Raw genomic sequence first — 144,179 nt, 5'->3', positions numbered from 1 at the left:
TCTCAGATTTCAAAGATTTAAGGGCCTAAATCAAGGCTTTACTAGCCTCCCGTGACGTTCTCAAGCAAATTTTATTGAATTTCAATTAATGTATGACAATAATGACAAAGAACATTAAAGTAGTGAATGTGTCATTCAGATATCAAATGTGAATGAAGCTCGTTGAACACATGTTCATGTAATTCAACGGAACTAGTTGCTTAAAACCAAAATATATTAAAAGACCCTTAAATTTCTTTCATAAAATTCATATAATAATAAGACACCTATATGACTTTGATATAGTGATGAGAGCGCAATGCATGATATGTGAGTTATGCAGACGCCATGGTATTGAACTATCACATATATAAAATATGATGTTACGTAAAAATAGTAAAAGGGTAAGCCCATTATTCATCCAGTTTTATACCTTGCGACAAGAATTTTTTTAGTTAAAAAAAGTGACAAAAAAGAATTTGCTTTCTTGTGTATGGATCAATTAAGTATGACAAAAATTAATAGCTAATTTAGTAATCCGAGTTGATAGTATAAAGTAAATTCGTGAGAAACATAAAAGAAGACTATACATATAGAAGAAAAATAAAATTGATGAGGACGTAAATGTATTTTTAATTTAATAATAGAAAAATTTATCATTATGTCACTCAATCATACCTTTACCAACATTATTAAAATTTGAATTCCTTTATATATATATATATATATGGTAGGATTTACTGAGTTGATTGGGTGAGTGTCAAGATGTTTTTTAGCCTATTTGGCCAAGGTTCTAAAATCACCTTATTTCGAGGCGTGCTTCTCAAAAGTGTTTTTCAAAAATGTACTTTTAGTGAAAAATAATTTGTGTTTGACTACTTAGTTTGAAAATTACTTTTGAGTAGCAATTAATATTTGACCAAACTTTTAAAAAGTGCTTCTAAGTGTATTTTTTCCAAAAAATACTTTTAAAAAAGTATTTTTGGAGATAAACTATCATTTTTTGCTTCCGCTCCTGAAAAATACTTTTTTCCTTCCAAAAACTTGATCAAACACCTTAATTTTAAAAAAATTATTTTGACAAAAAAAATATTTTTGCCTCAAAAAACTTGGTCAAACGGGCTAAAAGAAAAAGTATAGAGATTAAGAAAAAACGAAAATTAGAAAACTAAACAAATATCAAAATCCCAAACAAAAAAAAAAAAAAAAAAAAGGAACCTAACACTAATTTGAAACGTAAAGTTTAGGTTAGGGTAGTTTTAATAGCATTTGACAGCCATAAAATCAGCAGTCCAATTATAATTTAATTAATCCAAAATTTGCATTAATCCCAAAAAATATTCTCTTACAGTTTGCAATTTGAGTATGCAAATGTATTTATTTTTATTTCTCAGTAAAAGAAATTATTTGTTTTTTGAAAGCGACGAAGGAAACGGCCAGTTAAAAGCTTTTGGCCTGCCAAACTGAGTAGGTAGATGTAGCTTCAGCCAGATAAACATATGCATCACGGGTCTTGTACTAAGAGCTAACGTAGTTGTACCTTGTACACTGAAAGTGACTATTGTGACTAGAAATTCCCAGTGTACTTGGTGCATTTTCTAATTTTGTCCGTTTCTCTTTGTTTTTTTCTCTCCATTGCTGCCCAATGTAACTTTTGAGCAATTTCCTCTCTTTTTGTTGTTTCCTCTGTTTTCATTCATCCACTCAATGGCCTTTGAGTTTTCCTTTCACAAGCATCTCAGTTTTTCTGGGAAGATTTTATTACCCTTTTGTTTGTTTTACTCAATCCAAAGTTCCAATCAAAGGAAATTCACTAATATTTGGTGGGTTTTATGTGTTTTTATTGTTTGGTTTATGGGGTCTCCTGATGGAACATAATACAAGCTGAAAGGTACTTCCTTTTGCTCATATTTGTGTTTCTTGATTGTTTCCTATTTTTTGCTTGGAGGGTATTTTGCATAGTTTATAATATGAGCTTAAATGAAGAAACATGGTCAGTAAGGATTCATATAGTCAGAGGCATAGTTGTTGTTGTTGTTGTAGGGTATGTTGCATAGTTAAGATACACTCTGGAATGTTTGATTTGGTTAGAAAGATGGAATTGACATTTTTATAGTTTTCCTAATCCACATTTCCAAATAAGAAAATTAAAAGGAAATCACTAGTTCTTGGTGGGTTTTATGTGTTTTTCTTGTTTGGTTTATGGGATCTTTTGATGGAAGATAATACAAGCTAAAAGGTACTTCCTTTTTCACACTTGTACTTTTAAGGCTTGCTCATATTTATGTTTCTTGATTATGCCCTTTTTGTTCTTGGAGGGTCTGTTGCAAAGTTGGAATATTGGGTTTTGGTTAGAAGAGATATGGAATTGAGATTTTAATACTTTTCCGAAGTCTTGTCTTTAGAATTGAGTTTTGATTAGAAGAAGAATAAAGTTGATATTTTTAAAGTTCTAATGTTAACGGGTTTATTTATTTATTTATTTAGTTTTCTCTTGTTTTGATCTCTTTTGGTTGAGCAGATATTAAGGTGTTCAATGCTAGTTTTGTGAAACTTAAGTTCTTCTTCAAATCTAAGGTTCTTTTCTGTTTTTTTTTCCCCCTTCCGATGAAATGCTTGATTGGAGAGTGGAGCTAATTGGCGGTTTAAGTATCTAGAGATTTTCTTTTGGTGTGAACTGTGAAGTATATGACCTGTGCAATTCAGAGTTTTGATGTTTTCTCTATTTGTTTTATTTGTGTGATTGCAGACATCTGATGAGGAAATGATTATATTTAAAATAACACAGTAAGGTATTTGAAACTTGAGTTTTTATTTTACGGATTTCCTGTGGTAGAATCATCACATTAAATCATTAATTGGAATTGAACTATCTCTTTTGTTTGCTCTCATTTAGGTGGTTTGATATTCTAATCTGAGTGAAGATGGCCATGTCACTCGAGGACCTCCTTGCAAAGGAAAGATTTAATAGGAGGATGTCAAAAACAGTGCCTAAAGCTTCATTCGGAACAAAGAGGCAAGAAGTGGACCTATTTACCCACTTCAAGAACCTCATAAACCTGTGTCTTCATCAGGCACAAGAAAAACCGAGAAGACAAAATCTGCTATCCTGTGGCATGACTTGAAAGATAAGACCCCAAGAGTCAATTTTGCAGACAGGAGGCAAAAGAAGGAAAGTAAGCACAGAATGGGCTCGTGCGATCTATCATCGGATGTTAAGAGAATTAGTATTACTCCATCCGTTTCAATTTAGGTGAACCTATACCAAAAAGAATGACCTATTTCCTTATTTAGAAATAATTTACCTTTATTCAATGATTTATAGCCACACAAATATATGTGCCTTATTTTACACTACAAGTTCAAAAGCCTTCTCTCTTTTTTTAAACTCTGTGCCCAATCAAATCGATTCACATAAATTGAAACGGAGGGAGTAGTTCTTTTGATGAATTGAGGTTGGAGAGCGAAATGGTTCGAGATACAATCATATATACTCGAATCAAACTTACAGAAATGGGAGTGGTGAAGGCAGGTTTTCTAGAAGAAGTGAGGAAGCAGAAGGACAACGACAGTCCTTCGGAAAAGATACAAAAGCAACAACAAAATGTCTCAATAATTCTAGTAAACTTCTTTCAGGATATCCAAGCTTTAGAGATGATTATCAGAAACATATTGAACAACCTGAGACCTCCTACAGCACATCAACTAGAAGTTTGTTAACCAACAAAAGTTATGGTACAGCTGGAAGCGTAAGGAAAGCCAAGATTGAGCACACTGCAGCTATTCCTGCTCTTGATGAAGTTGTTGTTCAGGCTGTAATCTCTATCTTGACTGGATATATAATACGTTTTCTCATAGATGTAGATTTTAGGACATCACTTCGTCACAATATTTTTGCGTCCCTAAATTTTGTTGGATTAGAAGAAGGCCTAAATACTGAAAGCAAGGTCCTAGCTACTCTTGAACAGTGTTTTAAAAGGCGTTGGCCTAAGACGAGGCGTTTTACATACCGAGTCACGGGGCGTAAGTTCCATAGGTATTTAATTTTTAATATTTTATAAAATAATATAATTATAGTAAATATTTATAAACAGGTAAAATTGCATAAAAAATGAAGAAAACTATAAATATGTGATATATATATATATATAGTCAAAACAATCTATTATACGCTACTTAGAAGCTCAAGTAACTTGAGTTGAAAAGAATAAAATTTTCTACATGGAGGAACAAAAAGAATGACTAACCTTCAATTTGAACTTTAAACTTGCTGCTATGAAAGAGAATGTAGTTCTCTTTGTATTTGTAAAAATAAATTGAATATTTATTGCTTTTGGAAGATATTAACAGACTAGCGGACAAGATAAAGAATTGGAAAAGACTATGAATTGGGATTTCAATCAATAAAAAAGGTATTGACCTTTAAATTTAAGGCAGAATAGCCTAATAAATACTTGTAGTTGTCCCCGTTTGTCATGTCGGTCTCCTTACTCTATGGAGTTTCAAGTGTACACCTTAATTTGTTCAAACATGATATTGTAAATACCTCCATAGCTGTTGTTGCTCACTTGCTTGACCTGGATGACACACCAGTGTCCACGTCAAATTTTTTGTGAAAAAATAATAATTTATTTTTATCACATTATTTAAAATATTTCTAATTTCTTTTCATGTTTTTCTCCTTCGTCACTTCATTTTTCCTCCATGAAAAACACCCAGCTTCGGTCATATATTCCAAAGAAGAAATTTGGAATCTTTATATACTTAGCATGATTCTTACATCTTTAAGAAAATTGTGACGTACTTTGAGATTGAGAATAAAGGGAATACGGAGAAGAAAGTCAGAGTCACATATGCATGTAAATTAGACTCCAACATTTTTGTAATGTTTTTTTTTCCAGAAACACGAGTCAATCGATCGAATTCAAAGTCTGAGGAACACCCAAATTTTAATACAACATAGGAATAACTGAAAAGACACCAAATATGGAATACCCACCGAAAACATCAGTGAAAAAGCAAAGCACTTGCTGCAAGTTTTCTGCGATTCACCTTTTCAGGCAAGGACTAATTTGTTGCCGAATTTGTGGGATCAAATATTTCTTCCTCATCTTTCACATTTGAATGCCTAGTATGATTCGGAAGCTAATTTTCTTGGTTATCTATATCATAAGTCAATGAAGCTGAAGTTTCTTGAAAAAATGTACAATGAAAATCTGGACAAAGGCACTTTTCAGTTTGCACTTTACTACAAGGAATGGCTAACTGAAGGGGCTGAGATTCCGTTATTTCCTTCTATTGAAATTCCTTCTGTGTCTGTTCAGTGTGAAGGTTCCTTTAGCAACTCTTACCACTTAAATAGTACCTTTGGCGGTTTCTCACCTCAGCCAGTTGTCAGCAAAAAGTTATATGATGAAGTATTCCGTCATTCAAATAAACTAGAAAATGACTCAGAGGAGCACCGGAAAGAAAGCTATGAAATTAGTGTGAGGAGGCCTTCTAGTTTTGCTGCTGAAAACCTGGTAGTGCCATACTCTGCGGAAGTGATTAAGTGTATAGATCAAGATGTCAAGCCTTGTGCTACAGTTGATTCAGCAAGTGTTGAATACATAACTTTAGTGAACGTAGATTGTGATTAGCCAAAAATGTGCAAGTATGTGTATATTCTGTTGGTTAAATCACGGGTAAGTTCCTGCCCACATTTTGGCCGGAGATTGAAGCAAAGAAAACTCTCCACTGTCCATTTAAGACAACAAATACTTTTAGGTTATGGTTGTAATTTTGGGGATGTTTGTTTCTGAAATAACGATGTAGGTATCTTAGCTCCTATAATACAACTTACCCTTTGATTTTTTCAGAATCTAATTTGTAAACCTACTTGAACTTTTGTCGACACTTTTCAAGCAGTTTCATACTTTCAGTCACCTGTATATCCTTGTTCCTTCCGTCTTTGATGTAATTCTTATTGCTTCATTTAGGTATGGGTGTAGCTCATTACTTTATCTTATTCCAATTCTCAGTGACAGTTCTATAAACTTGGAATGGATGATAAGGTTTATAAATTTAAGCATACATGCCTTTTCTTTGTTGCTGGTCTTACCAAATTAAGATATGCAGTTTAATTTATTCTTGTTATATAATGTTTATGATGAGGAAAGTAAATATTTTATATTACACAAGTTACATTATGTGGTGTAGCCCAAACCCGTCCAACCCGCCCAGAGATTAATGTGTTGGGCTGCAAACATTTTAGCTCATGGGTTTATTTGGGCTGAGCCCAAGTTAGCCCATCATTTTTATAGTTCATTCTGCCCCATGAAGTAGTTCAAATACAACCCATGAAGCTCACCCAAAACAAAGGGAACTCAACCCAATTAAATATTTTTCTAGAAATTTACTTAGTTGACCGGAAGGCTCTTTTCTAAATGAATTGTTTATGGAACATTGTCTTTTTTTTTTCAACCGCTATTTTCTTTGCTTTTTCTTCTTCTTTCTTTTAATCTGTTAAATAGTTATTTAGTTTTAGAAAGTTATAAAAGCTCATGAATAGTTGAGTATAAGATTAATCCATATGTGTTTCTCAGCTAAAAATTTAAAATTAGATATATAGGAATTCATCGTTGTGCATGGAATGAATAAATTCTGAGGAAGCTAAGATAGTAAGGAATATACATAGGTGTATAAAAGGTAAAGGGCTTTGTTTATGCAAGAAGAGCATAGTTCTACAACATAGGTCAAGTTGGACGGGTTGGACTCTAACCCATTGTTTAGCTCATCTTGACTCAGCCCATCTTAGCCCAAGTATACTTTGGGTTGAGTTGGGCAATGTCCCATTTAATGACTCAACCCATTTTGACCCGCTCAAATTTAGCTCAAACCACCAATTTGCCACCCAAGGCGTTCTTCTGTGTAGTATGGTGCATCAACAGCGAGTTCTCTAGAAGAAAAAAATTTCATTGAAATATTTGGAAACTCTGATCTAGAGAATACAACTCCATTAAAGTCCAACATACTGGATTCATTTGCGCATGCAAATCTGACGGAGTTCATATTCAACAGGATAGCAAAAGCAACTTCTGAGCAGAAGGTGTAACGATCCGGTCGGTCGTTACGAGTATTTTAACCTTCGATCCCCTAAATTATATTTCATCTATGCTATATTGTGGTATTGTGACTTGTCGGGTTGTTTGGTTTTTGGATTCGGAGTGAAATAGGACACATAGTCCCTAAGTTAAAGGTTTAAGTTGCAAGAGTTGACCGTAGTTTCACTTTTGCGTAGACGACCCCGGAATGTAAATTTTATGATTCCAATAGCTCTGTGTGATGAGTTTAGACTTAGGTGCGCGGCCGGATGTTTATTTGGAGGTCCGTAGGTCATTTCGGCATAAATTGGCGAAAGTTAGAAAATGGGTGATTTTAAAAAGTTTGACCGGGAGTTGACTTTATTGATATCAGGGTCGAAATTCGATTCCGAAAATTGAAACAGCTCCAGTATGTCATTTTTGATCTGTATACCAAATTTGAAGTCATTCCAGATTCATTTAATACGTTTCGGCACGAGTTAGTAAATTGAAAGGTTTGAAAACTCATAAGTGCGATTCGAGGTGCAATTCATAATTTCGATATTGTTTGATGTAATTTGAAACCCCAAGTACGTCCGTATTATGTTACGTGACTTGTTGGTATATTCGGACGGAGTCCCGAGTATCCCGAGAGTGATTCGGAACGAAATCAGATCCATTTTTGGACTTAGGCAAATTCCAAAATTTGCAGCTTCTGGTATCACCGCACCTGTGTAGGGACTGATCACAGGTGCTGACTCGCACAAGCGAGCTATGGCTCGCAGAAGCGGAAAAAAGGGCTGCCCAGTTGGAGTCGCAGAAGCGGAACGAGCTCCGCAGAAGCGAAGGCGCTTCTGTGATGGAATGAACCGCTGAAACGAAGGCAGCGCAGAAACGGGAGACGGGGTCGCATTTGCAGTTGCGCAGAAACGGACCATTGTCCGCAGGTGCGAAGGAAGCTTTCTAGTGCTTCTTCGCAGAAGCGGAAATGCGGTCGCAAATGCGAATCCGCAAAAGCGATAACGTTGTCCGCAAATACGAAAATACCTGGACAGAATATATAATTCGGGGGTTGGCTATTTTTACCCATTTTTAGATTTTAACAGCTCGGGTGAGACGATTTTTGGGAGATATTTCACGAAAAATATTGGGGTAGAGAGTTCCTAATTCAATTTTGGTTAAAGTACCCGAATCTATAGTTGTTTTTAACATTTAATTGGTAATTTAAGTTGAAAATTTTTGAAAACCCTCTTGGTAAAATTTGAAGATTTGAGGGTCGAATTGTTATCGGAATTTAGTAATTTTGGTATGGTTGAACTCGGTTGAATGGGGGTTCGGATTTCGTAACTTTTGTAAATTCGTGACGTGGGCCTACGTTGACTTTCCGAATTGACTTTTTAATTTCTTTGTAAATATCATAAATTTTATCGTTCGAATTAGTTTCCTATAATTATATTTATAGTATGAAATTAGATAATCGAGGAAAAAGCCTACTAGTGGATTGAATTAACGCAAGTCGAGGTAAGTGACTTATCTAACCTTGTGTAGGGAAAATTTTCCTTAGGATTGGTGTTGATATGATAATTGTGATGTATTGAAAGCCGTGTACGCGAGGTAACGAGTGTTTACACGGGCTAAATGTAAAAATTTCTAGCTTTAAATTGTGTAGATCTTTGTCATATATTAATTAAATTATATTATCATGTTATACTCATCATCATTGGTCTACTTTTAATTTTAAATTTGCCTTACCATTTTCTGCTATTTATTTTACCTGTTTAGTTGAAACTTTGTTCCTTTTATTCTGTGCTCATTATTTGAAAGTTGAATTTCTTAGTTAAATTATTAAAAATATGAAGTATCTAATATTGAAATTTGGTATTGAGGCAAAGTGTTAAATTGTGAAATATTATTTTTGTTGAGTTATTCACTCCCGAATATTTTGTTGATATTTTGTACACATTGTGATTGAGCCGTGAGCTCTTTATTGTGGAAAATAATATTGTTGTTGATTTATTTGGCAAGTTGAAATATTTGGAAACTTGAGGTGGGAATTATGATATATTGTGATATTGATACGCATACGGTGGTATAAGGTTTGGGTGTTGAAACGCATGCGGTGAGATAAGGTGGGCTTGATACACGTGGCTAGTAGGGAAAATGCTAGAAGCCATGCGGTTTGATAGGGTGGCTAAAACGCGAGATGCTATTTCGGAAAAAATAATTTCTTTTAAACTAAATGTGAAGGCTCTCGCGGTGATATAAGGAAAGGAAGAAAATATTGTGAATTTATTTATGATTTGGGACTACGAGGCGGTACCTCGGGAGTGCCGTTGTTGATATTTTTTCTATTGGTGTACTTGTCTTGATCGTTTTGCTTTTCCCTAAATATGTAAATTTCTGTTTTTCTTCTATTATATATTATTTGCCCTTATTCTGTGTAGTTAAATTGTGGCATACTCCTTACTTGATTCACTTCCATTGTCATTATTATTATTATTATTATTATACTGTTAAACTTTTCGCCCTGTCTCTTATTATTTTCAGTAGGGCCCTGACCTGACATGGTCACTATTCTATCGAGGTTAAGCTTGGCACTTATTGGGTACCGTTGTGGTATACTCATACTACGCTTCTGCACATCTTTTTGTGCAGATCCAGATACTTCATACCAGACCAGGTATCGGTTGAACTAGTCCGTACGCAAAGACTTCAAGGTATATCTGCCGGCATCCGCAGACCTCGGAGTCCCTCTCTATCTTTATTATGTTATTTTTCTTATCTTCATTAGACTCTAATGTATAGAGATATTCAGAATAAATTCTTAGAGCTTGTGACTTGTATTTCGCCGAGTTTTGGGAATTTCTATACGTGCTGAGTTGTTGAGTTTTAAGAGTAATTATTGTCATTTTAATTATTCCGCCTGTTAATAGGCTTATCTAGTATTAGAGATTAGGTGCCGTCACAATATCTTATGGAGGAAAAATTTGAATCGTGACAGAAGGAGACCTAAGAGTCTATCCTCTGTGCTGCATGCCTGCATCTCCTCTACTTCGTTACTCGGAAAATGCTTTGGCTCTTGATTGCACAGTAACATTCTAAACTTTTGTTCTCCAATTTAACACAAAGAGAAAATGAATGAAAAAGAAACGGATACTTTTTATTTTTTCATTATAATCTCACCATTTCACTTTGAAAATGCAGCCAACAAAGGTAGTGCTTCCCGCTCAAGGTAGGTGAAAATCATCTTTGAGAGTGTTCTCTTTACGTTGAGTAATTAATTAATTGCTTTTGATGATGCTTTGAAAATATTTAGGAGTCAATTATGAAGATTATGTTGGAAGATCTTCCGCAAACATACCACAGGAATTCATTTTCCCTTTGACTAGACTTCTTTTTGAAGATCCAGTTACCCTTGAGACTGGCCAAAAACCTTTGAGAGAGTATTTATTACAAGTTGGTTATTTATATAAATGGACCTTGGGCCTAACTCAACACCCCCTCTTACGTTCAGGCATGCAAAGTGGAGCGTGAACATCATAAATGGGGTCCAACATCGGTAAAAATAATTTGGATGAACCTGACTCTAATACCATGATAAATGAACTTTGGGCATAACTCAATACCAAAAAGGGTATTATCACTTGGTTTTTTTCTTTCCCATATATTATATGAAACCTTATTACCAAAATTATCCCAATTTTGGAAATTACTCACCCTAAATAAGGTTTCCTTATAATTTATATACAATCTCTTATTAGTGTCTTAAATTAGGGGATTAAAATACATCCTTTTTCTTTTTTTCTCTCATCTTGTCTTTCCCTATTTTTCATCACCTCTCTCCATTTAATATCCATTATTAGTGTCTTAAATTAAGGGATTTAGTTATATCCTTTTCCTATTTTCTCTCCTCTCCTCTTTCTATAAATGTAAAAGGCTAACAAAAAATATGTTACCATATATACAAATACAAGAGAGATTGAAAACCTCTAGGTTTTGAATGGCAGATTCATTCTTGGCCAATTCACTTTATTCGCCCAACAAATCACTTTAATTCCTGCAGCATAGAGATGGCAACGATGGCCAAGAGAAAGAAATCTTAATCTCTTCAAATTAATTCTTTTTATCACTATTAATTAGGGTGACGGTAACTGATTATTTTTAAGTATTACGACTTTTAACTAGTACTATTAAGTAGGAGTATTAGCAAGGTGCTCGTAAATTTAATTTTTTCGGTGATAAAGAATTAAATTTCGTATAAATTTAATATATCTACAAATTAAAAAATAAATTTCGTACAAATTTGATATATCTACAACAATATATAAACTAAAAATAAATTTTATACAACTAATTATATAGTATACAATATATTTACAACTTATCTATAACTTACATTATTTTTACCTAGTTAAATACATCTACAACATCATACAAATTAAATATAATTTTCATACAAATTTTATACAATATGTCTTTTGTATGTATTTTGTATATGATTTATATATATTTTGTATGTGGTGTGTTCTTCTTCCTCTCTAAAATTCCAATCAAAACTTTCTCTCTTAATACAATTTTGATACATATCAACAACTTTAATTTATATAAAAATATAGTACTTATAACTTAAATACAAATTTTTTACAACGATTCATATATTATACAACTATTTTTCAACTTTCATACAATATTCAAATAAAAAAAAGCCAAATACATAAGTGGCCTCTTAAAGTTGCCGCAATTTTTTGTTTTGGCACTTTAACTTGGACTTGTTCCTATTAGGCACCTAAAGTAGTTAAAACTGGATCTATTGAATACCTTCTTGACAACCAGTCATGTAACGACCTGACCGGTTGTTTTGAGTGTATTATCCCTGATCCCCTATTTACTATTTTTTCCGTGTCTGTTTCTGCTTATGTGACTTGCCGGAAGGTCTTGTTTTTGGTTTCAGAGTAATTGGGGACACTTGGTCCCTAAAACAGAAGTTTAAGTCTTAGAATTTTGACCGTAGTCGGAATTGTGTGAAGACGACTTCGGAATGGAGTTTCGTCAGTTCCGTTAGCTCCGTTGGATGATTTTAGACTTAGGAGCATGTCCAGACTATGAATTTGAGGTCTGTAGCTAATTTAGGCTTGAAATGGCGAAAGTCGAATTTTTGGGAAGTTTGGCCGGGGAGTTGACTTTTTTATAACGGGGTCGGATTCCTATTTTGGAAGTTGGAGTAGGTCCACAATGTTGAATATGACTTGTGTACAAAATTTGAGGTCAATCGGACGTGGTTCGGTTTGATTCGGCATTATTTGTAGAATTTGAAAATTTCGAAGTTCATTAAGTTTGGATTGGAGAGTGATTCGTATTTTGATGTTTTTGAGGTAGTTTGAGGATTCGACTAAGTTCGTATAGTATTTTGGGACTTGATGGTATGTTTGGTTGAGGTCCCGGGGGAATTGAGTGAGTTTTGAGTGGTTAACAGATCATTTTTGGACTTTGGTTGATGGCTGATATTTACTGGTGTATATTTTTCTTGTTTTCTCTTACGCGTTCGCGAGAGGAGCCTTGCGTTCGCGAAGGGTTAATGTGAGCTGGGAAGATTTTATTCTTCACGTTCGCGAAGAAAAGGACGCAAACGTGAACGTGTGGTCTGCGTGTGCATCGCGAACGTCCGGTGTCGTGTTCGGGAAGAGAAGTGAGGCAGCTGGGGACCCTAGGTCTTTGGTCTATGCGTTCGCGAGGTATGGGCCGCGTTCGCGATGAGTTGAGCTTGTAAAGCTTCGCATTCGCGAAGCGTTGATCGCGTTCATGAAGAGTAAACTGGGAGGCAGTCTGAGTTGGCCTATGCAAATGCGAGAGGATGGTCGCGTTCGCGAAGAAGGAAATCTGGGCAGACAATATTAATTTCAAAAATGAGGGTTTGAACCCATTTTTCATATTTTGAGCTAGAGAACAAGGAATTGGGCGATTCTTGAAGGAATTTTTGTGGAGTTGATTGGAGTAAGTAATTCCTACTTGATTTTGGTTAAATCCCATGATTTCATCTTCAATTTTATCATCTAATTTGTGATTTGGGGTGAGAAATTGGGGAAAAAGAGGAAGAACTCTTGAGTTAGAATTTTGAGGTTTTGGATGAGAATTTGTTATCAGATTTGAGTAATTTTGGTATGGTTAGGCTCGTGAGTTAATAGACTTTCGGGTTTTGTGACTTTTGTCGGATTTCGAGACGTGGGCCCGGGGGCCGGGTTCGGGCCGATTTCGGATTTTTAGCTTATAATTTCATGTTTTTCTTGTGGAATTGATTCTTTTAGCTTATATTAACTGCATCGTACTGCTTGTGGCTAGATTCTGGGCATTTGGAGATTGATTCGAGAGGCAAAGGCATTGCAGAGTAGGATTTTGCGCGGTTTGAGGTAAGTAACAGTTTTAAATCTGGTCCTGAGGGTATGAAACCCCAGATTTTGGTATAATGTGACTATTTTAGAGGTGACGCACATGCTAGGTGACGGACGCGTAGGCATGCACCATGGGGGATTGTGACTTGGTCCATCCCGTGAGACTGTAAAGTCGAATAGCCTATTGTTAATTACATGTTCTCTCTGTGTTATAGAAATTTGACTGCAATCAAGTTAGAAATCATGTTTATACTATGTGACAGTATGGTTGGGACCCGCAGAGGTTGTGTACCTGTGAATTATTTGCTAATTTCTGTCTTGTACTCAGTCATAATTTTACTTGTACATCATATCACTGTCTCTTCTTGATTCCTGTTGATACACTATGTTATTTTATTTGGGCTGATCTTTATGATTTTTGAGGGCCGTAAGACTAGAGAGGTACATGAGTGAGTGAGGCAGAGGGCCTGGTTGTGAGGTATAGATACCGTAGCACGTGAGTTGTCCGTGCAAATCATGATGTTTATACTTAGCACGTGAGTTGTTTGTGCGGATTCTGATATGATACTGTAGCACGTGAGTAGTCCGTGCGGATCTTGATATGATACGATGCCACAGCGATACTTATATGGATCGGGTTGCGCGCCGCAGCAATATAGCGCTTGGGCTGTAGGAGCCCCTCCGGAGTCTGCACACCCCTAGTCAGCACAGTTACCTATTGAGTGTGAGTACTGAGGGCTGAGAGCTGAGTGATTGAGCTGTTGTGATGAGTTAAGTGTCTGTTGCCCTGAGAGGCTGTACTTGTTTTTTATTTGTTGATACACTTAGTTGTTATCTGTCATTGTTGTGGAATTTCTGAAAGATTCTATATCTGGATTACCTGCACTGTAACTGTATAAACCGATTTGACTTGAATTGCCGGATTTGAAAGCATGTCTATTCTTTGCTGGAGTTACTGAAAATGAACTGTATTTGTATAGTTTGTCACTACCTTCTCAGTTCCTTATTTATTTCCGTTCCTTGTTGAATTGGTTGTACTCATGCTACACCCTGTACTTCATGTACAGATCCAGGTGTGTTTGATCACGGAGGTCGTTGAGTTCGTGTGCGATCGAGTACCGGAGACTACGAGGTAGCTGTCGGCATCCGCAGACCTTGTCTCTCATTCTATGTTTTTTTCTTTCTTTCTGTATTTATAATTAGACACTGTTTGTATTAGACTGAATATCTAGATGCTCATGACTCAGTGATACCCCGATGTCGGGCTATTTTTTCCGCACTTATGCTTTGGGTTTTACCCCATTTTTATGAAAGACTCCAGTTATTTTTAAATATATATTAATTTATTTCTGTTAAATGTTAAAATGGTTTTGGAGATGTCGGTTTACCTAGTATCACGATAGGTGCCATCACGACGGGTTAGGTTTTGGGTCGTAACAAGTTGGTATCAGAGCCTAGGTTACATAGGTCTCACGAGTTATGAGCAGGTTTAGTAGAGTCTTGCGTATCGGTATGAAGACGTCTGTACTTATCTTCGAGAGGCTGCCGAACCCTTAGGTAAAACTTCACATTCTTGAATTCTTGTCGTGCGAATCTTTTGATTCTGCTAACTAAATTTCTGTTGTTTCATTCTTTCACAGATGGTGAGGACTCGTACTATGGGGCAGGACGGACAACCACCAGAGGTGCAGCTCGCGATAGAAGCAGAGGTGCAGCTCGCACCGTAGCTAGGGCAGCACCTGCAGATCCACCAGTTGCCCCAGTTCAGGAGCAGGCTCCAGTTGTGGATGAGCCGGTGGGACCAGCTCAGGCACCACCTGTGTCCATGGTGATTCCATGCCTTCAGGAGGCCTTAGTTCAGATTCTGACCGCGTGTTCCAGTCTTGCTCAAGTGGTCTCTATTCCGGCCATAGCAACCACTTCTCCGGCCAGGGGAGGTGCTCAGACTCCCGCCGCCCGCACACCAGAGAAGGTGGTACAGGGATTCGAGACACCGGGGGAACCACCAGCCCAGTCGGCTGTAGCTGCTCGGGACTATGTGGTGCATGTCATGCCTGATGATGAGCAGCGTCGATTGGAGAGATTTGGGAAACTCCAGCCTCCATCTTTCAATGGTACCGAGGGAGAGGATGCACAGGGCTTCTTGGACAGGTGTCAGAGGATACTCCATACAATAGGTATTCTAGAGACCAGTGGGGTCTCATTCACTACTTTTCAGTTCTCTAGGCTTGCCTTCAGTTGGTGGGAGGCTTACGAGAGGCATAGGCCGGTCGGCGCAGCACCCCTTACCTGGCAGCAGTTCTCCGATCTATTCCTGAAGAAGTTCGTGCCTCAGTCCCGTAGAGAAGAGCTGCGCAGGCAGTTCGAGCAGCTTCGTCAGGGTGATATGTCTATGATGCAATATGAGATGAGATTTTTAGAGTTGGCCCGTCATGCTATCTGCTTGGTTCTCTCAGACAGGGAGAGGATCAGGAGGTTCATAGATGGCCTCACTTTTCAGCTGCGATTGCTTATGACTAGAGAGAGAGTATCTAGTGCTACTTTCGACAAGGTTGTCAACATTGCTCATCAGATTGAGATGGTTCGCAGCCAGGAGCGAGTTGAGAGGGAGGCCAAGAGGCCTCGTGGGCAGGGTGGATTTAGCGGTGTTCCTTCTGGGGGCAATTCCACCACGGTAGGGGTCGTCCTTTCAGACATGCTCAGACGACTCGCCCAGTCCACCATGGCGTATCATCTGGCCACGGGTCACACAGTTATCAGCAGGGACAGTTGTCATTCAGTGCACTACCAGTGCAGAGTTCTCACCATGCCTCATCAGCTCAGGTTTCCACAGGTAGTTCCTCTGGGCATCAGGAGCAGCAGTTCCATCAGAGGAGGGGTTGTTTCGAGTGTGGAGATTTTGGTCACATTAAGAGATATTGCCCTAGGTTTTTGAGTGGGGATCTGCAGTAGAGTACTCGGCCGATGGCACCAGCACCAGTAGCTTCACCACCCATCCAACCAGCTCGAGGTGGGGCTCAGTCAGCTAGGGGTCGCCCGAGAGGGGGAGGCCGATCAGGGGGTGGCCAGGCCCATTTTTATGCTCTCCCTTCCAGACCAGATGTTATTGCTTCAGATGTTGTGATTACAGGTATTGTCTCAGTTTGCCATAGAGATGCCTCTGTATTATTTGGCCCTGGTTCTACTTATTCATATGTGTCCTCGTATTTCGCTCATTATCTGGTTATGCCCCATGAGTCTCTAGTTGCATATTCGTGTATGCACTCCATTGGGTGATACTATCATTGTGGACCGTGTATATCAGTCATGTGTGGTGACTATTGGGAGTCTGGAGACTAGAGTGGATCTCTTGTTGCTTAGTATGGTCGCTTTTGACATGATTTTAGGTATGTATTGATTGTCTTCATGTCATGTTGTTTTAAATTATCATGCTAAGACCATGACGTTGGTGATGCCAGGGTTGCCGAAGGTTGAGTGGAGCGGCTCTATAGACTATGTTCCCAGTAGAGTGATTTTATACTTGAAAGCTTAGTGGATGGTTGTCTATCTTATCTAGCCTTTGTGAGGGATGTTGGTGTAGAGGCCCCAACTATTAATTCTGTTCTGGTGGTGCGAGATTTTCCGGATATGTTTCCTGCAGACCTGTCAAGCATGCCGCCCGATAGGGATATTGATTTGGTGCCGGGCACTCATCCCATTTCTATTCCACCGTACCGTATGGCACCGGCTGAGTTGAAGAAGTTAAAGGATCATATGGCACCAGCTGAGTTGAAAAAGTTGAAGGAGCAGCTTCAGGAACTCTATTCAGCCTAGCGTGTCACCTTGGGGTGCACCAGTTCTATTTGTGAAGAAAAAGGATAGTACTATGAGAATGTGCATTAATTACAGATAGTTGAACAAGGTCACAATCAAGAACAAGTATCCTTTGTCACGTATTGATGATTTGTTTGACCAGCTTCAGGGAGCGATGGTGTTCTCCAAGATTGATTTGAGGTCAGGGTATCACCAGCTGAAGATTCGGGACTCAGAGATTCTTAAGACAGCTTTCAGGACCCGATATGGCCATTATGAGTTCTTTGTGATGTCTTTTGGGCTGACCAACGCCCCAGCAACGTTCATGCATTTGATGTACAGTGTGTTTCAGCCTTATCTCGACTCGTTCGTTATTGTATTCATTGATGAAATCCTGGTGTACTCTCGTAGCCAGGAGGAGCATGCTCAACATTTGAGGATTATGTTACAGTAATTGAGGGAGGAGAATCTTTATGCAAAGTTCTCCAAGTATGAGTTTTGGCTCAGTTCAGTGGCGTTCTTGGGGCACGTGGTGTCCAATGAGGGTATTCAGGTGGATCCGAAGAAGATAGAGGCGATGTAGAGTTGGCCCACAACATCCTCAGCCACGGAGATTCGGAGATTTCTTGGGTTGGCGGACGGGCTATTACCATCATTTTGTGGAGGGTTTCTCATCTATTGCATCGCCCTTGACCAAATTGACCCAAAAGGGTGCTCATTTCAAGTGGTCGGAGGAGTGCGATGAGAGCTTTCAGAAGCTCAAGACTGCTTTGACCACGGCTCCGGTTCTAGTACTACCATCAGCTTCTGGTTCTTACATAGTGTATTGTGATGCCTCGCGGATCAGTATTTTATGTGTTCTGATGCAGAAGGTTAGAGTGATTGCTTATGCTTCACGCCAGTTGAAGCCCTATGAGAAGAACTATCTTGTCCATGACCTTAAGTTAGCAGTTATTGTTCACGCCTTGAAGATTTGGCGGCACTATTTGTACGGTGTTCATTATGAGATTTACACTGATCATCGAAGTTTGCAGCATCTGTTCAAACAGAAGGATCTTAACTTGCGTTAGTATAGGTGTTTGGAGCTTCTTAAGGACTATGATATCACCATTATGTACCATCCTGGGAAGGCCAATGTGGTGGCCGATGCCTTGAGTCGTCGGACGGAGAGTTTGGGGAGCTTAGCATATCTTCCAGCAGCAGAGAGGCCATTGGCATTGGATAATCAGGCCTTAGCTAGCCAGTGTTTTAGATTGGATGTTTTCGAGCCGAGCTGAGTATTGGCTTGTGTAGTCTCTTAGTCATCTCTTTATGATCGTATCAGGGAGCGTCAGTATGATGACCCACATCTGCTTGTCCTTAAGGACACGGTCCAGCACGGTGATGCTAGGGAGATTGCTATTGGGGATGATGGTGCATTGAGGATGCATGGCAAGCTATGTGTGCCTAATGTAGATAGTTTGCGTGAGTTGATTCTCTAGAAGGCTCACAGTTTGCAATATTTTATTCATCTGGGCGCCGCGAAGATGTATCAGGACTTGAGACAGCATTACTAATGGAGGAATAAAGAAGGACATAGTAGAGTATGTAGCTTGGTGCCTAAATTACCAGCAGGTGAAGTATGAGCATCAGCGACCGGGTGGGTTGCTTCAGAAGTTAGAGATTCCAGAGTGGAAATGGGAGCGGATCACTATGGATTTCGTTGTTGGGCTTCCACGGACTCAGCAGAAATTTGATGCAGTTTGGGTGATTGTGTATCGGCTGACCAAGTCAGCTCATTTCATTCCTGTGATGACTACCTATTCTTTGGAGCAGCTGGCTCGAGTGTATATCCGCGAGATCGTCAGGCTTCATGGCGTACCGGTATCTATCATTTCTAACCGGGGCATGCAGTTTACATCACGGTTTTGGAGGGCCGTACAGTATGAGTTGGGTACTCGAGTGGAGTTGAGCAGAACATTTCACCCTCAGACGGACGGATAGTCCGAGCTCACTATTCAGATATTAGAAGATATGCTCCGTGCATGTGTGATGGAGTTTGGGGCTCGTGGGATCAGTTCTTGCCTCTAGCGAAGTTTTCTTACAACAACAGTTACCAGTCGAGCATCCAGATGGCATCGTATGAGGCTCTGTATGGTACGCGATGTAGGTATCCAGTAGGTTGGTTCGAGCCGGGCGAGGCTAGATTATTGGGTACAGACTTGGTTCAGGATGCTCTGGAAAAGGTTTGGGTGATTCAGGATAGACTACGCACAGGCTAGTCCAGACAAAAGAGTTATACAGATTGAAAGGTTTGCGATGTTGCATTCATGGTTGGAGAGCGGGTTTTGCTCCGGGTGTCACCCATGAAGGGTGTTATGAGGTTCATGAAGAAGGGCAAGCTGAGCCCGAGGTTTATCGGTCCATTTGAGGTATTGCGACGTGTTGGGAGGTTGATTATGAGCTTGCCTTTCCTCCCAGTCTAGTAGGAGTTCATCCAGTATTTCATGTTTCTATGCTCCGGAAGTATCACGGCGATCCGTCTCACGTATTGGATTTCAGCTCAGTCCAGTTGGTCAAGGATTTATCTTATGTTGAGGAGCTGGTGTCAATCTTAGATAGGCAGGTTCGAAAGCTGAGGTCGAAGAATATTGCTTCTGTGTAGGTTCATTTATCGGTCCAGCCGTTATCCTCATCTTTTCACCACTGCAGGTATGTCTCTATGCTCGTTCGAGGATGAACGATTAGTTTAAGAGGGGGAGGATGTAACGACCCGGCCTTTCGTTTTGAGTGTATTATCCCTGATTCCCTATTTACTATTTTCCCCATATCTGTTTCTGCTTATGTGACTTGTCGGGAGGTCTTGTGTTTGGTTTTGGAGTGATTTGGGACACTTAGTCCCTAAAACAAAAGCTTAAGTCTTAGGATTTTAACCGTAGTCATAATTGTATGAAGACGACTCCGGAATGGAGTTACCGTCAGTTTCGTTAGCTCCGTTGGGTGATTTTGGACTTAGGGGCATGTCCGAACTGTGAATTTGAGGTCTGTAGCTAATTTAGGCTTGAAATGGCGAAAGTAGAATTTTTGGGGAGTTTGGCCGGGGGTTGACTTTTTGATATCAGGATCGGATTCTAATTTCGAAAGTTGGAGTAGGTCTGTAATGTTGAATATGACTTGTGTGCAAAATTTGAGGTCAATCGAACGTGGTTCGGTATGATTCGGCATCGTTTGTAGAATTTAAAAATTTTGAAGTTCATTAAGTTTGGATTGGAGAGTGATTCGTGCTTTTTATGTTATTTGAGGTAGTTTGAGGATTCGACTAAGTTCGTATAGTGTTTTGGGACTTGATGGTATGTTTGGTTGAGGTCCCGGGGGCCTCGGGTGAGTTTCGGGTGGTTAACGGATTATTTTTGGACTTTGGTTGATGGCTGATATTTGCTGGTGTATATATTTCTAGTTTCCTCTTACGCGTTCGCGGGAGGAGCCTCGCATTCGCGAAGGGTTAATGTGAGCTGGGAAGATTTTATTCTTCGCGACGCGAACGCGAAGGTGTGGTCTGCGTGTGCATCGCGAACGCGTGAGTGGTGTCGCATTCGCGAAGAAAGTGAGGCAGTTGGGGATCCTAGGACATTGGTCAACACGTTCGCGAGGTATGGGCCGCGTTTGCGATGAGTTGAGCTTGTAAAGCTTCACGTTCGCGAAGCGTTGATCGTCTTCGTGAAGAGTAAACGGGGAGACAATCTGAGTTGGGCTACGCGAACGCGAGAGCACGGTCGCGTTCGCGAAGAAGGAAATCTAGGCAGACAATATTAATTTCAAAAATGAGGGTTTGAACCCATTTTTTATATTTTGAGCTAGAGAACACAGAATTGGGCGATTCTTGAAGGGATTTTTGTGGAGTTGATTGGGGTAAGTGATTCCTACTAGGTTTTGGTTAAATCCCATGATTTCATCTTTAATTTTGTCAGCTAATTTGTGATTTAGGGTGAGAAATTAGGAAAAAAGAGGAAGAACTCATGAGTTAGAATTTTGAGGTTTTGGATGAGATTTTGTTATCGGAATTGAGTAATTTTGGTATGGTTAGGCTCGTGAGTTAATGGGATTTCGGATTTTGTGACTTTTGTCGGATTTCGAGACGTGGGCCCGGGGGCCGATTTCGGCTTTTTGGCGTATAATTTCGTGTTTTTCTTGTGGAATTGATTTTTTTAGCTTATATTAATTACATCGTACTGCTTGTGGCTAGATTCGGGCATTTGGAGATTGATTCAATGGGCAAAGGCATTGCGAAATATGATTTTGCGTGATTTGAGATAAGTAACAGTTTTAAATCTGGTCTTGAGGGTATGAAACCTCGGGTTTTGGTATGATGTGACTATTTTGGAGGTGACGCACATGCTAGGTAATGGACGCGTGGACGTTCACCATGGGGGATTGTGACTTGGTCCGTCCCGCGAGACTGTAAAGTCGAATATCCTATGGTTAATTACATGTTATCTATGTGATATAGAAATTTGACTGCAATCATGTTAGAAATCATACTTAGGCTATGTGATAGTACGGTTAGGACCCGCAGAGGTCGCGTACCTGTGAATTATTTGCTAATTGTTGTCTTGACTCAGTCATAGTTTTACTTGTACATCATATCTCAGTCTCTTCTTGATTCCTGTTGATACACTATGTTATTTTATTTGGGCTGATCTTTATGATTTCTTAAGGCCGTGAGACTAGAGAGGTGCATGACTGAGTGAGGCCGAGGGCCTGGTTGTGCGGTATAGATACCGTAGCACTTGAGTTGTCCGTGCGAATCATGATGTTTATACTTAGCACGTGAGTTGTCCGTGCGGATTCTGATATGATACTGTAGCACGTGAGTTATCCGTGCGGATCTTGATATGATACGATAGCACGTGAGTTATCCGTGCAGCACGTGAGTTGTCCGTACAACACGTGAGTTGTCCGTGCGGATTATAGCGCTTGGGCTGTAGGAGCCCCTCCGGAGTCTGCACACCCCCAGTGAGCGTATGTACCTATTGAGTGTGACTACTTAGGGCTGAGAGCCGAGTGATTGAGCTGTTGTGACGAGTTGAGTGTCTGTTGCCCTAAGAGGCTGTACTTGTTTTTCATTTGTTGATACACTTAGTTGCTATCTGTCATTGTTATGGAATTTCTGAAAGATTCTATATACGGATTACCTGCACTGTAACTTTATAAACTGATTTGACTTGAACTGCCGGATTTGAAAGCATGTCTATTCTTTGTTGGAATTACTGAAAATGAACGGTATTTGTATAGCTCATCACTACCTTCTCAGTTCCTTATTTATTTCCGTTACTTGCTGAGTTAGTTGTACTCATACTACACCCTGCACTTCATGTGCAAATCCAGGTGTGTTTGATCATGCAGGTCGTTGAGTTCATACGCGATCGAGTACCAGAGACTATGAGGTAGCTGCCGGCGTACGTAGACCTTGCCTCTCCTTCTATGTTTTTTTTTCTTTCAATCTGTATTGATACTTAGACACTATTTGTATTAGACTGGATATCGAGATGCTCATGACTCAGTGGCACCCCGATATCGGGCTATTTTTTCCGCAGTCAAAAATATAAAGTGGCAAAGTTACGAATGAAATGCTGACACGTGGCATTTCAACTCTAAAATTTATAAAAATGGATTTTTTGCCACAAAAAAAGAAAGAAAGAGAAAACACAACCAACTCAACCAACTACTGATTCCCTCGTCTCCGGCCAACCCAACCAACTCATACCATCATCTCCGGCCGCTCCACCTCTCCCTCAACGCTTGTTGGGACCAAACACACTCACGCAAGTATACGTGGTCGTCAAGTAATAGAGTAGTGAATAGAGTATCATTCCCACGAGGACTTATGATTAACTTTTGACTAATTCAAACTCAAATAGCTTATCAATTCAATCGGTTCCTTATAAAATAGATAATTGTCTAATTTACTACCTAAAGACTATCAAGTAATGAAATACCAGAAATCAACACAACACTTAAATAGTTTTAAATAACAATCAATGGGAGATTATATTCCAGGGTCACGAGTTATTTAACAATCATGTTGCATTCTTAGCTTAAAATAACTAATTGATTTATCTGGATTGTTGGTTCACAGGGTTGATATTACTCATAAGAGTCTGTCGAGTCCTTACTAGCCTATTCAAGCTAACTTAATACCTATATGTCTATGGAATTAAACTTAACAAGAACGCATTTACAATTCCTGTATTGCAACCGAGCAAGGCAATTAGGTATATGTCTATCCCAATTGCGAATCCTTTTCCCTATGCCCGGGTTTAAGAACTTGCTCTATTTAATTCTATATGCAATCTAGAGTTCCCACTTTCGAGTTCAACTCTAGATTCGTAGATAGTATTTCACTGTTAGCTACATAGCAAAATAATTGAAAACAGAATTAAATAAACAACCCAATATGATAAAATCAACTTCGTCAATTTACACTTCAAACATCAACATTCATGTATACCCATGATCCTAGAACAATAGGGTTCTTAGCCACTCATATTCAGGCAATCATCAAAAATTCACAAGAGTGCATAAGAATCAATAAAAGAAAGAGAGAATAGGAACTCAAGACGAATTTTGTGGTTTTACAACTTTGTTGTGCCTTTTTACTCTTCTCCAATATGTTAGATAGCCTAAAAGAGGCGTTTTTAGCTTATATATTGCGTACAAAAGCCGTGGGCCAAAGCTCTCCTATTCCTAGTCCAAATCGGCTTCAGGGATTGATGCTAAGGTGGATGCGACGCATCCACCTCGTCCTCCATTTCAGTTTTGCCTGTGATGGTGGATGCGACGCATCCACCTTGTCCTCTATTTCTCAGTTTTGCATGCGAGGGTGGATGCGACGCATCCACTCCTAGTTCCTCCATCTCAGCTTTGCCCAGGTGCGGATGCTATGGCCGGATGCTATGGGCTGACTTCACTGCAAAGGATGCGCGAAATCTGATCTTTTTCTAGATTGGATGCGACGCATCCAATCTCTCTTCCTCTACCTAGAGCACCTTTTCTTCATATTTTTGCACTCCAAACACCCTAATTCACCACACACAACTCAATTAGTCATAAAACCAATAATTAGACCATGTTGGGCATTTTTAAAGATCAAATAACATCAAGAAGCGGTTAAAACATGGGTAGTCGCATCCAATCTAGTATAGTGAAATACAACTCTTGCTAAATAACTTCACTGCCAATGACCATAATTGGCAAGGAGATGGGGATGCAAGAAGAGCAATTAAACAGAAGTCAGCCGGGTTGATTGAGCTTGATGACTTCTCAGCCATGAGAGCAGATATTGCAAAGCTGGCAAATCAGATGAACCGAATGACAACACAACAAATGCAACATGTACAACGGATGTCTATTTGTTGCGAAATATATGTGGTGACAGTCATATGAGTGACATGTGCCCCACGAATCCTAAATCTATATACCATGTGGGGCAACAAAACAGAGGCCCTATGAATCAACATGCACAATATGGGAACACTTACAATCCAAATTGGAGGAATCATCCTAACTTCTCGTGGGGCGGAAATCAACAGAATCAAAATCAGTATAAGCCTCAAGGAAATTTTAATCAGCCTCAGAAGCCACCCCAACAAATAGAAGAGAGTACGAATGACTTGCTGAAAAAGTTGTTGCTAGACAATCAACAGCTCAGGACCGATTTTAGAAATCTTGAGAGGCAAATGGGGCAGTTAACAGCAAATCAAAATACTAGACCTACAGGTTCTCTTCCCAGTGATACAGAGAAGAACCCTCAAGTTAATGCAGTTACACTTAGAAATGGGAGGGAACTAGAGGAAGTGCCAAAGAAGAGAAAGGAAAAACCTATACCTGAGGGGGAGCTGACACCTAAGGCAATACACGAGTCAAAGGAAAATGATACAAGTTCAGAGCGAATGGAGGCTACAAGGCCACCACCACCTTTCCCCCAGAGATTGCAGAAAAAGAATGATGATCGCATTTTCAACAAATTTCTCTCTATGTTAAGTCAAGTACAATTAAATATTCCATTAGTGGATGTACTTCGTGAAATTCCAAAGTATGCTAAGTACATAAAAGATATAGTAGCTCACAAGAGGAAATTGACTGAGTTCGAGACGGTTGCACTTACTGAGGAGTGCACATCAAGGGTCCAAAACAAGCTTCCCCAAAAGCTTAAGGATCCTGGCAGCTTCACCATTCCAGTGCGAATCGGTAATATTGATGTGGGTCGTGCTCTTTGTGATTTGGGTGCAAGCATAAATCTGATGCCTTTGTCCTTGTTTAAGAAATTGGGTCTGGGAGCTCCGAGACCAACCACTGTGATGTTGCAATTAGCTGATAGGTCCATAGCCTACCCCGAAGGAGTGATTGAAGATGTGCTGTTGCAAATTGGGAAATTTATCTTCCCAGCTGACTTCATTATTCTAGATTTCGAGGCTGATGAACAAGTTCCAATCATATTGGGACGACCTCTCTTGGCTACTAGTGAGGCAATAATTAAAGTGAGGGAAGGGAAAATGATTATGAGGGTGGACAATGAGGAAGCAGTCTTCAATGTCTACAAAGTAATCCAACTTCCCCGCCACTATGAGGAGCTCTCTATGATATCTGTTGTGGAGGTGGATGCGCAACTTCTCGACACGAGTGTATATCTAGAGGACTCTCTAGAAAAAGCAATCATGTTGTTTGATAGCTTGATGATTGATGATGAGGTTAAAAAAATGATGCATATCCTAGATGCATCATGTGCTTACATGCAAGGAATGCACCCGTTTGAGCCCCTGAATAGGCTAAGTGGCCCCAATCCAAAGCTGTCAATTGAAGAAGCTCCAAAATTGGAGCTTAAACCCCTACCCCCTCACCTTCAATATGCTTATTTGGGTAGTTCTGACACTTTACCTGTTATTGTTTCTTCTCACTTGTCTAAATTGCAAGAAGAAAAGCTATTAAGGGTGCTACGTGAGCACAAGCAAGCAATTGGGTGGACAATGTCTGACATTAAAGGCATTAGTCCAGCTTTCTGTATGCACAAAATCCTCATGGAGGACGGACACAAACCAAGTGTAGAGCATCAACGCCGACTAAATCCAATCATGAAAGAAGTGGTAAGAAAAGAAGTGATTAAGTGGCTTGATGCAGGTATTGTATTTCCAATCTCTGATAGTAAATGGGTAAGCCCCGTTCAATGTGTGCCAAAGAAAGGGGGGATGACTGTAGTAGTTAATGAAAATAATGACTTAATTCCTACAAGAACTGTCACTGGATGGAGAATTTGCATAGATTATAGAAAATTGAACAATGCCACCCGGAAAGACCACTTTCCCCTTCCCTTTATTGACCAAATGCTTGATAGGTTAGCTGGCCAGGAATACTACTGTTTCCTGGACGGTTATTCGGGGTATAATCAGATAGCTATAGCCCCAGAGGACCAAGAGAAAACTACATTTACATGTCCTTATGGCACATATGCGTTCAAGAGAATGCCCTTCGGTCTTTGTAATGCACCTGCGACTTTTCAAAGGTGTATGATGGCTATTTTTACTGACATAGTTGAAAGATTTGTAGAAGTATTCATGGACGATTTTTCTGTGTTTGGATGTTCTTTTGATAATTGTTTGATGAACCTTGATAAAGTGCTTGCTTGGTGTAAAGAGACGAACTTGGTGCTAAACTGGGAAAAGTGTCATTTCATGGTACGTGAAGGTATAGCTTTGGGGCACAAGGTGTCAAAAGATGGTCTACAGGTGGATAAAGCAAAGGTGGAGACGATTGAGAAATTACCCACACCGACATCCGTCAAAGGCATTCGCAGTTTCTTGGGTCATGCAGGTTTTTATCGTCGTTTCATTAAAGATTTTTCGAAAATTTCTTCTCCTTTGTGCAGGCTTCTAGAGAAAGATGTCACTTTCAAGTTTGATAATGCATGTCTGAAAGCATTTGAGGAGCTAAAGGGATGATTGGTGACTGCACCAATTATCATTGGCCCTGATTGGGCACAACCATTTGAGTTGATGTGCGATGCAAGTGACATAGCAATCGGAGCGGTTTTGGGGCAAAGGAGGGATAAAATTTTTCACTCCATTTATTATGCGAGCAAAACTATGAATCCAGCTCAGATGAATTATACAGTTACTGAAAAGGAGTTGCTTGCAGTGGTGTAGGTGTTTGACAAGTTCAGATCCTATCTAGTGGGAACCAAAGTCATCGTCTACACAGATCATTCAGCTATCAAATACTTGTTTGAAAAGAAAGATGCCAAGCCGAGGCTAATTCGTTGGGTCCTCCTCTTGCAAGAATTTGACTTAGAGATCCGAGATCGTAAAGGGACAGAAAATCAAATGGCTGATCATTTGTCCAAATTAGAAAGTCGGAACCATGTAGCCGAAGGAGGGTCAATCAAAGAAACATTTCCTGATGAGCAATTATTAGCAGTCACCTCTGGTGAAGCCCCATGGTATGCAGATTATGTGAATTTTATTGCAAGTGGGGTGTCGCCACTAGAATTGACACCTGACAATAGAAGAAGATTCTTACATGATGTAAGGCTCTACATGTGGGATGAGCCATTCTTATATAGGCAGTACGCAGATCAGTTGGTGAGAAGGTGTGTTCCTGAGGAAGAGATGAATGCTATACTGCATGACTGCCATGCTTCGCCATATGGAGGTCATCACGGCGGGGATAGAACCGCCCAAAAAGTGCTACAATCAGGTTTCTATTGGCCAAAATTGTTTAAGGATGCACATGCCTTTGTTAAAAATTGTGATAGATGCCAAAGAACCGGAACTATCATGAGGAAGCACGAGATGCCCTTGCAAAATATTCTGGCAGTAGAGCTTTTTGATGTTTGGAGGATTGATTTCATGGGACCATTACCATGTTCTAATAGGCACAGGTACATCTTGGTGGCAGTCGACTATGTTTCTAAGTGGGTGGAGGCCATTGCTCTTCCTACTAATGACGCAAAGGTAATGGTAAGCTTTGTAAAGAAGCACATCTTCACATGTTTTGGGACTCCAAGAGTGTTGATAAGCGACGGGGGAACTCACTTTTGTAACAAATTGCTGAATAATATTCTTGCAAAATATGGAGTTAAGCACAAGGTTTCCACTGCCTATCATCCCCAAACGAGTGGTCAAGTAGAAGTTTCCAACAGAGAAGTAAAGTAGATTTTGGAAAAAACGGTAAGTAGGAATAGAAAGGACTAGGCCGGGAAGCTGGATAACGCATTATGGGCGTATCGCACTGCATACAAGACCCCCATAGGTACTTCTCCGTATAGGTTGGTTTATGGGAAGGCATGCCATTTGCCCATCGAGCTTGAACACAAAGCATATTGGGCGATTAAAAAGCTAAATATGGAGATGGACTTGGCCGGTGAGAAGAGATTGCTACAACTCAACGAGCTTGATGAGTTTCAATTGCATGCGTATGAAAATGCCAAATTGTATAAAGAAAAGACCAAAAGGTGGCATGATAAGCACATCCAACATCGTGAGTTTGAGCCAGGTTAAGAAGTTCTCTTGTTTAATTCAAGGCTCATCGTGGTTAGTGTGAAACCTCATGGTGTGGTAGAATTGCGTGATACGGGTTCCAATGCGACATTCTTGGTAAATGGACAAAGAGTAAAACACTATTGGGGTAGTGACATTGCACGTCACAAGACCTCGATGGATTTAGTAGAGGCATGAAGAACGTGTTGCGTCGTGCCGCGACGTTTAAATCAGGCGCTTTTTGGGAGGCCACCCAAGTTAGTTAGTTCATTATTTTGTAGGAATTAGATCTTGTATGTATACAAAAAAAAAAACTTGGTCTAGATATGGAAAGCAGAGGGGATGCATCGCATCCCCCTCAGCATGAAAACATTGATGGACTAATTGCTCAAGGCAGTGAAGTCTGTCTATCGCGTCCGTATCGCATCCAACCAATTTTTGGGGAAAGCAGAGGGGATGCGTCGCGTCCAAGCTCGCACGCACAGGTAAGTGCTATATTTGAACACATCTTAGGCCAAAAACAAAATTCAAACATAAGAGCAAACACGACACCCTAACATAAAAAGCCCGTCTTCCTCGTTCTTTCTTTAATCCCAATTGCGACGCATCCAAACGCGACAGGTACGCATCATCTTCTTCATTCTTTCTTTTTCTTCTCTCCTAATTCTCCTCTCTTCCCTCTCTCAATGGTAGCAACAAGTTAGGTTTTGCCAATTTCAAATATCACACATGTGATTAAGAGAGGAACTGAAAAAGCCTGAGGTTTAGGGCTGTCGTTCTTGTTAGTTGTAATGGTTGCGAGATGATAAACTATAATTCCCTTCATCTCGTTAATTTTGGGAGGGTAGTCGCATTACCCAACTGATAGAATGAACTAGGCACAACTGTTGCATATCACATGTTCGACGAATTGACCGTGAGGTAAATTTAAGCGCCGGTGAAGTCTGAGTAACCGAGCAACATTGGTATATGCTTGTGTATAAGTGTGAGGTTGTTTGTGTTGATTGTGTACAGCAATGTTTTGAGCCTATGATATATTGTCTAAATGAATTGAACATCCGGCACATGCTAGACATCTTGAATTATAAAGTGTTACTCGATTTACATTGTGTGAGCGCTATGCGTAATGATATGTCGTGAGAATAAGTGTGGGGTCGAGTGAGGTGCTATGTGCAATTGAACATGGTTAGTGAGCGTCGCTCGGATAAACCTCATATTGGGCATAATGATATCTATATAGCGCAATGCTTAGTTTCATGAAGTATTGAATGGCATGACTCTGCAAATAATTGGAAGTGCAAGCTGTTGCAACTGTTTTAGAGCTGAACTTCACTGTTTTATACGCTAATTGTTGATTTCTTTGCATTGCAGGTAATTAGGTTCGTAAAATGGTAGCAACGAGTAAACCATTCAAGCAACAAGACAAAGATAATAACAAGTAACCACCCAAAAAGCCTGCCGGAAAGGCAGCAGGTGCCCCAAATCCACAGAAAAAAAAAAGGAAGCGGATGGAGAAGGAAAAGGAACTGCAGCCTAGGCAGTTAAGTGATGATTCAGAGCAAGAAGAAGAGGAACCATTAGTCAGGAGGACAGTGAAAAAGGGTATTACAAAAACATCATTAAATCCACCAAGCAAAGGGATAGAGATAAGAGAGCCTGTGACATACCAGAGAAAAGCCTCCAAAAAGAGTGATCCGACTGATAAGGGAAAGGAGAAGATTACTGCAGAATCTGAGTCCGAATCCGATTCGGATAATGACCTTCTACATGTCGACATGAGTGATGAAGATGAGGGTGAACCCATAGACCGAGTTGCTTGGGAGAAGAACTTTGTTAATGAGAAGGCATTCCGAGCCTATAATAAGATACTGGGTTCAAAGAAGTACATTCCAGAAAAGCCGATCAACATTAGAACACTTAAGAAAAAGTACCCAAAGTTTCTAAAATCAATTCGCGAGGTGCAACAATGGGGACCCATCTTGAAGGGTCACGGCAAAGCCAACCTCACTATTGTTAGAGAGCTTTACGCCAATTGGCGTCACGCCAGGGGCAACATTGTGAGAGTACGAGGGGTAGATATTAATGTGTCAGCTGAAGCTCTGAATAATTACTTAGGGGTGCCACACACACTAACAGATGGGTTTGACTCCATATGCAAAACACCAGATTATGCACACATTAAGTCTGTCCTATGCCCCACCAGGAAGGATGCAGATTGGAAGCATGGGAGTATGGAGTACCATTCTATAGCCAAGGAATTCATGAGTGCGTTAGCACGTGTGGCTCTAAATTTCATATGCAACCGCCTGATGCCATGCCAACACAAAACTGATGTCCCTCGTCACCGCGCACTAGTATTGTATGCTCTATTGGAGGGGATACCGCTCAACTTAGGAGCCATCATGCATGATCAAATGCAGCGCACCAGGATGAATTACAAGTGGAGGTTGTTCTTTGCAAATACCCTATCGGCTTTCTTGACAGAGATGGGAGTACTATGGGACAAGGAGAATGACGACATTGAGGCTAAAGCTCCAGGACCATACGATGTCACTCATGTTCTAGAGCCGAACAAGGGAAGGTCTTCTAAGCTCACCATTCAACAGTTATTTGAGCAGATGCAAGCAGATATACAAGAGAACAGGGCTGAGTTGATAGCGACTCGTGTCAAGTTGAGTGCCACCAGGGATGAGTTGAGTCAGACTCGTGCAGATCTAAGCCGAGTCCAGACTGAGCAGGCCAGGATGATGAGGGAGATATCATTACTCCTCAGAGCTCTGGTTCAACATGCAGATATAGACATCTCACAGCTGATTGCATCGTCCACTGCCGGACCATCCACTCATGTTCCTCGTATAGTCCCTGAGGCTCCACACACCAGGCCTACTGAGGTCGCTGGACCACCTGCTACAGTATCAGCTCCAGTTGGTGATGATAGGATAATGACAGCTCTCCCTATGCGTGAGGATGATGTTGTACGGCCGGAGGGGGTCCTAATGAATGCCATGGATGCAGATGCTCTTCCACAGACTGTGGATGAGCCTTCTACCTTGACTTGAGGGAGTTTCTTCTCACCCTACTTTACCTTATTTGTGTGCATTGGGGACAACGCACAGTTCTAAGTGTGGGGTGGGGGTTATTCATATTTTTTGTATGGATGAATGTACTAAACTATTACAATTTGACTGTTGGGGGCTGTAACATTCACTGGATTAATGGCATGTAATAGCAGTAAATTCATCTATATGGAGTAACTCTCAGTTGATTTTTGAAAGTATTAAGTTGATTTTAAAAAATAAAAAATAAAATTTTTTTTTAGAGTAGTAGCCGTAATTAGTAATTTTTTTTTTGTGTAGGTAGTAATAATCCCTTGTGGTTTTTCTTTGTGCATCGGTTCTTTTCCATGGGATGTATTTTGAACCGGGTAGTAAATTATTTTTTTCTTTTAGAATAGATTAGAGTTAGAAAATAAATGGAGGATGAAATATGAGATTCATAGGGGCTCTTGACTTGTTTGATAGTAGCATATTCAGGCTTTGGCATGTGTAGTGCCTTTCCTATGTTTTGAAATTGATCATGAAGCCTTCATATATTGGACAGCATGTTTGTGACACCTATGGCTCATTTACATGACTTATGTTCACTTTGCGCTTAATGCTCAATATCTCGTGGCTCCGTGAATACTTGCATTGTTTGAGAGTCGGAATGTGACCGTCCTTAGCAAGTCATGTGCCATGTGTGGTGAGGTTTTTGTGTAGTCCATGTATTGTACTTGTGTCTAGAACTTGCTCGGTATGTGAGTTGAAGCGAAATTTGAGGTGATGCTCGGTTTGAAAAATGATTTTAGGTTTTCTTTGATCTTTTTGAGCTTATTGCTTATCACAAATAAAATTTATCCCTAGTTAACTATTTTGATCCTAATGACTTTTATTTGGTACCCACATTACAAGCCTATACACTTTTTATTCTTAATTGACATTGTTTTTATCCTTTTACCTCTTAAAGCACTTTAATTGTTAGATGAGCGCTAAAAGAAGTAAAAAAAGGGACTAAGTTGGGGTGACTTTTGAGTGAAACCAATGAAAGGAAGAAAGATGCACTTGTTTTGTAAAATATTACACCCCTAGCGGAAATTGAAAAAGAAAAAAAAAAGAAGAGAAAAATCTGGAAAAAAAAAAAGAAAGAAAGAAAAATATAGATGAATAAATTGTTGTCTTGTTCTTGCTAGTGGGTATGAATTAAAGTAGTGCTTAAAGAAAGAGGAAATATTGTTGGGGGTGATATTATTTGTGAAATTGAAGTGGTGTTGAAGAATTTGCGCTTAAAGTAATTTTGGGATGTATTAAAGTGCTTAGGAGGGTGAGTCACTATTCCTTAAATATATCCCACCTGTCCCTTAGCCCACAGTACAACCATGAAAAAGTCCTAATTGATTTTAGATCGAGTGAGCTTACATTAGTAGAGATTTACATTAAGGGCAAGCCTATGGTACCAATTTCATGCATGTGACTTCTTTGTGAGAGTGAGCGATTTTCTTTGATATATGTGAGTCATTAAAATATATTTGATCAAGAGATTCGAATGTGTAGATTGAACTCGCTCTCTTGTTCTTGTTGTGAGGGCACATGGTTTCACGAGGGATAGGTAACGTTATTAGATTTTTCTATGATGTTGGGTGTTTAAGCCATGAGTGCATAGTGACTTGAGTCGGTTTTTGAGGTTAGGGTTATTGTGAGCATGTTGTCTTTGTTCGAATATGTTTAAAGAAGGGCATAAGTAAAGGGAAGTGTATGTGATGCATAGTCTATATCCTAATTGTTGCAAATAACCATGGTCATAGGTGCAGTGTACTTTGAATGATAAGAGATTAATTTTGTTTCGTCTACTATAGGATGGTTTGTTCGAGGACGAACAAAGGTTTAAGTGTGAGGTAGTGATGTTTGGCATATTTCGATATGTTATTTGATCTTTAAAAATGCCCAACATGGTCTAATTATTGGTTTTATGACTAATTGAGTTGTGTGTAGTGAATTAGGGTATTTGGAGTGCAAAAATATGAAGAAAAGGTGCTCTAGGTAGAGGAAGAGAGATTGGATGCGTCGCATCCAATCTAGAAAAAGATCAGATTTTGCGCACCCTTAGCAGTGAAGTCAGCCCATAGCATCCGCACCTGGGCAAAGCTGAGATGGAGGAACTAGGGGTGGATGCGTCACATCCACCCTCGCATGCAAAACTGAAAAATAGAGGACAAGGTGGATGCGTCGCATCCACCCTCGCAGGCAAAATTGAAATGGAGGACGAGGTGGATGCGTCGCATCCACCTTAGCATCAATCCCTGAAGCCGATTTGGACTAGGAATAGGAGAGCTTTGGCCCACGACTTTTGTACGCAATATATAAGCTAAAAACGCCTCCTTTAGGTTATCTAACATATTGGAGAAGAGGAAAAAGGCACAACAAAGTTCTAAAACCACAGAATTCGTCTTGAGTTCCTATTCTCTCTTTCTTTTATTGATTCTTATGCACTCTTGTAAATTTTTGATGATTGCCTGAATATGAGTGGCTAAGAACCCTATTGTTCTAGGGTCATGGGTATACATGAATGATGGTCTAATGCCTTTAATGTCAGACATTGTCCACCCAATTGCTCGCTTGTGCTCACGTAGCACCCTTAATAGCTTTTCTTCCTGCAATTTAGACAAGTGAGAAGAAACAATAACAGGTAAAGTGTCACAACTACCCAAATAGGCATATTGAAGGTGAGGGGGTAGGGGTTTAAGCTCCAATTTTGGAGCTTCTTCAATTGACGGCTTTGGAGGGGGGCCACTTGGCCTATTCAGGGGCTCAAACGGGTGCATTCCTTGCATGTAAGCATATGATGCATCTAGGATATGCATCATTTTTTTAACCTCATCATCAATCATCAAGCTATCAAACAACATGATTGCTTTTTCTAGAGAGTCCTCTAGATATACACTCGTGTCGAGACGTTGCGCATCCACCTCCACAACAGATATCATAGAGAGCTCCTCATAGTGGCGGGGAAGTTGGATTGCTTTGTAGACATTGAAGACTGATTCCTCGTTGTCCACCCTCATAATCATTTTCCCTTCTCTCACTTTAATTATTGCATCACCAGTAGCCAAGAGAGGTCGTCCCAATATGATTGGAACTTGTTCATCAGCCTCGAAATCTAGAATAATGAAGTCAGCTGGGAAGATAAATTTCCCAATTTACAGCAGCACATCTTCAATCACTCCTTCGGGGTAGGCTATGGACCTATCAGCTAATTGCAACATCACAGTGGTTGGTCTCGGAGCTCCCAGACCCAATTTCTTAAACAAGGACAAAGGCATCAGATTTATGCTTGCACCCAAATCACAAAGAGCACGACCCACATCAATATTACCGATTCGCACTGGAATGGTGAAGCTGCCAGGATCCTTAAGCTTTTGGGGAAGCTTGTTTTGGACCCTTGATGTGCACTCCTCAGTAAGTGCAACCGTCTCGAACTCAGTCAATTTCCTCTTGTGAGCTACTATATCTTTTATGTACTTAGCATACTTTGGAATTTCACGAAGTACATCCACTAATGGAATATTTAATTGAACCTGACTCAACATAGAGAGAAATTTGTTGAACATGCGATCATCATTCTTTTTCTGCAATCTCTAGGGGAAAGGTGGTGGTGGCCTTGTAGCCTCCATTCGCTCTGAACTTGCATCATTTTCCTTTGACTCGTGTATTGCCTTAGGTGTCAGCTCCCCCTCAGGTACAGGTTTTTCCTTTCTCTTCTTTGGCACTTCCTCTAGTTCCCTTCCGTTTCTAAGTGTAACTGCATTAACTTGAGGGTTTTTCTCTGTATCACTGGGAAGAGAACCTGTAGGTCTAGTATTTTGATTTGCTGCTAACTGCCCCATTTGCCTCTCAAGATTTCTGAAATCGGTCCTGAGCTATTGATTGTCTAGCAACAACTTTTTCAGCAAGTCATTCGTACTCTCTTCTATTTGTTGGGGTGGCTTCTAAGGCTGATTAAAATTTCCTTGAGGCCTATATTGATTCTGATTCTGTTGATTTCTGCCCCACGAGATGTTAGGATGATTCCTCCAATTTGGATTGTAAGTGTTCCCATATTGTGCATGTTGATTCATAGGGCCTCTGTTTTGTTGCCCCACATAGTATATAGATTCAGGATTCGTGGGGCACATGTCACTCATATGACTGTCACCACATATTTCGCAACAAATAGACATCTGTTGTACATGTTGCATTTGTTGTGTTGTCATTCGGTTCATCTGATTTGCCAGCTTTGCAATATCTGCTCTCATGGCTGAGAAGTCATCAAGCTCAATCAACCCGGCTGACTTCTGTTTAATTGCTCTTCTTGCATCCCCATCTCCTTGCCAATTATGGTCATTGGCAGTGAAGTTATTTAGTAAGAGTTGTATTTCACTATACGGCCTCGCCATGCAACTACCCCCACAAGCTGAGTCAAGATTCATCTTTGATGCTTCATCTAACTCATCAACAAAAGTGTGACCCAATACCTCATAAGTCTGACAATGATGCGGGCAGTCTCTGAGTAGCTTCTTGTATCTTTCCCAAGCTTGACGAAGTGTCTCGCCATCCCGTTGTTGGAACCCAAGAATTTGGCTTTTCAGCGATTTTGTCTTCTTAGTAGGGAAAAACTTAATTACAAATTTCCTTGCTAAATCATCCCAAGTGTGGATTGAGTTTGCGGGCTCCTTTTGCAACCATTCCTTAGCTTCCCCCAACAGTGAAAAGGGAAATAGTGTCAGCCTGACATAGTCCTTGGAAACGTTCGGATAATTGTAAGTGTCCGTAATTTCCAAGAAGTTCTGAATGTGCCTCTACGGGTCCTCATAAGATAGACCCACATATTGTCCTGTGGACTGAATCAGCTGTACCATGTACTGTTTGAGTTCAAAATGCCCAGTGATATTAGGCTTCACAATAGCCTGAGTCATATTCGCATGATTGGGCCTTGCGGCTTCAATCACCGGACGCTCTTCATTACCTGCCATCTCTATTGGCTGTGGTTGAACTACGATGTCCAACTCTTTTTCTATTCTCGTTCTAGCTTCGACTTCTTTTCTCACTCTATGAAGTGTTCGTTCAATTTCTGGATCAAAAGGAAGTAGGTTGTTTGCACTGCTACTCCTCCGCATTCAAGAGAAGAGCCTGTGAATACAAATAAGGCAAACTGAAAACTAAAACTTGAACAAATAAGTAATAACAGTTTAACTCAGTTAAGTAGCTAAATTTTAGGTCCCCGGCAACGACGCCAAAAACTTGTTGGGACCAAACACACTCACGCAAGTATACGTGGTCGTCAAGTAATAGAGTAGTGAATAGAGTATCGTTTCCACGAGGACTTATGATTAACTTTTGACTAATTCAAACTCAAATAGCTTATCAATTCAATTGATTCCTTATAAAATAGATAATTGTCTAATTTACTACCTAAAGACTATCAAGTAATGGAATACCAGAAATCAACACAACACTTAAATAGTTTTAAATAACAATCAATGGGAGATTATATTCTAGGGTCACGGGTTATTTAACAATCATGTTGCATTCTTAGCTTAAAATAACTAATTGATTTATCTGGATTGTTGGTTCACAGGGTTGATATTACTCATAAGAGTCTGTCGAGCCCTTACTAGCCTATTCAAGCTAACTTAATACCTATATGTCTATGGAATTAAACTTAACAAGAACGCATGTACAATTCCTGTATTGCAACCAAGCAAGGCAATTAGGTATATGTCTATCCCAATTGCGAATCCTTTCCCCTATGCCCGGGTTTAAGAACTTGCTCTATTTAATTCTATATGCAATCTAGAGTTTCCACTTTCGAGTTCAACTCTAGATTCGTAGATAGTATTTCACTATTAGCTACTCAGCAAAATAATTGAAAACAGAATTAAATAAATAACCCAATATGATAAAATCAACTTCGTCAATTTACACTTCAAACATCAACATTCATGTATACCCATGACCCTAGAACAATAGGGTTCTTAGCCACTCATATTCAGGAAATCATCAAAAATTCACAAGAGTACATAAGAATCAATAAAAGAAAGAGAGAATAGGAACTCAAGACGAATTCTGTGGTTTTAGAACTTTGTTGTGCCTTTTTCCTCTTCTCCAATATGTTAGATAACCTAAAGGAGGCGTTTTTAGCTTATATATTGCGTACAAAAGTCGTGGGCCAAAGCTCTCATATTCCTAGTCCAAATCGGCTTCAGGGATTGATGCTAAGGTGGATGCGATGCATCCACCTCGTCCTCCATTTCAGTTTTGCCTGCGAGGGTGGATGCGACGCATCCACCTTGTCCTCTATTTCTCAGTTTTGCATACGAGGGTGGATGCGACGCATCCACCCCTAGTTCCTCCATCTCAGCTTTGCCCAGGTACGGATGCTATGGCGGATGCTATGGGCTGACTTCACTGCAAAGGATGCGCGAAATCTGATCTTTTTCTAGATTGGATGTGACGCATCCAATCTCTCTTCCTCTACCTAGAGCACCTTTTCTTCATATTTTTGCACTCCAAACACCCTAATTCACCACACACAACTCAATTAGTCATAAAACCAATAATTAGACCATGTTGGACATTTTTAAAGATCAAATAACATCAAGAAGCGGTTAAAACATGGGTAAAGTAACATCAACATATATCGAAATATGACAAACATCAACGCTTCTGGACCTGGGTATGGATTCTCAAGAAGTAACATGTATCCAACTGCTAAAACAATGTCATTGCAGAGCTTTGCAATTCTTCTACAAAAGAAATGATTTGTCGATTAATTATTTCTCCCACTCAAAAATCAATCACCATGAAACTGTAAATAACAGGCAGCTTACGAATTAATATATGCCATTTTGAGATTTCAAAGTAAGGTCCTACAGAAATTATTGTAATGTTGTCAGTTACATTATCAATGGTAGCAGCCATAGATTTTTCGATGTGAACAAGATACTGAGACAGGATCGGGAAATTGGGTTAAATTTGTATGAATCTGTTCTTATAAGAATCTGCTAGATTTTGTATGAATTAGTTGGATTTTATTTAAGAGGGAATGTGAGATTTCAGAAAGGAAAGATGCCAGTGGAGCTTATTTTCCATAGATATGAGAGGTAAGAGATGGTGAAAAGATGTAGGGAAGAAGAAAGAACCTTGTCAGCCTAATGTAAAGGCTAATGTTATTTCACGCTCTCAAATGCGGTAGGAAACACGCGTTATGCCATGTCATTCATGGGTGTTCAATAGATCCAGTTTTAACTTTCTTTGGGTGCCTAACAGGAACAACTGCGAGTTAAAGTGCCAAAACAAAAAATCGTGACAACTTTAAGGAGCCACTTATGTATTTGGCCAATAAAAAATATATAACTACAACATAATACAACTTAAATATAATTTACATACAACTATAATACATCTTTATTACAATTTCGTAAGTATATTATACGTCATGTCTTCTTCTTCTTCTTCTTCTTCTTCTTCTTCTTCTTCTTCTTCTTCTTCTTCTTCTTCTTCTTCTTTCAATCTGAAATTCGGCCAAAATCAAGTCTAATCTTCACCAAATACCTTCAAAATTGAGATGTAACACTACTAGAAATTCGGCCAAAACCGACCGTGACCAACCGATCAACTTCGGTCGGTCAAAATTCCGACCGAAAAACCAACCGAAGTCGGTCGATTTTTTAAAATATTTTATTTTTTAATTTTGTTTTTACGAAACCGACTGACTTCGGTCGGTTTTTTTTTTTTAGCCCAAAAATATGAAAAACTATTTTAGCATTCCGCAAAATTTATTTTTTAAGAAACCGACCGAAATCGGTCAATTTTTCTTATAAAATAAATTAAAATTAATATTCAAAAAACCGACCGAAATCGGTCGGTTATTTCTGTAAGACATTTTAAAAAATGACCGATTTCAGTCGGTAATTTTATATTCTTAATAAAATCAACCAAAATCGGTCGGTTATTTTCGCACGAAAATACAATTAAAGAGTACAAATAAATTAAAAGAAAGCCATAAATCAAAATGTAACAATAGTCTAGTGGTAGAGTTATATCATGTGATAGTACAGACCCTGGTTCGAGTCCCAAAGAGTGCATTTTTTAATTGCATAATTAAAAATACTGACCGAATTCGGTCAAAAAAATACCGACCTTCGGCAGATTTTTCTTTTAGGATCGTTTGTGAAAATTAATTTACCAACCGAAATCGGTCGAAAATTGTGACCGACTTCGGTCGCTGTTTTTTACCGACCAACTAAATTACTAAAGTCAGAGTTGGCCTACGCGAACGCGAGAGGACAGTCGCGTTCGCGAAGAAGTAAATCTGGGCAGACAGTATTAATTTCAAAAACGAAGGTTTGAACCCATTTTTCATATTTTGAGCTAGAGAATACAGAATTGGGCGATTCTTGAAGGAATTTTTGTGGAGTTGATTGTGGTAAGTGATTCCTACTTGATTTTGGTTAAATCCCATGATTTCATCTTTAATTTTGTCATCTACTTTGTGATTTGGGGTGAGAAATTGGGAAAAAAGAGGAAGAACTCTTGAGTTAGAATTTTGAGGTTATGGATGAGATTTTGTTATCAGAATTGAGTAATTTTGGTATGGTTAGGCTCGTGAGTAACGGGATTTCGGGTTTTGTGACTTTTATCGGATTTCGAGGCGTGGGCCGGGGCCCGGTTCAGCCGATTTTGGCTTTTTGGCTTATAATTTTGTATTTTTCTTGTGGAATTAATTTTTTTAGCTTATATTAATTAAATCGTACTGCTTGTGTCTAGATTCGGGGCATTTGGAGATTGATTCGAGGGGCAAAGGCATTGAAAAATAAGATTTTGCGCGATTTGAGGTAAGTAACAGTTTTAAATCTGGTCCTAAAGGTATGAAACCTCAAATTTTGGTATGATGTGACTATTTTGAAGGTGACGCATATGTTAAGTGATGGACGTGTGGGTGTGCACCATGGGGGATTGTGACTTGGTCCGTCCCGCGAGACTGTAAAGTCGAATAGCCTATGGTTAATTACATGTTATCTCTGTGTTATAGAAATTTGACTGCAATCATATTAGAAATCATACTTAGGCTATATGATAGTATGGTTGGGACTCGTAGAGGTCGCATACCTATGAATTATTTGCTAATTATTATCTTGTACTCAGTCATAGTTTTACTTGTACATCATATCTCAGTCTCTTCTTGATTCCTGTTGATACACTATGTTATTTTGTTTGGGCTGATCTTTATGATTTCTGAGGGCCATGAGACCAGAGAGGTACATGACTGAGTGAGGCCGAGGGCCTAGTTGTGAGGTATATATATCGTAGCACGTGAGTTGTCCGTGCGAATCATGATATTTATACTTAGCACGTGAGTTATCCGTGCGGATTCTAATATGATATTGTAGCACGTGAGTTATCCGTGCGGTTCTTGATATGATACGATAGCACGTGAGTTGTCCATGCAGCACGTGAGTTGTCCGTGTAACACGTGAGTTGTACGTATGGATTATAGCGCTTGGGCTGTAGGAGCCCCTCCGGAGTCTGCACACCCTCAGTGAGCGTATGTACCTATTGAGTGTGACTACTTAGGGCTGAGAGCCGAGTGATTGAGCTGTTGTGACGAGTTGAGTGTTTGTTGCCCTAAGAGGCTGTACTTATTTTTCATTTGTTGATACACTTAGTTGCTATCTGTCATTGTTGTGGAATTTCTGAAAGATTCTATATCCGGATTACCTGCACTATAACTTTATAAACTGATTTGACTTGAACTGTCGGATTTGAAAGCATGTCTATTCTTTGCTGGAATTACTGAAAATTAAAGGTATTTGTATAGCTCATCACTACCTTCTCAGTTCCTTATTTATTTCCGTTAATTGCTGAGTTAGTTGTACTCATACTACACCCTACACTTCATGTGCAAATCCAGGTGTGTTTGATCACTTAGGTCGTTGAGTTCGTGCGCGATCGAGTACCAGAGACTATGAGGTAGCTGCCGGCGTCCGCAGATCTTGCCTCTCCTTCTATGTTTTTTTTTCTTTCAATCTGTATTGATACTTAGAAACTGTTTGTATTAGACTGGATATCGAGATGCTCATGACTCAGTGGCACCCCAATATCGGGCTATTTTTTTCGCAGTCAAAAATATAAAGTGGCAAAGTTACGAATGAAATGCTGACACGTGGCATTTCAATTCCAAAAGTTATAAAAATGGAATTTTAGCCACAAAAAAAAAGAAAGAGAAAATCTATCTTAACACCTCCCCATATCCGCCCCAACCTACTGATTCCCTCGTCTCCGGCCAACCCAACCAACTCATACCATCGTCTCCGGCCGCTCTACCTCTCCCTCAACGCTTCTGGCCCTGGGTATAGATTCTCAAGAAGTAACATGTATCCAACTGCTAATTGCAGAGCTTTGCAATTCTTCTACAAAAGAAATGATTTGTCGATTAATTATTTCTCCCACTCAAAAATCAATCACCATGAAACTGTAAATAACAGGCAGCTTACGTATTAATATATGCCATTTTGAGATTTCAAAGTAAGGTCCTACAGAAATTATTGTAATGTTGTCAGTTACATTATCAATGGTAGCAGCCATAGATTTTTCGACGTGAACAAGATACTGAGACAGGATCGAGAAATTGGGTTAAATTTGTATGAATCTGTTTTTATAAGAATCTGCTAGATTTTGTATGAATTAGTTGGATTTTATTTAAGAGGGAATGTGAGATTTTAGAAAGGAAAGATGCCAGTGGAGCTTATTTTCCATAGATATGAGAGGTAAGAGACGGTGAAAAGATGTAGGGAAGAAGAAAGAGCCTTGTCAGCCTAATGTAAAGGCTAGTGTTATTTCACGCTCTCAAATGCGGTAGGAAACACGCGTTGTGCCATGTCATTCATGGGTGTTCAATAGATCCAGTTTTAACTTATTTTAGGTGCTTAACAGGAACAACTGTGAGTTAAAGTGCCAAAATAAAAAAATTGTGACAACTTTAAGGGGCCACTTATGTATTTGGCCAATAAACAAATATATAACTACAATATAATATAACTTAAATACAATTTAGATACAACTTTATTATAATTTCGTAAGTATATAATACGTCATGTCGTCTTCTTCTTCTTCTTCTTCTTCTTCTTCTTCTTCTTCTTCTTCTTCTTTCAATCTAAAATTCGGCCAAAATTAATTCTAATCTTTCACCAAACACCCTCAAAATTGAGATGTAACACTACTAAAAATTCAGCCAAAATCGACCACGACTAACCGATCGACTTCGGTCGGTCAAAAATCTGACCAAAAAACCAACCGAAGTCTGTCGATTTTTTAAAATATTTTATTTTTTAATTTTTTTTTTTACGAAACCGACCAACTTCGATCAAATTTTTTTTTGATGCAAAAATACGGAAAACTATTTTAGCATCCCGCAAAATTTATTTTTTAAGAAACCGACCCAAATCGGTCGGTTTTTCATATAAAATAAATTAATATTAATATTCAAAAAACCGACCGAAATCGGTCGGTTATTTCAGTAAGTCATTTTAAAAAATCGACCGACTTCGGTCGGTAATTTTATATTTTTAATAAAATCGACCAAAATTGGTCGGTTATTTTCGTGCAAAAATGCAATTAAAGAGTACAAATAAATTAAAAGAAAGTCATAAACCAAAATATAACAATAGTCTAGTGGTAGAGTAGTATCTTTCGATAGTACAGACCCTGGTCCGAGTCCCAAATAGTGTATTTTTTAATTGCATAATTAAAAATACCGACCGAATTCGGTCGGAAAAATACCGACCGTCAGCAGATTTTTCTTTTAGGATCGTTTGTGAAAATTAATTTACCGACAGAAATCGATCAAAAATTGTGACCGACTTCGGTCGCTGTTTTTTTACCGACCAACTAAATTACTAAAGTCGGTCGGAAATCGGTCGTTTTTTCCAGTTTTTCGATCGATTTCGGTCGGTATTTCTGGACGGTTTTAGGCAATTTTGTAGTAGTGTAAACTCCAAAGAATATTCTCAATTGTTACAACAATACCCAATCGAAACAAATAATAGTTTTGGAAAGCTCAAATTCGAATTCAAAGCTTCGAAACTTATTAGAGAGGGTAATAAAGTTTCATATGTAGTATAAGAAGGTAAAAATCCCTTATTACTTTTAGTCTGCGCCAGAAACTATTTACATCTGGTAGCGAAAAAATATATAAAAAGTGTAGAATTTTTATATATAACATACATAATGTATATATATATATATATACAAAAAATATATAAATTTTATATATTTTTTGGGCTATTATTTTATAGCGGTTATGCAATGTCATTTTTTCACCCCAAATATTAGCTTAAGAGGTGAGGATTGCTCAAAATTATATAAAAAGATCAAGGACCTCAAATTCCATCGATGTGGGACGAGTCAACATTATCTGAAGGAAAAAAATAGAACATGTCACGCGAAGATTGTTAGAATGTCAAAATGTTCCCCGTACTAACTTCATTTTGAAGCGTGTCATCACCAATTGAAAGTCCGAACACTGGAGGCATCTTCTGACCTATTTCTCTAAAAAAAAATAAAAGCAGGCAATTCAGGGAAACAAATTTGGTTAAAGAATGAAATAGTTGCTTCCATATTGGAACAACTTCTTATTGTTTTAAATCAGGATGAAAGATGAGAAATTCTAGAGCAGCTTATATTATATCCCGTGGGTTTGAAGAAGATACTAAACTTTAAATATTTCTTAAACTTCGACTATGATTTTAATAGCCATCCTGCAAGCGGCTATTTGTATATTGCACGATCGTCATTGATAAAGATAGTTAACAAAAATTCAGTTCAATTAACAAGAATCTAGACTTCGACAAAATAAATACAAAAGTACTTAAGTGCGGAATTTTAATCTTTGATAATCTTCATTGATAAATGGTGTGCTTGGTATGATATTTTCTAGAAAACTAAGTACTTCTTCCCTCCTAATTTATGTGGCGGAATTCGAATTTCGAGAATCAAATGAGTTTTTCTTTCAACGTGATCTTTTCATATGTCTTTTAAATTTTGAATTATTAATTTTTATGATTTATAATGCTTTTTATATAATTTTTAAACATATAAATTTTATCTTAAAAAAGCTTAAAGATTTTGTCTGAATTCAACCAGGGGCGGCCCAAGGGTCAAGCCACTAAAGCAAAGGTTTTAGGCCCCCTAATTTTTCTTTTGTTTTTCTACTCGTATTTGTATTGAGAACCCGACTAATCTAGATTTGTACCACGTAAGACATAGTAAAAGAGAGAACACATTTTAACAGAAATTTTTTTAACCAAAGGACTCGAACCCAATATATTTAATTAAGGTAAGTTGGATCAAATACATCTCACAACAATCTTTAAAGGCAGAGTCTAAATATATTGGGTATGTTAAAATAAAAAATAAAATATTTTATAAAAATTCAAGATAACTTTTAATTTAGTAGTGATGTAACCGTTTGAGCAAAAAATGCAGAAAGAGAATCACTCCCCCTAAACCCTTGTCGCGGATATAAAACTTTTCATTTTTTAAATTTTACGAGTGATATCATTAGTGAGGTATCTATATGAATTTGGTTCTATTATCTAAGATCAACAATATCTTAGGAGAGACTAAATTATTTATAAAAGAAACTATTAACAACTGATGTTAGGCCAAAATTTTATACTTTTAGCACATTACTCGCCCTATATTTTATTGATTTAAGTAAGTTATTGTGCGACAATTGCGCTAAATTATGTTGTTCTATATGTAGGAATATCGGAATGAATCATCGATGTTATGATAATTTTTTTTTCCTTCTGAAAGGCCCCAAATTAAAATTTGACTTTAGGCCACCAATCTTCTTGGGCCGCCCCTGAATTCAACATCAAAATTTAAAAGTTTAACTCTTGAGATCCGAGTTCTTCTACATAAATTGGGACATAGAATGATTTTCTTGCTTATTTTTTTTATGTTTGATTAGTAAACAGAAAACATTATCCTAAAAATATTTATATATATAATCTAGCAAATACTATGTGGGACGGGATAGGTCGGGATATCAGGGATAAGTCGAGGGGCTAGGGGTGGAAGGGTGAATTGGAGGTGGGGTGTGAGTGAGAGTGGGAGAGTTGAAAGAGAGTTTCACAAATTATTTTTCTTACTCCTCATAGGGAAGTCATTTTTCTTAAAATGAATTCTTAAGGAAAATATTTTTCCTACTCTTGTTTAGGAAGTCATTTTCCTGAACATGAATTATAAGCTCCCATTTGGACATAGATTTTGGCTTTATTTTTTAAAAAAAAAAATATTGAAAACATTGTTCGTTTATGAAATATGATCATGTTTTGAAGAAAAAAATTTCAAAAAATTTGAAGTTCCTAAAAACTGATTTAGGGCAACTTTTGGATGAAATTTTTCTTCCACTCATAAAACTTCAACTTTTCTTCAAATAAAATGTGCGAGCACCTAATTTTTTACTATATTTGATTTTTCCATCACTTTTTAGTATGTAAATACTTGCTAAGTTTAATCTTAATATTTTAGCCTTTATTTTAATTTTTATTAGGTTTAATTGATAAAATTGAAACCACAAAAATATTTTATATTTTAGAGTAGTAGTTTTTAATTTTGCAAAAGAAAGAAAATTTTAAAATAAATATGTATATTCTTATACTAGAAGTAGTTAGTTAATATTTTATCTTACTATTTCAATTTAGTAGGAATAATAATCTTTTTCACTTAACTAAAAAAAAAAAGAGGGAAGATTCCATATGGTTTCCATTTCACAAATTTTGCCCTTAGGGCATCTCCAACCTTTATCCCCATTTTGATCCCCAAAATGGGAAAAAACTATTCCCCCATTCCCCCCCCCCCCAAAAAAAAATATTCTTTTTTATATTCTTCTCTTTCTTCTATATTATATTATTATCTTTCATTTCAATTTTTATTTTTTAAATTCCATTGAACAAATTTCATCTTTTATTTTCATTAATTTGTAATTTCCATTAAAACAATTCCATAAAATTTTAAATAATATAATTTGTAAGCAATTATTATAGATTAATTAATAATTCAAATAAAAGTGAAATCATTGTGATATAATTTGAGATGATTATATATTTTTTGTACAATTATAACTTATAATAAAATTAACTTACAATTTTACATAAAAATAATAAATGCACAAAAATTAATTTATCAAAATTATACGCCAAAGTTAAGATATAAAATTAATATTATAAAAATATTACATAAACATAATTAAGTATATATAAAAAGATGTAACGATCCGACTTGTCGTTTTAAGAATTTATTCCTCGTTCAGTGACTTAAGGTCTCGAGCAGTTTCGCAATATGTATTATGACCCGCGGGTGTGGTCGAGTTTGATTTTCAGAAGATTCGGAATTTAATTAAAGGAACAACTCTTATTTAGAAGCTTAAATGGAAAGAGTTGACCGGAGAGTTGACTTTTGAGCAAACGACCTTTGGAATTGAATTTTGATGATGTCAACAGTTTCGTATGATGATTTCGGACTTAGGCGTATGTTCGGATTCGGATTTGAAAGTCCGTAGGACAATTCGACGTATTTTGGCGAAAGTTAGAAAATAGAAGATTTTGGAAAGTCCGACCGAAGGGTGAAATTTTGATAACGAGGTCGGATTTCGATTCCGAAAATGAGGATAGCTCCACGTCATCAATTATGACTTGAGTGCAAAATTTGAAGTCAATCCGGATTGATTTGATATGTTTCGGCGCAAAATATAGAAGTTGGAGGATTTGAAAACTTATAATTCGATTTGATGCGCGATTCGTAATTTTGACATTGTTTAATATGGTTTGAAGCCTCGGCTAAGTTCGTATTGTACTTTGGACATGTTGTTATAATTGGTTGAGGTCCCGGGGGCCTCGGGTGAATTTCGGAAGGGTAATGGAGCAATTCGAACTTGGAAGAAGCTGCTGCAAAATGGCAAAGCTGTTGGATTCGCACCTGCGGAATTTTGGGCGCAGGTGCGACCACGCAGCGGCGAGGGAGCCATCGCAGAAGCGAAGATGGAAGGGCATGGCAGTGGTCGCAGGTGCAAAGAAAATCCCGCACCTGCGGAACCGCAGAAGCGGGACCTATTTGCGCAGATGCGCATGTTGCATCGCACCTGCGAATGCGCAGGAGCGGAAAGGATTCCGCAGGTGCGATGTGTTTGTTGGCAGTGGACGTCGCAAAAGCGACATCGCAGGTGCGATAAAATGGTCCGCAAGTGCGCAAACTGGGCAGAATGTTAAGGACCAAAAAATGGTCATTTCGCCATTTTGTTTTGGGATTTTTGGAGCTCGGATTTGGGCGATTCTGGAGGGATTTTTCACAAGCTTGGTTGGGATAAGTATTCTATATCCTAAAGTGATTATATTTCATGAATCTGCGATTATATGTATCGTTTAATTTGGATTTAAATGGAAGAAATTAAGATTTTTACAAAATCTTCCAAAAACGGAAATCTAAGATTTGGAGGTCGAGTTATTATTGGAATTCGATAAAATTGGTATGGTTGAACTCATATCGGAATGGATATTTGGATTTCGTGAATATTATGTCGAGTTCCGAGAAGCGAGTCCCGTATTGACTTTGTTGACTTTTTGGAATAAAGTTTTAAGTTAACGTATTGTTATTTGGAATTGTTTCCAATGAATTTTAACGAAATTATACAATTATTTTGGATAGATTTGAGCTGTCCGGAAGTCAACTCAAGCAAGAAGGCGATTTTGGAAATATTGGCATAACTTCAAAAAGGTAAGTATCTTGCCTAACCTTGAGTGGGGAAAATTACCCCTTAGGCATTGAATCTTATGTGTAAATTATGTAATTGAAAGCCATGCACGCGAGGTGATGAGTACGTACTTGGTTTATATGTGCAAATTGCAATGATTACAATTCTTAGGTGCCCTTATGTATTAAGTCGAAAATTATTGGCACCTATTAAATCCTCTATTTGTCATGCCTAGAACCTTGTTTGTTGAAATTATTTTTATATGATGATTTGGTGTGATTGCCACCTTGAATTTATGTAAAATATATTTTGTTAAGATTTTGTGCACATTATGGTCGAGCCATGGGCTCCTTATTGTGAAAAAATGATGTATTATTGATTTCTGTGGCAAGTTGAAATATTTTAGAACTTGATGAGCCATTTGTGATATGTGAGCACTTGATGTATAGTTGTTGAAATCATATTTACTTTGGGACTACGGAACGATATTTCGGGAGTTTTTCCTGCCCTGCATATTTACTTTGGGACTATGGAACGGTATTCCAGGAGATCCCCCTGCCCTGCATATTTACTTTGGGACTACGAAACGGCATATTTACTTTGGGACTACGGAACGGTATTCTGGGAGATCCTCCTGCCCTGCATATTTACTTTGGGACTACGAAACGGTATTCTGGGAGATCCTCTTGCCCTACATATTTACTTTGGGACTACGGAACGGTATTTCGGAAGATCCTCTATGTCTTGCATATTTACTTCTGGGACTACGAGGCGATACTTCGGGAGTGTTCTTTTGTTGATATTTTTTTATGGATGCACTTGCCTTTGATTATTTTATTTTTCCGTGATATGTAAATTTTTATGTTCTTCCGTGATGTATTATTTGATTTTATTATTTATTTTGTATTCCTTGATGTATCGTGTTGGTTTTGGCTCTTTGTACAAGAATCTACAGATTTGTGTTTATGATTTTTACTGATTTTAGAGAATTGAGTTGTTTCGAATAAAATAAATTGCTATTATATTTTTAATTTAATAAATTTTGCATCCAAATTAGTAATCATCAGATGCTTCATTTTAATTGAAATGTCATTTTCTCTACCCAAATAATTTCTAAAATAAATTCATCCCTTTGTTGATTTCTTACTTGATTTAAAGATTTTAACCTTATTTTAGTGAAAATAAATTGATCATGCGGATCTTATATACATTGATATTTTGACACGTGAGTTTTCCGTGTGATGGTGATAGAAATATGGGCACGAGGTGCCGTAGAAAAATATGAAAGTGGACTGAGACCCGTAATTTTTATGATTGTGAAATGAGGTGTCACATGGTGACTTTTACTTGAAAATATATTTATTAGAAAGTATTATATTCTGAAGATTTTTATTTGAAAAACATATAGGCGAAAGAGTTTATATTTGGAGGACTTAATTAATTGGTTATACTTGTGTTCCTTATTCGTCTGAGCAATAATTATGATGTTCTTGTTGCATTGTTGTTATACCACTGGTTGATTTTATTGTTATCATTGCTAGCTATTTTCCAGTATTATTTTATATACTATATTGCACAGGCTATTAGACTAGTGAGTGTCTTGATTGTACCTCGTCTCTACTCCACTGAGGTTAGTCTTGATACTTACTAGGTACTGACCGTGGTGTACTCATACTACACTTCTACATATTTTTGTGCAGAGCCAAGTATTGGAGGTATCGGACCCGGACAGAGTTAGAGTGTAATCGCAAGGATTCAAGGTAGAGCTGTTTGGTCGTCGCAGTCCCTTGGAGTCTGTTCATTTCATTGTACTGTTAATTTTAATCAAACAGTATTGTATATTTGGTCCTCGTGATCATTCCATGTATTTAGTTAGAGTTCGTGACTCAGTACTACCCAGTCTGGGAGGGGGGGAGTTGTATGTTCTTATTCGTTCCGCTGATAGTTTTGGTTGCTTATTTCAAAAAAAATATTATTGAAATCGGCTTACCTAGTATTAGAGACTAGGTGCCATCACGACGTGTATGGCGGGATTTTGGGTCGTGACAAGAGATAAATTAAAAGAGTTAAATAATAAAATATGCATAAATAGTAATGGGGGAGATGAATAATATACCCCATATTTGGAGGAACACTATTCATCCCCCATTTGGGGGCAAAAATGGAGGAGGGTTGGGGCTTCATTATGGCAAAAAATTGCCCTTATTATGGGGAAAAGGGGAGGGTCGGAGATGGCCTAAGGGCATCTCCAACCTTTACCCCCATTTTGGTCCCCAAAATGGAGATTTTCTCATTTTGGGGACAACTTACTCCAACCATTCCCCCATTTTTCTCCCAAAAGAGAATATTCTTTTTTATATACTTCTCTCTCTTCTATATTATATTATTATCTTTCATTTTAATTTTATTTTTTAATTTCCATTAAAAAAATTCCATCTTTTATTTTCATTAATTTGTAATTTCCATTAAAACAATTCCATAAAATTTTAAATAATATAATTTTTAAGCAATTATTATAGATTAACTAATAATTCAAATAAAAGTAAAATCATTGCGATACAAGATTAATTTAATACATATTACATAACGATAAAATTCATTCGAAATACTACATAAATATTCAACTTCAACATCTAGTATTCTCCCATGAATGATCTATTAATGCATTACGGAGTGCAAAATGAGCATCTTTGTCCTTAATTCTTCTATGTCGAGCTAAACATTCTTTAAATCGTTGATTTTCATCTACTGCCATTTCTACTATTGGAGGTGGACCTTCCAAATCATCTTGAATTGGTGCATTAAGATCACGCTCATTCTCGATTATCATATTGTGCAGTATAATACATGTAGTCATTATATCATGTAGCAACATCAAATATTTTATATTTGCAACTTTCATTTTTTGTGATGGTTATATCTTTTTCATACAATTATAACTCATAATAAAATTAACTATCAATTTTACATAAAAAAAAATAGATGCACGATAATTAATTTTTCAAAATTATACGTCAAAGTTAAGATGAAAAATTAATTAGGTAAATATATTATATAAACATAATTAAGTATATATAAAAAGATAAATTAAAATATTAAATAATAAAAATAATAATATTTTAATAGGGAATAGTAAATGGGGAGATGAATAGTGTGTCCCCAAATTTGGGGAGACACTATTCACTCCCCATTTTGGGGATAAAAATGGGGGAGGGTTGGAGTGAAATTTCCCCATTTTTGTCCCCAAAAATGGGGAAATCCTCATTTTGGGGACAAGGTTGGAGTTGCTCTTACTATTGGATTTCACGTGATCACAGTGCACACACCTGCACTTTGATTGACTTTATTATTTATTTTATCACTAACTCATTTAGGTATAATATACACATATTACTCTTTTGTCCTTTAGCCATCTCAGCTACAGATGCACACACTCACACCGCAAATTAATTCTTCAATGACAGCTAGCAAAAGTGGCCTTCCAAGAAACTTCCCTAATTCTTATCCCAATTCCAAATACAACAGCACACACACATGCCTATATATCTACACAGAGAAAAACAACAGAGGGACCCCCCAAGATTTAGCTCCTTCATTCCCTAAATCTCTCTCTCTCATTAAGACGGCGATAGCAGAAGCTCTTCATTGGAGAAGCCCGCCGCGTCGACTTCGCCGGAGATGTTGATGACGATGAGAACTTTCAGATTTGGCTGGGCGAGCTAACGTCGGCAACGCCACTTTCGAACTCCATTAAAACCAGCAGCCACCAAGCTCTTAAACCTTCCTCCTCCAAAAACTAACCCAAAACCACCCGTAAAGTACCAATATTTTCAGCCGGAGTTTGAAGCAGAGTTCGAGAGGTCCTTTCGAGTTCATGGCGAGGTTTCCGGCGCAATCTGACGATGTCATTTGTGTTCAATCTTATCGGCATATCTTCTCGTCTTCTTTGTAAGCCAACTGGTTCCATTTATTTCAAATACTTTCTTTAGCAAGCTCTGCTAGATCTGTTAAAGGCTCAATTTGCTTAACAAAGTAGATACCTGTTCTTATGAATGCTTGAATTTTTTTTTTTGATAAAGCATGTTTGAATGTGTTATTCAAGATAATTTGGTGGATCGGGAAAATTGATTTTAGAAGAAATTTTTTATTTTTGTTGGAAGATCGAGATTCCAAGAAAGCTTTTATTAGGATAACTTCCTATCTGAAATAGTCGAAAACTTTTTTTTTTTTTTTTTTGCGGATAATGGGATGATATTGTATATAGTAGAAATCTACCTAGTCCATTGTGATCCTGCTAGTTCTTAGGTGAAATACTAGCTACTTATAGTATATTATTGTATTGTTCACTCCAAATATTAAATAACCCAGGGAATCTTTATTTCATTAGATGTTGTGAGAGAAGTAGTCAATATGGAGAAAAGTGGGATCCAGGTCATAGTTCCGGGTAGAAGTACTCTTCGCCCAGGCTTGTTTTTCGTAGCTTAACTCAGGTAAAACTATTTCGCTAGGGAGATCCAACTCATATTTCTGGGTAGAAGTACTTTTCGCTCAGGCTTGCTTTTCGTAGCTTAACCCAGGTAAAACATTTTCATCTAGGGGGATCCAGCTTATATTTACGGGTAGAAGTACTCTTCGCCCAGGTTTGCTTTTTGTAGCTTAATCCGGGTAGAAGTAGTCTTTGTCCAGGCTTGCTTTTCATTAGTTTAACCCAGGTAGAACCTTTTCTCCAAGGGTATTCAACATTTCTTTTCCAGTAATACAGGACGTCAACCCCTGGTTACATTTCCTTTTCAATAACACAGGGTACCAACCCCCGGTTACATTTCCTTTTCATTAATACAGGACGCCAACCCCTGGTTACATTTTTTTCCAATAATATAGGGCGCCAACCCCTAGTTACATTTTCTTTCCAGTAATGTAGGGCGCCAACCCCTGGTTATATTTCTTTTTTAGTAATACAGGGAGCCAATCCCTTGTTACATTTCCTTTTCAGTAATACAGGGCGCAAACCCCTGGTTACATTTCCTTTCCAGTAATACATGGCGCCAACCCCTGGTTACATTTCCTTTCCAGTAATACAGGGCGCCAATCCCTAGTTACATTTCTTTTTCATTAATACAGGGCGTCAACCCCTGGTTACATTTCTTTTTCAGTTCTTCACCCATGCTCGTTTTCGCATTTTAACCTAGGTAGGACCTTTTTGCCCAGGGGATTCATTTTCATTTCACTAATACATGGCACTAACCCCTGGTTACATTTTCTTTTCAGTAATACAGGGCGCCAACCCCTGGTTACATTTCATATCAGTAATACAGGGCACCAACCCCTGGTTACATTTCTTTTTCAGTAATACAGGGCGCCAACCCCTGGTTACATTTCTTTTTCAGTAATACAAGGCGCCATCCCCTGATTACATTTCCTTACCAGTATAGGGTAAACCAATCCATGATCTCCTTACCAGTATAGGGTACGCCACTCCCTAGTTGATTTGATTTTAAATGCAGGATACACCACTCCCTGATATCATTGCCAATATAGGGTATCTCATTCCCTGGTCATATTTTCCTAACATAAGGTACACCAATCCTTAGTTGTGACATTCTTTTGGGACAATTAAAAAATAAAATTATGACCTTTTTAGGGTATACCATTCCTGTTTTTTTATTGCTTTCAATAAAGAAGTAGTTTAGAATTTTGTTACAATAACTCACGAAATTTTTCTAGTAAAAACTAGGGCAGAAAATTTTGTTCGTTTGTTTGTTTTGGTGTCTGAGCATGTTTTTACCTCGAGGCATATGGTTCGAGATGACTAAAAGAAGATTTCTCAATCTAGAATAAAGAAAAGAAAAGTAAAAGAAGTGAATCCAAATGCAGAAGCAAATAGAAAGGATATGGATTCCTCAAGACATGACTGAAGTTACGAACTTTACATTTCCCGTTTTGATCAGAAGAAGCTGTAGAAGAATGAACTAGCACCTGCAGCTAGCAAGCATCAAGGTTCAGATCAAAAGTCTGCATGAAGAACCATTCAAGACTCAAGATCAAGATTCAGAAGACTTATAGATAGGAATCTTGTAACTTATAGCTGATAGGCTTGTTTAGTTCCTTTAGATTTGATGTAATAACAGGGCCACGGATCGGAGCCTCGACGAAACCTCGCTCGACTCTCGAACTCATCACTCCATCATTCTTCTTGAACTACACGCGACCTGATTCCCTTATAACCCGGGATATGTAGGTTGTCCAAAACCAGGACTCGGTTGTACCTTTTTCTTTTATTTTCTTCCTCTTTTAAATAACGATATGGTCAAAAATTAGTCACACGGCTCACTTTGTCTTTGCCTGAAAACTCTTCATGTTTCCAAACAAAGAGGGGCAGCTGTGAGCACCTAATTTTTTATTATATTTATATTTTTTATCACTTTTTAGTATATAAATACTTGCTAAGTTTAATCTTAATATTTTAGTCTTTATTTTACTTTATATTAGGTTTAATTGATAAAATTGAAACCACAAAAATATTTTATATTCTTAGAGTAGTAGTTTTTAATTTTGCAAAAGAAAGAAAATTTTAAAAAAAATATGTATATTCTTATACTAGAAGTAGTTAGTTAATATTTTATCTTACTATTTCAATTTAGTAGGAATAATAATCTTTTTCACTTAACTAACAAAAAAAAGGAAAGATTCCATATTGTTTGTGCCCTTACCATTGGATTTCACGTGATCACAGTGCACAAACCTGCACTTTGATTGACTTTATTATTTATTTTATCACTAACTCCTTTAGGTATAATGTACACATATCACTCTTTTGTCCTTTAGCCATCTCAGCTACAGATGCACACACTCACATCGTAAATTAATTCTTCAATGACAGCTAGCAAAGGTGGCCTTCCAAGAAACTTCCCTAATTCTTATCCATATTCCAAATACAACTGCACACACACACATGCTTATATATCTACACAGAAAAAAATGGAGGGACCCCCCAAGATTTAGCTCCTTCATTCCCTAAATCTCTCTCTCTCATTAAGACGGCGATAGCAGAAGCTCTTCATTGGAGAAGCCCGCCGCGTCGACTTCGCCGGAGATATTGATGACGATGAGAACTTTCAGATTTGGCTGGGCGAGCTAACGTCGGCGACGCCACTTTCGAACTCCATTAAAACCAGCAGCCACCAAGCTCTTAAACCTTCCTCCTCCAAAAATCAACCCAAAACCACTCGTAAAGTACCAATATTTTCAGCCGGAGTTTGAAGCAGAGTTCGAGAGGTCCTTTCGAGTTCATGGCGAGGTTTCCGGCGCAATCTGACGATGTCATTTGTGTTCAATCTTATCGGCATATCTTCTCGTCTTCTTTGTAAGCCAACTGGTTCCATTTATTTCAAATACTTTCTTTAGCAAGCTCTGCTAGATCTGTTAAAGGCTCAATTTGCTTAAGAAAGTAGATACTTGTTCTTATGAATGCTTGAATTCTTTTTTTTTTTTTGATAAAGCATGTTTGAATGTGTTATTCAAGATAATTTGGTGGATTAGGATAATTGATTTGAGAAGAAATTTTTTATTTTTGTTGGAAGATCGAGATTCCAAGAAAGCCTTTATTAGGATAACTTCCTATCTGAAATAGCCGGAAACTTTTTTTTTTGTTTTTTGCGGATAATGGGATGATATTGTATATAGTAGAAATCTACCTAGTCCATTGTGATCCTGCTAGTTCTTAGGTGGAATGCTAGCTACTCATAGTATATTATTGTATTGTTCACTCCAAATATTAAATAACCCAGGGAATCTTTATTTCATCAGATGTTGTGAGAGAAGTAGTCAATATGGAGAAAATTCTTGAGAGATTCAGCAGAAGAGACTCTGAAGGTTGCATGTGAAATTATCTTAGGATAAGAAATCTTACATAATTATAATAATCAAATCTTACACCCTTCCACAATAATTTTCATAAATCATGGCTTTCACAATAATCTCAAACTAGTTTTAGGGAAAATAATTCATGAACATCGTAGCTTGCTTTAAGCGCAATTAATAACAAATCATCGTGATTATGTATACGTTCGCGTGACATGATTACGATTTTTAAAATAAATCAAAGTACGCGTTCGCGCGATTTTGAGCAAATAATCTTGATAATAATAAAGTGTTATTAATTGTGTACACGTACGCGTGACATGATTTTTGACACACCAAACAAAATGAGTACACGTACGAGTGACTTATTTCAAGATAATTTTTATAAATCCAATCAAGCAATAAAAGCGGACATAGTTAAAACATGAGAACCAATAAAACACATGTTATCCAAAATTAATTCAAGTCAAGTTGTAGTCAATAAAGCGACCGTGCTAGAACCAGGAACTAGGGGAATGCCTTACACCTTCTCCCCGGTCAACAGAATTTCTTACCCATACTTTATTTTCGCAGACCAATAATAATGGAGTCAAACCTTCCTTTGACTAGGGATTCAAATAAAATGTGACTTGGAACACCCAAAAATCAATTTCAAGTGCCGACTCTGTAAATAAAATAATCCCTACTCAAATTTGTCACTTTGATTGAAAAAACTCTTTAACCCACGGTCCGTATATCTTTTTAAGGATAGAAAAGGGGTGTGACAAAATGCATATCCAAACACAATTTCAAAAACTCTTTTTTAACGTTTCAATCAAATTCATGTCCAAACGCTAACTAAATATTTTCCAAAAAATAAAAGCCAACATCTCCGTAAACACCCAAAGATATTTACAATTTCATCTTGCAGGAGAACTGTTTTTACCTCAAACTGACACAAAATAGATTAGTCTTCCATCAATTGCATAAATTATGCTTCTGACAATAGACCTAAGAACAGGACCGAATCATCAGCCCAGAATCAAAAGTGTTGTCACACTGCTGATGCAACTGTGCATATATCATACTCCAAATTTTCAGTCCATGGCCCGTATGGGGCTGTATTTTCAGACCACAGAATGTATATATATATATATATATATATATATATATATATATATATATATATATATAGGATCTAGAAATGTAAATAATAAAAAATGATAAAATACATAAAGATCCTATTAAACTTGTCCAAAAAACAGGTTTGAACACTTAAACTAAACGGGTGTTCTTTTATCTCCTAAACACATCTGAAGTGAATTATTTTCCTCCTTAACAACTGATGTGGCAAAAAAATAGAAAGAAAACAAATTAAAAGTGCATACATAATAGAAAATAAAAATAAAAAGTGCCCCCCCCCCCCCCCCCATCCTTTCTCCTTCTTCCTCACCACTCGTCCATTTCTTCTTCATAGATAGTGCAGTAAACTATTGAAACTTTAATCCAACTCGAAACCACTCAAATCCTTCACCAAATTGCCCCAAATTTCAGATACAGACTCCATAAATTGCACCCAACAAAATTCAGCAACACCCAAAGTTAAAAATCTTTAAACGAAAGTCTCTCTCTCGTTATGTCTCTCTACCTGGGTTTCAAAATCGATCTCAATCCCACTCCAAAAAACTCAATAATTCAATGTGGTAAATGTTCGATTTATATATTTCGTGCTTAATTTTCGATCTATTCCTCTATTTATTCATTTGAATTTTTGAATTGGAGGCGCAAATAAAAGCAGTTTTGAACGTAGAGAAGAAGAAGTTGGAGATGTCGCCGGAACTAGGAAAATGACAACAAATATTCTTTACTTTGCTTCAAAACTTGCGCTTGGAATACCCAAAATGTCATTAAAATTATTTATTTGTCAGTTTATTTAAGCAATTTTTTTTTTGTTTGTAAAAATAGAAGTAAGAAAAATGAAAAAGAAAAGAGTACAAATTACAATTTACAAAAGATAGAAAATTTCTGACGTGGCGCTGACATGGTGCCTGACCTAACGCGCTGACATGGTGCCTGACCTAGCGCGCGTGAAAAATACTTCATATTGTGAGACTGGTATTCGTGTTTCAGGTGGTGAAATAATTCATTCCAAATATGTGTAGGGGGTAAAAGAACATCCGTTTAATTTAACTGTTCAAACCTGTTTTTTGGACAAATTTAATATGGTCTTTTATGTATTTTGCATAAAGATTTCCGTAAGAATATATGCTATCTAACCTTTTCCAAAAACTTTTTCAAAGAAAATGTAGGTGGAAATGCAAACATGAGGTGACAAGATATGCTTTAAGGTAAAACAGGAATATGCTTATTATAGTCACTCGACCAACAAGGGGCCTACTTATTCCTAGTTCAAGCATATTATCCCAAACTTAACATTTAAGTTCCAAACTACAAATTAAAGATGAAACTTGACATTGTTATTGTAAAGACTTGTTTCATTTGTCTTTTCTCTTTCTAGATTTTCCTTCTCCCGCAAGCACTGAAGCCATCCGAAGTGTAGGATTTATCATTTCTCTCTTGAAGAATTTAAGCTATATACACTACATCGTATCGAATTTTTATGGTTCACTATAATTTAATTAACATGTTACTTATTCTCTTTTAAGTTATTAATAATATGTTATCTATATTATTGCATGAACTCAAAACTCCTGAATAATCATAGTTTCTACCGCCCTGACTAAACATGGAATACTTTGACTAGTTCACAATTCCTAGAACAATCACTATGGATTCTTGAATCACTTGGCTTAGACATTATAAGAAGACTTGACCTTGTTCTCCTATTTATGTTTTCTATTTACCTCTAGCTCGTTGGAGGCCGAAGAACTGGGATGGTCATAGCTCCCACTTAAAAAGTTAACGAAGCAGTACGTAGTAATTGTAATAATTTGACAACTGAGACCTTCCAACTTTGGAATAGATATAAAAAACTTGTTTAAGTGTTCTAAATAATCATTTCAGCCCCTACACCTTTTGTGACCTAGACCATAATGGAGTAGTAACATATCTCATAACTAGTTTTTTTTTTTTTTTTTTAACGAATAAAAGATACAAATGATTGAAATGTCAATGAATCATGGAAGAAAGGTCATTTTGCCACTCAAAATATCGGAACGATAAATGGTTCAAAATAAATCATGGCACTTAAAATACCACGTATTGTACCCAAGAAAAAAGTCTATCGAAAATTTAATTGTGGTACGGTCTCTAAGTAGGCGTTTAGACATAAAAATTGTATTTTTTTTTAAAAAAAAAGTAATATTTGAAGTTAAGTTGAAAAATGGTATATTTGAAATTTGAAATTATGTTTGGATATGCATTTCATTTGAAAAAATATTACAGTTTTGTGAGTGGAAAAAAAAAACTTTTGAAAATTTTGAAATTTTGATTTTTGAAAAACTCATTTTCAAAAAATTTTGAAAAGCTTGCAAAATTTAATGGACAAACATATTTTGTTAAAAAAAATTGAAAAAAAGGAAATTTTTTTTATGGACAAACGGTCCTAAATTTCTCTAAAAAAAAATGGTGATGTCACAACGGCATTAATTGCATTACTATTAGGGGTGTCATAATAATTGCACATACTTTTTTTTTTTGGAATTATTGATGTTATTTTGAAAAATATTTTTTTTAAAAGTATTTTTGTGAAAGCAGTTTGTGTTTGGCTAATTAATTAAAAAATACTTCTGAGCAGAAATTAGTATTTGATCAAGTTTTTAAAAGTGCTTTTAAATGTATTTTTCTCAAAAGTACTTTTCAAACAAAATGATATTGGGGAAAATATTTTTTTTTGTTTCTCCAAAATTACTTTTACTCTACTCACACTTTTTTTCTTTTTCGAAAAGCTTGATTTGCACATGGTAGTATGGGTTAAATTGGCTAAAAAAATACCCTTAATATAATGTAATATTATACGATTTGGATGAAATTTTTTATTTTGTGCCTCACACAACTGACACTAGTTGTGTGAGGCTTCTTTTTTGTGTCACAACTTTGCGATCCCGGAATTTTGTGGACCCAAATATGTAAGATATAAATCCACAAATGTGCGAGACAAAAAGAATGAAGTGAAAATCGCAATTACTGGATCCCGGAAAACCCAGCACATTTTAGTGTCATAATTTTGTGATCCCAAAATTTTGTGGACCCAAATATGTAAGATATAGATCTACAAATGTGCGAGACAAAAAGAATGCGTAAGGCACACCATAAAATCACTCCATTTTCCTCGCGATTTTCCCGAAATTAAAAGCCTCCAGTAATTGCATATCAAACAGTAAATAAAGAAACTAATTTGAACGGAATACAAGAGAAAGCTGTAGTTAGTCAAAGGAACTGCCATGGGCAAATTATAATTTCCTGGACAGTTCATTGTTACACACACATTTACATCTTCATCTTGCAAACAGAAACTTCTATTTCTATATACATAGTATAAACTCTCCCAGCGATTGCCTGATTTAAGTTTAAACTTCCACAAACCCACACCTCACTCATCGTAGAGACACTAAATGTACTAACAAAATTAAATAGAAGAGGAGAAATATTTACAGCAAAATGTACTAAGCATATAATATTAGGCCAAATAGTCAGCCGGAAAGAGATAGACTATTTGGGTCCCCAGAAGATAAGATGCATAATTTTTTCAGTCTTTTCCGCCTCCCTAACTCTGCGCTTCTGATCATCCATGAATGCTTTCTTCCCTGAATCTCCGCTGCCGGAAAACCATCTCAGCCGGCCTCGGTTGCCGGATTCCGATGAGGAACTCACCAGAGAAGGCTTAATTCCTGCCACAATCTTGTTTTTCATGTAGCACATTGTTCTCTCTTTATGAGTGTAGCCCTTGTACCTGTCTAATTTCCTTTTTCTGGGAAATTCTTTTAGGAGAGGGAACTAATTACTGATCTAAAACAACGCAAGATTAAAGATTGAAAAGGTCTTTTGAATCCTACTTAATTTGTATGCGCTTGTAAGTTGTTACACTTGGTTTAGTTTGGTTGCTAAAACTAAGTGGAAATGCACATGTTTTTTCTGGCTTATAAAGGCATGGAAGGCTTCAACACGTGTGGTTTTTTGTGTTTTCTTAAAAACACTTTATTATGAAGAAACCAGTGGTTTTGGTCCGCAGATTTGTTTAACCATTTTTTCTCCAAGAATATATGCCCGTGGAATTTTGAAAATTTGGAATTGTCATGTGGTAGTCATTGTTTATTTCAAATGCCTTAAAATTCTTTTATTCATGGAAAGTAGCAACAAGATTTTTCCAATAATGTACTTTAACAGATTTGTTTAATGTTTTATGGCTTTAGTATTACTAATAATAATGAATAAGACGGTTGCCTAACAATTGTTGAATTGAAAAAGTAAATCACAGTTAGGTAAATTTTAACTAAGATGTTTCAATTAAAATATTGACATTTTAGTAAATGATAAAACGAATCTCTTGAACCATCCAGGTTCGAAGCTCCTAAACTTACTGAGAGCTACTTTCCAAAATCCATTAGAAAACCAGCTGCGGTCCAAAATCTTGTTTTCTTCTTAAAAATAATGTATATCAGTTGGTCCATAAAATGTTTTTCCTTTTTTTTATTTTTTTTTTAAAATGTGTTTGTCCATAAAATTTTACAAGTTTTTAAAAAAATTTGGAAAATTAGTTTTTCAAAAAGAAAAAATCACTTTTTCAAATTTTTTAGAAAAAGTATTTTTTTTTTTCACTCACAAAACTGCAACATTTTTTTAAGTAATACGGTTGTTGAAACATTATAAATTCCAAATACTATTTTTTTAAATTTGACTCCAAATACTTTTTTTTTCTTCAAAAATTATAATTTTTTATGTCCAAATGCCTAGTAAATGCATTCCCCTTTTTCTTCACGGACAACAAGTAACTACTCCAAAAAACCACTAGCTGCAATACAGAGAGCACACAGTTAGCTAAAGAGCCATTGGTTTATCACGGTTTCACAATCTTTAGCTACTAAAGTCTCTTTCTCCTATTTACTCAACTTCTTTTCTGTGCCTATATATTCATATTTGGCCCCATATTTTCAAACATCATCTTCAAAACTATCAAATCCTAGCATTAAAAGATCAGAGAACCAAAAGCAAGGTTTCTTGTGCTCTCTGAACCAAAAGCAGAAAAAAAGAGCTTTTAGAAGAAAGAAAACTATCATGAGTTCAAGCAAGAGAGCCTGGATAATAGCAGCCAGTGTTGGAGCAGTGGAAGCTTTAAAAGATCAAGGTTTCTGTAGATGGAATTACCCTTTGAGGTCCTTTGCTCAGCACGCAAAGAATAACATGAGATCTTACTCTCAAGCTAAGAAGCTTTCTACTTCTTCTTCCTCACTGATTGCAAGGAGCGACAAGGCTAAACAATCTGAAGAATCTTTGAGAAAAGTTATGTACTTGAGCTGTTGGGGTCCCAACTGATCTTCTTTCCAGATACCTCATTTCTCATTGTTGCAGGGTATAAAGTACAAAAGATGTACTTCGGCTAAGATTGTAAATAGAGGGGGAAAGTAAATTGAAACCAGTCTTGGGATGACGAGTAAAATTAAGTACTGTTGATATTTTGAGGAAATGTGATGATCTGTCACATCAACTAGTATTTCGCATCACTTCAACATGCTTGCAAATAATACTATTTAAAAGAACGGTGGTCTTGATGTGAAACCAAGAACGAAGAAGATCTTAAAAGAGCAAGTGGAGAGTGGAGACTGAGTGAACAAGTTGCAAAAACGAGTTACTTTTATTACAGCAGTATTTAAAGAAGTACAAATTCTCAAAATGGTGCAAAGATTGCTTAGCCGTGTCCATTGCAGGTCCAACAAGTGTGCAGTTTGCGTCCTTTCCAAGTCTAGAGAGAAAATGGTGTTTCTTATAGAACCTGCCTTATGTTAAAGCACACATCTGATAGATCATAAACAACAATTTCGCCATTCAGGTTCCTCTGTATCAGCCTTACTCTCGGCTAAGCCAGATTGTCTCCCTCTGGATTGCTCATTCTAAAACCCAAATTTCATTTAACTCGGAAACGGATTCAAAAATTAAATTTAATGGCTTCAGCTTTTAAGATTTTTATCATTGAAATTACTGTAATATTAAAATTATGAGTACTAGTCTATAATACTTGTTGAGATTTTAGTAAATTTTTACATACAAATTCAAACTCCGTATCGAAAGTTAAGGTTCAGTTAAACTCGTAGCTGAAAGATTACGTCAAAACGTTTATCTAGTTACTCAATTGTATAATAAGCTACTTCGTTAAGAGGTTTGTAATTAATAACCAATCTAGTAACTCTTCGTTCCTGCTCAGCATGTTTATTAACGTAAAAATTAAGCAGTACAAGACCATTTGGACTTTAATATGTTATACTATTCAATTCTCGACGACGAATTGATTTGATAGTTCAGATATTGTTATTCATGATATTGATACGATTCAAGATCATCGAGAGGTAATATTCATTCATTGAATTTACATGCCAAAGATTTATCATCTCTATGGGATTAAATCCCGAGTTATTGCGAAGTAAAAAACCGATGAGTATGCAGTTATCTTCCCTGGCCTGACAGTAGTCAAGGGAAAATCACTTGAGCTTTTTCGCCTTTGCTCCTTCTTTCCGGAGCGCACTAAAGGAAAATCTTAGATAATTCTTAGTTGCTGTGGAAGTTAGCGTCTTACGGAAAGTAAGTGCTTGCTCCTCCTGCTCTTATAGTTAGATAAGGCACTAAAAGCATACCTAAGGTTCCGTGATTCGATTGTGTCAAAATTATTATTCTACATCATGATTATCACGGGGGGAAATGTTTATCTAGTTGCTGAATTGTATAATAAGCCTACTTCAATGGATGTGGCAATATTTTTAATATGTGGTCAGAAAGATTCTTCCTTAACCATGTTTTTTCTTAAAAAGTTTTTACGCACTATGAATTATTAACTACTATTATGACTTATACTATTATCTTTTTGTAAATTCTAATATGTGCTATTTATTTCTAAAAAATCACTAATCTGTCACACCAATAATTAAGTCTGAATATAGCCAGGTAAAAATGGGGAGCAATATATTAGAAACAAGAACTGTATCTACCACTAGTCATTACGTCAAATTTTCTACAGTGTTTCACGTCATTTTTTAAATAAGTTACCCTACAATAGAAACAATAACTTTAATTACGTGCGATTTTCTACAGTGTTTTTGCATCATGTTGTAAAGTACGTAACTCCAAACATTAACGTGGTTTCATGTTCAAATTCATTTCCCATGGTTTGGGCGCAAGTGGATTTTCTTTAATCCTAGTCAATTCATGTCCCGGAGTCCTAGATTTTCACTTATTTACATATACTTATTCAACTACGCATTAGGCCATGTAAATTTACAATGTAAGGTCATATTGTAAATTCGTCTATATTGTAAATGTCTTTTACAAAAAGTGAATGGCATATACTATTTCGTTGAATTTAATATTAATATTCCGTTTACAAAAAATCAAATATTTAATAATATTTCTGTTAATATTTACTATTAACAAATAAATTTGGTCCAAAATATTATCCGAAGCAGAGGCGAGCGAGCGACGACGGCGACGGCGCGAGGCTTGCCTTCTTCTTAACTCTTTAAGAGCTAGAAGAAGTGCAATTGTATATATACCCATCAGAACCTTTTCTTCTTCCAATATGGGACAATGTCCCTTTGTCAAGGAGGGAAACTCAAATATTTTCAATTTTCCTCAATTTCCCATTCACCCTCTTTAAGCTACATTTAAGCTTAAAAACCCAACAATCCCCCACATGAATGGGGAATGGCTATATCACGGAAATATGCATGAAAAACTGTGTGATTCGCAAGCAAAGATTAATTGCATCTGGATAAGTAGGTTTCCCTTTAAATTTTCCGTAGTGAACTTATGTCGGATATACTCGGTCAATCGGTAGATTTGATATCTTTGAACCGTCGAACATTGGTGTATACCTAGACAATCATAAGTCACACAACCAACCCTTAGCCGTCTTTGGCTCTCATTATGGTGTTCGTTTCAGCCATGAACACCGCCTGGTTTAATAAGTGCGTAGAGAATTGGCCTTACAAAATTTCCCTTGAAGCGGCTAACACTTCATACTTACATAGGTGATTCCTAAACGTGTCATCCCATAGATACACTATTTGATATACCCCGTATCAAATTTAGAAATCATTAAAAAGCCTTAATGCTTTATCCTTGGTACTGAACATTGTCTCATCACGAGAATGGACTAAACTTTTAGTTGACAATGTTGAACGGTCATTAATGACTTTGTTTGATCTCCTTGAACCTAGATCTTGGGATCTTCAGTATTCTAGGTAGAGTTACCGCCACAATAGCTTGTTCTCGGCCATAGTCCCATTTCCCTCGATGATTTCTCAACTACCTCTCTAGTTAGGCCTTTTGTAAGTGGATCCGACACATTATCGCTTGACTTTACATAGTAAATCGTGATAATTCCTCTAGAGAGTAATTGCCTAATGGTTTTATATCTTCGTCGTATATGACGAGATTTATCGTTATACATCACACTCTCAGCCCTTCCAATTTTCGCTTGACTATCGCAATGCATGCATATTGGTGCCAATGGTTTGGGCCAAAATGGAATGTCTTCCAAGAAATTTCAGAGCCATTCAGCTTCTTCACCGGCTTTATCTAAGGCTATGAACTCAGCTTCCATTGTAAAGCAGGCAATACAAGTTTGCTTGGACGACTTCCAAGATACCGCTCCTCCACCAATAGTGAATACATATCCACTTGTTGGACTTAGAATCAGTTGAACCGGTGATCCAATTTGCATCACTGTATCCCTCAATCACCGCAGGATATTTACTGTAGTGCAAAGTAAAGTCCTGGGTATGTTCTAAATATCCCAAAACTCGTTTCATTGCCATCCAATGAGATTGACCCAGATTGCTCGTGTATAGACTCAATTTACTTATAGCACAAGCTATATCTGGTCGTGTATAATTCATGATATACATTAAGCATCCCAACATACGAGCATAATCCAATTGTGATATGCTTTGGCCTTTGTTCTTTGCTAATGCAAGATTTACGTCAATTGGAGTCTTTGCAACTTTAAACCCTAAGTGCTTTAATTTTCCAAGTACTGTCTTAATATAATGAGATTGTCACAATGCCATACCTTGAGGAGTCTTATTGATCTTTATCCCCAGAATTAAATCAACAACTCCCAAATCCTTCATATCAAACTTGCTAGTTAGCATACGCTTAGTCGCATTTATGTTGGCAATGTCATTACCCATTATCAGCATATCATCCACATATAAGCAAACAATGACTATGTAATTTAAAACATTTTTAATGTACACACATTTATCACATTCATTTATCTTAAAACCATATGACAACATTGTTTGGTCAAATTTTGCATGCCATTATTTGGGTGCTTGTTTTAGTCCGCAAAGGGACTTAACAAGTCTACATACCTTCTTTTCTTTACCTAGAACCACAAACCCTTCAGGTTATTCCATGTAGATTTCTTCCTCCAAATCTCCATTTAAGAAGGCCGTCTTAACGTCCATTTGATGAATTTCAAGACCATAAACTGCAGCTAATGCTACTAACATTTGTATGGACGTAATTCTTATAACTGGAGAATATGTATCAAAATAATCAAGACTTTCTCGCTGTCAATAAGTCTTTCCTTATATTTATCAATAGTTCCATCACCTTTCATTTTCCTCTTAAAAATCCATTTAGAACCCAAAGGTTTATTTCCAGGAGGAAGATCAACCAATTCCCATGTATGGTTGTTCAATATGAATTGTATTTCACTATTGACTGCCTCTTTCCAAAATAATGATTCCAAAAAAGACATAGCTTCTTTAAATATTCGAGGCTAATTTTCTAATAAGAAAGTCACAAAATCCGGTCCAAATGAAGTAGACGTTCTTTGACGTTTACTACGTCTTGGATCCTCCTGATTAAATGTACTTTCTTTTGTTTCTTCATGAGGTCGTTTAGATCCTTCACCAATCGACTCACATTCTTTTTTATACGCATATATATTTTCAAAGAACTTAGCATTATCTGATTCTATAACCGTATTATTATGGCGAGTGGCTCTAGAATCAATCCACCACTCCTTAGGATTTCCCACCACGTTGCATTCAGAAAGCATAGCACACAAGTCATCGATATCTTCGTGCTTTTCAACCATGTTTGCTTGACCCTTCTTCTTGTCTTTCTTTGGAGCACGACAATCTGCAGATTTATTTTCAGCTTTTCCACAGTTGTAGCAATTTCCGTTGAACTGCTTCTTGTTTGGGTTGTTTTTCGGTCCATAAGCCTTATTCCTCTTTCCATCCTCAACAATGTTTGCTCCCATTATTGTTGAGTGTCCACGGCCTTTCTTTTCAGCAGCTTTGTTGTCCTCTTCGATTCTCAATCGAACAATGAGATCTTCAAGGGACATCTCCTTGCGTTTGTGTTTTAAGTAGTTTTTTAAATCCTTCCACAAAGGAGGCAACTTCTCAATCATTGCTACAACTTGGAATGATTCATTGATGACAAGACCTTCAGTGAAAATTCTATTAGTAGAAACAATATAATTAATACTTTTAACATTAGTATTAATTTGACTTATACCTTCAGCAAGGAGATCGTGAATAATCACTTGCAATTCCTGGAATTGGGTAATAACAGACTTGCTATCTACCATTTTATAGTCCAAAACTTTAGCGGTAACAAATTCCTTTCAAGGCATGGGTAACAAATTTCTTTCGAATTTATGTTAATACACACTCGGGGACAAAATACATTCAGTTATTTTTAATTTCAATTCGGCTACAGTTTGGTTGTTTAGTTTTAAAATTTTCTCTTTGGCAAAGCCTATATGCCTCGCCATCTTTAAAATATAATGGATTTACATTGCATCTTCTTCTATAGCTAATATGCAATAGTCATATCTGGTACTTTATTTAAATTCATTCATCTTCTCATGTAATTATGTGAATTCCTCGCTTGACAAATGTTACGATAAAAATCGGTATTAAGAGGTGGGTGAATGAGGAAGCGATATATGTATGCAAACCTCAAGATATGACCGTTATAAAACATTACAGAAGACTCCAAGATTTCACAGACTTTTATTAGCTTTTATTATAAAATTAATTGTGATAATTAAGAGGGCATGAATTGTAAACATACACCTCATAGCTCTAATATAAATAAAGGCTTTCATTTTATTTGTGAGACATCAATAAATATTGATAGCAAAAGACTAACATTTTTTTTCTCAAGTTTTATACAAGTGTTATCGAGATTTTCTAATTATTCTTAATCCCAGTGTGAATATTCTGAAGTTCAGGCTTGTCTTTTCTTCAATTATTTTTATTTTACTTGCTTTGCTCTTCATTACTTTATTTTATTGGATCAATTTAATTCACGTATCTATAAATTCTGATACAAATTCAACTGTACCATTTTTTCGGTAAACAGTTTGGCGCCCACCGTGGGGCATAGTCAATTGTGGTGTTATTTTGATATGTATATCTTATACTAACGTGCTTTAAATATATTTTTTTATTTTTTAAGCATACTACAGGTATGGCACACAATGATATCCACAACTCGCTCAATGTTAGAACAAACCACAACGATGAGCCCGTGAACAATCTCCATAATGAAAATAAACAGGATGGTTCAACTAGTGAAACCCGTCTCGATGGGAATGAGTCAACTCCTAATCGGGTTGAAAGAAAAATTCGACATGAGAGGAGTTTTACCCCTGATGGTATGGATGGTGAGCCGGTGGCTGTTACCATGAAAATGTTGAGAGCACAACAGCAAAAAATTATGGACCATCTCTCAAGATAGGACCAGATAATGACTAAGCTTCAACAAACAATATCGGGGACTTCAAATAATTCAAATGTTGGAGTTCGAACCCCCTCCCGGCATCCCTATAAATCAAACGGCACCAATAACCGGTGAATTATTACCGAGGGATGTTCAGAAGAAACAACAATCAAGTAGGTGGTGCCGATAGTGAATCTGAAAAACAAAAATAACGCAGACAATTCTTTCAAAGCCGAACTCATGAGGTTTATGAGGAAAATAAATGCTCGAACAGATCAAAATGCTAAATAATTTCAGGCTCGAATAGATTAGATCCCAGGAGCACCTCTGGTCCTAGAGGGCCCAAATTCGAAAAAGTATATACAATTTCCATTTAAAACCTAGTGCGACTCCGAAGTTGATTCTAAAGAGATTCAAAATAGTGGATATTTCAAAATATTATGGACCATCGGATCCATATGAACACATCACAACTTACACCGTAGCTGTCAAGGAAAATGATTTGGCTCCGCATCAGATTGAATCAGTTTTACTAAAAAAATTTGGCGAAACTCTAACAAAATGGGCTTTAACATGATATTCTCTTGTACCTGAATACTTAATTGATTCTTTTGAAATGCTTGAAGATTTTATCATCAAAGCTCACGCCAGAGCAAGGAAAGTGCTAGCTAGAAAAGTTGATATATTCAGAATCGCTCAAGGAAACTCGGAGTTGCTACGAGAGTTCGTGATCCGATTCCAAAAAGAGAGAATGTTGTTACCGGCAGTACCAGATGAATGGGTAGTGGAAGCATTTACCAAGGGTCTTAATCCCACAAGTTCTGATGCCTCAAGGATGTTGAAGGAGGGTTTGTTGGAATTTCAAGCAACAACATGGGAAGATATTCATAACATATATGAGTCAAAGATTCGTGTAGAAGATGATAAGATAAGTAAATCGACATATTTGACAACCCGAAATCAAAGTTAATTGAACTTTGATAGGAGGCATTTCAGACACCGGTTTAAACCATACCCATCTGGATTATGGACTGATATGAGGTAGGGGCGTACCCGAAGTGAGTCGCCAGAAAATAACTTCAACGAAATATAATAATGTCTACGAATGCTGGGGATTGTTGCATCGGAGCAGATGAAACTGCAACAGTAAGTACCGAAAGCATCTGAAGATGGCTCTGGAACAATCTGTACAAGATGCCGGAGATAGCCCTAACTGGCTCCAAAATAAAGAAAAGGACAGGGGACTACTAGATCAGCCTGGAAAAAAATTAGAAGGAATCAGAATCAAGAACTGGCTAGATCCAATAATTGTCAGCCCAATCGCAATTCTCTTGCAGGGTATTTTTGTTCATCTCCTATAAACTATCGTATATGCAAAGTTATAAACACATGTGTACGTTCAAGGAATGGAATGAAGCAAAACTTGCACTTTCTAGAAACATTCTTGTATATGTTTGAATGAACATAAGCATTCTTAATATTTGCTCATACTTAGAAGCAAAAAAGGATTACAAATCCGAATAATTGTGCCCAGATGAACATGAGACATCCTCTTCATAAGCACTATAAATATAAGGGCCCTCTCTTATAAAGCTATCAAATTAAATGGCTAAAGGTCGGATGCCTTGTTTCCCGGTCGTAACGTTAGTCGGATGCATCAAATTCCTAGCCATTATCAAAATCAGAAGTATAAAATTCATGGTTATTAACATCTCCGTCTTGAAGGCTGTGAGATTATAAAAGTTTTCCGGTACAACTAAACATCGAAGAGTCAAAACTCAAAGAAAAGTTTTCGGGTACAACTAAAAACATGAGAGTCAATAATCAAAGAGGTACAACTAAGAACCGAAGAGTTAAAACTCAAAGAAAAGTTGTGGGTGGACGCTAAAAACCCCGAGATCAAGTTTTATGTGATAACAACACTTTTGCAGCTCCAACCGGTCATCGAAGAAAGAATAATAAGTGGCGGAGTTGTCATCTGAATCCCTAAGTTCTGCACTCTTTTTCCTTACCCCCGATTTTTGTCCCGATTGGATTTTTTCGGTAAGGTTTTTAATAAGGTAGTGACGAGGGTAGGAAGGAGAAAATCTTCCACTTTTCGGTCACATTACAGTGAGTAATCGAAAAGTGGGGGGATGATCACACCCAACTATGCTTAATAAAAGGGACTAAGCGGTCGTTGCAAATATAATCCGATTTACAAGTGCGGAGTCGAATCCCACATGGAATTAACCTACTAATCACAACTGCTAGCTTCGCAAAAATTCAAGTAATCAAATTTCAGAAATATCGAATAATGAGTTGAGTGTTTACTAACTAAAAGCAAGGTAATTAAAAAGCTGTAATTTTATTACTAACAAAGCAAATGTTGTAGACAAGATTGGAAAGGTGTAGGGTTACGATTTCCCTCTTATCGGAATCCTCCCTGCTACGTCTCCTATAAATTCGCCTAGATAGTCTCTACCGATCGTGAGCACTTTAGGTCTCATAATTCTCTTCCAAGCAAATACAATAATTTACTAGACGTATTCTTCCGAACTACGCTAGCTGGCACTAGTTTACCACTTACTAAGATCGCACCAAGGTTTTGTTATTCCTAATCTCACCTTTAAATCCTCCGTATTGATCCCTCATAAACGTTAGGAGTGATGTTTTTCAATAACTACCTAAATATATACCCTTTTCTAAGTAATACACACTAAATAGGCATAGTCAATTGAGGGCCTTTTAATCAACCACAATAATCACGTAGAAACAAGTAGAGAAAATCCAATGGCAAACTTATATTAAACGCAAAAAAAATTCATCCTCCAAGAGGTTCCATCAAACCCTAGAATAAAGAGTTTAGCTACTCATAATTATTTTCACAACTACAATATAAGAATTCATCATCAATAATGGAAAAGGGAAGAAGAAAGATAAAAACTCGTTTCTGAATCTTCCGTCTTGCTCTTTTCTTGTTCTTGCCTTCAACGATGTTGTGTAACCCTTAAATAGTCATTCTTTGATGTATTTATATCAATTAGGGTTGCTAAGGGACGGAACTTTTCAATCCAACTTCGGATGGGAAAAGTTGGAATTCGTGTCTGCCTTCGCGCGTTGCGCGCCCATTTATGCGGATTCAACTTTTGAAATTCATCCATTTCGCGAAGCAATCCGTGCCTTTGCTTCGCTTCACTGTTTTGTGCCTTCACTTTTCACCTTTTTCGCGTCTGTTTTCGTGCTACGCACGAGAATAGACGAGCTCCCAATCCTTCCATTTTTCTCCTTGTTGCAATAATTTGATATCTTTTGCTCCATTATCATTCAAGCTCAGTCCTACAAATAAGAAATACGTAATGAGTATAATTCACTTCAAATATAATATAATCTCCCGCAACTCACATGACAAATGAGATGAAAACACACTCAAAACTATGCACTTTTGGCCATTTATCAGGGGACTATCTGTATACGGTAAAATTGGGTAAATGAGAAAGCGACACATGTCAATAATGACCAGTCAACCATGGTGAAACCAAATGCAAACTTGTGGCCGGATGAGAAGCAATTCAAGATATGACCGTTATAGAAACGTTATAGAAGACCCCAAGATTCCACCGACCTTTATTAGCTTTTATTAAGCTTTAGTACCATTAATTACCTTTTATTACAACATTAATTGTGATAATTAAGGGGGCATTATTTGTAACCATACACCTCATAGCTCTAGTATAAATAGAGGCTTTCATTCTATTGTGAGACATCAAGAAATACTGATAGCAAAAAACTAACATTCTTTTTCTCAAGCTTTATACATGTGTTATCGAGATTTTCTAATTATTCTTGATCCCGATGTGAACATTCTGAAGTTCAGGCTTGTCTTTTGTTCAATTATTCTTATTTTACTTGATTTGTTCTTCATTACTTTATTTTATCGGATTAATTTAATCCATGTGTCTATAAACCACGATAAAAATTAATTGTACCATTTTTCCGATAAACAGTTTGGCGCCTACCGTGGGGCATAGATAATTGTGGTGTTATTTTGATTTGTACATCTTATACTAACGTGCTTTAAAAGGTTTTTCTATTTTAAGCATACTACAGTTATGGCACACAATGATAACAACAACTCGTTCAAATATTGGAACAAACTACAACGATGAGCCCGTGGACAATCTCCATAATAAAAATCAACAAGATGGTTCAACTAGTGAAACTCGTGTCATTGGGAATGAGTCAACTCCTAACCGGGTAGAAAGAAAAATTCGATATGAGAGGAGTCCTACCCCTGACGATATGAGAGGAGTCCTACCCCTAATGATATGGATGGTGAGTCGGTGGCTGTTACCATGAAAATGTTTAGAACATAATAGAAAAATATTATGGACCATCTCTCAAGACAAGACCGGATAATGATTGAGCTTCAACAAGCAATACTGGGGACTTCAAATAATTCAAATAGTAGAGTTCGAGTCCCTCCCAACGTCCCTATAAATCAAACAGCACCAAGAACCGGTGACACTATTACCGGGGAAAGTTCGGAAGAAACAACAATCAAGCAGGTGGTGCCAGTAGTGGATTTGAAAATAAAAATAACGCAAATGATTCTTTCAAAGCCGAACTCATGAGATTTATGAGGGAAATAAATGCTCGAATGGATCAAAATGCTAAAGAATTTCATTCTCGAATAAATCAGATCCAGGAGCACCTCCGATGCTAAATGGCTAGGATTCGAAAAAGTATATACAATTGCTGTTTAAAACCCAGTGCGGCTCCGGAGTTGATTCCAAAGAGATTCAAAATTCTGAATATTTCAAAATATGATAGAACATCGGATCCATCGGAACACATCACAACTTACACCACAGCTGTGAAGGGAAATGATTTGGCTCAGCATCAGATCGAATTTGTTTTACTAAAGAAATTTGGCGAAACTCTAACAAAAGGGGATTTAATATGGTATTATATTTTACCTGAACACTCAATTGATTCTTTTGAAGTTCTTGCATATTCTTTCATCAAAGCGCACACTAGAGCAAGAAAAGTGCAAGCTAGAAAGCCGATATATTCAGGAATCGCTCAATGAAACTCGGAGTTTCTACGAGAGTTCGTGATCATGGACTGACATGAGGCAGGGGCGTACCTGAAGCGAGTCGCCAGAAAATAACTTCGATGAAAGACAATAATGTCTATGAATGTTGGGGACTGTTGCATCAGTGCAACAGAATATGCAACAATAAGTACCAGAAGCATCTATTGCTTCGGAACAATCTGTACAAGATGCCGAATTAGCCCGAATTGACTCCAGAATAAAGAAAAGGACTGGGGACTGCCAAATAAAGGACTGAGGACTGCTAGATAAGCCTGGAAAAAAAAAGGAATTAGAATCAATAACTACTAGACCCAATAAATGTTAGCTCAGTCACCATTCTCTTGCAAGGTATTTTTGTTCATCTCCTGTAAACTGTTTTATATGCAAAGTTATAAACACTTGTGTACGTTCAAGGAATGGAATGAAGCAAAACTTATATTTTCTAAAAACATTCTTGTATATCTTTAAATGAATAAAATCATTCTTAATATTTGCTCACACTTAGAAGTAAAAAAGGATTACAAATCCGAACAATTATGCCCTGATGAACATAAGACGTCATCTTCTTAAGCACCGTAAACATAAGGGCCCTCTCTTATAAATGTATCAAATTAAATGGCTAAAGGTCGGATGCCTTGTTTCCCGATCGTAAAGTTAACTGGATGCATCAAACTCCTGGAACTTTATCAAAATCAGAAGTTTAAAATTCCTGGTCATTAACATCCCCGGTCTCGAAGGTTGTGAGATTATAAAAATTTTCGGGTACAACTAATAATCGAAGAGTCAAAACTCAAAGAAAAGTTTTTGGGTACAAATAAAAACCCAAGAGTCAACAATCAAAGAGGTACAACTAAAAACCGAAGAGTTAAAACTCAAAAAAAAGTTGCAGGTGGACACTAAAAACCCGAGATCAAGTTTTATGTGATAACGACACTTCTTCAGCTCCAACCGGTCATTGAAGAAAGAATAATAAGTGGCGAAATTGTCAACTAAATCCCTAAGTACTGCACTCTTTTTTCTTCCCCCGGTTTTTATCCCGATTGGGTTTTTTCGATAAGACTTTTAATGAGGCAGTGGCGAGGGCACATTGAGTAACCGGAAAGTGGTGGGGACTATCTGTATACGGTAAAAAACGGTCTCAAGAGTTGGATGAATGATGAAGTGATACATGTCAATAATGACTAGTCAACCATGGTGAAACGAGATGCAAACATGTGGCCGAATAAGAAGCAATTCAAGATATGACCATTATAGAAACGTTACAGAAGACCCCAAGATTCCACCGGTCTTTATTAGGTTTTATTATGCTTTATTACCTTTTATTATAACATTAATTGTGGTAATTAAGGGGGGCATAAGTTGTAACCATGTAACTTATAGTTCTATCATAAATAGAGACTTTCATTCAATTGTGAGACGTCAAGAAATACTGATAGCAAAAGACTAACATTCTTTTCTCAAGCTTTATACTAGTGTTATCGAGATTTTTCACAATCTGAAGTTCATGCTTGTCTTTTCTTCAATTATTCTTATTTTATTTGCTTTGCTCTTTATTACTTTATTTTATCGGATCAATCTAACTCACGTATCTATAAAACACGATACAAATTCAACTGTACCGTTTTTCCGATAAACAACAAAACGTGTCCAATTTCCTCCTTGGAATACCGTTTACTACCCATAATTCATACTCCTAACTCAGTTTATTATTTAATCATATATAATAATTAATGTAAGTTAACATAAGCATCAAATATGAGTACTCACAATATGTCTAAAATTGGAAGGCTGGTGTATAATTTATTTGAATGTTGTAGGGTCTCCGTACAAGTAAAATGAATTTGTAAAACCATAGAGGTTCCAAGCTCCTAAACTTCCGTAAACTTAGGTGTCGTTTGGTTATCTCCACATAAAAATCCAGCATTAAATAATATAATGTTTGATTGCTCCTTATTTTCTTCATAAATAATAATTTTATTTTGGCTAAAATGTAAAATAAGAATGTAAATATTAGTGATATATGGGTCAGAAATACTAAAATAATAAAACTATCCCATATAGTAAGAATTTTTTTTTATTTATTTAAAAGGAAACAAATATTTTAAATTTTACATAGTATGCTAATATAAAATATATCACACTAATTATTTAACAAAAACAATTTCTATATTGTGTAATCCTTACATTACTTAATTTTTACAATCACTGCATTACTAGTTACCGTTTTCTCAACCAAACCACCCCTGTACGTTGGAGTCCAACCGTCCAACTACTTATCCTCTGATAAACAAAGAAAAAATCAGTACATAAATGATTTCCCATAAAATAACTAGGAAACCACTTTCTGCAGCTGTAAAGAGCACACAGTTCGTCAAACAGCCACTGGTTTATCGTCTTTAGAAACTCCAAAATGTCCTTTTCTATCAATACCACCACTTCTTTTCAGTGCCTATAAATTCAGCCTTAGCTTCAAACTCTTAGCATCATCTTCAAAATCATCAAATCAACTAGTATCAGAATACCAGAGAAACAAAAGCAATATCCATCTATCAAAAACAAAACAGAAAATCAAGAAAGGTACGATATATTTGTATACGGTCGAAATAGATTTCGGCCTTCGTACGATTGATCAATGTCGAAACATAATGGATCGAAGAAAGACTTTGTAATATCGAGATAGATTCCGAAAATAGTACAAATAAGCTTCGGATTCCAGGTATAGGTCAAATACCGGGTTCGAAGTCATCGTCGAGCTCGGGCCCGGATCGAACTATGATGAGATGATTTCGAGCTTAAGGGGCAGAGGCCAATCGGGACCGAGTCCGAATCATCACCTGATCCCGAGTCCGTATCGAGCACTAGAAGCACTACCGACCGGCACCGAGGCCGATCGAGCTTGAGCCCACATACAAGAGCCATTGCAAACACACTAAGGGAGAAAATCTCGGTGGGAATAAGGAAAAAGCTGATTTATCATGGAGTCTCCACTATGTATTTTTAATTATATCTAAAGTAGGATCCTCCACTATAAAGAGCATGACTACATTTCTATATAGGGTAGCTTTTTGCTTACATTGTAATTGAAGCACCATACTCTCCTATATTCAAGAGTTATTCTTTAAAGCTTCATTAATTGATTCATATTGCTTATTTTTAGAAATTATCTTCTTTTCAACCTTGTTTATTTTGCATTCTTTGCAATCCATATTTGATATTTCTATTTATCCTTACGATTTATATTAAGCTATACCACATATCCTTAGAACTACGTACAAATTCAACTCTATCCGTTTTTCGGGTAAACAGTTTGGCGCTCACCGTGGGGCTAAGGATAACAGTGATTATTTGATACGAATCTGCAAAAATATACCGTTTTGCGCTTGTTTCCGAAAGTATCTTGGATTTCGGATTAGAAACCACTAACTACCAATCAAATGGCCTCACCTATCGACAACGAAGCCGGTCTTCAAGATGAGAACAACAACTTGACACCCAATATCGAGAGACCACTTGTCAATGCAGTTGGAGCTCGAATCGAAGTGCCAATAGATATCAATTCGCATGTGGCCATTGAGGCAAACCTACATTCTGAACCTGAAAATAGAATTCATGGTGGCACTCGGTCTGCAGCTCGAGATACCCATAACGTCGAGGAAAACGGCGTTAGCTTACGTATGATTTTTGAAATGTTACAAGCTCAACAGGCAGCAATAGCTCAATTGCAGAGCCAAACCCAGCTACAGAGCAGGCCGGAGCCCAATCCACCTCGAGAAATCGCCCACAGAACGGAGCCAACCATATTGAGGTCAAATGAGCAAGAATCAAGGACTACTCCCGAAATTGCTAAATTACTCGAGGAGCTCACAAAGTGAGTCGAAGCCAACGATAAAAAAGTAGAAACATATAACTCCAGAGTCGATCAGATCTCCGGAGCTCCACCAGTGATAAAAGGGTTGGATTCCAAAAAATCGTGCAAAAACCTTTTCCCTCGAGTGTATCCCCTAAACCAATCCATAAAAACATCCGTATGCCCGAAATTCCCAAATATAACGAAACGACCGACCCCAACGAGCACGTCACTTCTTACGCATATGCCATCAAGGGCAATGATTTAGAAGATGATGAAATCGAATCTGAGTTGTTAAAATAATTCGAAGAGACCCTCTCGAAGGGAGTAATGATTTGGTATCACAACCTACCACCAAATTCCATCGACTCATTTGCCATGTTGGCAGATTCTTTTGTAAAAGCACACGCCAACGCCATAAAAGTCACAACAAGAAAATCGGACCTTTTCAAGGTAAGACAAAAGGATAACGAGATGCTGAGGGAGTTCGTATCTCGTTTTCAAATGGAACGAATGGATCTGCCACCAGTCACAGACGATTGGGCTGTTCAGGCTTTCAATCAAGGTTTGAACGAATGAAGTTCGACGGCTTCATGGAGGTTGAAGCATAACCTGATCGAATACCCAGCCATCACGTGGGCCGACGTGCACAATCGGTACCAATCAAAAATTAGGGTCGAAGATGATCAGTTGGGGTCGGAACCCGCTGCTCGAAGGGATATTAATCGAGAACAAGGTTCGATCAGGGATCGATACCGACCATATAATGGAAACCACAGAATGGGTGAACCGAGACATAACCCCAAGAAAAATAACAAAACAAGTGATCGAGGTTAAGGATCCCGGGGGCTGACGAACAGAGATAGGTTCGACAGGCCTGCTGGATCTAAGGAAGCGCCTCGGTTATCAGAGTATAACTTCAACATCGATGCATCCGCCATCGTGTCGGCTATCGAACACATCAAAGACACTAAATGGCCCCGACCCATGTAGACCAATCATGCCCAGAGGAATCCCAATCAAATGTGTGAATATCATGGCACCCATGACCACAGAACGGAAGATTGCAGGCAACTAAGAGAGGAGGTAGCCCGGTTATTCAACAAAGGTCACCTTCGAGAATTTTTAAGCGATAGGGCTAAGAACCATTTTAAAAACAGTGATTTCGGCAAGCAAAACGAACAAGAAGAACCACAGCACGTCATTCACATGATCATCGGCGGCACCGATACCCTTCAGGGACCGGCGCTTAAACGCACTAAGACATCGATTGTGAGAGAAAAGCGGTCTCGAACTCAGGATTACACACCCATAGGAACTTTGTCCTTTAATGATGAAGATGCAGAAGGAGTCATACAACCTCATAACGATGCACCGGTAATATCCGTACTTATGAATAAAACTAAAGTTAAGCGTGTGTTAACTGATCTAGGTAGCTTGGCCAACATCATTAGATTGAAGGTCGTAGAACAACTCGGTTTAAAGGACCAGGTCGTACCTGCAACCCTGGTTATAAATGGATTCATTATGGCATGTAAAACCACCAAAGGCGAGATATTTCTAACGACAAACGTGGACGGGACCATCCAGGAAATGAAGTTCCACGTAATCGAAGGCGGCATTAGGTACAATGCCCTTTTTGGAAGGCCATGGATCCACAACATGAGAGCTGTTCCTTCGACCCTACTTCAGGTCCTTAAATTCCCAATATCGAGAGGGGTCAAAACAGTGTACGGAGAATAGCCAGCCGCAAGAGAAATGTTTGCCGTCGAGGAAGTGAATCCAATATCCTCGCCTTCGCCAGTAAAGGGATTGGGCTCAAAAGGGGAACGAGATACCAAATAGCAATCATAAACATCAGCTTTAACCCGACCATATAATCAAAAGATCGACGAAGATGATGATCAAATGATCCCTCGATCCTTCGTGATTCCCGATCATTTCGATGCTACCAAATCAACAATTGAGGAATTGGAGCAAGTCACACTAATCGAGCACTGGCCCGAACGCAAGGTATACCTGGGAACAGGGTTGACCCCCGAACGCAGGAAAACATTTATTCAATTTCTTATCGATAACATTGATTATTTTTCCTGGTCCCATTTAGATATAACAGGGATCCCGCCGGACATAACAACACATCGACTAAGCTTGGACCCTAGGTTCAGACCGGTGAAGCAAAAGAAAAGACCCCAGTCTGAGGTAAAGCATACATTCATAAAGGACGAGGTAACCAAACTTCTCAAGATAGGGTCCATTCGGGAGGTGAAATATCCCGAATGGTTAGCCAATGTAGTTGTAGTACCTAAAAAAGGGAACAAACTTAGAATGTGTGTAGATTATAAGGATTTGAACAAAGCATGCCCCAAAGATTCCTTTTCGCTGCCCAATATCAATCGCATGATCGATGGCACAGCCGGCCATGGGATCCTTACTTTTCTCGATGCCTATTCCGGGTATAATCAAATCTAGATGAACCCGGAAGACCAGAAAAAGACTTCATTTGTCACCAAATATGGAACATATTATTATAATGTGATGCTCTTCGGGCTAAAAAATACAGGAGCTACTTACCAACGCCTAGTAAATAAAATGTTCGAGGAACAAGTAGGTAAATCAATGGAAGTTTATATTGGCAACATGCTAGTTAAGTCCCTGCACGCAGAGGACCATTTGACCCATTAGCAGGAAACATTCGAGATTTTAAGGAAATACAACTTGAAGCTCAACCCCGAGAAATGTGCTTTCGGGGTCGTTTGGGCAAGTTCCTCGGCTTCATGGTGTCAAATCGGGGGATCAAGATTAACCCCGATAAAATCAAGGCCATTGAAGACATCACCATCGTGGACAGCGTGAAACGGTACAGAAGCTAACAGGACGGATTCCAGCCTTAGGCCGATTCATTTCGAGATCGTCAGATCGAAGTCACAAATTTTTCTCTCTACTTAAAAAGAAGAACGATTTCGCTTGGACCCCGGAATGCCAACAAGCATTAGAGGAATTAAAACGATATCTATCGATCCCACCACTACTTTATACTCCAAAAATAGACAAAAAATTTTGCTTGTATTTGGCAGTATCAAAAATCGCGGTAAGCGGTGTCCTAGTTCGAGAAGAGCAAGGTACGCAATTTCCCATTTATTATATAAGTCGAACCTTAGGAGAAGCAGAAACTAGATATCCGCACCTAGAAAAATTGACACTTGCACTGATAAACGCCTCTAGAAAGCTAAGACCATACTTTCAATGTCACCCTATATGCGTATTAACCACTTACCCGCTTCGTAATATTTTGCACAAACCCGAACTATCAGGCCGACTGGCCAAATGGGTCGTCGAACTCAGTGGGTACGATATCGAATATCAACCCCGTACGGCCATCAAGTCTCAAATTTTAGCGGACTTCGTGGCCGATTTCACGCCGACCCTCCTACCCGAAGTCGAAAAAGAACTCTTATTGAAATCGGGTACGTCATCGGGCGTATGGACCCTTTTTACGGGTGGAGCTTCGAACGTGAAGGGGTCCGGGCTAGGCATCGTTTTAAAGCCACCCACGGGTAACACTATTAGGAAATCTATCAAAACCACTAGGTTGACTAATAACGAGGCCGAGTATGAGGCCATGATTGCAAGTCTCGAGCTAGCTAAAAGCTTGGGAGAAGAAGTCATCGAAGCCAAGTGTGACTCTTTGATGGTGGTAAATCAAGTAAACAAAACCTTCGAAGTTCGAGGAGATAGAATGCAAAGGTATTTGGACAAACTGCATGTCACTTTGCACAATTTCAAAGAATGGGCTTTACATAATGTTCCACGAGAGCAAAACAGTGAGGCTGATGCACTTGCAAATTTGGGATCATCAATCGAGGAAGGCGAGATAAGCTCGGGTGTCATTCAACTATCGAGATCCGTGATCGAAGACGGTCATACCGAGATAAATTCTACGAGCTTAACCTGGGATTGGAGGAATAAATATATTGAATACTTAAAGAATGGAAAGCTCCCATCGGACCCTAAATATTCGAGGGCCCTACGAACCAAAGCTGCTCGATTCACATTAACTACAGATGGAACGCTATATCGAAGGACATTCTATGGACCATTGGCAGTATGCTTAGGTCCAAGAGACACCGATTACATCCTACGTGAGGTGCATGAGGGCACTTGTGGGAACCACTCCGATGCTGATTCATTAGTCCAAAAAATAATAAGGGCAGGGTATTATTGGATCGATATGGGCAAAGATGCAAAGGATTTTGTTCGAAAACGTGACAAATGTCAAAGGTTTGCACCAATGATCCATCAGCCTGGAGAGCAGCTTCACTTAGTCCTATCCCCATGGCCATTCATGAAATGGGGAATGGATATCGTCGGCCCTCTGCCATCGGCCCCAGGTAAAGCTAAGTTCATTTTATTTATGACTGACTATTTCTCTAAATAGGTTGAAGCACAGGCGTTCGTGAAAGTAAGAGAGAAATAGGTTATAGACTTTATCTGGGATCATATCGTATATCGATTCGGGATACCCGCTTAAATAGTGTGTGATAATGGGAAACGGTTTGTTGGCAGCAAAGTGACGAAATTCCTCGAAAACCACAAAATAAAGAGGATATTATCAACACCGTATCACCCCAGTAGGAACGGACAGGCTGAATAAACAAACAAAACTATCATTCAAAACCTAAAGAAGAGGCTGAACGACGCTAAGGGAAAATAGAGAGAAATCCTACCCGAAGTTCTTTGGACATATCGAACAACATCAAAATCTAGTACGAGGGCGAATGGTTCGAAGAGATTCGAGGAGAGCCCTTTCAGACATATCCCCTATCCCTTGGCTTCGATGGGAAGCATCTTCAATCTCCAACAACTCAAGGACTCCGCCCGAATCGCTCTCCGAAATATCCTCAGTTCGAGGCGAGGCCTTATGAACCACCATCGATCCAGCTGCCTGTGGAACGTCGGTGGTTTTCTTCGTTCGGGCCGCCAGCGCGGACCCATCATTTCCTTTTTCTTCCTCATCTTCATCCCTTAGACGCATAACTGATTCTACGGTCAAAGGAATGGTATTCTTGTTCGGCTTACGAGCCGTCCTCTTCTTCGGTTTTGGATCTTCGGGAACGAAGGCTCTTTTCCTCTTATTATCTCTCAACGGCTTTGGGACAGAGGCCGAAGCCTCTTTCTCGATGGACGAGGGCCTCAAAACCGCATCTTTGCCCACATCTACATATGAAATTTTTTACTAAAGTATATGGAAAACGTCTCGTTCGAACTACCAAAAGGTACGAGAAAGGGGCTTACCGTGAGTTTTTGCCTCCCATCGGCTCTTTGACAAATCACACCATAAGCGCTCGGAGTATGTGGAGGTCGAAGCCAAAGCTCGTACCGAGTTCTTGAGATCGGGAACTACTCCGGGTATCCAGGGAACCACTGCATCACAGAAAGAGGAATATCAGTGAGAAAAGAAATGAAAGGGCGAAATAGAAGGAAGTAACAACAGAATCACACTTACGTTTCATATTCCACTCCTCGGAAAACGGCATCTTTTCAGTCGGAATCAGGTCCGAAGTCCTTACTCGAACGTACCTGCCCATCCAGCCTCAATCCCTGTCCTCGTCAATGCTCGAGAATAGAGTCTTGGCAACCCGACGCTAAAGTTTTATTAACCCTCCTTAAAAAAGGCGAGGACGGTACAATCAGATGAGATGGTCGAGGGTGAACGACATCCCCTTGATTTTGTTCACACTACTACAAAAATGGCCTTTGGCGGCAATTAATTAGCGGCAATACGGCAATGGTCGCTAATAAATTCTTTAAGCTTAAATATTAACGGCATATGACCATTAGCCAGTAAAAGATATCCTTTTACCGGCAATAAAAATTAATAGCCACTAAAAATTACTAATTGAAATTAATCTTTTATTATTATAACTTTCCCTCCACAAAAAGAGAAACATCTTTCCCTCCAATCTTTTTGATACCTTTTATCGTTTCCCTTCCCAAATAGAAAACAATTAGAAAATAATTGAATCAGTTGAATCGACTGTCGCTGCCACAAAAACCTAACTCGCTGCTGCATCAACGACAGTGCGATTTACCGCGATTTACAGTGCGTCAACGGCAGTGCCCATCTTCTTCCCAGGTAAATTCTATTCTTTCCTTGTTAATTTCTCTTCTTCCAATCGATTTACAGTAAATCAGTTCCTTGCAATCGATTTACAGTAGATTTTGGATTGATGCTGGTCGATTGATTTACAATAGATTCTGTGTACATTAATCTGGTAATACTCCTCCAATTATTTTGGACAAGAATTATCGATTCCCTCCAATTATAAAATAATAGGAAAACAATTAGACAACAATCGAAAGGCATCTGTCGCTGTCGCCTGCCATAAACCTAACTCACTACTGCGTCAACAGCCTGCTGTAGTGCCCGTCCATCTTCTTCCCATGTAACTTCTCTTCTTCCCATGTTAACTTCTCTTCTTTTCCAATTAAATCAGTCGATTGCAATTGATTTACAGTAGATTTTGGATTGATGCTTGTCGATTGATTTACAGTAGATTCTGTATACATTAATATGGTAAAAGTCATGTTATATGGATTTTCTTATTTGGATGTAGAAAATCCTGATTTAGGAAATTTGTTTCGGCCGCTTATCTCTTATATCTAAATTTCTCCTATGTTATAAACCAATTTTTGGGAAAGAAACTCATATAGTTGCCGAGGTTAATGTTCGTTTACATGGGATTCGTGTTCTGTATGGAGCGATGTATGTAGCATGGACAAATATTTTCAGATCCTTTAATAAGCATGAACGCTCTTTGTTACTTTAAGAATGACCTTCAAATGGTGTAAAACAGGCCCTCGGCTATTCATATATTAGATTAAAATTTTTTAAGTGCTTAGATAAAGAATATAAATATATAGAGTACCGTTGAGATATCTTTCTGATTGCAAAATCTTTCTACTGCCAAGACTTATTCTTTTCCGTGTTAAAGGTCAATGTCATGGGTGTGAGGTTTGCTAGAGCAGCAGTTATGAATAATCTATAAATTAATGTACTATTGAGTTAAAAGAAATAGCATGCATGTAGTAATTTGTAAATGATTATGAACCTATACTTACTAGAACATTTAAGGTTATAGTTAGAGTAGTAGTACAGAATTTCATCCTTAAGAGAGGTAAATGACATTTGTAAATGACATTGACAATGAATGTGATTCTGAATAAGATAGGTAGAACTTATAGAGTATTCTTATTGCAAATGTTATTTGAGAACTTCTAGGTATTTTTTTAATGCAGAAATTTGAATAAATATACTTTTTGCTTTCAATTTGAGCCATTTTATAGAAGATGCATGTTAGTCGGCTATGGATTTTCCATGTTTGTATTGGTTGATTTTTGGTTAAATTGAGTGAATTTTTTGTGCTTTCTTTTAGTTATATTTTGCTAATTGTAGTCCTTGTACTGCATTATGCTAAGGTGCTATTATAATTGGACAATAGTTTTTGCTGGTGCATCAATTCCTTTTATCTCTTGAACTATATTTGTCGCAAGGCTTTGTTTGTATGCACGAATTTCTATTCATTTATTTTTCATAGCTTGAGATGAGGACGATGATTCCTCCTATATTGCGTGTGACCTGTTGATTGGTTGGAGTTAATCTGGTACTAGTATAACTTAATGCAGCTAGATAGTTTCTTTATTTTGAAAAAAGAAGTATGCAAACTAGATGTCGCAACCGACTAGTAGTTGAACAAGATGAAGATGAAGATGTGAGACCTTATATTGAGCACTTGATAGATGGTCAAAACTATTCTAGAGCCCAGCCATATATTGAGCAGTTGATGGATAGTCAGAACCACTCTGATGCCCAAGCACGTGATGGTCAATCTAATGAGTTGAATAGTGCTGATGGTGGCACTGAGATTAAACATGATGAAGATTTAGGTAATGCTTCTATAGTATTGCAATCTGATTATGTATAACATTAGATGATAGCTTTCATTTGCTAGTATGTGTAAATTTGGCTGAGTTTGTTCTTAACTAAAACAGTTGCTAATGCTTCAGTGTACTACTTTGGCCTTAGTGAACCTTCTGTTAGTTACGAGCTTTGTTAGTTAAAAACTTTGTTAGTTGTGGACTACTTTGTTGGGTAAAAGGGCCAACTCTCATGCAAAGGATAGGCTCACACACTACATGTAAAGGAGTAACGTTCTGTTAGTTGTGTCTGCATCTTCTGGTTGTGCTGCAAATTGTGAAACTAACACAACTTCATTATTAGGATCATGTGCCTGCTTTCTTTCATGTGATGATTCTTGATTTCCTACAGCCTTAACTTCAGCTCCAATATGAGCACTTTATTGTAATTCCTTGATATTGTTGTGATATTTATAGTAATACTCCTGCTTTGGTAGTCTCTTTCAACAACGTAATGTTAAAGTATCTGGAGTTAGAATTCTTGAAGTCACCACATTATTCGAATTTTTTTCATTCTAGGTAATTCTGAAGCAAAAAAGGTTCTTGGGCCTACTTTACTAAAAGATATTTGAAAACTTCTGCCGGGGAAGATAATTGATGTGCCGTTTAATAATCGTAACCAAGCTATTGGGAAAGAGGGTCGAAAGCTTGCTAGCTTTGTAGGAATTATTGCCAGAACTCAAGAGCTAACCTCTACATGTAGATGATTGGAGAAATTTTGACAAAGAGAAAAAGAAAAAATTAGTGGATTTTGTGAGGGTATGGAAAGTTATTATTATTATTATTATTATTATTATTATTATTTTGTGAACATGCTATTTATACATGATGTTATCTTCTAAATATTGGCTTTTATTTTTTCAGAAGAAGTTCTCTATCCCAAAACGTGAAGAAGTGTGGGTCTTAAAGTCACTAGGAAAGAAATGGAAAGATTACAAGTGCGAGTTAAAGGGTGAATATACGCCAAAATATAAGACTAAAGACGCATTACTGAAAAATAGACCAAGTCGCATACCAAGGGATCAATGGAGTGGTCTTGTATCTTATTAGCTTTCTGATAAAGCTATGGTATGAACTTTCAAAATTCTCCTAGTCTGCTCATTTTCATAGCGTTTTTATTTTAGTTATGCTCAATTTTATTTATGATTTATAAGATAAAGTTTTAATATTTCAATGACAGAGACGTACCCAAGCAAACGATGCCTCACATAGGAGGATCCAAAAGTATTGTTACCTTGATGAATGCGTAGGTAAACTTGTGAAAATTACAAACTATAATATTTTAAACCTTTTTTTGTCACGCATATCTGATATCATTTTTATTGTATTAGGCTGTAAATGGGATTGAGCCTACACGAGCAGAAATTTTCTTATTAACTCATAAAAAACGTAAGGATGGTTGGCCACTGGATGATGATTTTGTCAAGACAATCGTAAGATTTATTCTTTCTTTTATTTTGTTGGTTTGATGACTCCATCAAACAATGTGCATTTTTTCCTGCTCATGAGTTCCAAAATTGATTTATTGTGTATTCTATGGTTAGAAAATGATAAATGAAAGGATGAGCAATAGTGAGAGATCTACTAAGCAGCCTCCTCGTAGTGTTGCTTGGGAAGGCAATGTGTATTCTCAGGTGTTGGGAAATGAAAAAAGTCGGTATGTTCGTGGTTTAGGACTTGGTCCAACTCCTTCTCTTCTATGGGGTAGTAGGTCTTCCTTAGGAAATATTATTGCAGGTGATTCTTCTAATGAGGTTATACAAAGGTTAGAACAAAAGATAATCAAGTTAAAGGAGAAACAAAATGAAGAAATGAATATGATGAAACAAAATCAGGAGATGATACAATCAGAATTACTCCAAATGAGACAACTCATGCGCAAATATGCTCCTGATGCATCTATGCCTTAAAGTAGCAATGGCACCTCAGGTGAACAAGTAACTCCATTTCATAAGCTTTAGACATTTTAAATAAAATTCTAATTATGTAAAAGTATTGTTATCTAATATATTAATATTTATTAGATCCCTGATGTCAATAGTGGACATGAATGAGTACCACAAACATCAAATATACCTAGTGTTGCTGAAAATGCTCAACCTTCTCATGGTACTACTCATCTTTGTCCTTCGTCGCTATTGTTTGAGTTTTCCTCCTTCGATTTTTATTAATTTGTTTTTGTATTTAGACTTACCTTGGATGCTTCTTGCTTTTTATATTTCTCCCACTGTTGTTGATGTCGCAAAGGTTGTGAGAATATTTAGAAGTACAAGACACACTAGCATGTATTGAATATTTCGATTATAGCCTGCCTAGGAGTTTCCTTCTTGTAAACAAGGAAAGAAAGTAGCAGACAAATTTAAATATATTAGTTATGTGCCATTTAAGTTTTTCTTTTTTGATAGGTTTTTAGTTCTATGTCCTGCACTTTTGCGCATAGTTGGCCTTGCACTGTTTGCTCCAAAATTCGTGTGACCTCCAGTTGCAAATCGATGAAGTTTTTACATGAGGCCAAACCCAGGATATTGAATTAATGAAATGCATTGCGTTCTTGCTCCTCACTCCACCCATTATACCCATCTTTTGGATCCAAAGTCCAGTACCTCGTGAGATTTCCACGCTTAAAATTCTGGGCAGCCATCTCTTGCGTTTCAAATCTTGTGATGCACCTGTTGTGGATGAAATGCCTGTTGTTTGTACCATGATATTCAACACATTAGAGTATTGGATCTTCAGCATTTCATTCCTATGTGTGAGGGCCAAGGCAAGGCTGTCCAGTTTCAGTTTCTCCCTTTCAAACCTTGATTCCAAGCTTGATTTGTTCATATCTTCCTTCCAGTTGTGCTGCATCGTTAAGTTATTCTGAATATTCTGAAAATGCATTCGATAAATTGCCATGTCACTGCATTTTAATTTTACTGCTGCATGACTCTTGATGATCCCACACCATTGTAGCATTGTTTCCACCAGTGATAACCCATAACTGCTTGATGTAATCCACACGATCCATGCTTGTGCCTATGTTTAAATTCCTTTCAATGGAATGATCACACAATCTAGTAGCACACATTGAATCTCTATTAAAACATAGGGGTTGAAAACAATATCTTTTCCTACAAAAATGAAAACATCGTTAAGTAAAACAAGTGTCTCCATATTCTCCTCCAGTAGGACTTGAATATGAAGACAATAGCTTCCTCATCCTTTCTTCATTCTCCAAGTTCTGATAATTCCCATCCAAACTATTTCTTCCACCCTTATCCGTAAATAGGGGCATTGTAACTTATCACTATTGACCATCCTTTTCCCTTGTACCTCCAGTTGCGCAAAACTATTAGCCTCACAATTCCAATTAGCCAGTGCATAGTTAGCTAAATAGTCCGCCAATTTGTTGCCTTCTCGCATTATATGTGTTATATTGCTATGACAACACCTCATGATCTCCTTGTTCTCCTCCACCTATGCATTTACTGACCAAGGTGCATCCCATGTACCATCAATCACCTTCTTCATCATTAATGAATCTGTTTGCATTGAGATATGGTTGTAACCATGCATTGAGTTCATTTGGTCAGTAACTATTTCTGCATCTCCCCTTCTCTGACAAATGATGATGCTACGCCTAGCATCAGGTACTTGGGCTAATAATTCAAGTGAATCACAACTAGACTATGTTTTGTTGTAAATTGCTTTCTTAATTGGAATTGTCTTGGTTTATGCTTCTAGCTTGTGCATACAAAATTGTATTTTTCCTGCCAAATGTTAGGGACCGAGTGTCATCTTAATTGTCTGATGTAACTGCAGTGTCAAAATGTTAGATGGTTGGCACGTGCAAGTTCTTTGAACGCTGCATTTAAACCTGTTAGTTGAGCATTACATTCTCTCAAGCTTACTATCTATTCAGCTTCATTGAGCATTACTTCCTGCTCCCTTAATTCATCTTTGAGTGCTGGTGATCTCGATGTATTCATTGAATTGAATCAGTGAGTTGAGTCGAGCTTCTTGATTGAATTCTGGTTTGAATTGAGTGTTGGTTCGACTATCTGCTGCTAAGAAGATTGTTGGATTGAAGAATAAAACTGGTTTTACTAAGTTTCAGTAGGTAGTTGTTGAAGTTTGGGTTCAGAACAAAAGTTTGATCAGCTGAGTTCAGTCTTCTTAATTCTTCAGCAGTTTATTTCTTAATTTGCACCACTGCAGTATCTTAGTAAAGTGTGGACTGTTTTGAGTTGGAAAATGAAATCTCCAAGTGTTTGAACTAGGTTTGGCTACCAGCTGTGCACCAGTCTTATACCAGGCCTTTGATTGAATGACCTTATAGTAGAAGGACTCCCTAGTGCCCCCAACCAGTACCTTGTTTCCATGTTTTTTCCCATCACGACGCATGTGGTGGAATTTTTGGGTCGTGACAATATTGTTCCATCATGTTAAATAAATCTGGCCACCTATGAGGGATGTTCTGAATACCTGGCTTCCTTAATTTGATGAGAGACTGCATAGTGGAGGACATCTGATAAATAACCTTAATTTGATGAGAGACTGCATAGTGGAGGACATCTGATAAATAACCCTGCTGACAGTCGCTTTAAGTTTACTTTATTTTCCCTTTTTCCCTGTTTGTTCTAATCAATTTGATTGAAATGTTCATATTTTAGCTTAGTTGTTTTTGCTTATAGATGTTAGGTGAGGGAGTTGGCTACTCTAACAGTTATGGAATCTTCAAGTTATTTTTACACATTATACTTTATCTTTTGACACAATTATTTTATAATTTTAGGTCATACCGTCTGATGTTGGATAATTTAGCAGGTGAAAGATTTCAAAATGATAAAAAGTTGCGGAAATCATTTGAAGACCATCATTCGTCTGGATTAGTAATATAATGACATTAACTATTTAGTCTAAATAATATATTTTTATGTTTTAAGTTACTGTGATATTAATATTTTTGATTAGTACTTCCTTTTGTTTGTTAAGATTAATGAGATATATTATGTTTTTTTGAATTAATATTAATATATTTTATTATTTGAGTCATATTATGTACGAATGTAGTAATTATTATTAATTGTGGCTAAACTATTTATAATTGATGTAAAACAATTGTTGTTAAAGATATTGACTTTTAGCGGCAATTTAGTTAAACATATTAGCCATTATAATGGAAGCTAAAAGGGCAAACTAAGATGTTTTCTAAAGGGATACTATGGACATTTTAATTGCCACAAAATAATTGCCATTAAAGATGTGAACTTTTAGTGACAATTATTTTTAATTTAGCGGCTATAAAAATAGATGCTAAAGAAGTATAATTAGCTGTTTGGATTGGATTTAGTAGCCATTATAATTGCCATAAATAATTGCCCTTAAAGATGCAAATTTTTAGCGGCAATTATTTTGAATGTAGCGGCTATAATAATGAACGCTAAAGAAGTATAATTAGCCGTTTTGGATTGGATTTAGTAGCCATTATAATTGCCGCAAATAATTGCAGTTAAAGATAATAATTTTTAGTGGCAATAAAATATACCGTTTACCAGCTTTTGCGAGAAAAGCCGCTAAAGGCTTTGCCGACCCCGGTTTCAACTGCAAAAGACTAATGGCCGGTAAAAGATCTAGCGGCTATTATTATTGCCGCTAAAGCCATTTTGTATTGCTGCTAAAGATCTTATTTGTAGTAGTGTCACAAAGTATCGAATCAAAATAACGATCCGCCAAAAAGAAAGATGAAACTGACCTAGGGTTATTTGGTATTGACGGCAGAAGTCACTAATAACGGAATCGAGGGGACCTAACGTGAAAGGGTAAGTATACACACTTAAAAACCCTTTCACGTAAGTGGTGATATCTTCGTCAGAAGAAGGGATTATTATTTCTTCACCCTCCCAATTGCAATCGTTTTTCAGCTGTTTGAGGTGCCTCTCAGTTATCGAACACATGTACCTCGATACTGGCTCACATCGGCCGGGAACCGACGAGCCTTTATCGACCTTAAAATCAGAGGTAAGAACACATGCCCCAAGAACGCACTCCTCAGGTCGTGGCTCTACCGGTGTTTTGTTGGCGACAGACTGTGAAGATGAAGCTTTCTCTTTCTAAGGAATGGTTTGTGATGTTTTCACCATTTTCGAATTTAAAGGTCAAGAATAGAAGAAAATGACAAAGATTTGGTAATTTTGAAGAAGGGCTTTTGCAAAGAGGAATCACAGATTTGCGAATAAACTCAGAGGGTACGAAAAACAACTTGGAAAATTTGGAAGATTGAAGATGTAAAAATGGTAAATGGTAAAAGGAAGGGCTATTTATAGATTAAAGCAATGGCGTTTCAATGTCAGCGGTGGCCGACCACCGTCTGACATACATTAAATGCCTTAAAAAACTAAATCGACGGACAGCTATCACGTGCGTCATAATCGAGCCCAATGTGAACGTCAGCTTATAATCTAATTGAGCCATTAAGAAATCATATCGTTTCTCACCACATCCTTCCCGAGAAACGAGAGGACTATTTGTATATGGTCGAAATAGATTTAGGCCTTCGTACGATTGATCAAGGTCAAAACATAATAGATCGAAGAAAGACTTCGTAATATCGAGATGGGTTCCGAATATGGTACAAACAAGCTTTGGATTCCAGGTATAGGTCAAACACCGAGTTCGAAGTCATCATCGAGCTCGGGTTCGGATCGAACTATGATGAGATGATTTCGAGCTTAAGGGGCAGAGGCCTACCGGGATCGAGTCCGAATCATCACCTGACCCCAAGTTCGTATCGAGCTCTAGAAGCACTACTGACCGGCACCGAGGCCGATCGAGCTCGAGCCCACAGACAAGAGCCGTTGCAAACACACTAAGGGAGAGAATCTCGGCGGGAATAAGAAAAAACTGATTTATCATGGACTCTCTACTATGTATTTTTAATTATATCTAAAGTAGGATCCTCCACTATAAAGAGCATGACTACATTTATGTACAGGGTAGCTTTTTGCTTACATTGTAATTCAAGCACCATACTCTCCTATTGTGATGACCTAAAAGGTCATTTTATGTTTTAGAACTCGAATATGCGCTCTTAAGAATTAAAAATCTCATTTTTACCCTCCTCGTTTTGTGTACGCAGTCCGGGCAATTTTCCGGAAAGCTTTTATGTTCAAAACTAATGAAAATAAGAATTTTTGCCTTAAAAGTTAATTTTAGTTGACTTTGGTCAACATTTTTAGTAAACGGGCCCGGATCCGTATTTTTGACAGTCCCGGTAGGTCTGTATCAAATTATAGGACCTGGGCATAGCCCAAAATTGAATTCGGAGGTCCCTAGTTTGAGTTATGAATTTTTGATGAAAATTAAAAGTTTGAAAATTATTTATTTTTAAGAATTTATTGATATTTGGTATTGTTAGTATCGGGTCCGTATTTTGATTTCGGAGCCCGGTACAGGTTCATTATGATATTTAAGACTTGTCTAAAATTTGGTGAGAAACGAAGTTGATTTGACGTGATTCGGACGTCCAGTTGAGAAAATAGAAATTTTAAAGTGGTCTTGAGAATTTCATATGATTTGGTACTAAATTCGTAGTTCTTAGTGTTATTTTGGCGATTTGATCGCGCGAGCAAGTTCGTATGATGTTTATAGAGTTGTGTGCATGTTTGGTTTGGAGCCCCGAGGGCTCGGGTGAGTTTTGGATAGGCTACGGAGTAATTTGGACTTACAAAAATAGTTGGTGTGCTTCAGCTGTGTTGCAGGTCTCAGACCTCGCCAATGTGAGGTCAGGGTTGGAATATGCAATCACAAATGAGGTCGCATTTGCGAATTTCTCATCGCAAATGCGAAGAGAAGCTGGGCCAGCCTGTGTTCGCAATTGCGAACGTTTCTTCGCATTTGCGAAGGGAGTCTGGGAGGGGTATGGATCGCAAATGCGATCTTTTGTCCGCATTTGCGAGGTCAGTGATCGCAATTGCGACACTTTCCTCGCATTTGCGAAGGGCAGAAGGATTGTGAAGGCTTCGCAATTGCGAGCTTTGCATTTGCGAAGATCATGTCGCAAATGCGACGTTTGCAGCAGAACAAAATCTAAGGTTTTCATGGTAGAATTAGGGGTTTTGGGTGGAAACTAGGGATTGCGGAAATTTGGGGGTTTAGACCTCAATTTGAGGTCGGAATCCAAAACCAATTATATATTCGGGCTCGGGGTGAATGGGTAAATGGATTTTGGTCCGAACCTCGGGTTTTGACCAAGCGGGCCCGGTGGTCGATTTTCGACTTTTTGGAGGGAAGTTTTAATTTATGCAATATAATTGATTCCTTTAGAAATATTTGATATTATTGAGCCATTTTTTAATAGATACGAGTGGTTTGGAGGTGAATTCCAAAGGAAAAGCTGTGATTGAGAATTAAGTGGCCTTCCGAGCGAGGTAAGTGTTGTGTCTAACCCTGACTTGAGGGAATTAGGAACCTTAGATTACTTGCTAAGTGAAATTCATGTGAGCGGCGTATATGTGAGGTGACGAGTATTTATGCGCCGCCAATTTACCTGTTTTCCATGTTTCTCAGTTTTCTTATATTGTCTCATTCCTATGCCTAATTGCGATGTGTTATACAAGTGTTGTTCAATTGATCGCCATTATCTTGTTTACGGATTTTCTGGTGATAATTGAGTTTTTATTTCTAAGTTGAGATTGATGTTATAGAACCAAATGTGGAAGTAAACTTTGTACTTGCTATTCTATCTCCCTATTGTTATTTATGCATTGCATTATGGTAAGGGAGAGTGTTAATGCACGGAGGGTGATGCCGTGCCTAATTGTGAGTGTTAATTCATGAAGGTTAATGCCGTGCCATATTGTGAGTATTAATGCACGAAGGGTGATGTCGTGCCATATTGTGAGTATTAATGCATGAAAGGTAATGCTGTGCCATATTGTGAGTATTAATGCACGAAGGGTGATGCCGTGCCATATTGTGAGTGTTAATGCACAGAGGGTGATGTCGTGCCATGATATGAGAGTTAATGCACGAAGGGGGATGCCATGCTTTTTATTAATTTTATGGTGAGATTGAGAGTAAAAACACGAAGGGTGATATCGTGCATGTTTCCTTACTGTATTCACTATTCCTGTTGATTCATGGTATATTGACTGCTCCGGTGATCATCCTGTTGTAGTTCTTTATCTTGTATTCCCCTCACTATGTTTCCCTCCCGACAATTCCTGTTTATTTCCTCATTTCTGTTATTTGTATATACACTGTTAAATTGTACAAGTTGATTTGTAGGTGCCTTGCCTTAGCCTCGTCACTACTTCGTCGAGGTTAGGCTCGACACTTACCAGTACATGGGGTCGGTTGTACTGATACTGCACTCTGTACTTTCTGTGCATATTTTTGATACCGGCTTCGGTTGATTGAGATTTTGCTATTGGTTCGCTATCCGGAGACTCAAGGTAGATCTGTCGGCGTTCACAAACCTTGAAGTCCTCGTCTATCTTTTCTGTTCTATTGTTTCTTCCATTTAGACAGTTGTATTTCTTTCTGACTATTACTTGTAGAAAATTCTAGAATGCTCGTGAATTGTGACTCCAGATCCGGGTGGTAGTAATTAATATCGTTTTATGATATTCTGCGCTTATTATATTTCATCTTAGTTAATTATTGTTAATTAATGAATGAAAATAGGGAATTGGTTTAATGATTCTCTAACGTTGGCTTGCCTAGCAAGTGAAACGTTAGGTGCCATCACGGTCCCGTCGGTGGGAAATTTCGGGTCGTGACAGTTGGTATCAGAGCACTAGGTTGCCTAGGTCTCACGATTCACGAGCAAATTTAGTAGAGTTTGGAGGATTGGTACGGAGACGTTTGTGCTTATCTTCCAGAGGCTATGAAGTTTAGGAACAAGTTCCACTTCTATTCTTCTCTGTCGTGCGATTTTGCTTTCTCAATGCTAATTGAACTCTTCTACTCTTATTCTCTCGCAGATGACGAGAACACGTACCGCTTCCTCAGCTGAGCAGCAGCCAGAGCCTCTAGTGGCAACTCCTATGCGAGGCAGAGGTCGAGGCCGAAGCCGTGCCAGAGGCCGAGGCAGGGGCAGGGCTCAGCCTAGGGCCCGAGCAGCAGCCCCAATAGTGGAGTCTCAGATAGAGCTTGGCGAGGAGGTTCCAGCCCAGACTGTTCCTGCCGGACCAACTCAAGTTCCGGAGGGGTTCATTGCTACCCAGTACTTCGGGATGCTTTGGTCCGTTTGGTGGGCCTTATGGAGAGTGCGGCCCAGACTGGCGCATTTACCATGGTACCAGCAGTCTCTCAGGCTGGAGGAGGAGCCCAGACTCTTTACCACTCCCTCTCCGGAGCAGATAGCTCCCCAGTATCAGGCTCCAGCAGCTCAGCCAGTCGGATTAGTTCAGCCAGTTATTGCGGCACAGGTCGGAGATGGGCCAGCTATGTCTTCTGAGGCTTTATAGAGATTGGACAAGTTTACCAAGCTCTTTCCTGTTCACTTCAGTAGTGCTTTTTCAGAGGATCCCAGGAGTATCTTGACAGCTATCACGAGGTTCTACGAAACATGGGTGTAGTGGAGATTAATGGGGTCGATTTTGCTACATTTCAGATGACTGGTACCGCCAAGAAATGGTGGAGAGATTACTTGTTGACCAGACCAGCTGGGTCACCTGATCTTACTTGGGACCAGTTCTCTCAGCTCTTCATAGAGAAGTTTATGCCTATTACATTGAGAGAGGAGAGTCGCCGTCAGTTTGAGCGTCTCCAACAGGGCAGTATGACTGTTACTTAGTATAAGACCTGTTTTATAGTTTTGGCCCGTCTTGCCATTCTTATGCTTCCCACCGAGAGAGAGGGTGAGGAGGTTTATTGATAGACTTGCTCAGCCTATCAGATTTCAGATGGCTAAGGAGACTAGGAGTGAGATTTCTTTTCAGGCGGCTGCTAATGTCGCTAGACGGGTCAAAATGGTTCTTACTCAGGGAGGTCAGGGGTTTGACAAGAGACCTCGTCATTTCGGTGAATTCAGCGGTGCCTCACCTAGAGGCAAGAGTACTTTTGGTAGAGGCCATCCTCCCAGGCCGTTTCATTCAGCGCTCCAGGCATCCCACGGTGCCTCGGGTGGTCGTGGCCCTTAGAAGCATTATTCCGACCAGCTAGCCTATAGTGCACCGCTAGCTCCTATTAGTGCACCCCCACTCCAGAGTTATCAAGGTGGTTATTCGGGTCGACATGGTCATTTTCAGGGTCAGCAGTCACCGCAACCGAAGCTATGTTATACTTGTGGTGATCTGAGACACATTGCTAGATTTTTCCCTCAAGCAACGGGCAACTCACAGCATCAGAGTTCTCGTGCCATGGTTCCGGAACTAGTTGCTACACCACCTGCTCAGCCAGTCAGAGGCAGGGGTCAGGCAGCCAGAGGTAGGGGCCAGACAGTTAGAGGTAGAGGTCAGGCCGTTAGAGGTGGAGACCAGCCGGTTAGAGGCTATCCCAGGGACATAGTTCACGGTGGTGGGGCCCAGCCTCGATGTTATGCTTTCCCAGCCATGCCTGAGGCTGAGTCATTTGACGCTGTTATCACAGGTACTATTTCAGTTTGCAGTAGAGATGCTTCAGTTCTATTTGATCCGGGATCTACTTACTCCTATGTGTCATCCGATTTTGCTTCCTATTTGGTTGTGCCCCGTGATTCTTTGAGTGCTCCTGTGTATGTGTCCACACCAGTAGGAGATTCTATTGTTGTAGATCGTGTTTATCGTTCGTGTGTGATTGCCATTAGGAGAATTGAGACTCGTGTAGATCTTCTACATCTTGACATGGTTGATTTTGATGTCATACTGGGTATGGATTGGCTATCACCTTATCATGTTATATTAGATTGTCACGCCAAGACGGTGACCTTAGCCTTGTAGGGGTTGCCTCGATTAGAGTGGAGAGGGAATCTTGGCCATTCTGCCAGCAAGCTTATCTCTTATGTGAAAGCTCGACATATGGTCGAAAAGGGGTGCCTAGCTTATTTGGCTTATGTCCGCGATTCTAGTGCGGAGGTTCCTTTCATAGATTCGGTGCTGGTTGTTCGTAAGTTTCCAGAGGTGTTTCCTGCAGACCTGCCGGGGATGCCACCCGACAGGGATATTAATTTCTACATTGATCTGGCTCCGGGCACTCAGCCTATTTCCATTCCTCCATATTGCATGGCCCCGCCAGAGTTGAAAGAATTGAAGGAGCAGTTGCAAGATTTGCTTGATACGGGCTTCATTAGACCTAGTGTCTCGTCCTGGGATGCACCCGTGTTGTTTTTGAAGAAGAAATATGGATCGTTGAGGATGTGTATAGATTATCGGCAGTTGAACAAATTCACCATCAAGAACAAGTACCTATTGCCGAGGATTGATGATTTATTTGATCAGCTACAGGGTGACAAGGTGTTTTCAAAGATTGATTTGAGATCTGGCTACCATCAGTTGAGGATTAGGGCATCCGATGTTCCTAAGACAGCTTTTCGGACTCGGTATGGGCATTATGAATTTCTAGTGATGTCATTTGGGTTGACAAATGCCCCAGCATCATTCATGGATTTGATGAATCGGGTGTTCAAACCCTACTTGGATTCCTTATTGGTTGTGTTTATTGATGATATCTTGATCTACTCCCACAGTCGAGAGGAGCATGAGCAGCACCTTCGGATCATTCTTTAGACTCTGAAAGACAGCCAGTTATATGCTAAGTTCTCAAAATGCGAGTTTTGGTTGCGTTTAGTTGCTTTCTTGGGTCACGTTGTATTAGTAGAGGGTATTCAGGTGGATCCTAAGAAGATTGAGGTAGTTCAGAACTGGCCTAGACCCACATAAGCTACAGAGATCCGTAGTTTCCTGGGTTTGGCGGGCTATTACCATCGATTTGTGGAGGGGTTTTCATCCATAGCAGCCCTGCTGACCATATTGACCCAGAAGGGTACCCCATTTAGGTGGTCAGACGAGTGTGAAGCGAGCTTTCAGAAGCTCAAGACTGCTTTGACCACGGCACCAGTGTTGGTGTTACCCGCAGGTTCAGGATCTTATACAGTATATTGTGACGCATCTCGTATTGGTCTGGGTACGGTATTAATGCAGGGTGACAAGGTTATTGCATATGCTTCGCGGAAGCTGAAGGTTCACGAGAAGAATTACACTGTTCATGATCTAGAGCCGGCAACCATTGTTCACGCGCAGAAGATTTGGAGGCACTATCTTTACGGCGTGCCATGTGAGGTATTCACTGATCATCAGAGCTTGCAGTATTTGTTCAAGTAGAAGGAACTCAATTTGAGGCAGAGGAGGTGGCTGGAGCTATTGAAAGACTATTAAATATCACCATATTGTATCATCCCGGGAAGGCCAATGTGGTGGCCGATACTTTAAGTAGAAAGTCAGTCAGTATGGGTAGCCTTGCATATATTCCAGTTGGTGAGATACCACTTGCATTGGATGTTCAGGCCTTGGCCAACCAGTTCGTGAGGTTAGATATTTCTGAGCCCAGCCGTGTTCTAGCTTGTTCAGTTGCTCGTTCTTCCTTGTTTGAGCGCATCAAAGATCGGCAGGATGACGATCCTCATTTACTTTTCCTTAGAGACACAGTGTGACACGGTGGTGCCAAGCAGGTTACTGTTGGAGATGACGGAGTTTTGAGGATGCGGGGTCGTATTTATGTGCCTAATGTGGATGGGCTTCGTGAGTTGATACTTGAGGAGGCTCACAGTTCTCGGTATTCTATTCACCCGGGAGCTGCTAAGATGTACTAGGACCTGCGGCAACATTATTGGTGGTGGAGGATGAAGAAAGATATAGTTCCTTACGTAGCCCGGTGCCTAAATTGTCAGCAGGTAAAATATGAGCATCAAAGACCCGGGGGTTTGCTTTAGCAGATGGAGATTTCCTGAGTGGAAGTGGGAGCGTATCACTATGGAATTTGTTGTTGGACTCCCACAGACTCAGAGGAAGTTCGACGCCGTATGGGTTATTATGGATAGGCTGACTAAGTCAGCGCACTTCATTCCTGTGGCAGTTACCTATTCCTCAGAGCGGTTAGAAGAGATTTATATTCGTGAGATCGTCCATCTTCACGGTGTGCCCGTGTCCATTATATCTGACCGAGGTATGCAGTTTACCTCACATTTCTAGAGGGCCGTACAGCGTGAGTTAGGCACGCGAGTGGAGTTGAGTACAACATTTCATCAACAGACAGACGGACAGTCAGAGCGCACTATTCAAATATTGGAAGATATGCTCCGTGTTTGTGTTATAGACTTTGGAGGTTCTTGGGATCATTTCTTGCCACTTGCGGAGTTTGCTTATAATAATAGCTACCAATCAAGCATTCAGATAGCTCTATATGAGACATTATACGGAAGGCGATGCCGATCGCCAGTTGGTTAGTTTGAACCGGGAGAGGCTCGGTTGTTGGGTACCGATTTGGTACAGGATGCCTTGGATAAGGTCAAGATTATTCAGGATCGACTTCGCACAGCTCAATCTAGGAAAAAGAGTTATGTCGACCGTAAAGTTCATGATATTGCATTCATGGTTGGAAAAAGAATATTGCTCCGGGTTTCACCTATGAAAGGTGTAATGAGGTTCGGAAAGAAGGGCAAGTTGAACCCTAGGTATATCGGACCCTTTGAAATTCTTGAAAGGGTGGGTAAAGTAGCCTACAAGCTTGCATTACCACCTAGTTTATCAGCGGTTCATCCGGTGTTCCATGTGTCTATGCTATGGAAATATCATGGTGACCTGACCCACGTGTTAGATTTCAGCTCTGTCCAATTGGACAAGGATTTGACTTACGAGGAGGAGCTGGTGGCTATTCTAGCCCGGCAGGTTCGCTAGTTGAGATCAAAGAGTTACCCTTCAGTTCGAGTACAGTAGAGAGGTCAACCTATTGAGGTAGCTACTTGGGAGTCCGAATCCGATATGCGGAGTAGATATCCCCACCTTTTCACCAGCCCAGGTACTTTTCTATGTCCGTTCGAGGACGGACGGTTGTTTTAGAGGCGGAGATTGTGATGACCCAAAAGGTCATCTTATGTTTTAGAACTCGAATCTGCGCTCTTAAGCCTTAAAAATTTTATTTTTACCCTCCTCGATTTGCGTGCACAGTCCGGGTAGGTTTCCGAGAAGCTTTTATGTTGAAAACTAATGAAAATAAGAATTTTTACCTTAAAAGTTGATTTTAGTTGACTTCGGTCAACATTTATGGTAAACGAGCTTGGATCCGTGTTTTGACGGTCCCGGTAGGTCCGTATCGAATTATGGGACCTGGGCATATGCTTAGCATTGAATTCGGAGGTCCCTAGCTTAAGTTATGAATTTTTGATGAAAATTAAAAGTCAGGAAATTATTTATTTTTAAGAATTTATTGATATTTGGCTTTGTTAGTATCGGGTCTGTATTTTAGTTCCGGAGCCCGGTACAGGTTCATTATGATATTTAAGACTTGTTTGTGAAATTTGGTGAGAAACGGAGTTGATTTGACGTGATTCGGATGTCCAGTTGAGAAGATAGAAATTTTAAAGTGTTCTTGAGAATTTCATTTGATTTGGTACTAAATTCGTAGTTCTAGGTGTTATTTTGGCGATTTGATCGCGCGAGCAAGTTCGTATGATGTTTTTAGACTTGTGTGCATGTTTGGTTTGGATCCCCGAGGGCTCTAGGAGGGGTACGGATCGCAAATGCTATCTTTTGTCCGCATTTGCGAGGTCAGTGATCGCAATTGCAACACTTTCCTCGCATTTGCGAAGGGCAGCAGGATTGTGAAGGCTTCGCAATTGCGATAGCCCCTTCGCAATTGCGAGCTTCGCATTTGCGAAGCTTAGGTCGCAAATGCGACGCCTGCAGCTGAACAAAATGACTTTTGGACGGGAATTTTCATTCATTTCCCAAATTTTCAAGACCTAAAATACAAGAGGCGATTTTCCAAAGACCATCTCTTCCCCAAATTATAGGTAAGTGATTCAAAACTGGTTTCTTTCAATCTTTCACTATATTTTACAAGATTTCAACCTAAAATCTAAGGTTTTCATGGTAGAATTAGGGGTTTTGGGGAGAAACTAGGGATTTCGGAAATTTGGGGATTTAGACCTCAATTTGAGGTCGGATTCCAAAACCAATTATATATTCGGGATCGGGGGTGAATGGGTAAATGGATTTTGGTCCGAACTTCGGGTTTTGATCAAGCGGGCCCGATGGTCGATTTTCGAGTTTTTGGAGGAAAATTTAATTTATGCAATATAATTGATTCCTTTAGAAATATTTGATATTATTGAGTCATTTTTGAATAGATACGAGTGGTTTGGAGGTGAATTCCAAATGAAAAGCTGTGATTGAGAATTAAGTGGCCTTCAGAGCGAGGTAAGTGTTGTGTCTAACCCTGACTTGAGGGAATTAGGAACCTTAGATTACTTGCTAAGTGAAATTCATGTGAGCGACGTATATGTGAGGTGACGAGTACTTATGCGCCGCCAATTTACCTGTTTTCCATGTTTCTCAGTTTTTCTTATATTGTCTCATTCCTATGTCTAATTGCGATGTGTTATACAAGTGTTGTTCAATTGATCGTCATTATCATGTTTACGGATTTTTTTGGTGATAATTGAGTTTTTATTTCAAAGTTGAGATTGATGTTATGGAACCAAATGTGGAAGTAAGGTGTGTACTTGCTATTCTATCTCCTTGTTGTTATTTATGCATTGCATTATGGTAAGGGAGAGTGTTAATGCACGAAGGGTGATGCCATGCTTAATTGTGAGTGTTAATGCACGAAGGGTGATGCCGTGCCATATTGTGAATATTAATGCACGAAGGGTGATGCCGTGCCATATTGTGAGTATTAATGCATGAAGGGTAATGTCGTGCCATATTATGAGTATTAATGCACGAAGGGCGATGCCGTACCATCTTGTGAGTGTTAATGCACGGAGGGTGATGCTGTGCCATGATATGAGAGTTAATGCACGGAGGGTGATGCCGTGCCGTTTCTATTAATTTTATGGTGAGATTGAGAGTAAAAGTACGAAGGGTGATGCCGTGCATTTTTTCTTACTGTATTCACTATTCCTATTGATTCATGGTATATTGACTGCTCCGGTGATCATCATGTTGTAGTTCTTTATCTTGTATTCCCCTCAGTATGTTTTCTTCCCGACAATTCCTGTCTATTTCCTCATTTCTGTTATTTATATATACACTGTGAAATTGTACAGGTTGATTTGTAGGTGCCTTGCCTAAGCCTCGTCACTACTTCGTCGAGGTTAGGCTCGACACTTACCAGTACATAGGTTCGGTTGTACTGATACTGCACTCTGCACTTTCTGTGCATATTTTGATACCGGTTCGGGTTGATCGAGATTTTGCTATTGGTCCGCTGTCCGGAGACTCAAGAAAAATTTTTGTCGGCGTTCACAGACCTTGAAGTCCTGCCTATCTTTTTTGTTCTACTGTTTCTTCCATTTAGACAGTTATATTTCTTTCTGACTATTACTTGTAGCAAATTCTAGAATGCTTGTGAATTGTGACTCCAGATCCGGGGGTAGTAATTAATACAGTTTTATGATATTCCGCGCTTATTATATTTCATCTTAGTTAATTATTGTTAATTACTGAATGGAAATAGGGAATTGGTTTAATGATTCTCTAACGTTGGCTTGCCTAGTAAGTGAAATGTTAGGCGCCATCACGGTCCCGTCGGTGGAAAATTTCGGGTCGTGATACCTATATTCAAGAGTTATTCTTTAAAACTTCATTAATTGATTCATCTTGCTTATTTTTAGAAATCATCTTCTTTCCAACCTTGTTTATTTTGCATTCTTTGCAATCCATATTTGATATTTCTATTTATCCTTACGCATTGTATTAAGCTATACCACATATCCTTAGAACTACATACAAATTTAACTCTATCCGTTTTCCAGGTAAACAATATATAGAAATCATGAGTTCAAACAGGAAAGCGTGGATAGTAGCAGCCAGTGTTGGAGCAGTGGAAGCTTTAAAAGATCAAGGTTTCTGTAGGTGGAATTACCCTTTTGAGGTCCGTTGTTCAGCACACAAAGAATAACATGAGATCTTACTCTCAAGCTAAGAAGCTTTCTACTTCTTCTTCCTCACTGATTGCAAGGAGCGACAAGGCAAAACAATCTGAAGAATCTTTGAGGAAAGTTATGTACTTGAGCTGTTGGGGTCCCAACTGATCATTTTTTCCAAGAAACATATATATAGTTGTTATTAGAAAGAGAAGAATGTAGGGCTATGATTGTAGATAGAATTTTATGGCATTCGACCTCAAGAGAAGCGTGTATTTCGAAATCTTTGGAGGAATTATAAGTAAAACTATGGAATGCTGTTGATATGTTGATAAACTGATGGTTTGTCAAATCAATTACTTAGTATATTGCTTCACTTCAACATGCTTGCAAATAATATTGAATGTTATTTTTATGTTCTGAATTCTGACATGGAGTCTCTGATGGTCGTATCTGTTCTTGATGTGAGATCAATACTGCAGAACATAGTAAAAGATTTAGTAAATTAAATAGAGAAATTGATAAATACGGCTAAGTTTGATTACAATAGTCAAAAAGTATAGTTTTTAAACTTCAATAATTGTATAATGCAATATCACCTTGCCTTCTTATGAAGAAAATTACTTACCTTATACAAAAATTTACTGTTTCAATTATGTAAATGCCTCTTAGTTTCCCACTAATGAGTAATGACACAATGAGCTTTGTTCTTCTCCAATAAACATGCCATGTGCTAATATATAAACTTTCATTTTAAGAGTTATAGAAATAAGATAAGATCTGTATATACTTCCTTGGTCCAAATGGGCAACAAATCAATTCAATTCAAAGCAAGTGTCGCATTAGAAAATGAAGAAGACTTTAATTTTTGTCAAGATCCATGCTTGTTTCAATAGATCTATATACATTGTTTTTAAAATACGAGGAAAACTTAAATAATAATTTAGTCAAATAATTCTATAATTAATATAACAATGTTATTAAATATTCCCCGGGTTGACTTTATTTGAATTTTTGGTCTCTTTTTTTGTGGTCAATACTATTTGATTTTTTCAGATATCAAGAAGGAATGAACTTCTCTTTTTCAAAGTTGCTCTTGAAGTAAAGAACCTAGGAGTATTTGTTATATTTTTAATGAACAAATTAAGATTAATATAGTCAATTTTATTATTAATTAATATTCCCTTCGGTCCACTTTAAGTAACGCTTTTTTGCTGTTTTCACACAAATTAAGAAATTCACTTTTTAACATTAATTAATAATATAATTGACCATATTAACCTTAATTTGTTCATTGAAAATACAATAAATACTCCTAGTTTCTTTACTCCAATGACAACTTTGAAAAAAAAATCAAATATTATGGACCATAGAAAAATATTAAAAAATTACTTAAAGTGAATTTCTTAATATATACGAAAACAAAAAAAAAAATTAAAGTGAACAAGATAGAGTAATTTTTTAAATAAGCGTATTAAAATTCTAGCCGATAAATAAAATGATAAAAGGGGAGTACAATTACATTATGTTCAACCGTGTGACATTGGAAAGCACGTCATTCCAACATATATGTGGTTTCGTTTTCTTTCTTTTTTTTTTTTTTTTTTTAGTTGTGTACTTGGTACTTCCAAAATATTTATTTTTCTTCAAAAGTCCATCATTAAGATGGAGGAGTCAGGCATGACTACAACCTGTGTATTCCAAAAATAATAATTACACGGAGAAGGACATAAACCTCAGCCTCGATTATATAGTGTAGGTTGACTAAGGCCAATCTATTGTACAACTACAAAAAAAAATTTGAACAGAGAATGGAGGCAATCTCCTTACCTATAGACATGTACATAACACAAAAAACTGATATTACATACAAGTTTGTCACATCTGCCCGAACCAAAATATTCTCAAGTAATAGCATCATTAATTATAAATTAGTTATTTCTTGTTGTGAACCTCACGTTCATCCCCGTTTTTGCAAAAATAACCAAAAATATGAAATGTTGTCATTTTGTCATAAATAAAGTCAGGTGATGTCGTTTTTGTCCAAATAGCCATAAATGTCCCAACGGGACGCCGAAAGGTCATTTTTGCAAGAATAGTCGCCTGTGGTTTTTTTTTTCCCCAATTTTTAGGCCACTTAGCAAGCACAACCCTAAAATCTTCCCTTCCGAAGTGCTGAAGGGCCATATTTGCAAAAGTAGTCGTGATTTGTTTTAAGTTGGATTTTGCAAAATTAATCTCTTTATGGTCAGTTCTTAATTTTTTTTTTACATGTTTTAACCGAGTCACCCTAATTTAAAAATGTGCAGAATGAGCACTGTTCAGAATTTACATGTGAGGGTTATGGATCAGATTCCACTATCACTCCACATGTGGTGGGAAGATTTGGGAAAACAAGGACGAGACAGGGTTAATCAATACTTGGGGCGCTCACCAGACTATTAAAGATTCAGCCTAGAAGTGATCTGATAGAGGCACTAGTGTCATTTTGGGACACAACCTACAATGTTTGTCGCTTCTCAAACATCGAGCTTACACCCACTCTGGAAGAAATGTTAGGTTATGCCGGGAGTTTGGAAGGATTGAGACATAAGTACCTGGTGTCTCCAAGGACCATCGCTCCCCACAAGTTTCTAGACTTACTGAAAATAAGTAGACCGATCAAAACAGTAAGTTTGGCACGTGGAGCTTCCACTTTTCACTTCCTATACCAGTGGTACGGGCATTTAGGAGGATTCGAAAACCCAGAAAAAGGACTTTGTAGTAAAGGCAATAGGTCAAAGTGGGAGATGCATAGATGCTTCGCCTTCATGGTGGCATTTTTAGGTCTTTTGGTATTTTCGAGGGAGGACGGGCACATTGATTTGCGTGTAGCCGTAGGTTTTCATGTTTTGACTACTCAGGCCAAGAATACCCTCGCACCCATGATCGTATCAGATATATTCTGAGCCCTCACATTCTGTAAGGCCGAAGTCAGGTTTTTCGAGGGTGCAATCTGTTATTACAAATGTGGATGATCGAACACCTTTGTCACCGTCCCCGCATGAATTACGATTCTACCCGAAAAAACTGCATCGAAGAATTTGGTATGCGGGTGACAGGATTCGTAATGCCAGAGGGAGTCAGAAATTAGATAACCCGCCTTCAGGCTTTGACCGCAGATAAGATAGAATGGACATTAGGTTTGCTCCTTGACGATGAGATTGTTCATATGCCTGCCACGGGTCCTTACTTCCTTCTGATGGGTCTCTGTAGCATCCAACTATATGCCCCATACCGGGTTTTGAGACAACTTGGAAGATGTCAGACAGTTCCCAAGGATATGGACCTCAGTACTTAAGTGGTTGACATTCGCTCTGATGCTCAATTCCCCGAAGACGTGGTCCATCAAAATTGGAGCGAGTGCCAGTATTTGGGGGCAAATACCCGAGTAAAAAATTTGTCCAAAGTGAGGTTCTACTTGGGTACATCTCTTGGTTAGGAAAGAGAGTCACAACAAATGACGAATCTGAAAGGCTGACTAAAAGGCCCCATGTCCAGGAATTTATTGATACAGCACAAGAACAGTGGGCTTGGTTGGTCAAAGAGAAGGAGTACCGGACCACTATAGGCAAACTAGAACATCAAGTCAGAACCATCAAATTTAAAAGTGGTTTGCAAGCCGCTAAAGATGAGGGGGAAAAGAAAAGGTTGGCCCGAAAAAATGAAGCTCTCCGAGCTCAGCTTCGGGAAATGAAGATAGGTGCCGAGACGCCGGTAAGAAGTGAGAGGGACGAAAAAATCATAAGCAACTTGAGGCAAAAAGTACATAATTATGCGGCCGATCTGACAAAAGCCAAGAAAGATTTGGCAAAAGCTCGAGCAAAGTTGGCAAAAGATGCAGAAGAAAAAACAAGGCTAGCACACCAGGTGAAGCAAAGCTATGACAGAGAAGTCGCGATCTTAAAGAAAGAGTTGGTCATTATTGAAAACAAAATATGGGCCAACAAATGAAAGACTTCAGGGCTGAGAGAGAACATTGCTATGCACTGATTAACCAATTGGAAGAAAGCGAGGTGAAATTGCAAAACCAAAACAACGAGGCCATGCAAATAGTAGAAGTTCAGGAGCAACAGATTGGGCGATTGCACCACGAGAAAGGCACCATTAAGCTTAGAATCAAGGAAATAGCCGACTACGTGGCAATGAAATACCATGAATGTGAAAATATGACTTGAGCTATGTTCTTCCACTCGGTACTATCTTTCGCTCGCCAGATCATGGCCGACCTCGAACTCCTTCAGGAAGAGCTTACAAGAAATCCTGCGCCGAGACCAGCTAAAGCCACTCGGGCTCCCGGAATAACATTTAAGCCTCATCTTTGTTCTTGATTTTTCTGTTTTTGAGTCTGTATTTTACCCTTATCGAGTCTGTTTGTCCTGTCATACATGTCAAGTCTGTTTGTAATTTTGTTTTGAATCTGTATGTTTTCCTTTTCAGTTATCAGTGTCTTCGAGTTTATGTAATCGAAAAAACCTGAAAGATTTTTATTAATATTGAAAAACCCCAAACATTTTCTTTTCTTTCATTATTGCATTTATTTCCCTGAACTACGTAATGGTCTAATTCGTGCGGCGTCATGATACGTAGATAATTCCCATCGGATTCAATCATTTCCATTAAATAAACTAAGCGAAAACAGAGAGAATAAAGAAAAGGAAAGAAAAGAGTGACAAAAACAATGTAGAAAAACAAAGAGCGAAAAACAACAAAAGAGAAAGAAAAGAGAAATCAAGATATGAAAAATGAATGAAAGAAAAGAGCTACAGGTATGCCTTCTGTGGTCCGCCCCCAGGCACCGTTCTCCGGAGCACCATCAATGTTGTTCTCTGCACCACCGGTCTTTACCATGGCACAGCCAACCATGCCCAGGCCATGCTTTGAGCCTTCAACATTCACCTTCCAGGGCCCACAATTTCAGCCGAACATAACTCATGTTACTCCAAACTCATATGCTCAACAGCAACAATATGAGTCCCCAATTGAACCAGAAAGAGCAGTTAGGAACCTCGAACAGGAAGAAATGGATCGAAAGATGAGAAGCTTAGAACAAAGCTTTAAGAACATGCAAGGCCTGAGTGGCCAAAAAAGTGTTTCCTATTTAGATTTGTGCATGTTCCCAAATGTTCATTTACCTGCTGGCTTCAAAATGCAAAAGTTTGAGAAGTATGATGGGCACGGAGATCCAATTGTTCATCTAAAAAGATATTGCAATCATCTACGTGGGGCTGGTGGGAAAGAAGAGTTGTTGATGGCCTATTTCGGAGAAAGCTTGACAGGAATCGTCTTGGAATGGTATATGGATCTGGAAATCTCCCACTGGCACATATAGGATGATTTAGCCCGAGATTTTGTCAGACAATTCCAGTACAATGTCGACATAGCTCAAGACAGAAACTCCCTGTCTAACTTGAAGAAGAAAACCGCGAACAATTTCCGCGAGTATTCTATCAAATGGCGCGAGCAGGCCGCCAGAGTAAAACTGCCTATGGACGAGACGGAAATGGTTACAGTCTTCTTGCAGGCCCAAGAGGCTGATTATTTTCAGAATATGACATCCGCTATGGACAAACCGTTTGCTGAGGCAATCAAAATCGGGGAAATGGTAGAGAACGGTCTGAAAACTGGCCGGATATTGAGTCAAGATGCCTTGAAAGCTACCTCCCAAGCCATCCAAAACGGTTCTGGGGGTTTGGCTAATCATAAAAAGAGGGAGGAGAGAGCATGATAGCTTCTGGTTCAAGAGGGCCCTGCTGATCATTTGATCACTCTTACATGCAGCCAAGAACCCCACAACACTATTATCCACACCAAGATGCAGCCTATGCCATGGCACCACTTCACTAAGCGGTGATGAATGCCCAACCTTACGCACGACCACAACAGCATTACAGCCAAGCCTGAGCTCCACTTCCCAGAAATAACCATCCCTATCAAGCCCCGCATAATCCCCGTCCACCACAAAACACATATCAACATAATCCATGCCCTCGTGAGCCTCCCCGGAGAACCGATTTCACCCCTATTGGTGAATCTTATTCCAGTTTTCTTCAAAATTTAAACCAACTAGGTCTATTGCAACCTGTGCCTCCCAACCGCTAGAATCATGAGTCCCCATCATATAGGGCTAGAACCAGATGTGCTTACCATTCAGGAGTAGAAGTCCATGATACAGAAGATTGTTGGACCCTCAAAAGGGCAGTTGAAAGCTTGATAGAAGAAAGAAGAAGTGCGCTAAGGAACGAAGAGATCCCTAATGTGACTAACAATCCATTACCAGCTCACAATAATGGGTCGGTCATTGGAATGATTTGTAATGACGAGGAGTTTAATCCGGCATTGAAGGCCATCATGGCCATCGCCGATTCAGAGGGACCCAAAGCATCGAAGAAACATGCCAAAACCAAGAAGAAATTCACTCAGGTTCCTCAAGCTGTTGAAACAAAGACTGGGGCAGCACCTTCTAAGAACGTGGTTCTCTACGTTCCTAAGGTCCCGAGAAAAGAACAGCTCATCCTCAACACTCCCAAGAAATTAGAGGAAAGGAAAGTTTCGTTGAATGTGCCAAGATTGTTTGTGCTGAAAGGGACCTATGAAGCGCGGGGGACGGTAATTTCACCAAGGCTCACTGAGCCTGTGGTTATCAGCCGTGCACCATAGAGTCCTATGAAAGATCCCACCGCAGTCCCCTGGAACTACAACAGAGTCGTGGTTACATACAAGGGAAAAGAGGTCATGGGAGAAGTGAATGAAATGGATCAGTCTGGGAAGTACCATAGCCTAGAAGAGCTAAAGAAGTCCAAACTGAACAGAGATAAACGGTTTCCATCCAAGAAGCCTGTAAGCAATGAGGAAGCTGAATATTTCTTTAGAAAGATGAAAACTTCAGAATATGCAATAGTCGACTAACTCCGGAAGACACAGGTCTCACTCTTATCTCTTCTGTTGAGTTCGGATGAACACCAGAAAATGCTCCTGAAAACACTGAATGAAGCATATGTCCCTGTTGATACTTATTTTGAACAATTGGAGAGAATGGTAGAAAGATTCTTTGAGGTCAATAGGATTTCCTTCAGCAGCGATGATTTTCCCCCAGCCAATTCTATATCTCGCCCAATCATTTGTCAAACCAAAATATGTGGAAGAAGAAGAAGAGGTCTTCACGGCTGAAGAAATCGATGATATTTGTGAAGCCTTGAAACAAATGCTATATGAGTCCCACATGGTCTAGCCAGGCAAAGGCACGAGCAACGCCAAAGTGCAGTATATGGGGCCGGATTTCAAGGTTTAGAATTGGAAAGCTACCCCATTCCCTATGAGACGGGAGTCCCGGTAGTCCAGTCTTGCCATCTCTTCTACATTACGAGTTATTTCAGGGTGTAACATGAATGGTTTTACTTTATTGTCTTTTGATTTTGATGTAAACCCTCATATTTTCAATTCAATGAAATGGAATCAATATTTCAGCTTCTATAGATGTCTCTTTTCTTTATTCTGATTTTGCTATTTTTCTTATCTTTTTCATTTCAGTTCTAATAATGCGGACTTAAATAACATAACATGCTTGCAGACTTCATGCCTAAATCTTAAAATGCTGTCTAACTTTGAAATAATGAATCAAGAACCATAATGTGATGAAGAGGATTTTAGGGAAATAAATCGAGAATTGGAACAATTTGAGAATAAGCCTAAGCCAAACTTAAATGAAACCAAGACAATTAATTTGGGCACTCCAGAAGAGATCTGATAAACCATGATAAGCATTCACGCTGACGAAAGAACTAGCGATGCCTTGATCCAACTGTTGTTTGAATTCAAAGACGTGTTTGCATGGTCCTATAATGATATGCCAGGGCTGAGCGTTGATTTGGTGGTACATAAATTACCTACCTATCCATGTTATCCACCCGTCCAATAGAAGCAAAGAAAGTTCAAAACCGACATTAGTGATAAGATCAAGGAAGAAGTTACCAAACAGCTGAAAACTGGTGTGATCCGAGTGGTCCGATACACCACGTGGCTGGCTAATGTGGTTCCAGTGCCACTGTAGGATGGTAAAACCCGAGTGTGTGTTGATTACCGGGATTTTAACAAAGCGAGTCCCAAGGATAACTTTCCATTGCCAAACATCTACATTCTTGTTGACAATTGTGCTAAGCATAAAATACAGTCTTTCGTGGATTGTTATGCTAGGTATGGATGAAGAGGATGCAGAAAAGACAGCTTTCACCATACCTTGGGGCACTTACTGTTACAGGGTCATGCCATTTGGTCTGAAAAACGCCGGGGCAACCTACATGAGAGCTCTGACCGCCATTTTCCATGACATGATGCACAAGGAAATTGAGGTATATGTTGATGATGTGATCATTAAATCTAGAACACAAGAAGGCCATGTGCGAGATCTGAGAAACTTTTTTGAGCGTCTGCGCATGTATGACTTGAAATTGAACCCAGTTTAAAAGTGCATTTGGAGTTCTGTCTAGGAAGCTCCTGGGGTTTATAGTCAGCCAGAGGGGTATTGAATTAGATCCAACAAAGATAAAGTCTTTTCGGGATTTTTCACCTCCAAAGATCAAGAAAGAGATCATGAGTCTGCTAGGGAGGCTGAATTACATCAGTAGATTCATCGCTCAGCTTATTACCACTTGTGAACCTATAACAAGTTATTGAATAAAGATGTGGCAATCAAATGGACAGAGGAGTGCCAAGAAACTTTTGATAAAATCAAAGAGTACCTGTCAAATCCGCCAGTGTTGGTGCCACCCGAGCCGGGAAGACCTTTGTTCTTATATCTAACAGCCTTGGAGAATTCTTTTGGTTGTGTCCTGGGGCAACACGATGTCACCGGAAAGAGAGACCAAGACATATATTATCTGAGCAAGAAGTTCACCAATTATGAAGCCAAATACACTTTGTTGGAAAGAACTTGTTGCGCCCTAACTTGGGTCGCCCAGAAGCTCAGACATTATCTGTTAGCTTACACCACATATCTTATAACCAGGATGGATCCTTTGAAATATATATTCCAGAAGCCGATGCCTACAGGAAGGTTAGCAAAATGGCAGATCCTGCTCACCGAGTTTGACATTGTCTATGTCACTCGCATGACGATGAAAGCCCAAGCCTTGGCGGATTATCTAGCTGAGAATCCAGTCGAAGATGAATACCAACCATTAAGCACTTATTTTCCAAACGAGGAAGTAAGCTCGGCTGAAGTAATTCCATAGAACACCATTGCCTGGAAAATGATCTTTGATGGGGCTGTAAATGCATAAGGCGTCGGGATCGGAGAAATTTTGATTTCGCCCACAAGTTAACACTATCCGGCCACAGCCCAGCTTTGGTTCTTATGTACAAAAAACACCGCCGAGTATGAAGCATGCATCATGGGCATGAATATGGCAGTTGTTATAGATGTGGAGGAATTATTAATCATGGGGGATTCTGATTTGATCATTCAATAAGCCCAAGGTAAGTGGGAAACTCGAGACATCAAACTCATCCCGTACAGAAAACATGTGGAAGATCATAGCAAATAGTTCAAGTCCGTAGAGTTTAGGTATATTCCTCAATTACACAATGAGCTAGCTGATACACTAGCTACTTTGGCCTTAATGCTGCCGTACCCGGGTAATGTTCATATTGACCCGCTAGAAATCCAAGTTCGAGAAAGGCATAGTTATTGTAACGCAATTGAAATGGAGCCAGATGTTCAGCCATGGTATCATGATATCAAAAGGTTTTTGAAAACAAAAGAATATCCCGAGCAGGCCAGGAGAGATCAAAAGAGAACTATCAGAAGGATTGCAAGAAGTTTCTTTCTGAGTGGAGAGGTCCTATACAAAAGAACTCCAGATCTAAATCTTTTGAGGTGTGTAGATTCCCGAGAAGCTGAAAAGATCATGAATGAAGTGCATTTGGTAGTATGTAGGCCTCACATGAATGGGTATGTCCTTGCAAAGAAAATCCCCCGGGCGGGTTATTTTTGGATGGCCATGGAAAAATATTGTTTCAGTTTTGTCCGGAAATGCCATTAGTGCTAGATACACGGTGACCTGATTCATGCACCACCTTCAGAGCTACATCCTATGTCAGCGCCTTGGCCGTTCGTTGCTTGGGGCATGGATATTATTGGGCCAATCGAGCCGAAAGCTTCAAATGGGCACATATTCATTTTGGTTGCCATTGATTATTTCACAAAGTGGGTCGAAGCAGTCACTTTCAAAGTCGTCACCAAGAAAGCAGTGGTGGACTTCGTGCATTCCAACATTATTTGTCATTTTGGTATTCCTAAAACTATCATTACAGATAATACTGCAAATCTGAACATCCACTTGATGAGGGAGGTATGCGAACAATTTAAAATTATGCATCGTAATTCTACCCCTTATCGGCCCAAAGCTAATGGCGCCGTTGAAGCTGCAAACAAGAATATCAAGAAAATCCTCAGGAAAATGATTCACGGTTCCAGATAATGGCCTGAAAAGCCGCCTTTTGCGCTATTGGGATATCGCACAACCGTGGGCATGTCAGTTGGGGCCACCCCCTACTTATTGGTTTATGGAACTAAAGCTGTAATACCCGCAGAAGTTGAGATTCCCTCTCTTCGGATTATTGCTGAAGCCGAGATCGAGGATGAGGAATGGGCCAAGGCTCGATTGGAAAAGTTGACTATGATTGACGAAAAATGGATGGCCACAGTCTGCCACGGGTAGTTGTATCAATAAAGAATGGCATGTGCCTATAACAAGAAAGTGCGGCCCAGGAAATTTGAAGTGGGGGAACACATCATGAATAAGCCAAAAGGAAACTTTGCTCCAATTGGAAAGGTCTGTATATTATAAGAAGAGTGTTGCCAAAGGGAGCGTTATATTTGGGAGATATCAAGGGAAATAACCTTGAGACAGACGTCAATGCAGATGCGGTCAAAAGGAATTACGTTTAACCGTTGTCACAATTTTAACATGCTCCGATTGGGATGACGAAGGCTTTTATTCTCGCTATCCAAACACTACCAACCCTTTGCAAACCCTTCGAGCCGGTTCCCCTTTTTTTGATTACCCTCTTTGGAACCTATAAGTTATTATTTAAAAAGAAACAAAAGATAAAAATGAAAAGAAAAAGAATCAAAAGAAAAGAAAAAACCAAAGAAAATAAAAACAAAGTTCATTTGAACTACGTTCGATTTGATTCCGAAAGGATATGTAGGCAGCCTCTCTCTGGGGTTCAGTCACACCAAAATAAAAATCCACATTTCTCCAAAAAGTTAAAATTGGGGCAGATGTTACAATGGTTCGGCGATGGTTTCACCTGAAAGGTTCCAAAGTTGTAATTCAATCCAAATCCTTTTTACCCAAATCCTTTTCAAGTCCTTCCGGTCAATCAACGAGAATGTTCAAAGAATTGGAGGATACAATCACTTGGATCTGATGCAACCAAAATGAGAGAAATAAAACGAGAGAGTCTTATTGGTGAAAATCCTCACGAGTACCATAGGGCGATGACGAGCAGAGAAAATGAGTATGAGCGAGTCTTGTTAGTGAAAACCTACAAAGGGCACTATAAGGCGATGGTGGGAAGAGAAATGAGAGAGGTCAGCTGGTGAAAACCCGCAAAGGGCACTACTAACTGAAAAGAGGATCTTCACAGCCATTGGTATTGACAGTCCTGGGCAAGGTTTCTCAGTTTCAAGGCAAAAGTTGTGATGAATTTTTTAGAGTCAGATGGTTTACACAGATCAGGCATCCAGTCCAAAAGGCATATCATGTTCATTGAAGTCCGCAGGTACTCCAGATAATTCCTTCTTTCCTTTCCCCGAAAGAGATACTTCTTGTCTAAATTCATTGTCCATTCCATTATTTGTTTTACCTTAAATCCCTTTCGGTCTAACTCTGTTCCAAAACTAAGGCAAAGAAGGGACGGCAAGATTGATTTATAGGACTTTCCTTTGCCACAAGCTGATATTCAAGAGGCACCCAACCTCGGTAGGGGCATCAAGTCGACCCCGACTGGCCATGGTGGCTGAGGTTTCGAAATTAGAAACTCTCTAAAGAAGGAAATCAAATTGAAGTGCCTACAAGGGCAAAATGAAGTTGGAAAGGTTGAGTCCCACATGGCTAACTATTTTGGAAAAGTCCGAAAAGCCAAAGATTCCCCAATGCTCCAAAGCTAAATTGAAAGAAAGAAGTGAAAGGCCTAAAAGGCAAAATAAAATTAAAAAAGGTTACGTCCCACGCGATCAACCGTCATGATAAAGTTTTGGAAAAGACAAAGGTTATCCGGGGCCAGAAATGCAATTGGTATTCAGAAAAAAATTAGTTGCAGGTGAAATTATCATCAAAGAAGTCGGCCGAGATCAAGTGATTGAAACACTCAAGGCTACAAAATCAACCACCGTTTTAAACTGACAAATTGTTCTTTGTTTGAAAAACACGAAATAGGTGCAATCTAAAAGCAACCTTTCAAGAAGCAGGTGCAACCAAAAGAAACTGCGCGGGGGCTAGAAACAGCTCTGCAGCAGCAACAACTCCAAAAGGGAAGTCTTCTTCAAATTCTTTCCCACATTTACTCATTCTCTAAAAAAAAATAATTTAAAAAAAAAAATTAAAATGATGAAAAAGAAAGAAAAGAAAGAAAAGAAAAAAAGTTCCAAATCATGGTAGTATAAGGTATCCAATCCCTAGCTGTGTTTTCTAATATAGGGTCTACACTCCCTAGTTGATTTTATTTTAGACATAGGATCTCCACTCCCTAGTTGATTTTTATTTTTAGACATAGGGTTTCCACTCCCTAGTTGATTTTATTTTATACATAGGGTCTCCACTACCTAGTCTTCTTTTCCAACATAGGGTCTCCACTACCTAGTCTTCTTTTCCAACATAGAGTCTCCACTACCTAGTTGATTTTATTTTAGACAAAAGGTCTCCACTCCCTAGTCATTTTTTTCCAACATATGGTATACACTCCCTAGTTGATGTTATTTTAGACATAGGGTCTCCACTCCCTAGTCTTTTTTCCAACATAGGGTCTCCACTCCCTAGTTGATTTTATTTTAGACATAGGGTCTTCACTCCCTAGTCTCTTTTCCAACATAGGGTCTCCATTCCCTAGTTGATTTTATTTTAGACATAGGGTCTCCACTCCCTAGTCGCTTTTCCAACATAGGGTCTCCACTCCCTAGTTGATTTTATTTTAGACATTGGGTCTCCACTCCATAGCCGCTTTTCCAACATAGGGTCTCCACTCCCTAGTTGAAGTTAATTTAGACATAGGGTCTCCACTCCCTAGTCTTTTTTCCAACATAGAGTCTCCACTCCCTAGTTGAAATTATTTTGGAAATAGGGTTCTCCACTCCCTAGTCTCCTTTTCCAACATAGGGTCTCCACTCCCTAGTTGATGTTATTTTAGACATAGGGTCTCCACTCCCTAGTCTCTTTTCCAACATAGGGTCTCCACTCCCTAATTAATTTTATTTTAGATAGAGGGTCTCCACTCTCTAGTCTGTTTTCCAACATAGGGTTTCTATTCCCTAGTTGATTTTATTTTAGACATAGGGTCTCCACTCCCTAGTCATTTTTCCAACATAGGGTCTCCATTCCCTAGTTAATTTTATTTTAGACATAGGGCCTCTACTCCTTAGTCTCGTTTTCCAACATAGGGTCTTCGCTCCCTAGTTGATTTTATTTTAGACATAGGGTCTTCAATCCCTAGTTGATTTTATTTTAGACATAGGGTCTCCACTCCCTAGTCGAGTTGATCTTAAATGAAGGATATGCCATCCCAAAGAAATCATATTTTCCTAGGGTGTACCAATCCTGATCTTTCTATTACTTTCAATAATGAAGTAGTATAGAGTTTTTGTTACGAATAACATACGAAATTTTTCTAGTGAAAACTGCGGCAGAAATATTCATTAGTTTGTTTTATTTTGCTGTCTGAGAAGGTTTTACCTCGAAGGCACGGGGTTCGGGATGATCAAAAGAAGAAATCTCAACCCAAACTAAAGAAAAGAAAAGTAAATCCAAAATGCAGAAGCGGAAGAAAGGATGTGGATTGCTCAAGACATGATTGAAGTCACGAGCATTGCATGTCCCGTTTCGATCAGAAGAAGTGATAGAAGAATAAACTAGCACCTGCAGCTACCAAGCATCAAGGTTCAGGTCAGAGTCTGCGTGAGGAACTATCTAAGACTTAAGACCAAGTTTCAGAAAACTCATATATAGGAATTTTGTAACTCATAGCTGATAGGCTTATTTAGTTTCTTTTTCATTTTTGATTTTGGTGTAATAAGGAGTTCAGCAAGCAGTAGCAACAACAACAACAATAGTGAAATTACAGCTTCCCGGTAGTCCCAGCTACCAAAACTTTCAGAACTACACTGACATGATTCTTTTATAGCCAAGGATATGCAGGCAACCTCAGAAGCAAGGTTTGGTCAAACGTTTTCAAAATGCTTCTCATGGAGCATCAAACGGGCAAATATTACTCGTAATTGCTCACTTTATCTTTTCCAGAAAACTCTTCATGTTTTCGAGCAAAGAGGGGCAGATGTGAGTACGTAATTTTTGTCCTACAAAAATACTCCCACAAAATCAACAAAAAATAAAATTTTCTAATTGTTTTTGATTTTTATAGAATTTCTAGGAATTTCTTTTTAATTGTTTGTTTGCATTTAGTTGCATTTTTGTTTTGCATATTTAATAACATAAAATCATAGAAAACATCTTAAAAATGTTCAATTCTCCGTCTCATAGCATTTTAGATCTTAATTGCATGTAGGATTTAATTATATTAATTAAAGGCATATCAAACGAAAATCACAAAAAATACAATGGTCATGTTTTTATTTTTAGATTTTTAGTTTTAAATTAATAATTTTCTTTCATTAGTGTTAAGTTAATTAATTAATTAATTAATTAAATATTAGAAAATAGTAAGCAGGTCAATCTTGCTAAAAATTAGGATTGATTTGGGAATTTTAAGTGGCTACATTTGGAAATAATTTACTTTAATGTTAAGTAGGAAAAAGAAGGGAAGGCTGCCTAGTTTTAATGAGGATGGACCGGCCTCAAATGGCCCAAAATAGCCCCAGAACCACCCCAACGCAATTCCTATACCCGGTCCACACCCCCCCCCCCAAATAACAAAATGATCCATTTTTTTCACGCCCAATTTCAACCGTTGATCTCCCTTAATCCAACGGCCATAAACTCACCACCCAATTCCCTTATATCTGTCCGAACCGACCCCCCAAACCCTTAGAGACCCCCATTTTCATTCCCTCTCATCTCTCTCACTCAAATCCTAGCCGTCCCAAGACCCTTTGCTAGCGGCGCCGCTTCAAACAACTCCAATCTCCCTCAAAGTCACACCCCACAGTCCTCACATCCTCCTAATCCCGAATATCCCATCAATTTCCCCAAAAAAACCACCCAAACTTCACGAATTTCAGATCTAAAAAACGGTCAGAAAACCTAGCTTCATTCCCTTTTGATTTCTTCATTGATTCTCAACTGTTTTGACTTGAAACTGACATTGATCAATTGCTCTAGTCAAGGGCAATTGATTAATGTAAGTTTTAGCTCATTTCGGAACCATCGGAATCCGGTCGAACCTCATTGAAATCGCTTCAATTGAATCGTCTTTCCTTCCATAGGTACTCCCTCACCCTTTTTATCTTATTCTTTTGTTGATTTTGTTTGTTGAAAGCAGAAGATTTTTTTTAATTGTGTGGTTTGTTTGACCTAGTTTAATTGAATCAGTTTCGCTCATAGATTAGCTAAATAACCGTAGGCTTGCATTTAGTTAGTAATCACCTGTTTGAATGTCAGCATTCTTAGGTTAATAATTGAAAATATTTTAGCTTTCCGAATAATTATTTGATTTAGTTCTACTTGAAGTTCAATCGATTAATTAGGTTATGGTTTTAATTACGCATGTGCTTAATTGATAGGTCAATTAGTTTGCTGATTGTGATTAATTTGTACTTGATAGCTTAATTTCAATTTAGATTAATTAGTTGTTGTTTAGTAAATATTGATTATGTGGGATAAAAGAGGACAGTAGGTTGAGGTAAAGGCAGTAGTTGGTATTAATTGGAATTTTAGTGGGGTGAATGGGATAGAAAATTAGATTCTCTTTTAGTTGATGGAAAGTTCTAGAAGAGTTTGGGAAGGGGTTAAAATGCAGTAAATCAAAGGTCAAAAGGGGTTAATTTCAGAAGTAAGGGGCTGATAAAAATAGGAAAGGAATAGATGATGGACAGCTGTCCAAATTGGTTAAGAAAAGATGCTGAAAATAAGAAAAAATATCTGAAAAGTACAGCTGTCCAATTTAGTTGAAAAAGATGACAATTCCTGATTTTTAGGGAGCTGGCAGAATACTCTCACACTCTCTCTCATTCTCTCATATGGCACACATATTCCCTATATAAATCACCCCTGCATATTCATTTTGGACATTCACTCTCTCCAAAAATTTCAGACTCTTTTTCTTTATTTTTTACACTGATTTCTAAAAGATAACACTCTGAAAATTCGATCAAGGTTTTCACAAGCTGTTTTCTCTCTTTTGATTTGCTATTCAACTTCTGTTTTCTTCAAAATTGCATAGAGTTGTTGAAAAAATCTGTTGTTGTCACTCTGCTGTTTAGCTAAGACTTGAGGTTGTTCTTTTGTTTCCTGCTGTTGATCTTGTTGAATTCATCTCGTGTTGGTTTTCTTAGCCTTTATTTGGAAAAGGTTCAGCTTGTTTATGAGTTCAGGTACACATCTCACACATGTACCTCTGTTTTGATTTGCAATGAAATGTTGGTTATTCTTTAAAGTTATTTGTTGTGATTATATAAACTGACTGTTTGTTCTGTTTTGAACATGAATAGATGTTAGTTTTGATATGTTTAAGACTTAAAATCTATTATGGATTTGCATGTTAAGGACAAATGGTCTCCATTACAATTTCCTGACAAGAATTGTAGCTAATTTCACATGTTTAGTTGGATCTCAACCCACATATCTCATTATCAAATACATGCTGCCTATATTTGAGTGTTAACTACTGAAATCTGAACTTGCTTTTGTATTCTGATAAATTAAAGTCTAATGCTGTATTTGCAGGTCAATAATGGTGGATTTGGCCACAGGTTGGTTTGATTTGCCATTTAAGGCTTGAGTGAAGTTTCATCTCTGTCGGCTCTTTGTTGTTTGGGTTTGTTATTCATTAAGCATGAGTTAGAGTTGTGATCATAGTGAAGGTTAACCAAACCTGTATTCTTTAATGGAGGATGGATGTTGTAATTTTAAGCATAAGATGATGTATTCCATAATTGACAGTGTATTTGCTTAGGTGACTGTTCATGTAAATTACAAATGTTTAAATTGATAGAAGTTCATTTGTTCAAACCATTTATTTATTTTGTTAATCTATAATACTGCCATTCAGTGGTTGAGTGATTTTGTAAATACAAGGCATGTAGGGATTTTCAGAAGTTCTGAGCTTAATTATTCGTGATTCTTCAAATAGTCGTTTTCCAAACTTATGGGTCTCAAATGATAGAATAATTAACTGACGTTCGAATTCAATGATGCTTATGTCAATTTACCTTAAAATTATCTCAATCTGTACACATTCTGTCAACAACGTTTCTCCATAATTCTTTTGACCTTGCAATATACCTCAAAGCAGTATTAGGAATTAAACAGCTCATAAACATTCCTAGTTTACTTTAGGTGCGATTAATAAATCATAGTGACTATGGGTACAGTTCCCGTGACATGGTCACAATATGTAAATCTCAACTCAAGTGCGTGTTTCACGCGACTTGACCACAACTTCAAATAATATTTAAAATAAACGTATTGTGAATCACTGGTACGTTTCACGTGGCGTGATTTACAATATGTACAAAAACAAACGAGTGCGCGACTTGTTCAAATAAATCCCATAATTCCTAAACAGTAATTAAAATTAATTAAAAGCGGTTAGAAGTAAAAATGCACAATAGGTTTTAAACCTGTAATAATTCAGATATTTAAGATAGATATTAATTGTTAAGCGACCGTGCTAAAATCATGGAACTCGGAAGTACCTCATACCTTTTTCCGGGTTAACAGAATTCCTTACTCGATCTTCTGTATTCGCGGACCATAAATAGAGTCAATTTCCTCGATTTGGAATTTTAAAATAAACCGGTGACTTGGATACCATCATAATTTTTCTAAGTGGCGAATCTGAATTAAATAAATAATGCCATTTCGAATAATGTCACTTAAATTGAAAAATTTTTCCTATCCCTCGAAAAAAGGAGGTATGACACTAGTCATTACGTCAAATTTTCTACAGTGTTTCACGTCATTTTTTAAACGGAAAAGGGTCAAAATTGTCCTCGAACTATCGAAAATAGCTCAAATATACCCTCCGTTTATTTTTGGTACCAAATGTGTCCTCGCCGTCTAAAAATTAGACCATTATTGCCTTAAAAACTAACAGCTGCCACATTAGCTTTTGGACATACTTAAATATTATGAAAAAAGGGTCAAAGTTACCCTCAAACTATCGAAAATAGCTCAATATATCCTCCATTTTGTGTTTGGTACTAAATATGTCCTTGACGTCTAACAATTGGACCATTTCTGTCCTAAAAACTAACGGCCGTCACATAAGCTCATGTGAACAACAAAAGTCTATCTCCAATAGACGGTCCTCCATCTTGACAAAAGCCCCTACGAATAAAATTTCTTTCTCCATTTTCTGCGAGGGGTTGCTGTATTTCTCGTGAAGGCGCAGTGAAGCACTTCAGGTGGCCTGTTAGCTAGGCTAGTGAGAAGGGGAAGGATTAGGTGGTGTCTAAAAAATATATCTTTTTATGAGGTTTTGGGTCTAGGTCTTATTTGCGGTCCATCTTCTTTTCTTTTATGTTGATGAAAGCTGGAAGTGGAAGGGTATAGTATTTTAGAGGATGGTTTCATTCTAATGGTTTTCGAGTTTTTTATGAGAGTTATTTTTAAAAGGATATAGCTCTACAACTAATTTGTGACCTTTTTGAGATATGAGCTTTGATAGCTAGCCATATGAGTACTGCAATATACAACTTTTGTTGTTCTCCACCATTTTTGTGATAAGATTTATGATTTTAAGTGATAAAAGTTGGTATTTTATTTCTTGTATAGTATATTGAATTTTTTTTTTTTTTTATAGATTTGTGAATCTTAATAATAGCCCAACTAAATTTCTCATAATAAGATTGGTGTAGCTTTAATTATTTGGAAGGAGCAACACTTCGATGAGTCAAGGAATGAAACTGGAGAAAGAAATTTTATTCGTGGGGGCTTTTGTCAAAGATGGAGGACCGTCTGTTGGAGATAGACTTTTGTTGTTTACATGAGCTTATGTGACGGCCATTAGTTTTTAGGGCAGTAATGGTCCAATTTTTAGATGTCAAGGACATATTTGGTACCAAACACAAAACGGAGGATATAATTGAGCTATTTTCGATAGTTTGAGGGCAATTTTGACCCTTTTCCCGTAATATTTAAGTATGTCCAAAAGCTGATGTGACAGCCGTTAGTTTTAGGGTAATAATGGTCTAATTTTTAGACGGCGAGGACAAATTTGATACCAAAAATAAATGGAAGATATATTTGAACTATTTTCAATAGTTCGAAGACAATTTTGACCCTTTTCCGTTTTTTAAATAAGTTACCCTACTGTAGAAACAAGAACTGTAACTACGTGCGATTTTCTACAGTGTTTTCGCGTCATGTTGTAAAGTACGTAACTCCAAACATTAATGTGGTTTCATGTTCAAATTCTTTTCCCATGGTTTGGGCGCAAGTGGATTTTCTTTAATCATAGCCAATTCATGTCCCCGAGTCCTAGATTTCCACTTATTTATCGTATACTTATTCAACTAGGCATTAGGCACATAAGCACTTGTCACTCTACGTGTCTCCAATATAGTAAGTATCCAAACAACATCTCAAAATTCTATGTGCTCTTTCAACTAACCGACCCTCCCCTCGAGCATTAATAATTGAAATACCAACTACACCCCCATAACTGTGATCATAAAAAATTATAGCAAGGGCGGAAATGTACATTCATAGCCGCACACCAAACTCCAAAACTGGAATACCGTGCTCCAAAACCATAGGAACCACAACCAAAAACCTCTTATTTTTGTTTTCCAGCTCTTATCCATATGTGTAAATGTGCATCATATATATGGAGAGAGTTCAACCAATATTTTAGACAACAAAATAAACCTTCACAAACTTAGCCAAAGTTCAAGATTCAAGATTCAAGATTCAAGATTAGAAAATGAGTTCAACAAGCAAGGCATGGGTTACAGCAGTGAGCTTGGGAGTAGTAGAGGCACTAAAAGATCAAGGAATCTGTAGATGGAATTACACAATCAGAGTCATACATCAACATGCAAAGAACAATGTAAGGTCATATTCACAGGCCGAGAAGCTCTCTTCTCACTCTTCTTCTTTGGTTTCTGCAAACAAAGATCCATTGAAGGAGAAGGTTAAGCAATCTGAGGAGTCTCTTAGGAAAGTCATGTATTTGAGTTGTTGGGGTCCCAATTGAATCCTAATAAACAGCTAGATTTAGTGTTATCTTTCTGTACATAATCTTTGACAATATTGTAAAACATGATAGGTCAAAGGATGAAAGGTTAACCTAGTAATTCTCAGAGCTTGGGCTAAATTGCCTAGTCAACATTTACGGAAATAACAGTAGTACTTTTGCAAATTAATCCAAGTATCCTGAAACTATGCTCAATTGTAGTGATATCGTTCGTTGTTTGGTTTGGTCGTTTAATTCGAATTTATGTTGATACACACTAGGGGCCAAAATACATTCAGTTATTTTTAATTTTTTTAATTTCAATTCGGATACGGTGTACCTCATAGGAGGGGATTTCAATGGGCATATTGGGTCGACCGCAGGTGGTTATGGCGAGGTGCATGGAGGCTTCGGTTTTGGGGAGAGAACGGAGGAGGTACATCGTTGTTGGACTTCGCTAAGGCTTTTGGGTTGGTGATTGCGAACTCTAGATTTCGGAAGAGGGATGGGCATTTGGTTACTTTTCAAAATGCGGTGGCGAAGACCCAGATTGACTATCTCCTCCTCAGGAGGTGTGACAGAGGGTTGTGCAAGGATTGCAAGGCGATTCCATGTGAGATACTCGCGACATAGCATAGGCTCTTGGTGATGGACGTTGGTATTATGTTAAAGAGGAGGAAAAGGTCTACTCGAAAAAGACCGAGAATCAGGTGGGGAGCCTTAACTAAGGATAAAACCCAAGCGTTGGAGGGGCGGTTGTCGGCTATGTGAGCTTGGAAGAGCAGTGGTGACGCGAGCACTATGTGGTCAGCGACAACAGACTATATTAGGGAGGCTGCGAGAGAAGTGTTAGGGGTCTCGACGGGCATATCTGGTGGGCATAAAGGAGACTGGTGGTGGAATGAAGTGGTCCAAGGTAAAGTGGAAGCAAAAAAGGCGGCGTACCTGAAGTTAGTGGGGAGCATAGGTGAGGAGGAGAGGTGAGTGTGCATGGAGAGGTATAAGTCAGCTAGGAAGGAGGCTAAGTTGGCGGTCACAGAGGCTAAGACTGCGGCTTATGGTCGTATGTACGAGGAATTGGGGAAAAAAAGTGGGGAGAAGAAGTTATTCCGGCTGGCCAAGTTGAGAGAGAGGAAGGCTCGGGATTTGGACCAAGTGAGATGCATCAAGGACGAAGATGGTATAGTATTGATGGAAGATGCCCAGATTAAGAGGAGATGGCAGACTTACTTTCATAAACTTCTGAATGAAGAAGGGGATCGGGATATTGTGCTAGGCGAATTGGAGCATTCCGAGAGTCACCGTGACTTTGGGTACTGCAGGCGTATCGAGGTTGAGGAGGTCGTGGGAGCTATGCATAAGATGAGTAGGGGCAGAGCGACCGGGCCAGACGAGATTCCGGTGGAATTTTGGAAGTGTGTGGGGAGAGCAGGTTTGGAGTGGTTGACTAGGTTGTTTAATATTATTTTTAAGGGGAAGAGGATGCCGGATGAGTGGAGGTGGAGTATGGTGGTTCCATTATATAAGAACAAATGTGATATCTAGAGTTGTATCAATTATAGGGGTATCAAATTACTGAGTCATACTATGAAAGTGTGGGAGAGGGTGGTTGAAGCGAGGGTGAGGATGACAGTGTCTGTATCCGACAACCAGTTCGGGTTCATGCCGGGTCGTTCAACTACAAAAGCTATACATCTTGTTAGAAGGTTGGTGGAACTATACAGAGAGAGGAAGAAGGATCTGCACATGGTATTTATTGACCTAGAGAAAGCGTATGACAAGGTTCCTAGAGAACTTCTCTGGAGATGCCTGGAGGGAAAAGGTGTGTCGGTTCCCTATATTATGGCGATTAAGGACATGTATGATGGGGCTAAGACTTGGGTTAGGATAGTAGGAGGCGACTCTGAGCATTTTTCGGTTGTAATGGGGTTACACCAAGGTTCTGCGCTCAGTCCGTTCTTATTCGCCCTGGTGATAGACGCGTTAACACACCATATTCAAGGGGATGTGCCATGGTGCATGCTATTCGCCGATGACATAGTTCTGATTGATGAGTTGCGAGCCGGTGTTAACGAGAGGATGGAGGTTTGAAGACAGGCTCTTGAGTCTAAGGGTTTCAAGCTAAGCAGGACAAAGACGGAATACCTGGAGTGTAAGTTCAGCGCTGAGCCAGGGGGAAAAGGGCGTAGATGTGAGGCTTAATTCGCAGGTCATCCCGAGTAGAGGCAACTGCAAGTACCTTGGTTCGGTTATCCAGGGGGGAGGAGAGATCGACGAGGATGTCACACACCGTATTGGGGTAGGATGGATGAAGTGGAGGTTAGCATCTGGAGTCCTGTGTGACAAGAGAGTGCCACCGATACTCAAAGGTAAGTTTTATAAAGCGGTGGTTAGACCGGCCATGATGTATGGGGCTGAGTGTTGGCCCGTTAAGAACTCACATATCCAGAAGATGAAAGTAGCAGAAATGAGGATGTTGCGGTGGATGTGCGGGCACACTAGGATAGATAAGATTAGGAATGATGATATCCGGGAGAAGGTGCGTGTGGCTCCCATTGATGACAAGATGCGGGAAGCGAGGCTTAGATGGTTCAGACATGTTCAGAGGAGAAGCCCAGATGCTTCGGTACGGAGGTGTGAGCAGCTGGTTGTGGATGGCACGAGAAGAGGTAGAGGGCGGACTAAGAAGTATTGGAGAGAGGTGATCAGACAGGATATGGCGAGGCTCCAGATTTCCGAGGACATGACACTTGATAGGAAGATGTGGAGGTCGAGTATTAGGGTTGTAGGTTAGGAGGTAGTTGAGTCGTGCCTTACTTCGTACCATTGTGGGACTAGCCATGTAGGGTTTTTGTCTAAGATAGCTAGTGGCAATGTTGTGGCTTACTATTTCGCTTTTCAGTGCATGTCCTATTTACTAGCTATCGCTTTTGCTTTGCATCTTTCTTCTAGATTTCATGGTGTTCCTATTTTTCTTATGATTGTTGTGATGATACTAATATTTACTAATATTGTCTCCCTTTGCTTTACATCTTTCTTCTGGATTTTATGGTGTTCCTATTTATCCTATGATTGTTGTTGTGATAGTAATATTGTCTCATTTTTGTCATTTTGTCTTTTTTTTGAGCCGAGGGTCTTTCGAAAACAGCCTCTCTACTCCTTCAGGGTAGGGGTAAGGTCTGTGTACACACTACCCTCCCCAGACCCCATTAGTGGAATTTTATTGGGTGTTGTTGTTGTTGTTGTTATTTGTTGTTTGGTTGTTTAGTTTTTCAATTTTCTCTTTGGCAAAGCCTAGATGCCTCGCCATCTTTAAAATATAATGGATTTACATTACATCTTCTCCTATAGCTAATACGCAATAGTCACATCTGGTACTTTATTTAAATTCATTCATCTTCTCATGTAATTATGTGAATTCCTCGCTTGACAAATGTATACGATAAAAATCAGTATTAAGAGTTGGGTGAATGAGGAAGCGATATATGTATGCTTTAATTGTGATAATTAAGAGCGTATGAATTGTAACCGTTATAAAAAATTACAGACGGCTTTTATATGCTTTATTTAATTACCTTTTATTATAGCATTAATTGTGATAATTAAGAGGGCATGAATTGTAACCATACACCCCATAGCTCTAGTATAAATAAAGGCTTTAATTCTATTTGTGAGACATCAAGAAATACTTATAGCAAAAGACTAACATTCTTTTTTCTCAAGCTTTATACAAGTGTTATCGATATTTTCTAACTGTTCTTAATTCTGGTGTGAACATTCTGAAGTACAGGCTTGTCTTTTCTTCTATTATTTTTATTTTACTTGCTTTGCTCTTCATTACTTTATTTTATCCGATTAATTTAATTCACGTGTCTACAAATCACGATACAAATTCAATTGTACCATTTTTCGGTAAACAGTTTGGCGCCCACCGTGGGGCATAGAAAATTGTGGTGTTATTTTGATATGTACATCTTATACTAACGTGCTTTAAAATTTTTTTCTGTTTTAAGCATACTACAGTTATGGCACACAATGATATCAACAACTCGCTCAATGTTGCAACAAACTACAACGATGAGCCTGTGAACAATCTCCATAATGAAAATAAACACGATGGTTCAACTAGTGAAACCTGTCTCGATGGGAATGAGACAACTCCTAATAGGGTAGAAAGAAAAATTCGACACGAGAGGAGTCCTACCCCTAATGATATGGATGGTGAGCCGGTGGCTGTTACCATGAAAATGTGGAGAGCTCAACAACGAAAAATTATGGACCATCTCTCAAGATAGAACCAGATAATGACTAAGCTTTAACAAGCAATACCTGAGACTTCAAATAATTCAAATGTTGGTGTAACGACCCGGCCGATCGTTTTGAGAATTTAAGTCCTGTCTGGCGGCATAAGGCCCTAAGCAGCTTCATATTATGTGCCTTGACTTACGTGCGTGGTTGAATTCAATTATCGGGTGATTAGAGAGATTTGGGACACTTGGTCCCTAAATGAGAGCTTAAGTCTTAAAATTTGGATCGTAGTTGCAACTGTGTAAAGACGGATCCGAAATGGAATTACGTCGACTCTGTTAGCTCCGTTGAGTGATTTTGAGCTTAGGAGCACGTTCGGAATGTGTTTTGGAGGTCTGTAGTAGATTTAGGCTTGAATTGGCGAAAGTTTGATTTTCAGCGATTTTGGACGATAGTGGAAATTTTGATATCGAGCTTCGAATGGATTTCCGAAAGTGGCTGTGGGTTCGTAGTGTCATTTGTGACCTGTGTGAAAAACTTGAGGTCATTCAGACGTGATTTGATAGGTTTTGGCATCGGTTGTAGGAATTTAAAGTTTCAAGTTCTTTAAGTTTGAATTGGAAGGTGATTCGTGATTTTAGCATTAGTTGATGTGATTTGAAAGCTCGACTAAGTTCGTATGGTATTTTAGGATTAGTTGATATGTTTGGTTGAGGTCCCGAGTGGGCTCGGGTGAGTTTTGAGTGCTTAACGGATCAAAAGTTGGATTTGTGTTGCTGTTGAAGTTTTCAGGCATCTGTCATTTTTCGCACCTGCGGTGGAGAGACTGCAGGTGCGTGATCGCACATGCGGGGATGCAAGCGCAGAAGCGGAAAAATGGAAGAGTGCTAGGGGTCGCATGTGCGAAGTGAATTCCGCATATGCGATGCTCGCAGATGCGTTATGGTTACGTAGGTGCGGAGACGATCGCAGAAGTGGACAATAGTCCGTAGGCGCGCACTCGCAGGTGCTACCCAAGGTCCGCAGATGCGGAATAACTGGGCAGAAAAGGGGCAGATTCGAGGGTTTGAAGTTCACTTCACAAATTTGAATGAGAGCTCGGTAGAAGGCGTAATTTGGAGAGATTTTCGGAGGAAGTTTTTGGGTAATGATTCTTAACTCCCTTATGGTTATATTCCACTAATCTATGTTAGAATTGATCGTTTAAATTCGGATTTGGGGTGAAAAATTGAGAAAAGTTCTTAGGCCAAATTTTGTGGTTTGATCGAGATTTTGGTGTCGGATTTTAGTAAATTCGATATGGTTAGACTCGTGAGTGAATTGAGCTTTCGTATTTTATGACTTTTACCCGATTCCGAGACGTGGGCCCGTGTCACCTTTTTAGGGCGAATTTCGGAATATTTGTTAAAGTATTGATTTAATTAATTAGATGAGTCTATTATGATTGTAAATATAATATGTAATTGCTTTTGGCTAGATTTGAGCTATTCAGAGTCGGATATTCATGGAAAGGGCATTCTTACGGATTGATTGAGCTTGACTCGAGGTAAGTATTTTGCCTAACCTTGTGTGGGGGAACTACCCCTTAGAATTTGAGTCATCTATGTTGATTGTAGTCTGTGTACGCGAGGTGACGAGTGCATGCTCGGACGTATTTGTGGAAAGTTGGCCTCTTAGGGTTCTTATGTCCTTATATTCACTGTATATGATGTTATTTTTGATACGTTTGAATTCCTATTTACTAGTTTTACCTCTACATGCTTTGATTAGAGATAATTGCTTTAGGATTCACTCTTACTGTCTATTTGACCCTTATTTAACTTAACCAAAGATTTTACCTCTTCTATCATCATGCTATATTTTTCATAACTGCTTGTCTTTAATTGAAATCATTATTTTCTCACCCTATAATTGTTTAGTCTTTATTGGAGTTATGATTATCTTCCGTTGCTTTTTCTTACTTGAATTGTTGAATTTTTCTCGTAATTGCTCAACCTCAAAAGGAGTTTAGATAACATATATCTTAGTTGACTTGCCATTATTTGGAACTATTTGACTCGTGTTGGCTTCTTATTGTTGACTTGAATATTGTGGAATTGTTGCTATATTTTTGTTTTGTTTTCCCTTGTTAAGTTGTTCTCCTTGTGCCTAGCATTCTTTACTGTGGTTATTTCCTTGTGAATGAGTTCTACCGTTCTTGTGATTTAAATTCTTGAGTTGATTTGCTCGTCGTACCTTGCATTTCTGTCATTGTTGCTTTTGTACTCGTTGTGGTGATGTACGAGGTTTCTGTCGTGTTATAGTTGTTATCTCTGTTGTTTGCACTGCATATTTAAATTGGGACTACGGGCGTATTCCGGGAGATCCCCCAGCACTGTATATTTAAATTGGGACTACGGATATATTCCGGGAGATCCCTCTGTCTTGCATATTTACTTTGGGACTACAGACGTATTTCGGGAGATCCCCCAGCACTGCATATTTATTTTGGGACTACAGACGTATTTCGGGAGATCTCCCAGCACTGCATATTTAAATTGAAACTACGGACGTATTCCGAGAGATCTCCCTGTCCTGCATAATTAATTCGGGACTACGAGACGGTATCCCGGTAGATTTTCCCTGTGGTTATAGCTGTATTCGGAGCTGCTAATATTCCATGCTTAGGTGTCACAAGGTGACTTATACTCAAAGGATATTACTTGAAGAGTTTATATTTGAAAAGTATTTATCTCGAAGGAACTATGTTTGAAGATATTTATTTGAAAGGGTTATACTTGAAAAGTATTTATCTTGAAAGAACTATGTTTGAAGGCTAATTATTTGAAAAGTTTTTATTTGAAAGGTTTTATCTTGAAAGAACTATATTTGAAAGATATTTATTTGAAGGAAGTATATTTCAAAAATAATTTCTTATTGGAAAGAATTATATTCTAAAGACCTCAATTTAAAAACTTACGGGTGAATGTTTACACTTGAAGAATTTTACTAATTTATTGGGGTTGTTGGCTGAGACCTTATGTGAAAACTATTGCAGCTGCTGAGTTACTACTTGCCTTTACTGTATTGTGATTTCTGGATTTGGGTTGTGTTTCGTTCATTCTTCTGCGTCTTATTCTGGTGTTCCGTTGTTACTTCCTGTTTTTCCTTCCTTGTTGAAGTTGCTATGTCCTTAGCCATATCGCGGGGTCCTTAGATAGATGTCATGTTCTGTCATCCCTATACTTATGCTTGTTCAGTTTATTAGACCAGTGGGTGTCTTGACTAGTCCTCGTCACTACTTCACCGAGGTTAGTCTTGATACTTACTGGGCACCGATGTGGTGTGCTCATCCTACACTTCTGCACATTTTGTGCAGATCCAGCTAATTGTTCGTTATCTACTGTGTGGACTGTTGTTGCGGAGACTCAAGGTAAACCTGTCGCTGCTTTCGCAGGCTTCGGAGTCACCTTTAACTTTTCATTTTGCACTGTTTATTCTTATTTCTGGACAGTTGTATTTAGAAGTTTTCTAGCAAATACTCTATAGAGCTTATGACTTGTACTACCGGTTTTAGGAACTATAAGAGATTCTATTTAAATAATGTTGTTATTTTAATTATTGTTAGGCTTACCTAGTCCTTAAGACTAGGTGCCATCACGATACCCAGACGGAGGAGAAATTGGGTCGTGACAGTTGGTGTTTGAACCCCCTCCCGGCGTCCCTATAAATCAAACGGCACCAAGAACCGGTGAATCATTACCGGGGGAAGGTTCGGAAGAAACAACAATCAAGCAGGTGGTGCCGGAAGTGGATCTGAAAATGAAAATAACGCAGACGATTCTTTCAAAGCTGAACTCATGAGGTTTATGAGGGAAATAAATGCTCGAATAGATCAAAGTGCTAAAGAATTTCATTCTCGAATAGATCAGATCCCTGGAGCACCTCCAGTTCTAGAGGGCCCGAATTCAAAAATGTATATACCATTGCCGTTTAAAACCTAGTGCGGCTCCGAAGTTGATTCCAAAGAGATCAAAATGCAGGATATTTCAAAATATGATGAAGCATCGGATCCGTATGAACACATCACAACCTACACCACAACTGTCAAGGGAAATGATTTGGCTCCGTATCTGATCGAATCAGTTTTACTAAAGAAATTTGGCGAAACTCTAACAAAATGGGATTTAACATGGTATTCTCTTTTACTTGAACACTCAATTGATTCTTTTGAAATAATTGAAGATTCTATCATCAAAGCTCACGCCGGAGGAAGGAAAGTGCTAGCTAGAAAAGTCAATATATTCAGAATCACTCAAGGAAACTCTGAGTTGCTACGAGAGTTTGTGATCCGATTCCAAAAATAGAGAATGTTGTTACCGGTAGTACTAAATTAATGGGTAGTGGAAGTATTTACCAAGGGTCTTAATCCCACAAGTTTTGATGCCTCAAGGAAGTTGAAGGAGAGTGTTGGAATTTCAAGCAATAACGTGGGAAGATGTTCATAACATATACGAGTCAAAGATTCGTGTAGAAGATGATAAGATAAGTAAATTGACATATTCAATAGCCCGGAATCAAAGTTAATTGAACTTTGAACGGAGGCATTTCAGACACCGATTTAAACCATACCTATCAGGATTATGGACTGATATGAGGCAGGGGCGTACCCGAAGCGAGTCACCAGAAAATAACTTCGACAAAATACAATAATGTCTACGAATGTCGGGGACTGTTGCATCGGAGCAGATGAAACTGCAATAGTAAGTACCGAAAGCATCTGAAGATGGCCCTGGAACAATCTGTACAAGATGCCGGAGATAGCCCGAACTGGCTCTGGAATAAAGAAAAGGACTGGGGACTACTAGATCAACCTGGAAAAAAATTAGAAGGAATCAGAATCAAGAACTGTCTAGACTCAATAATTGCCAGCCCAGTCGCAATTCTCTTGCAAGGTATTTTTGTTCATCTCCCGTAAATTATCGTATATGCAAAGTTATGAACACATGTGAACGTTCAACGAATGGAATGAAGCAAAACTTGCACTTTCTAGAAACATTCTTGTATATGTTTGAATGAACATAATCATTCTTAATATTTACTCATACTTAGAAGCAAAAAAGGATTACAAATCCGAACAATTGCGCCCGGATGAACATGGGACGTCCTCTTCATAAGCACTATAAATATAAGGTCCCTCTCTTATAAAGCTATCGAATTAAGTGGCTAAAGGTCGGATGCCTTGTTTCCCAATCGTAAAGTTAACCAGATGTATCAAATTCCTAGGCATTATCAAAACCTTAAGTATAAAATTCATGGTCATTAACATACCCGGTCTTGAAGGTTGTGAGATTATAAAAGTTTTCGGTTACAACTAAAAATCGAAGAGTCAAAACTCAAAGAAAAGTTATCGGGTACAACTAAAAACCCGAGAGTTAATAGTCAAAGAGGTACAACTAAAAACTGAAGAGTTAAAACTCAAAGAAAAGTTGCGGGTGGATGCTAAAAACCCTGAGATCAAGTTGTCTATGATAACGATACTTTTGCAGCTTCAACCGGTCATCGAAGAAAGAATAATAAGTGGTGGAGTTGTCATCTGAATCCCTAAGTTATGCACTCTTTTTCCTAACCCCCGATTTTTGTCCAGATTGGATTTTTCCTGTAAGATTTTTAAAGAGGCAGTGACGAGGGTAAAAAGGAGAAAATCTTCCACTTTCCGGTCACATCACAGTGAGTATCGGAAAGTGGGGGGGGGGGGGTGATCACGCCCAACTATGCCTTATAAAAAGGACTAAGTGGTCATTGCAAATATAATCCGGTTTACAAGTCCGAAATCGAATCCCACAGGGAATTAACCTACTAATCACAACTACCAGTTTCGCAAGAATTCAAGTAATTAACTTTCAGAAATATTGAATAATGCGTTGAGTGTTTACTAACTAAAAGCAAGGTAATTAAAATATGTAATTTTATTACTAACAAAGCAAATATTGTAGACAAGATTGGAAAGGTCTAGGGTTACGTTTTCCCCTCTTATCGGAATCCTCCCTGCTACGTCTCCTATAAATTCGCCTAGATACACTCTACCGATCATGAGCACTTTAGGTGTCGTAATTCTCTTCCGAGCAAATACAATAATTTACTAGTCGTATTCTTCCGAACTACGCTAGCTATGTCACGACCCAAACCGATGGGCCACAACGGGCACCCGGTACCTTACTTAACCGAGTACCAACATAACGTATCTTTTCGTATCATACTATCATAGATAACTGAGCCGAGGAGGCAGATGTGAGATAAGTAGAATACAACATGAAATACCAACTTATACATAAGACATACGACATATAAGACCAAAATAACCACTCGTACACTGAACATAGGCCGACAAGGCCATACAATCTTTTACGTACATGACGTCTGTCTACAAGCCTCTAAGAATACATAATTGTCATAAAGGTTCAGACAGAGCCCCCACCATACCAAACAATACATGCCTAAATCATACTGACCAAACAAGAAACTACGGAGCAAATGGAGCGCACAACACCTTCCGCTAAGCTGATAGCCTACTTGGAGGACTCTCGACCTATCTATCAGGACCTGCGGGCATGAAACGCAGCGTCCCAAGGAAAAAGGGACGTTAGTACAAATAACGTACCAAGTATGTAAGGAATGAAATCAGTAAACAATAGATATGAGAAAAACATAGAGTAAAAGACTCGACATGTATGTCTTAATAACTATGTGAATCATTAATATTTACAATGTCATGCATATGCGTATAAATATCATACCATGTTTAGGTATATGTGTTCATAACATCATCAAATCTCTGAGGGCATCCCATTATATCATCTCAGCCACTGTGGGCAAATCATCAATGTATACCAGCTGATCAGGTGGTGGTGCGTATATAACGCCATAACCTTTTTACATATCCCATATACATATAATATACGCGTATATAATGCCATCTCGTCATGGGTCAATATATATGTATAAATGCATGAAATGCATAAGAAATACATTAATAAGATTTTTCGGAATATCATAAAATCAATATGTCTTTCGGATAAATTTTATCAAATATGTATTTTTCTGAGACCCATAAACATAGGATATAATAATAATTCACATGGGAATCAAGAATATAGACACCCCTAGTATTTCTATGAATAGAGTAATTTATGAAAGTTGCATTTTTTGCTCGTTTCGTTTGTATCATTTGTATCATGCCAAAAGAAATAAGGGATATCGTTAATATACCTGAGCTGATTCTCTTGACAATTCCTCTAACAGACGTCAATTGCAACAACAGTAATGGCAGATCGAAGTAGGGAAAAATCCGTATGATATTCTTTGAGAAAGATTACAACGTACTCCCTTAGAATCGTAAATCTCACGTTTCGAAGTTTTAAGTGAATTGATTAAGCTCCATCGTCACTTTGCAAATCTTGGCATCCCTCTTTAAAATTTATGAACAATGTTACTAATAAAGAATGGGATGTTGTTCTCTACAAGAATGGAAAATGAATATAATTGTTGCCACGTTAAAGTTCCTTAAACTTTATTCAAAGACTTAGAGTTTCAAATGAATTCTTTAAAAGTGTTGGTTGGTAGGCCCCACTTATAACTTTAATGCTTAGCAAGCTTTCTTATCCCAAAGTGTGATACCAACTTAGCATACATATTAGTCATACATCACTTTAGTTGTCATGGTCCCACGTGGATAAGACACTTCTTACACTTATTCACTTAAATTAATAATTAACCAATAATCTCAAATTACTTAAAATACTACTCAACTTTAACATACTTTATACACCCTACTATCATGGTCAAGTGGTATCTTGCATGGCACTAGTCCATAAATATGGGATATTGTAGCTTGGACCGTATTTTATCTCAAAATGTCAAACTCCGACGAAATTCATTTTCTTCGATTTGTTTACCCTCTCACTTTCACGAATTTACTTATCACTTGTTTGAAATAGCATAATGCTTATAATCTCAAAATAAATCTCATTTTCAAACTTACGTCGATTAACTTACGAAGAAACTTTAACATACGAAAATGCGGGATATAACATCTCATTTTTGAGCTTATCTAAATTTACTTATGGGGTACTTTCACGTACGAAAATATGGGGTGTAATATCATTCTCCCTTTGGAACATTCGTCCTCGAATGTTGAGTAATGCACTTATCGGTCTCATAACCGGATAGCTTATACGAATAGTTTTAATATTGTCCTTGCCATTTAGGAAACTGTTCTGTTAATAAATTTAAAGTCCAGGGCATTCCCACCTTTAGGCCTCTTTCTCACACCATGGCTTGTGGTCGGTATTCTTCCAATCTCGTAACTCTTGCTAATTTTTGTCATGTAGCATGTATGACTTCTTCCTTGTATGTGCGCCTATTTGATTCTTCCTCCAGCTTTTAGCCAATCTCTAGGCCTCACTTTGTGAATATATATAGAATTTTGACAAGCTGTCCCTATGGGTGTCTATGGCTTTACTACATCTATGTAGATCATACTATACCATAACTCTTACTTCGATTTACCGTTACTGAGGTTTGCTACCAAACTCCAGGTTACTCTCGTTGCTTATCCTATATGTATAAATCTAAGTCCTTTAATGCTTTCTCATTACTGTTCATCTTAAGAATGATGACCTAATTCCATTCATATTTTGTAACTTTTATCGATCCATTGTTGATTCGCCTCAATGTTGATCTACAATTTACCACTAATAACTTGAAACTTCTTACGTAATACATTGCCACTAGGGATTTACGTCTCATCAGGGAATATCTGTAGTGACTTGCCTAATCCACCTAGGGGCGATACTATACTTCAATAACCATTTTTTTTATAGAATTCCAACGTGATTCATCTTATGGGAGGGGACTCTAATCCCATGCCGTCCATGAAATCCCTTTTTTTCAAATCATTACTCAATCAAAGGCCCAAACGTCATCCTTTATCTATCACAATTACACCCTTATTCTACTACCATACTAGCATTCTATCTCTTTTAAATGCTAATAGTCTTAGACTCCTTTGAGTTCATGCATGCTATACTGAGTTTTTTATAACTTAGAGAAATCATTAGCTCTCTTGTTTTCACGGGCTTAATCCTCGAGGACTTATCCATTGTCGTCACCTTCTCACTCGCCCTTTCTTATCCTTACTCATGTCTTCCAAAAACCTTGCCACTTTACCATACTTTAGCTTGCGACTTACACATATCTATTTATACTACTCCCAACCTTCTTTCAACTTGCTTGCATCATAGATTTTCTTATGTCATTCTGGTACATCAAGCGAGACATCACATCGTTTCTAACTCTTCTTTATTCTTTTAACTAGACCTCTTGATACATAGAAACCATAGGCCGGAAAATATGGGATTGACGATGTCGTTATCATTCCTGGATACTAAGTCTCAGTGTTTCTAGCCTTCTATCTGAAGTATGGACTATTCACAACCTTCTGCATTTGAGTATCTCGTATGTTGTTCACCTTTACCTTACTTACCTTAAAATATCGCATCACATCTTCTATCTCTTTCATGACCTCCCTTCCACACAGGTATAATTCACATCCACAGCTTGAAGCTCTATTATAATACTTGCACCTCTGGTGAATATACAATCCGGTGAGAGCTTCATACTGACTTCTTATGAGGCTGATACTCTTATAACTGGCTTTGTCGTAGAGTCGTTATAGAATATGGTTGTTGTACTATCTCTCTTGTACCTCTGATATTAAGAGTGATTCTGCAATATTCTCAATCATGATGTCTAAAATTTTCTGGGTCCAATAATCAGACTCCTGATTTGCTTCGTTGATGTAACTCTTTAGTTTCCTCTTCCTTCTGATCAACCTTTCTGTAGGCTTAAGCTATCTTCCGATCTGTGGCTCCTGGTATTAGTTATTACTTTAGTCTTTCATAGCTGCTATGGAATATCCGTGATACCATCATCTAACAATTCAATCCCTTGTCTATGACCTGGACTTAATTCTTTCTTTTAACTTATACCAGAGTCTTCTACAGCTGTATGATTGTCAACATATATGCTGGATGGATAATACTCCGAAATCTAAAGTGCATTCATAACGTAACTCACTATGGATCACTAATCAAATAATTCCTTTCATTCCTTCTCAACTTTTTTTAAATGTAAGCAATTACTTTTCCTGGTTGTTTTTTCCACTTGTTGCATACATACTTAGCTTATCTTAGTTCCCACGCATGCCGAAATGTTTGTACAACTCATATGGTCTCGAATATTACTTTTAATTTTTCTTCCCGTTCCTTAGCCACGGTAGGTGTCACTTCCTCATAGAGTTCATATAATGTTGTAGTGAGACATGTTTTTTTACATGACCATTTTCTCTTTAGGTCACTGTGCTTAGGTTGAAGCCTTCTTCCTTATTTTCTCAGCTAGTCTTTCATTGTAGTACTTAGGGAGGACCTCTGACTCTTGTAAAGCTGCGAGCTTATTACATAGTATACTCGACGATTTTTTTATTTTTTTTTTGTGATGTCCTTTCTTGCCTATAATTATCCGTAGTTACTTACCTTCAAGCCCTTATGCTTGTAGGGTTGCTTCTGAACTAATATTTTGTATGTCTTCCCAGTGGCACTCTCTTTTATTTTCGTAACACTCATACGGTACCTTTACTATCCCAACTCCTATCTAAATATTTCTCAAGGATCACAATATCATACCTGCGAGATTGAATTCCCCATGTTGGGGTTCACTATATTTATTTTGCACGATCTATTGATTTGTCTATATCCTCTTGTCTAGCCATAACTAGGCTCTTCCTGAATCAACTGCTAACTATTCGTTAGCCCATTCTCATATCAATATTTCACGTAATCTTTCTTGGGTTAATTCTTTTGTCTTAACTTACGTATCGGACTGACTCCTTATCTATTAATAACATCTCGGGTAGAAACCCTTACTTCCTCTCCTTGACGTCATGTTTGCATAATGTCCTGGAATCATTGCATGTCTGTAGGATTTGAATGAGTGCAATCTCATCCCTTTCTCATTTTTATCGCATTCTCCCTTTACCATTCCGTAGTTACTAAAACCACTTAATTCTGACTTAACTCCATATCACTTCATACTCCCCCCTTTAGGGGAGTACTAAGATTTAGTGCTACGATGATCTACATATAGATGTTTTACCTTTTCATCTTTGGCGTCTTTTCACATCATCGATGACCCTTACTCGCCTCGCGGTAATCCTTCGGTACCAAGGATAATAAATTTCCTTACTTGCGATGGTGACACTTAGTATAACTGGTACATACAGTCCCTTAAGATGAACTTTGCTCACATTGCTTGCTTTGGGGAAGCGTCTTCCTGAATGACCATTCTCTGAATTTCTCATGAATCTTCTTCTATTGTCCATTCTATTATCTCCGGAACGCAATCTTTGAAATTCTCATGATGCCTACTATTATCAAATCACTCAGTCCCTAATTCATGTTTAGTTTATCTTGTTCACCAACCCATACTTATTCATATTACTCCGGGGTCTAACTTTTCCTTCTGGTAGTCACGTTGGAGTCACAAAGTTATTTCTCGAAATAAGGATATGACTTTATGGCCTATACTCTTTTGTTGTCTCCAGGCCTGTCACCTCTCGTATTTTCCTTCACTTGACTATAGACTATGTAATACTGTCATCTTTTTAATCTACCATTGTCATCCGTGTATCACATCTTACTCATAATGCTTCATTAATTCTCTTCTTATTTTCCTGGTAACATTTCTGTTTATCACTTTATTCTGAAACTTCAACAAGACATTATTTTGCTTTTAACTCTCCTTTATCCATCCCCTAGCTCTTCGGGTTGCCTAACATCCTCGCTTTACTAGGGACGGGACCATACTAATGTAATATTTATCCCTTCCAGAATTCCAGTGTCTATCTTTGTACTACTTATATCTAGCTGTACTATTTTAGAGTGCAACATTTGGGTGTCTCACAAGGAGATCTATTAGCACATTTGCAATATTCTTCTGAAATGTCAACTGACGCAAACAATCCATCCATCCTTTTGGGTTACTCTAACCCCAGTCGGATCCTGATATCTGTTAGTTTCCATAGGGTATAACTGAGATGGGTGTGGCCTATTATATATACCTCGGTTACAATTGAAGGTAACTCAAAAATGCTTATATTTCTCTTCTTGAATTGTAATTACTGTTAATTTTCATTAACTGGGTACCTCGTACCCTTCTTCACCTTGCTTCTTTTACTTGCTGAAACTTGCGTCTACCTTCCGATTCTCTTATTCCTTTTTACCATAAGAGTGGATAGACATTCTTGCCTTAGGGATCCTTATCAAGAAGCTTACACGTCTTAGTAAACACATGATCTGTTGAATACCTCATATTTATCCACCATAAGCATGATGCAAAAATTGAGTTCCTCTGACTCAACTCTTCCACAACTATCTCTTACCAACCGTCTTCGTGGATGTAGGCATCGTCATATTATGAATAAGATAGAGTTTTGGAAATTAAGTTCTTACAGCTGAGTTCTATCACACGATCTAGAGTCAGAAGAAAGAGTGACAGTCCTAAATACCCTGTAACCTTCTGCTTATAAGTGTGGTGCACAATATACACATAAACAAAACTCTACTAGACACGACTTATAGACTCCCTAGGACAGAACTGCTCTGATACCACTTTTGTCACGACCCAAACCGATGGGCCACGACGGGCACCCGGTACCTTACTCAACCGAGTACCAACATAACGTATCTTTTCGTATCATACTTTCATAGATAACTAAGCCGAAGAGGCAGACGTGAGATAAGTAGAATACAACATGAAATACCAACTTATACATAAGACATACGGCTTATAAGAACAAAATAACCACTTGTACACTAAACATAGGCCGACAATGCCATACAATATTTTATGTACATGACGTCTATCTACAAGCCTCTTAGAATATATAATTGTCATAAAGGTCGGGACAAGGCCCTGCCATACCAAACAATACATGCCTAAATCATACTGACCAAACAAGCAACTCCGGAGCAAATGGAAAGCACCAACACCTTTTGCTAAGCTGATAGCCTACTTGGAGGACTCTCGACCTGTCTATCGCGACCTGCGGGCATGAAATGCAGCGTCCCCAGGCAAAAGAGATGTCAGTACAAATAATGTACCGAGTATGTAAGGAATGAAAATCAGTAAACAGTAGACATGAGAAAAATATGGAGTAAAAGACTTGATATGTATGTCTGAATAACTTTATGAATCATTAATATTTATAATGTCATGCATATGTGTATAAATATCATACCATGTTTAGGTATATGCATTCATAACATCATCAAGCCTCTGAGGGCATCCCATCATATCATCGCAGCCACTGTGGGCAAATCATCAACGTATACCAGCTGATCAGGTGGTGGTGGGTATATAACGCCATAACCTTTTCCCCATATCCCATATACATATAATATACGCATATATAATGCCATCTGGTCATGGGTCAATATACATGTATAAATGCATGAAATGCATAAGAAATACATTAATAAGATTTCTCAAAATATCATAAAATCAATATGTCTTTCGGATAAACTTTATCAAATACGTATTTTTTTGAGACCCATAAACATAGGATATAATAATAATTCATATGGGGAATCAAGAATATAGACACCCCTAGTATTTCTATGAATAGAGTCATTTATGAAAATTGCGTATTTTGCTTGTTTCGTTTGTATTATTTGGACCATGCCAAAAGAAATAAGGGATATCGTTAACATACCTGAGCCGATTCTCTTGACAATTCCTCTAACACACGTCAATTGCGACAACAGTAACGGCGGATCGAAGTAAGGAAAAATTCATATGATATTCTTTGAGAAAGATTGCACCGTACTCCCTTAGAATCGCAAATCTCACGTTTTGAAGTTTTAAGTGAATTTATTAAGCTCCATCGTCACTTTGCAAATCTTGGCATCCCTCTTTAAAATTTATGAACAATGTTACTAATAAAGAATGGGATGATGTTCTCTACAAGAATGGAAAATGAATATGGCCGTACCCTTATTTGGCTTGAATTCTTGAATTCTTGCTTAAGCTAAATGTCACGTTACTGAGGATGCTAATATGCAAATTCTTGTTTTGAATTTGCTGAAGTGAATTAGAGAGGTTAAAGAGATATCCACGTCTCTTTAAGTGAATTAGAGAATAGATTTTAATGTCTTGGTGGTGTAGGCCCCACCTTTCAAGACTTTTGTCACTTAATATATATAAATGTGACACCTTTCAAAGTGACTTAAGAGTCATCAAATAGAACATATATTGTTGCCACATTAAAGTTCCTTAAACTTTATTCAAAGACTTAGAGTTTCAAATGAATTCTTTAAAAGTGTTGGTTGGTAGGCCCCACTTATAACTTTAATGCTTAGCAAGCTTTCTTATCCCAAAGTGTGATACCAACTTAGCATACATATTAGTCATACATCACTTTAGTTGTCATGGTCCCACGTGGATAAGACACTTCTTACACTTATCCACTTAAATTAATAATTAACCAATAATCTCATATTACTTAAAATACTACTCATTTTTAACACACTTTATACACCTTACTATTATGGTCATGTGGTATCTTGTATGTCACTAGTTCATAAATATGGGGTATTGTAGTTTGGACTGTATTTTATCTCAAAATGTCAAACTTCAACGAAATTTATTTTCTTCGATTTTCTTACCCTCTCACCTTCACGAATTTACTTATAACTTGTTTGAAATAGCCTAATGCTTATAATCTCAAAATAAATCTCATTTCCGAACTTACGTCGATTAACTTACGATGAAACTTTAACATACGAAAATGCGGGATATAACATTTCATTTATGAGCTTATCTCAATTTACTTATGGCGTACTTTCACGTACGAAAACATGGGTGTTGCTGACACTAGTTTACCACTCACTAAGGTCGCACCAAGGTTTTGTTATTCCTAATCCTACCTTTAAACCCTCAGTATTTATCCCTAATATACGTTATGAGTGATG

At 38.2% G+C, this 144,179-nt stretch overlaps 1 protein-coding gene and 3 long non-coding RNA genes across 9 annotated transcripts; all 4 read left to right on the top strand.

Annotated features, from left to right (window-relative positions):
• Positions 1-1,731: 1,731 nt before the first annotated feature.
• LOC107766500 (uncharacterized) lies at positions 1,732-3,842 on the top strand. Its single transcript, XR_001643728.2, has 3 exons — positions 1,732-1,870; positions 2,729-2,771; positions 2,876-3,842. It is a non-coding gene; the product is annotated as an uncharacterized LOC107766500 (long non-coding RNA).
• Positions 3,843-51,843: 48,001 nt separating this feature from the next.
• Positions 51,844-59,088, top strand: LOC142172981 (uncharacterized). Of its 2 annotated transcripts, none has more exons than XR_012702321.1 (2): positions 51,844-55,915; positions 58,701-59,088. It is a non-coding gene; the product is annotated as an uncharacterized LOC142172981 (long non-coding RNA). The 2 variants fall into 2 exon arrangements; XR_012702319.1 differs by having other exon boundaries at positions 58,692-59,019.
• A 25,165-nt stretch (positions 59,089-84,253) lies between these two features.
• LOC107770122 (uncharacterized) lies at positions 84,254-104,400 on the top strand. Of its 5 annotated transcripts, none has more exons than XR_012702316.1 (8): positions 84,254-84,366; positions 86,727-86,966; positions 87,072-87,275; positions 87,388-87,457; positions 87,539-87,640; positions 87,752-88,136; positions 88,232-88,316; positions 104,146-104,400. XR_012702316.1 is itself a non-coding variant. In XM_075237306.1 (8 exons), exons 3-6 carry the CDS (start codon positions 87,273-87,275, stop codon positions 88,115-88,117), a joined length of 537 nt encoding a protein of 178 aa, XP_075093407.1. In that variant the 5' UTR covers positions 84,254-84,366; positions 86,727-86,966; positions 87,072-87,272; the 3' UTR covers positions 88,118-88,136; positions 88,232-88,316; positions 104,146-104,400. The 5 variants fall into 5 exon arrangements, 3 of the variants coding, with proteins under 3 accessions (XP_075093407.1, XP_075093409.1, XP_075093413.1); XM_075237306.1 differs by having other exon boundaries at positions 87,388-87,453; XM_075237308.1 differs by lacking the exon at positions 86,727-86,966 and having other exon boundaries at positions 87,388-87,453.
• Positions 104,401-120,400: 16,000 nt separating this feature from the next.
• Positions 120,401-121,700, top strand: LOC107799499 (uncharacterized). The gene is made up of 2 exons (XR_001651141.2): positions 120,401-121,060; positions 121,413-121,700. It is a non-coding gene; the product is annotated as an uncharacterized LOC107799499 (long non-coding RNA).
• Positions 121,701-144,179: the final 22,479 nt, after the last annotated feature.

The sequence above is a fragment of the Nicotiana tabacum genome, chromosome 2 (genome assembly GCF_000715075.1).
Source record: "Nicotiana tabacum cultivar K326 chromosome 2, ASM71507v2, whole genome shotgun sequence".
Taxonomy (NCBI): Eukaryota; Viridiplantae; Streptophyta; class Magnoliopsida; order Solanales; family Solanaceae; genus Nicotiana; species Nicotiana tabacum.
Note: the sequence above shows the minus strand (reverse complement) of the source record. Positions and strands in the feature narration are given on the sequence as shown.

What these genes read in the sequence shown, in the direction of transcription:
- LOC107770122 (XM_075237308.1), top strand. An exon ending in ATTGTTACCTTGATGAATGC is followed by an intron (nt 87,454 to 87,538) that starts GTAGGTAAACTT and finishes TTATTGTATTAG; the next exon opens with GCTGTAAATGGGATTGAGCC. An exon ending in ATGATTTTGTCAAGACAATC is followed by an intron (nt 87,641 to 87,751) that starts GTAAGATTTATT and finishes TTCTATGGTTAG; the next exon opens with AAAATGATAAATGAAAGGAT.